General features: G+C 39.1%; 2 protein-coding genes across 3 annotated transcripts; one reads left to right on the plus strand and one right to left on the minus strand.

Annotated features, from left to right (window-relative positions):
- Nucleotides 1-9798: 9798 nt before the first annotated feature.
- pitpnc1b (phosphatidylinositol transfer protein cytoplasmic 1b) lies at nt 9799-23261 on the minus strand. Its single transcript, XM_056270661.1, has 10 exons — nt 22774-23261; nt 20151-20299; nt 17386-17474; nt 17204-17211; nt 17016-17087; nt 13861-13953; nt 11499-11654; nt 11343-11406; nt 11051-11137; nt 9799-10665 (listed from the first exon to the last, which is right to left on the minus strand). The coding sequence occupies exons 1-10, from the start codon at nt 22819-22821 to the stop codon at nt 10505-10507; spliced, it is 927 nt and encodes a 308-aa protein (XP_056126636.1). The 5' UTR covers nt 22822-23261; the 3' UTR covers nt 9799-10504.
- Nucleotides 23262-33868: 10607 nt separating this feature from the next.
- LOC130104057 (glutamate receptor ionotropic, NMDA 2D) lies at nt 33869-120760 on the plus strand. Of its 2 annotated transcripts, none has more exons than XM_056270451.1 (15): nt 33869-34293; nt 71716-72048; nt 74040-74246; nt 75939-76205; nt 78113-78441; nt 81310-81424; nt 87223-87428; nt 90040-90208; nt 101726-101879; nt 102368-102493; nt 107215-107444; nt 108654-108814; nt 110120-110307; nt 114565-114806; nt 115013-120760. In XM_056270451.1, the coding sequence occupies exons 2-15, from the start codon at nt 71746-71748 to the stop codon at nt 118196-118198; spliced, it is 5883 nt and encodes a 1960-aa protein (XP_056126426.1). In that variant the 5' UTR covers nt 33869-34293; nt 71716-71745; the 3' UTR covers nt 118199-120760. The 2 variants fall into 2 exon arrangements, with proteins under 2 accessions (XP_056126426.1, XP_056126436.1); XM_056270461.1 differs by lacking the exon at nt 33869-34293 and adding an exon at nt 69615-69916.
- Nucleotides 120761-125639: the final 4879 nt, after the last annotated feature.

A 125639-nucleotide genomic window follows, 5' to 3' on the forward strand; every position in this document is an offset into this window, starting at 1 on the left:
AAAGAGGAGATACAGGGGTCTGTAAATGTCTGTAACAATTGGGGTCCAATGACTTTGGTAATATAAAGGAATTTTCCCTATTGATTTTCCCCAGGATCTTTTCCATTTTTATATGTATTTTTTCTTACAGTGCACTTCATTGCTAGCCTGGTCCTACGAGACTCTCGTACACATTTCATTTGTCTGGCCACTCTCCACAAGCGTTAACTTCCTTGAAGGCGGGTACTCTGTTGAAGTTTAAAACTATTGGATCTGCCCAGAGTCACTCTGGATCTGCCATAACCAATCGCTAACGTTTGGTCGTGACGTATGTCTAACTCAAATAGCGCACCTCAACGTCATCGTTCTCAGCCACTACCTCTGTTCGCTGATTGGACCGGTAAAAAATTGATCGGAGAAAACCCAAGAATATAGGCCTACAGCAAACCCAGACGTAGTATTGAAGGAAAATGAAAAGTGAGCGGAAGTACGTAGGAGGGCGGAGCCAGGCTACTTCATTGCCTCCCTTAAGCAGGATAATCTATGTGCCCCTTTATTACTGAACGGTTAATTCAAATGTTAAATCAAGGAACGTCGGTATGGATATAAAACCTCACTCCATTTTCTCATTGAACATGTCCAAATTAAGGTCAACTTCCTCCTGCTGACTTTATATGTAACTGTGTTTTGCCAGTTTGCCAGGTGGCATTTCTAGACAGGGTTATCAGATTATGAATGAACAGGCTGCATTCCAGGTGACGAATGACAATTATTTATAATAAAGAGCTCATCATATGTACTATATGAAAGTTGGCATTTGATCTGCCAGCACTTCACAACCACTTCACAATCAAAGAAAGTGCAATAATGGGTAATCGTCATGTTAAACAGCAATTGTTTTCAACTGTCCAGAGGCCATGTTTGGGTTTCCAGTGTCTTCATCTTCCCTAATGGTCAATAGTCAGAGAGTCCATTTATAAATCAGCCACTAAACATGGAAGAATTGATGGGTTAGTTATAATAACCAATTAGCACAGTGCTGGAAAACCCAAAGCAATTACACTCTTAATCAGCTGCACTCACTGACCCTCAGTTCCTCCCAGGTTTGATGAGTCATCAGCACCATTGTAAAGAAGCAGCCCATGGGGGAATTCAATGAGCTGCCCTGACCTCCTCCGACACTGATAAACACACATAGGGTTTGCTGAGGACTGGGTTAAAACCTTTCCACATCTGTAATTGTAGAAATTATGTAGAAATAATTGTAGAAATGATGTGTCTAATATTTGTCTGCTATGGATAGTTTAGAAATGTACGTTGGATGGAATATATGTTGCTTTGAATAAAAGCATTTTTTAAAATGCATAATGTAAATGTGAAATGTAAATCCATTACTTTTTTTTCTTTTCTTTTTTTAAACATGAATTTATCAAATTTACAAAATAATTGACAAAACCCCCACCCCATTTCATTGAAGCATTTTAAAGAAACATAGTAAACATACAGGAAGAATTTTTATTCAAAGTAGCACGGAAAAAAAATATATAAATGTGTTTTCATCGTTCAAGTCATGCATCTTTTGTGGATTATCACGTCTAGCCATGCAGCGCATGATCTGTTTTACAAATAAATGCACTTTTAAATACTCTTATTTTTAAAAAAATCATTTATTCCAGTAATTAAAAAAGCATAATTTTCAGCATCATTATTCCAGTCTTCAGTGTCACATGATCCTTCAGAAATCATCCTAATACTGATTTGCTGCTCAAGAAACATTTGTAATAGGTTTTGCTTCTAACGTTTAAGGCATTAAACGGTCTTGCACCCCCATATTTGTCTGATCTACTTTACACCTACCGCCCTGCACGGTCTCTCAGATCAGCTGAACTTGGTTTATTGTCCATCCCGTTTCCGGTTGTCTACAGTAGGTGGAAGGTCATTTAGTGTTAATGCTCCAAAATTATGGAATTCATTACCTCTTACACTTCGAAATATCTCATCTGTGGCTACATTCAAAACTCAGTTAAAAACATATCTATTTAACATGTATTTCGTTTAATGTGACTGTATGTATGTGACTGTAAGTGTATAAATGTATCGTAAATTACAATGTAAAGCGACCTTGAGCTACAGAAAGGCGCTATAAATAAAACTACTTCTTCTTCTTCTTAATTATTATCAATCTTGAAAAAAGTTTTTAATAATATTTGCTGAAAACATGGCACATTTAAGGATTTTTGATGAATTTAAAGTTCAAAATAACAGCCTTTATTTGAAATAGAAATCTTTTGTAATATTAGAAGTGTCGTCACTTTAGATTAATTTAACGCACCCTTGCTGAATAAGTATTCATTTTCTTTTAATTATTTAAATTAAACAAGAAAACCTGCTGATTTAAATTTTGTCTTTAACATCTTTAACAAATTTTGCCTTCTAACCCTTTATATACATTCTGTCAGTGTCACCTCACCAGGAGGATGTTGGTTATGTAGGCTATAATAGTGATTTCAATGCTTATTTCTAATTGGTTAAACTGAATGTGTAACAACTCACCCTGTGTGACAACATTACAGATGTACCTGAACAAGCAAAAGAGATAAAATAATCTTAACATGATTACTTTTTACAGTGTCACTATTTTATTATTATGTGCAGTTGCTGGACGGCTTCTGAATCCAATGACCGAAACTCGCATGCTATCAAAATATGAGGAAATGGAGCACCTTGTACGTGTTCCTTTATAAAAACACATCATTGGCCAGCAAGCAATCAAACCCTACACCTTTTTACTCCCGGCTCTCACTTTTCAGCACCATTCTGGTCTCCAGATTCAGATTATAGTCAGTTAGTGATAAACTATATGATTTATATCACACAGGTTAAATGCATTTAGAATGAAGTTATAGAAACTTACCTCACTTAAATGGATTTATTTTGACACTTCTTGTTGGCTATGTTGTTATATTGCTATTTGTCATGCAAATTGAAACTCCTACAGTGGCAATAAACATTCAAATGAATCAAATCTAGTTTGTTGTTGATATTCCAAGCCATTTATGCTGAGGTGTAAGTGAACAATGCTGTAGAACCTACAATATAAACCATAAAAGCATGCCTAAAAAAACACACACAAAAAAACAAGACTGATGATATATTTGGTGTGACATTGAATCTGGAAAGAAGTGAGACTAGAATTACCAACAAGTGGTTACAGCTGTGGGACAGCATGATGCAACTGACCTGTCCTTCCCGCTTTCACTTCATCTTTTTTTTTGTCTGAAGCACAGTGAATCACTAGAGTAGAGGTCAACATATGAAGCAGGTGCACGCGTGCGAGCGGTGTGTCAGTGTTAGCGTTAGAAACACATTGTGGAGGATCTGTTGTCCCTGCTGGATGCCTGTTTGAACAGGTGGAACCGTGGGGGCCAAATTAACCCAGAGAAAATGATTACATAATGACCAGCATCATTACCTTACATATGTCAACTCGGCCAAGCATACAAGGTCAATTCAGCTTTAATCTCTCCTTCTGCCAGCCGATCAGTTCCATTCAGCACGAGGCTGTTTATTCTGATGGAGTTGTTGTATTCCGTTTCAATTGAAATGTTCTGATCCACAGTCAAGGACTTAACGCTCTATTAAGCGAAGTCATGTTTAATATGATTACGCTTTTTTTAAGCTCTGAAATGATGTAAGGGATGGTGTTTGAATGCAACAAAGTGCAGCGGAGACTGGGTATGAATTTGTAGGTCAGACGGAGAGGAAAGGAGGGATAGAGTCGAGAGCAGAGGTATAAAAGATTCTTTAGAGTAGAGAGGGGAGGAGAGAAAGTGAGAGGGCTCTCTAAGTCTCAGGAGATGTGCCTCTTGAGTTAGTGATTATAAGCTCTTTCAGTATGTAGATAACAATCTGAACAGCATGGCAGGAGTGAGAGAGAGAGAGAGAGAGAGAGAGAGAGAGAGAGAGAGAGAGAGAGAGAGAGAGAGAGAGAGAGAGAGAGAGAGAGAGAGAGAGAGTAATTACAACCTCAATTAAACAAGAGAATCTGAGATTAGGGTCAAGAGACCTATCACACTACATCACTGATACAACTCTGCCACTTCATCCCTCTCTTTGTCTTTTCTCTTTCTTTTTCTCTGTTCTCCTTTTTCCCATGTTCTCTGTACTTTCGATGTCTCTGGTTTTTGTTGCTAGTATTTTTTAGTTTTATAGTAATGAAACTTTTGATATGAGCTGCAGCATTAAGCCCACAGGGAGGTCTCACCCCTCCTGGCTAATAAATATTCATGAGTGCACAGTCGACCATCTATACTGAAGGTCAGCCTTTCTGATATTTTTTTTTTTGCCACGAGGGCCTTGACTTATCGAGAATCTGTACATTGGAAAAGCGCTTCAGGGCCCTTTGTATCCTATGGAAGGTGTTTCAAGATTATATGAATGAACAGCTATGCATTAAAATTTTCAACTGGGTTTGCTCAATATTCAGTAAAGTACGTGCTCCATATTTATAATATTTGGAAAATGGGATTTTTTACTGTTGTTGTTGTAATTAATGATATAACTGAGTTAATGAATTATAGACTGATTGTTGAATAATTATGTAATTATTTCGATAGGCATATATAAGCTGCTTTTAGTAAATTTTTAGAAACAGAAATGCACTTTAAATATCACCTGAAAGATCGCACTAGGTTAAGTGTCATGTAAGGTTCGGTAGCCTATATGGAGGACCAAACCTGCAAGAATAAAAAAAACAAAAACAAACAAACAATCAAATAAATTATGCTTTCATTTATTTTTATATTTATTCCCACATGTATTTTTTATTTTTTTTTACAGATTTATTTATTTTACTTTTCTGTGTACAACATGTAAATGAGGGAGGCGGTCCAGTGCATCATTGGTTGAGTTCACATAAGTGAGGTCGGAAATTTGCTTTATTAATTTCCCTATTATTCCATTTATTTATTTATCTATGTATTTAATTATTTACAATTTATGCAAGATTGGTCCTCCATATCTGTAAACTGCAAAAAAGTAATAAAATAAATAAAATAAACAAATAAAAAATATATAATTTGCATGATACCAATAGCCGCGCTGCCTGTCAAACATTGTACGTTCACGGTCACTGTTAAAAAAACCTCTATTTAAGTAAAAAAAAAAAAAAACGTTCACGGTCACGTTCATTGGGCAGCAGGAAGCATTGGTTCACACCGGTTCACACTCACAAGTCACAAGGATTTGCAGGGACATGGCAACCGGACAAATTTTCGATGAGAGTTTCCTGCGGCCCCCAGCGGGTTTAATCGTTTTAATCGCTGTCAACGATTTCGCAGGTATTTTAAGGGCGGGGTCTTGGGAAAAGTGGGCGTGTCTAATTCAGCGTCTGCGTTTTGGCGGAAGTTCTAAAACGGCTAATGCTTCCAGCCCTTTTAATTATTTATTCATGAATAATTGATATTGATTAGTGATGTCAAACCTCTCAAGTGCTTCAAGAAATTACCCATATACGTCCTTATGGAGTTTAGGAAAAAGGTTCGACAGCATTCCTAAGGTAGGTCCATCATGCAAACTGGTGTAGGCTAGTATAATTGAACTGCAGCTCTTTATTCACAAGATTAAATGAGAAGTACTGGGGGTTTAAAGCTTTGACGATGTAGCGATTGCATCATTTGTTTGTTTAGACTATTAATAGTAGCTACTCAAGTGTGCAATGACCCTTTGTTAAATATTACATGTTTTTGAGCAAATTACTTAGCTATTGTGCGGCCTAGTGTGCGTGCGTATCTATCTTATCCTATCTATCTATCTATCTATCTATCTATCTATCTATCTATCTATCTATCTATCTATCTATCTATCTATCTATCTATCTATCTATCTATCTATCTATCTATCTATCTATCTATCTATCTATCTATCTATCTATCTATCTATCTATCTATCTATCTATCTATCTATCTATCTATCTATCCCCGTCTGTCTGTCTGTGACAAATAAAAAGGAAATTAAAATAAGTGTGAAAAGGAATGAGGTAAGAGAAAGGATAGATAAGAAATGAGATAGGAAAAAAGTAAGTAATAGGCAGAATTGCAACGTTTGCTTGTGGCTATCTGATGTTTTAATAGAAGCTAAGTGCTGAGGAATCGGATGAGAATTGTGAAGATGTCCTGGTTTCCTGAATAGGATCTCATTACTATTATGGACATGTTTAGGGTGGAGAGGCTTTTTTGGCTGCTTGTTGGTGAAGTCTCATTATGTAATGACATACGATGACCCTTGTATGTCACGCCCTGCGTGTTTTTGTGTGTGTGCATTCACATAATGTCCATATAATGACCATACTAACTATTTTATTTTCTACCCTTGTTTGTGTCCATGACAACACTCAGGGTGTATCTGTATGTGTGTGTGAGAGTATATAATTATCGCAATGTGTGCTTTTAGGTTCTCTGCTTATATGGAAAAGTGTAATTCCACCTTTGTGAATCAATAATACATCTCTATTAAGATCCATTGGGCTTTATTAGGCAACATATGCTGTGTTGTAGTGCAGTTCTGGCTATGTAATTAATGGGCTGGGTGGGCCAATTAAATTTGGGTCCTTTATGGTTGTGCTGATTGCTATGTTTAGGGACTGAATTTCAATGAATGCCTCCCAAACATTCCCACCCTCTTGGGGGAGTATGTGCATGCATGTGTAACTCTCTACATTAGCTTGTGCCCGTGTGTGTGCCTGTGTGTGTCAGCTAGGGGTGGCTCCAGCAATATAATTACTGCTCATAAATTACCCTCGAGATCTTTTCAACCCACCTATACGTTTTTATGATAATAATGATTAGAGACAGACAATAAATGCATCAGTATCTGGGTTAGTTCACAGGGCTTGGGTCAGTCTGTCTTTTAAGCAGCTCTGCTCTGTGAGATCCAGTTTGCAGTTACAGTGAATTCTGTTGAGAAAATGAGTGATGTTATCTTTCTCAGGTAAGTCTAATGTTAAATATGAATTATCTGTTGACATTTAATGGTTGTGAAACACAGAGCAGATGGATGTTCTGTATTTCAATGCGGTTTATCACTTCGAGATAATATGGGCTGTCAGATATAATGACATTCATTCTAGATATGGTGTAGTAGATACTATTTACTTTGTGACACAAAAGGTGAATTTCTGATGAATATTGAAAATAGTATCTGTTTGATAGAATGAAAGAAAGTGGATGAGGATTGGAGGCTGTCTGGCTTTAAAATGACGGAAACCCCCCACATATAATAACAAAGAGGTCCATACAAATGGACTCATGCACAATATTAGTAGCTAGCGCTTAAATTACATGAATATTGTGTAGGTCCTACGATTTAAAGCATTTTATTTCATTGGTCTGTTTATTCTATTCTGAACTGATCTTTTAATCTGCCTGCAGTGGTACTGCCTTAGAAGCTTTCTTCTAATGAAATTTATACATCAGAAATGCTCTCTTGAGAGCGATATAAATTGGGATGTGAAGGAGGGGCAGCAAGGAAAGGATGAGAGAGAATGCAGATACTGAGAAATTGAAAGAAAGAGAGAGCCAGAGCTGTAACAGAACAGCCTGGAGTTCTTTGAGCGCTACAAGGGAACTTCAGGAACCATGGATTCAATCTTTGCCTTCCACATCCCTTCGTCAGAGAGATAAAAAGAAGGAAATAAAACGCTAGTTATGAATGAATACAGCAATTGCCACAGGAGGAAGCAGCAGCAAGGATCTTTGCAATTAAATGTGATGAGAAAAAGTGAATGTACCGATGACAGCAAAAATGCAGTTTCTAGAACGCTTAAAGCTTACAACATGCCTCTCATCAAGAAGTGAGGAATTATTAGCAAGTATAATGTTACAAAAGATTTCTATTTTAAATAAATTATGTTTTTTTTTGTTTTTTTTTCCTATGCATCGAAGATCCCTAAAAAATGGTTCACTGTTTCCAGAGAAAAATGTAAAAACTGTTTTTAACTTTGATAATAATAAGAAATGTTTCCTGAAACATCATATTAGAATGATTTCAGAAGACTGGAGTAATGACTGCTTTGCCATTGCTTTATATTTTTAAACATAATAAAATTATAATACTTATAATCAAATAAATGCTGCCTTGGTGAGGATAAGAGACTTATCATTTTGAGATTTGCCAAAGTTGCAGAATTATATTTCACAGTGTTACTAAATTGTTCGTTTTTAAAGTTTTTAAAGCGAATAGCCTAGATGATGGCAGAGATGATCTGAATGTAAAAATAGATCAAATGAATGAAATGTCCAATATCTGCTAGGGGTGTAACAATATATCGTGCCACAATATATCGGAATACAAAAATGCAACAATACGTATCGTGGATAGTGACAATACGTATCGTGGATAGTTCCCCCAAAATAAAAAAATTACTGTGTGAGAAATAAATTCAATTTTTTCTGAGTTTTAGTGTCAGTACTACATTAAACTACTATACATAATGTTGATTATAATGTATAATAATGCAATGGGGGAATATTTGTGGGTCCTGATAATGCCAAATGTCTTATGTTACCAGTAAAAAGTGGCCTATACATTATTTTAAATATATCTAGTCAGTGACAGAGTGCAAGCATATTCGTCTAAAATAATTCTGTATTTTCAGCTTCAGAATCATGAATATTTTTATTCTGGTGTCATTGTCTTTGGGTTACAAGCACCAAGTCTTGTTTTAATCAACAGTACATTTTATCATATGTCTTGGAGTATCGCAATAACATCGTATCGTGAGTTCAGTATCGTGATATGTATCGAATCGTGACATGAGGGTATCGTTACACCCCTAATATCTGCAGATACTGATAAATAAAAAAAATAAAAACTCTAATCTTGGCCGATAAGCAGTGTGGTACAGATGTATCATGCGTCCTTTAGTAATTGTATTATTTAAAAAAATGTGATGATGTGACCCTTTCAACATTCATCCTTTAATTTGAGCTGCTTGACATAGCAACATTGGCTTTACCAATGGGTGGGGTTACTTGTTTGTTCAACCAATGGCAGAAACTATTATGCCCCTTCTTACAAGATGTAATATAAGTCTAAGGTGCCCCCAGAATTTGTCTGTGAAGTCTCAGCTCAAGATACCCCACAGATTATTTATACAATGTTGTAAATGCATTTTTGAGTGGAAGGAAAAACAAGCTGTTTTCATGCATCTTTAAATGCAAATGAGCTGCTGCTCCCCACCCTGCATGCTTTCAGTGAGAGGGCGAGAGCATCGAATAGGCCTATTCTGCCAAAAACTAAAACATCTGTTTGGTTTTGATTATCATCTTAATCGTGGTCACGCTCATGGGACATCGCAATTCTTCATCATCATGAAGGTTTTATAGGCATGTGTTTTAAACCCATATCAGTCTAAACTTCTGATATATGGTTTTCTAAGTGCACACATCCAAAGCACACACACAGAAAGCTGGCTGTCAAATGGCGCACCGCGTGAGTATTAAATTAAATTCTCTATTGTGCCTAAACTCTCAAGGTTTATCAGCATTTGTCACAAGTTTGTGTCACATACAGTCAGTAATGTCTGTGAACGTAAACAGCAAGTAAAGAAATCACGTGTGTATATTAGATCTGTGTATTAAAGTGAAAACAGTGTAATACCTACTGTTATAAATGCTGTTAATATGTATCAAACAACAAAATAAAAACGGAAAATCACTCACTGCATTTGATTGATAAAAAAAAAAGGAGGGGATGGATTTTTACCATTATAGGGTGTTTGGGCTACACACACTTCCTATACATATTTATGTTCAAACACCATTTTGCATAATAGGTCCCCTTTAATTTTGAATAACCAGAGACAAACACAGAATATCACCAGTGGCATGTATCAAATGACCAGTGTGATAAGTGTCAAATAACAGATAATGTTCAGTCCATTGTAGTCTTCAATCTTCTCACTAAAAGTACTATTGATAATGTTCTTACTATGTGCTGCGCGACTAAACAATCAATTGCGTTCCTTCAATGTATTGATACAGGGTCAAAGGTTAGTCTCAATAACCCGTAACCCACTAGAAATTTCGGCTAGTTGCTCACAATCACCAGAATCCATACGATTGGGTTTCACTGAACCGGTCTACTGATTTGATTATTATATCAATAGAGGCTTTTCATTTCCATTCTGTGCTCAGGTGGGTCTGTTGTCCCTTGTTCTTTTGGCAGTGGAATAGACTGTTTGTTGAATCCATTTTGATGATGTTGGCTTGTCTATGAGAAAAGTGAATTAAGGCATTATGGTTTCACTCCATGGAGAGCCAGAGTCTTTTACATAGTATATCTCAAATTCTTTAGAAAGATGTTTTGTTAATGTCGACCTCTGCATGAACACAAGCATACAAGGAATGGAAAGCAGAGAGTGACAATGTGGAATGTCTTTCTCAGTTTTGGTTAGAAGAAAAAGTCCAAGTTGAGAGAATTTTGGCAAATGTTTCAAGAAGTGGTACTGGTGTGGTTCTTGTGGGTATTATTCCGGGGTAGAGTTTAATCTCAAGGGACTTTTGACGGAGGAAGGGCTGGATGAAGAGTCTGGCATGTCTTCAGTCTTTACCCCCAACTTTTTCAGTGACGATTCATCCGTAACAGAGATGGAGCGAGTGTAGCTGGGTCTCTTTGGAGGAGCAGAGTCTGAAAAGCAGACAAGAGAATCAGTTTTTCTCACAAATGCTTCTGATTTATCGGATCATGTTGCAACAGTTTTGTTAGATGAGTCATGATGACTTCCATGTTAATTGTGAAGTTGCATCACTGTGCTGACTAAACTGTAACAGCTGTGATGCAGTGTGAAACATTCACCAATAGAGGGCAGTGAGAGATGACAGAGTTTACAATGAAAATCTATTCAAACTCTAAATCTAGAAATGTTATAATGAAAATAAATGTATGGTTCGGCACTATTTCTAGGTCACTAATCATTAAGCAAATTTGTGATATTGATTGATTCTTATTCTGATATTGATGAATTCTTATTCTGATAATATAATCTCAGCATTTTTCTTGCTTTTTCCTCTACCTGTGGAGGTAATGTCACTCTTGAGTTGGCAGTTGGTTTCCTCCTGCTGTTTTCTCTCGTACTCTCTCACCTGCTCGATCGTCATTCCTGCATAGTACGCAAATATTTGTTATACGTCGGTATAACACGCCAGTATTTGCGAAGAATTAAGACGGATGACATGCAGCATTTGAGTGCCAAGTGAGGGATCAGGATTCTCGTGTGTACTTAACAGAGCATGTGATAAATTATGGTAATGAACAGAGCATGCGATAAATTATGGTAATGAAGCATTACAATACGTCTCATTTACCATGCCACTCGTCAATCCATGCCACCGCCTGTCTGTGTCCCACCAACAGAATGTCACGAATGTTCTATGATGAATCATAACATGCCGCAATATGACACATGATGGGATTACATGAATAAGAGCATGATGTAATGCATGGGACATAACGGTCAGTACCCTGTGAATGAATTCCTCTGTTCTTCCCTGGAAGCCGTAGACCTCAAAGCTACAGGTGACTCTTTTGTAGGAGCACATGATGGGTGTAGTGGAGTTCCTCCAGTCATCCACTAGGGGTCCCCGGCCTGTTTGCTCTGACACCCAGTGTCTCAGATCCTGTTTGTTTTAAGTAGATACACATTACCTGCTGAGTAAGCAGATTATTGCTTGTTCTTGTGTGTGTGTTTGAGTGTGTGTGTGAGAGTGTGTGTGTTGCATGCTGTGCATGAATCACTGTGCAGGGGTGACATTACTTTTCACAGTTGGTCATGTGGTGTCCCATTTTTAAAGCATTAGAGGCACAAATTCCATGCTTTTTGTTGTGTGACCTATTATATATGTTTGATAAATGATTATCTAACATAAAATTAACATAGCATGAAAAGTAGTTAGTGCTAAACATAACATTTTGGGTTCAGCCCTGCGTAATATGAGCGATTTTGGCTCGTCTGTTGTCTAACAATAAAAATCTTTATCATTTTTACATAATCTGTTGAAATGATGTTCAGTTAATTGTCATAAAAGCAGTTTTGATGAGCAAAAAAAATACATTTAGCTGTGTCCCACATTTGTTTTGCTTAACAATACCACTCAAGAAGTAACATCATTTGGACACTTTTAAAGCATGACAAGTAAATTCATCTCATTCCGTTTTCACATTGTTTCCACATATTGTAGTGTTGATCGCATTCATCAAGCTCAACCATTCAACTCTGTTACTGTCATAACACAACAATTATCAAACAATTTACTTTACTTTTAGCTGTAAAAAAAAGTTTTATAGCCAATATAACCTCCATTAAATGGAAAGCTTTTTGTGATTTCTGAGGATAAAATGGAATTAAATTCATCTAACATTGTATTTGAAAGCCATCATTAACAATGATTATGGCATAAACTGTAGAATATCAGGCTCTGTTTTCGTTCATTTATTACAGTAATTGACAATTACAGAACATAATTAGTACTACTACTTGTAATAATATAATATAATACAATTTAATATAATTGAATTATTGATTCACCCATCTGTATTTTAAAGTTTTGGTCCCTTGTCTGTAGAACTAATATACTAATTTTGTCTGTTGTTTTTTGTGGTAATCCTTGGATTTGTCTTATTCCTAACTTGGCATATGACAGCTATGGATCTGACTGAATCTGAGAGAACATGGAAACATGCTTTCCTCTGATGTATTGTTTGTCCACTGAAAAAGCAGCAGATTCCGATAAACTGTCTCTAAGTAGAGCACACTGACGAATGTGGTTTTTATGTAATGTTTGTCTTGAGGTTTTTGTTTCTGCACTTGTGTGGAGTGCACACATACTTATGTAGAGCTGTGTTAGTCTCTGTTGTGTCATTTAAATACTAGCTTTGAAGACATTTGCACTGCTATAAGGGTGCAAAGACCTATAGAGAACACAGTAGACTGGATGGTTATTTATTTCTGTGTCAGAGTTATAGATACAGATGATACATAAGATTCAAAGTTAAGGAAGAACAAGCAATCTACTGTAAGTGTTGCTTTTAATAATAACATTGTTCGGTATGAATTACACTGTTATCATACACCCAACATATCAACGATCAATATTTGAAATGCCACGTATAGACATTAATCATTAATTATCATGTCATGGTGGAAGAACATTTCATTTCACAGAATTGTCAGGTTTTCTCAATATATTAAATGATTTAAATAGTTGTTTTATGAAAACAATGTGGCTAAAAATAGTGGTGCTGTATGGCAGGGATTTACAAACTTCAAAATTTTACTGTTTGATTCTGCCTTTCTGTTGTCTTTATAAAGTCCCCTTTAATATTTTTCTTTAAAAAGTATAAATTGCTCTTTATATATACAAATAAATGACGTTATATTTTAGGAAGGGGTCTCTCTCAAGGGGATCATTATATTTGGGGGGACTTTTGCATAAAAAACCCCCCTTATGTCAAATCTGTTTTGATGTTTGTGTTAACTTGACGGCACTCAGTTTAGACTCAGTTTAGTCTAATGAGCTGAGATTTTTTCAGCCTAGATATCAGGAGATAAATGGGCATAATTAGTCAAAATTAATGATTTATTTATGTTTTGACGAAACTTGTGTTAGACTATTGAATTTCCTCTTATGTAGACTGCTGGTCTATACATTTCTCTTCCTGACGTTCCCAATTCAAATCCCAATTTTAGCATTCGAAGACGTGTGGCCAATTCAATTCACATTCCAACTCGTGAATTGAAAATGAGCCCACTCATAAAATCTTAATTTTTACCCACCCCTGATTTAGTTTTGCCATGTATTTGTGCATATATAAATGTATATGTACCTCCGACGACTTGTAATGCTTATCAGGGATTGGATCGCTCAAAATATCCAAAAAGCAGACTGTGTCCTTTGGAGTTGGGTCATCACCAAACACCTGCGCAGGAGACATCAGACAACATCAGACAAATCCAACAATATATCAAAGAAAACACTGCTTTCTTATTCCAGCAATGCCCAAGTGAAATATGACAGTGTAACTTAAAGTTGTCTAAACATAGAAGAATACAAGTGCACCAACGTCTGCATCTGTTTGAAGACAAAGGGAAGCTGTTTCAGTGCTCAGCATTGCTCAGAGCAATCTTGATATAAAATACCACACATTGCAATGCAATCGGTTAAACATTCTGTAGTCCATTACAGAACCTTGACACACTATATAACAGAAAGGCCGTAGGGCGTAGGCAGAGACTGAATTAATGCAAAAAACATGGAAACAAAGAGTGCAAAATCAAGCCTACTATAGGCAGAAGTACTGAATTATGCACACTACTGCAGGCCAGTGGAGGAGTAAACCAGATAACAAGTCTTCACTTAAAGGAGTGCTGCCTTGACTGTGCTTTTTGCACCCGCTGGAATCTAAGAGAAGACAATGAATGAAAAATAAGCAATTAAGATAATAAGTGGTGTTCTGATCTTTCTTTTGTGGGCTCGCTGCTTCAAAACCTTTTTCGTTTAAAAAAAAAAAAAGTTGTTTATGGGTTAAAAACAATGCAGGTGATGTTTTAACAAACCCCTGCTCTTTTCCCTCTACGGTTCTCTCCTCTCTCTTTGTCTTTTTTATCTCTGTCTCCTCGTGAGGAAAGCTGTTTACTGTTCCTCTTGTCTGATGTGTTGACACTTGCACCAGTATTATTTTGATTTGTTTGACTGTGCTGGAGTTGTGGAACTTGTGCTTGTATTGGTGTTCATTTGGAGGTTAAGGTTTGGAACAACTTAAGGGTGAGAAAATGACAGAATAAAAATTTGGGGGTGAACTATCCCTTTAAGTCATGTGTATGTGAATGAGGGAGTGTGTCTGCTGGTATGCGGAGAGAAAGTTGGATGAGTTGGAGGAAATTATATCATTTATGAAGTATCAGTAACAAAGCTCTCCCCGCCATCTCCCTCGCTCTTTCTTTCTCACAGGCAGATACTCATAAATCTCTGAGTTTCTTTGTGGCAGGTTGGATCTTGTTTAATTCTTATTTTTCGTTTCTTAATAACAGAGAGCACTCCGGGGCACAACGGGGCCTCTCTCTATCTCTATCTCTATCTCTATCTCTATCTCTATCTCTCTCTCTCTCTCTCTCTCTCTCTCTCTCTCTCTCTCTCTCTCTCTCTCTCTCTCTCTCTCTCTCTCTCTCTCTCTCTCTCTCTCTCTCTCTCTCTCTCTCTCTCTCTCTCTCTCTCTCTCTCTCTCTCTCTCTCTCTCTCTCTCTCTCATTCACTGTAGGCAAACAAACACACGGCAAACCAGTAATAATAACTCATCTCATCTCAATAACTACTAAGTAAAAAGTCTGAATGACAACACAGCTAAATTAATTGTTTGTTGACAGCTATACGGTCTGCTTGTTCACTTTATTAGGTGTCTCAAATGACCTGAGGGCTAGTAGAAAAAAAAGTTTTTGAAAGCTAAAACTTTAACTGTCTACAGTAAGCAGTTATTAGTTTTGTTGTTATTGATTCATTAAAAACCTCAAAGCGACTCATGAGATTGTATCTCCTGAGAACTGTAATTTTCTGCAGTATATCGTCCCATTAAGAAGCCAGAAAGTGAGAAGTTATTTAAACCGATAAATACGAATGCACAATTTAAAAATTCTGGCCAATACTGATAAGATGATAATAATTTAAAAAATGTATAATATGATAATAATTTTAAATAAAAATGAAATGTTTTTTTTTATTGTTTTGCATTTTTTTCTAAATAAGTTAAAAATAAAATAATAATAATTTATATGCTTAATGAATTTAGGCATCACAAAAATTATATTGTACAGTATGAAAAATGGATATTACTTTTTAGATCAGCCAAAGATTACATTTAACAGTGTTATTAAACAGTAAAACAATAAAATAGGCAAAAAGGCTATCATCCAAAACTAGGCTATATAAAAAAAATCTTTAATATCTTCCATTAGCTGATATGGTACAGATATATTATGCATGTAATTTGAAGACTACAAACATAAATCAATCAAATTGCATATATATTTGTTATTAAAATAATTTTATTTCAGATGAGAAAGCCAAATAAAGTTTCTGGAGTACACTACAGTTTAAATGGTTGGGGTCGGTAACATTTCTCAAAAATGTGGTTAAAAGAAGTTTATTTTAAGATGCTCATCAAAGATTGCATTTATAATTGTGACATATTATTACAAATTAAAGTAACTGTTTTCTATCGAAAAATATTTTAAAATGTAATTTATTGCTGTCATGGCAAAGCTGAATTTTCAGCAGCCATTACTCCAGTCTTCAGTGTCACATGATCCTTCAGAAATAATGCTGAATTGGCGCAAAAGAATATTATCATATCAGCGTTGAGAACAATTATGCTGCTTAATATTTTTGTGGAAACTGTGATACACTTTTTTTCAGAATTCTTTGAATAGAAAGTTCAAAATAACAGCATTTAGACAAACATGTATTGTAAACAAAATAAAAATGTCTTTACTGTCAGTTTTGAACATTTTAATGCATCCTTTCTGAATAAAAGTATCAGTTTCTTAAAAAAAAAAAAAAAAATCTTACTGACCCCAAACTTTTGAATGGTAGTGTAGCCTACTGTAGCTGTGCCGGTTAAAAAATACAATAAAAAAACAATTGGCGTCGGTTAACTAAAGGTGCGTCAACAGCGCTGTTGATTTAAATACAAGAGCCCTATAGCTTTGCTATAGTCTGACCGAAACCAGTTTATGAGGCCCTGCTTTTAAGGCACTGGTGTCCGGTGTCACTGTGAGGTGGACTGTTTGGATCTGCTTACCTGACTGTTACTACTGAGTGCTTCACAGACGGACACGAGCACAATGGCCTTTACAAGGACGCGGCAGCTACGTGAGCCTCTGATGAATCGCCCTCCTTTAAGAGGATTATCTCCTGTAAGAACACACGCGTCTGTGTGTGTGTGTGTGTGTGTGTGTGTATACATGTGTGTTGCCATCTCTCACTCACATTTTCACTGCAACCGTTGTCATTCTCAAAGTGCGTCTCGATCCTGACTTGGAACCTCGGTAGGAAGGAACACTTTTGGAAGGAGTAAAGAAATGAGAAAGAGGGAGAGTGATTATCTTGTTTGCTCAGTGGGTCAGTGAGCCAAGAGCAAACTGCATGATTTTGAGCTGACATGTGAGAATACTTACCGAGTACTCTGTGGTAAAACACCAATGGACGTAGAAGGAGAAAAGTATGCAGAAGAGAAATAGTGTTAGGTTACAGCTGGTTACTGGTGCATTAAAAACACAAGATGGATGTATGTGCCATGTGACGGCACATTACTATTCAAACACTGGTGTATTTATTGTAACAAAATACTTGGGCTGACCTGTAATGGTGTAAGGGTAGAAGTTCCAGGCAGTTTCTGTTATATAAAAAGCCATGGGAACAAACTTTCTCATCCAGGTTGGCAATTTGCTGAACACAGACAAAAAGGGAAACGAGAAAATGTTATGACGCAACAGACACATTATACAACCCTCGGCTTAACTCCAGCATGAAGTTTGGAGTCGGTAAGATTTGAATGCTTTTATTCAGCAAGGATGCCTTAAATTGATCAAAAGTGACAGTAAAGACATTTGTAGTATCCTAAAAGATTTACATTTCAAATAAATGCTGTTCTTTTAAACTTAACCTTCATCAAAGAATACTGAAAGATATCTATATATCACGCAGCACAACATATTAAGCAGGACTACCTTTTTCAACTGTGATAATAAGAAATGTGGCAACACTTTACAATAAGGTTTAATTTTTTAACATTATTTGCTGTATTAACTAACATGAACTAACCTTGAGCAATACATTTGTTACTGTATTTTTTTTATCATTGATAACTTTAGTAAATAAAAATACAGCTGTTGTTTGTTCATGTTACTTCAAAGTGCAGTACAAATACATTTGATTTGAATAATGTGTTAAATGTTAATAATTAACGGTGTCGACTTGCGTTGGCTGTCTGCCGGAAGCTAGTTATTTTAGTCGATAAAGTTTTAAATATGGATATTTTTCTTACACGAACACATCACTTCACTTCACTTCAGAAGGCCTTTATTAACCCCCTAGAGACGTGTGGAACACTTTTATCATGGATGGATGCACTTTGATCGACTTGAAAAAATATACAGCCATTCACTGCCATTAATAAGCTTGGAAGAGCCAGGACATTTTTTAATAAAACTCCCGATTGTATTCGTCTGAAAGAAGAATGTCATATATGACTTGAGGGTGAGTAAATCATGGGCTCATTTTCATTTTTGGCTGAACTATCCCTTTAAATGCAGCGAGTGATTTTCTGTTTTTATTTTGTTGTTTGATACATATTAACAGCATTTATAGCAGTAGGTACTGTATTTTACGCTGTTTTCACTTTAATACACAGATCTAATATACACATGTGATTTCTTTACTTGCTGTTTACGTTCACAGACAACGAACTGTGTTTATGTGACATAACCTTGTGTGCATTTAACAGTTTAAGCACAATAGAGAACGGTTTAATAATACTCACGGGGCGCACCGTCTGACAGCCAGCTTTCTGTGCGTGTGCTTCGGATGTGTGCACTTAGAAAACCATATATCAAGTGTAGACTGATATGGGTTTAAACCGCATTCGAGATGATAATCAAAACCAAACGGATGTTTTATTTGTTGTCAGAGTATCGGAGGCACAAGTTCTAAAGGCGGCGCCCTCTTCTGGAAAGCAGGGTGGGGAGCAGCAGCTCATTTGCATTTAAAGTTACATTAACGAATACAGCATGTTTTTCCTTCCACTCAAAAATGGGCCATCACAGTAATAAATGACATTTTAAAATGTATTAAAATAGAAAAGGTATTTTAAATTGTATAATTGAATGTTTTTACTGTATTTTTATTCCTACCGTCCCCAGACTTTTGAACGGCAATGTACATTGTTCAATTGTTGGCTAAAATGACTTTGTTTGTTTGCAGTTGCCCTTTGTTTTGATATTTTGTGTCTTGTTTAATGAAAATCATTTCAAGTTTGTCTTAAGTGTCCAGATACTTTCTTGTTGGGGCCACTGTAGATGTGAATGTGCAGGGGTGAGAGGTCAGGCAGCCGCCACAATAGCTATAAGTCTCACTTCCAGAGGTGTCTGGTGCCATCTGTCCCTCACAAAAAAACCCAGAGAGAGATAATGAACTCAGCACTGTAAGATAAGGCAGCACAGACAGCGCTTGAGATTTACAGCCTGAGGACTTGAGTGATGGATGAATGGACAGAGGATGAGAAGAGAGGGGCGGAGAAGAGAAGATGTAGATCATTCACGGTCAGCCAGTTGTGTCGAGCGCCACGGATGTGGCCGCGCGTTCTCACACTCTCTCTATCCTCATTTCTGAAGTGACAGACATTTCCACAGTGTGTCCCGCCGAACAGCACATTCTCACCAAACAACTGCATTGCATTTCAATCCTTTGACGCTCGTATCTTGACGATACAAGTTAAATTATTCATAATTACAATGCAGCGGTTCAGCATGATATACTTGTAAACAGCATAATGATCTCGTCTGCGGTAATATCAGCATTTGGATTAGACTCACATGCTCCACGATAAGATTTATTTGACCATTAGGAACCTAATGCTCTGCCCTTTTGGTCTTTGCTAACACATTAATGGCTTGAAAAATTTGCTTTACTACTAGAGGTGCAGTAATTCATATTCACAACAGCATCTAATGACTGAGTGTGTGTGTGTGTGTGTGTGTGTGTGTGTGTGTGTGTGTTTGTTCTGTCCTTGTAGGGCGAGAGTGAGAATATAAGAAAACAGGCAATTACAATAAGTATGCATGTTCACAGCGTGGGATGATATCACTGAATGTGATCTTCCTTAGGACGGTTATGTTGCTATTTTAGCTTGAAGCTCAAAAGGGAGAGAAAGGGTTTTTTTGGAGGTAAAGTGAGAGATGGCTGGAGCTCTGCTGCATGCTTAAAGGTGTTAGCTGCAGTCATCAATAATAGCTGATCGCTGACACGTTGGCAGGTGTGTGATGTAAACCGTGAACAAAACAGGATGGCTTATGACTGCCCGTGTGTGTGTGTGTATGTGTGTGTGTGCAGTGTGCACGCTCTCACCTGTTGAGGTAGATGCGTTTCTCTGTGATCTGACCGGCTCCGTGTTTGTGGTCTGTGCAAGGTTCATTACGGACGACCTCCACCCCTTCACCTCCTCCGCTCTGCTCTCTGCTGTGCTTGCTGATCATGTATAACTGGCCGATCTTGTACTAAGGAAGAGAGAGAGAGAAATGGCTGACCCCTGTTTGTGACCTCATGCTTCATTTCTCTCTTTTTTTTTTTTGGCCTTGCTTTTTAGCTAGGTTGAGCAAAATCCAGAATTTTAGAAATGGCTCACTTTCAGCTCACAATTTGGAATGTGAATTGAATTGGCTACGTTCCACATGGATGTTGAATTGGAATTTAAATTGGAATGACAGGAAGTTGAATTCCCCTTGTGAAAAATTTCAAGTATAGTACATCTATTAACAGATTTGCTGACATATCACTTGAGACTTACTGATATAAATATTATAATTAAACTTTTTTGGAGTGCTACGTTTTTGCACAATCCACATTTATTGCCTAAAATGTGTTTTAATATCACTATTAGTAAGGATAGTATGATCACTGTATAATTTAAATGCAAGATGTTTATAGTGAAGTTTACTTGAAATAGTTACATTTTAGCATAATCAAATATACTAAATTATATCTTTAGTTGGACCTCAGCACTACTTCCAGATAACTAAAATACAAATTTATTTGTTCCAAGTTAGCAGACTTTAAGTATATTAATTTAGTATAGCCTACCAAAGTTACAACTGCAGGGTATTTGTTTTAAGTATGTAAATGTATTTGTCGTATATTTAGCATAAAGTAAATGTAATTCAAATATATTTGGGTATTTTTTCACTTAATTCAAACAGAGATTTATTTTGTCCAGCTCAAGTTTTGCAACAACGTAAATTCTTAACTTACTTTTTTGGACTAATTCTGCCAACTTTTTTTCTGATATGTATGCTTTGACTGATTTTAAGTTCAATAATGCCAAATGAACATATCAATCAAGATTTAAATTTTGCCATGCAGCAATAAAAAAGTGCATCACATTTTTTTTTCAGAAATAGGAAATATTGACAAAAATGTGAATCTATTATTATTATACAATTTATTGTTAATATATTACTTAAATTAGGGCATTCTTGGAAACTGTGTGTTGTGCCATAATGATCCATGAAACAAAATGTTACTTGTTAAATATAATGAAACATCTATAAATTAAATATTTAAAGTAAATGTATTACATTTCAGTGCCATTTTCCAATCAGACATTAATTATTAATATAATATATATATATTAATATTAATATATATTTTTTGGAATACATTTTGTGGTATTTGCTATTACGATAGCGTTATAATTTATGGCAAATTTATTCTGAAAAATGTTATTAACAAAGAGATACAATTCATTTTGATAATGGCTTGTTCCATAATGATCTATGAAATGAAATTTGATTTGTTAAATCAACTATAAATTCAATTACATTTAAATTTCTTAAATTATTACATTTCTGTATGTGCCATTTTGCAACCAAACATTGATTTATTACTGTAATATAATATCTTTGGATAATATATGTTGTGATATGTACTATTATGATGGTTTATGGCTAATTTATTCTGAGAAATGTAAAAAAAAAAAAATAGTTTAAAGCTTTTTTTAAATACTAAACAGTCACTAGCGATGTTTCCATCCAAAGTTGTGAGTTTAACTTTTGCGCAAAATTGGAATGTTGCATAAAACGTTTTCGAAAAAAGCAACATTTCCATCCCATGTGTTCAAGTGAACAAAATGGTAAATTCCTGGGAAATTGGTGCAAAATATCTGTAATAAAAATGCAAGTTGCTACAATCAGGGAAGCCACCAAATAGGGGGGTGGAAACATAGCTATTGTTATTGTCATAGTGTGCTTGATCTGTCATGGAAATATGTTTTGTTTTTTTTGCCTAAAGATTGATATTCCCTGAAGAGCACAAATTGTCTCAGGATAATTTTTTCCACATATTCTCCTGAAAAAACAGGTTGGCAGCACTGACAATGTTCCTGCTGTTAATGTGAATACTCATTCCGACAATCATTGTCACTGATGATGACGACGGAGACCTTGTGAATCTTGGAGCATAAAAACGCTGTCTGTGCGCACAACAGAGCTTCTCCAGAAAAAGGGGGCGGTGCTCCTGTCTGGAAACTATGCTGATGTAGTCCATAGACGAATTCTAAGGCAGACTTTTAGGTCAGGTGTGCTTGTTTGGGCTTGTCTGATCTGAAGAGCACACGTTGGGCTACTTGAAGGTGAAACATAGATAGACCAAACAATCCCTGACCCTTCTTTAGAAACCCAAGCTGTTTGTTGGAAAGGCCTTTGTGTTTTGTTTCTAGCCTTGAGGTGAATAAGTTGGAATGGAAATACATAACTGGTCAGACCCGTTTAGGTAAAGAAAACGGCTGAAATAGGGAGAATATGAAATGCAGCCCACAGACATACACAGAGCTAGATTAAGGTTTCATCTGCATAAACAGAGTGGAATAAACATCTTGATAATGTTTACTTTCATGCACACTAATCATGTGGACAGCTGCAGTACACACAAACATATGGAAGCAAACCCAAACACATGTAAAAAGTTACAAACTTACCTCATCGACAGTGAGCGGCATGCATATCCGGTATTCTTTTATCAACATGGTTTGGTTGAAATTAGACTTGTTTAATCCTTTTGTCTCTCTTTCTCTTTCTGTTTCTCTTAAGCGTCTGTTAGACTGTGTCAGCGTATATGAAACTGTCAAGCGGTTTCCGTAAAGCAATGTTGCACCCCTCTTCCTCTCTCACTTCACTGATGTCAGAGCTGGTCCTGTAAACTCTGCCAATGTGTATCCGCCGTGTTTATTTTATTGTTCTCATAGTCTCTCTGTCTTTTGTCTGTCTTTCTTTTTCAGTGTCCCTCTTTCCTGGCTCTCTGTGTCATGAATGTACTCACTCCTTTAGCATCCAGTTCTTCCGTTCTGTTTTTAATTTACGGTTTAATGTGATATTGCAGAGAGATAAGAGCAAAACCGAAGCTTCCTCCCTCTGCTTCTCTCTTTCTGTGTCTGTGTTAAAGAAAAAAACAGACTGCAGTTCATGTGTATCCTTGCCATGTTCTTTGCCCCTCCCTCTTCCCTCCCCTCGTCTCCGTTCTGTGTGCATTCTTTTCTTCTGTGCTTATCTTTATTCTTTCTCTCCTGCCTCAGCCCATTCCTCCCCTTCCCTCCTCTACCTGACTTTACTTTCCTCTGCTGGTTTCCCACACAATACCATCGCTCCATCTTTTTCATCTTTCATACTTACAGTCCTACTTTTACTTTCTCCCTCTTTGCCTCTTTATCCTGCACTCTCAATAAACTTCACTTTGCCCCAGATTAAACAACCACACTCTGCACTAACCTGCTCAGTCTGTAGAATCCTTTCTGCCAGTGTGTGTGTTAGTGTGAGAAAGAGAGGTTTACACTATCCTTCAAAAGTTTGGGGTCAGTAAGTAATTAATGCTTTTATTCAGCAAGGACACATTAAATTGATCAAAAGTGACTGGAAAGACATTTAAAATGTAACACAAGATTGATTTTTTTTTTTTTTTTTAAATAAATGCTGTTCTTTTGAACTTTCCACCCATTAAAGAATCCTGTAAAAAATGTATCATGGTTTTTCACAAAAAACATCAGCAGCTGTTTTCAACATTGATAATAATAATAACAAATATTTATTGAGCATATTAGAATGATTTCTGAAGGATCATGTGACACTGAAGACTGGAAATTCAGCTTAGCCGTCACAGCAATAAATTACATTTAAAAAGATCACATTTCACAATATTAGTGTTTTTACTGTACTTTGATCAAATAAATTGAGACTTCTTTCAAAAACATTAGAAATGATAAAAAAAAAAAATATATATATAACATTAATACAATGACTTTATGATAATTTTATAATGAGCTTTTTTTTTTTTACTTTCTGAGTTAAAGTTATTTTGATATTTTTGGGTCAAAACTGTCAGTAATGTTAGTGTGGTACAGCTTTCATGATGTTGCAAAGAAGAAAAAAAGCTTTATTAAAGAAAACTCTATAAAAAGAAACTTGCAAAGTTCAGGTTGCAAAATCCCATGTGTTGCGACTCCCCAAAATTGTACAGATTATTTATGAATTAATAACTCATGACATTTGTAAAGATACATTCTTGAAAATATATTTAAAAACATTTGTGTGTACACTGACATATATTTAAGACATAAGGAAAAAGTTGTACTAGTGGTTAAATACCACATGACATTTTTTGAGTCATTATTGAATTTTTTCTTGAAGTAAAGGACTCATGAGTAGTGGATAGGGAATCAAAATATCATTAGCTCAGTTAAAAAAACAATAGAAGTCTATGGAAATTCCCCACTATGGTGGAAAAACAAACCTGTGCGTGTGTGAATTTTATCAGAGGCGGCTGCAGGGCACTCATATACCCCCTTGGAGTCCATGGTGCTCATCTGATTAAAGATTACCTCGAGTACAGGAGAGAGGTAATTAAGCATTACAGGAGGAAGTCTATGAAATTTCTCATCTCCCCCACCCCTCCCTCACTCAGCAGATCCAGTCCCCATTTGCAATTTAAACGCCCCCAGCAAAGCTCAATAGTTTTCTGCTCTGGTTATTTTGGTTTCACTGTGAACTGCCCTGTTTTCTTTACTTAGCATAACTATGTTGTCTTCTCAAACACAATAGTTTTACACATTTAATCCTCAAACAAAAGGAACCTGCTCAGCTTCTGTTCGAATGGTAATGTCTTTCGGTTTCTGTTCTGTTCAATTGTTTTATCAGCTTAACCGGATCAGGCTAAACTAAACCCTGTCATCTTGTAGGCAACAGCAGAGTCAACATGTCTTATTTTAGGGAGACCAGTGGCCTGTGTAGTAGTTGGTATGTAGAATGGAAACTATGAAAAAGAAAACTGAGGGGGAACGAAGGAGAACTGCATGAACACAAACTTGCCTGCTGTGCTCTGAATGAATCTGTGAGAGCTGGTTGAGCGACTGTGTCAGTGGAGTGTGGAGACGCTTTTGATCTTTATTTACAATGTACTCTTTACACCAATGACACTACTACAATGACTCTACCTCGGCTGCTCTCATTCCTGGGATTTTGTAGGGCAAAGGATAGATTAATAGTAGAGATCAGCAGGACAAAGTCAATATTTATGTATTGGGTTTCCTTTCTGTGTTTTTTTTTTTTTTTTTTTTTTTACTGTAAAATACCAAAATTGCTGCGGTGATAAGGGTCTTGTTTGTTTGCATTCCAGCACTGGATTACCATTATGATGTACAATAATGAAATGAAACCTGCTTGACAATTATAAATTCTCTCTCAGTATTACTTGCACCCTTGCAAAAATGCAAATGAATCTCCTGGGGCCTCATGTATCAACACTGCGTACGCACAAAAACACGGCGTACGTCAGCTTTCACGTTCACGGCCAGATGTACTAACAGTGAAATTAACGTAAGAATGTGCGTTCCTCCAAGTAAACTTCATGTCTGGCGTACGTACATTTGTCGTGATTTTTGTCCGTTGGCGACTCATAGAGGCAATAAAGTGAACTGGCAAACATTACACTACGAATTGTTCTATCGCACCACCAGCTGTCAGATATTGCTTATAATTTGTAATTGATAAATTATTTGACATATTATTGTCACACGAGTTTTATAAAAATATTCTATTATGCAATTAAGTAAGAACATATATAAATGTCCAAATTGATACAACCCGTCTAGCAATGGCAGCGTTGGCTTAAGGAATAAAAAATAAACTTCATTAATTCGGTCAGTAAAGATAAAAAAAGAAAGTAATATTTTTATTCAGCAAGGACACATTGAATTAGTTTAAAAGTGAGAGTAAATGCATTTATAATGTTACAAAAGATTATAAGATTTCTATATCTGTTTGATTTAAGTTTTTATTCATTAAAGAATCCTGAAAATACTATATCACGGTTTCCACGAAAATATGAAGCAGAAGCACACCTGTTTTCAACACTGATAATACTCAAAAATGTTTCTTGGTCATCAAATCATCATATTAGAGTGATTTCTGAAGGATCATGTGACACTGAAGACTGGAGTAATGATGCTGAAAATTCAACTTTGATCACAGGAATAAATTACACTTTACTGTATATTCACATAGAAGACGTTTTCAGTGAAATTTCGTTTCTTGCTTGCTTTAGCCATGTTCTTGCAGGTTTCTTTTGCCAAATTGGACTAATTACCATATTTAAATTAATTTAATTGGGGGAGGAGACTTGGTGGGGCGTTGTGCTCGTGCATGTGCGCTCAATTTTACGTTAATTGGGATGTACAAAGAGAATATGCGTGGGATCCTTCGTACGCAGAGATTCATACATCTGCTTTTTTTTGTGCGTACGCACATTTACAGCTTTGTCCGTACGCAATGTTTTAGAATGAATTCAACGCAAGTCTTTGTACATGAGGCCCCTGGGGTCTCCATTATAAAGCGTGCGTATGCACAAAACGAGGCTGGAAACGTACGTACGCCAGTTTCCAAAGGTTGTGATCTATAAAAAACAAACTTGACGGGAGAATGTGCGCACCTTTAAGCAAACTTTGAGCCGTGCGTACACACGTTTCGGAGACGGAGCAGTTTGGCGGCACCGATGGTGAGCTGGAGCTAAATTTCTTTTTGGTCACTTTTAGACCGAAAATATAAAGAAAATTATACATACAGTATACAGAAAGATAATACAAATATAATTTCACTCACCAAGCCTATCACATGAAGCACACATCCATCCCTTTTTAAATGTCCATCTCTTTGTTAAATATCCATCCCTTTGTTCTTTAGTGAAACTGACGCAGCCTATCTAAAACCGTAAATCTTCATTATAATCATAAATACAGTGTTTTGTGAAATATGTTCACAATAACAGTTTAAATAAATAAAACTATGTTTTACTTCTGATATAAACATTTAGATTAAATACGCCATTCTGATGAATGGAGTTAGACACTTAAATTACATGAAATCATTACTGAGAAGTTACAACATTTTTTTATATTCAATAAATAGAAATATTTGTTGTGGATGCAATGCTTTCAAACACTTTTCCTCTGGCATGCTGTGTTTTTAATGTTTTAACTACAGAGATAATTGCTTATCATGATAATAGCAGATTGTCTGAGAAAATAGTTTCACAAGGTCTATCTGTTTCCATTAAAAATATAAATCAATTAAAAATACTCTTTGGCCAGAGGAAAAGATTGAGAAAAACTACTAAATTATTTTTTATTAATGTAACTAATGTGACGACACATCCGTATTTCATATTTTCCAAATGTCTTGTACCGTTAAACATGTTATCACATGGATGAATAATCATATGCAAATGATATGCAGATGAGGATATGCATAGTAAAACTAGGTGTTGTAAGCTCCACATATGGTTGTTTCGGGGAGGAGACGCATGTGCGCACAATCTTCCGCTGAATGGGATTTATAAAGTGAATTCTGCGCTGGTTCTGGCGTACGCACGGTTTTATAAGTCAGAATATTTGTTTGCGTATGCCATTTTTGGCTTTCGGACGCACGTACACTTTTAGTAAGGATTCTACGCACAGTTTTATAAATGAGACCCCTGAACTGTCAATGCTCCCCCTTTCCAATATAATGTAATCAAGCAGGTTATATGTGTTTTTCATTATTATTATTATTTGTATTATTATTTTTATTGATAGTTTAGAACAGTGGGGTGGCACAAAGAGTGCCCAAGTTTTTTTTTTTTTAAGTCGTCATGAAATCAAATTTTACCATTCGTATTTATTATGTAATATTGTAGTGTTTATTATAAATGATTTATCTGTGCACTTCATTATTTTTTTTTAATTCATGTACCCTTATAATCTTTAATCAAATACGTTACCCTTCCCTCCCCCCTCGAAACGACTTCTCTTCTCTTCCGGTCAACTATTACTAGAGGGCGTGGCAATTGAGGTCTGTCTCGTTTCCCAACCTCCAACGATCCAATCAATTCCCGAAGGACGGAATCAAGCCCCGCCCTACATTTTTTTCTAATTTCAGAAGCCGTTTCACTCGGAAACACGCCACAATAAGGAAAAAAGGACAATCTCATCTTCCGTTTCATGACGACTTTAAATGCATTTATTTATTTTGTTCACATTTTGTGTTTTCAGTTTGTACAGCATTTTGGGACCATGTTTACAAAATTAACAAAATGAAAAGATTTCATTTCTTGGTTGATTCCCTTATTTAAAGTCGAGATTAAATGATGAACGTCAAAATGCAAAAGAAAAGATCTGTCACTAGCAGAGTGTAGCGGCTTATCGAAAAAGAAAAAATGGAGGGCGGAGACTTGCTTCTGTCTTGATTCACTAGTTGTTGATTAGATTTTGAGATTTGGACATTTTAAAAATGTTGCATTGATGTAGTCAGGCCCTTGTAGATGTAGATTTTTCACTTGTCGCCTGTCACTGACGTAATATACGCGTTATCCCTGGTTTCCGCTCGTGCAGTATGAGCATGCATAGTAACCATGGCGACAGACGTGGACAACAGCGTTACTTCTAGCTGCACGCTCACGCTATTGTTGTTGTTTCGTTCAAACATTATGGACCATGGCAAGCTGACTTTGGGGAAAAAAGGAGAACTAAAACGAGGATCAATATCAGCGTGACATTTTCTCGATGCCGAGAGCTCCACGTCCGCGACTAAATTCGACTTGACAGAGCTCTTACATGTACTTTATTAGACAGGTGAGCAAATGTAACGTTACATAAAACTAATCAATGTTATAACGTTATAGTTTAACATGATGAAATGTTAGAATATGATCAGTATGTTATTCTAATGTTGATCTAGCTTACTGCTAGTCTCATACAGCCAACAAACACATAGAATAACATTATAACTTTCACCACACTCAAATGCAGTTTAGTGTGATAGTGTAGAGCAAGTGAAACAGCGCTGCGTTATCTCACAAGCTTCATTCGTCAAATAAACTGTCCTGTGTGAATAGTAATTCAGCACTTCCGGGTAGTTCAGTAGAATTAAATGTCCTTATTCCTTTATATCCGCAGGACTTGCGTGTGACGCTGATATCTCTCTCTCATTAGCAATCGCGCCCTGCTTCATACCACAGTCATGTTAAAAACATCACTGTATTCACTCATCCATAAGCATTATTAGATCCATAAGCTTGACGACAATTTCCATAATTCAACTGGAATTTTGCGTCATCAACCTACGCCTTTGTTATTGTAAGATGTTAGCGACCCCTAGCGGCGAAAAAAATGACATATTGTATCTTTAAGTTCAATCAGTCAACTCATCCCTTGTTTTCTTTAAAAAAAAATCAAGGTTTCCAATGGAAAGCCGCTTACAATGGAAGTGAATGAGGCCAAAGATTTAGAAGAAATGTGAAGCTTATCATTTTATAAAAGCATGTACAATAATTTTTCTGTTATGACACTTGTTTTTGTTTTGTTTTTTTGAGCTGTTAAGCTGTTAAAATATTTTTTACACCCATTTCAGGGTTTATGGCATTTCGTTGTCTTGGACAATTGGACAACTTTATTCAAAATAGGATCACCCCTCCACGCACACGCATTCAAATCATGTTAACACATTGTTCTGTCGCTTTATTTTTGAAACAGTGGGTATTTTAATGTTTACGGATTGGCCCCATTCACTTCCATTGTCAGTTTCCCCAAGTGGAAATTCTTTTTTCTAGTAATCAACATTATGCCACAAATGCTGTCAGCAACACTTTATTTTATGGTCCAATACTCACTATTTACTAGTTGCTTATTAGCATGCTTATTACTAGGATATTGGCTGTTTATTAGTACTTATAAAGCACATATTAATGCCTTATTCTGCATGACCATATTCTACATCCCCTACCCAATACCTAAACTTAACTACCTTACTAACTATTAATAAACAGTAATTAGGAGTTTATTGAGGCCAAAGTTAATAGTTAGTTAAGAGCGATAATTGGACCCTAATCTAATGTGTGACCATGCTTAACTAGTACTGTACCCAGAATATTCCTTAAACATAAACCGGAGTGGATAGAACAAATGTTCACTTCGTAATGGCTGGGGCTCTGCATCTTTAGACCGCTATAGAGTACTGATTGGTTGGGCCTTTTAACTGATATATCTGAGAACTTGGCACACACTGGGATAAAGCCCAAACCCCTGGTGTTCTGGATGATGAAGGGCTTTCCAATCTTCTCATCGAATCTCTATCCGACCCTGTCGAATACCTCTCGAGAAAGAAGCATCTTGAAACATGCGGCATCATGCCATCATTATCTGTGGGTGAAGCTGTTCGTTGAGAGTAATACGGTTTAAATGGAATCATAAGTGATCAGAGAAATGACCGCGGGGACTGAAGGCTCTTGTGGCTTCCATCAGCTCCTTTTGAACCCTCTGACTATACTGTACCAACACAAGCGAGGAGTCTTAAAGAATTATTCATTCAAAGTCTTTAGATATTCACAAATGTGGATACTTGAAAAACGGTGGTGTACATTTGCGCTTGTTGCGATAATTAGCTCGGGATTACAATGCCCATCATTTACCGCCTGTGAAAATGAATGTGACGTTCTGTAGCGCTTTATTTCTTTGCTGAAAGCCTAATTTCGAGTCTACGTTTAACACAGGCCCAGTCAAAGTTCAGTTCAGTCTCACTGTGAGAGGGGGGAAAAATTATCTTTAAGAGGAAGAAAATTTATTCAAGAAATGAAATGTAGCGGATTTGAACGGAGCCGTTCTGCGAGGGCACCGTAAAGGATTAGCCCTATTCTTCTCAGAAGGTCGCTGACAGCTATTGCGCGAAAGTACTTGGTTATTTTCTATTACAGCTAGGACTGAGAAGAAATTCAATCGTCGTCGAGGTCTCCCAGTGCGAAAGGAAAGTCTGTGTGGCACTGCTGAATAGGGCTCTCACTCTCTCCATCTTCCCTCAGGCAGTCTCTCTCTTTAGTTCTCCTATTAGTTTCTTCTGCACTTCTCCCTCACGTCTGCTTGTTTTATCCGACACTAATGCCAGATGCCATGTCGTAGTCCGTATTATTATCCCAAGGCCTGTACGAACCTTCAATATGATTCCTATAAGGCCCAGTGTGTGCCTCTGGGACTGCTGCCTGATTCCTCCATCTACTATTTACTTGATTAAATGGGATTTTTCTTTATCAACTCTAATCAGACTTTGCGAGGAGTCGAAGACAGAATGAAAGAAACGCCTACAGAGAGAGAAAAAGAGGAACTGAGAGCGAGGGCAGGAGGGAGCGTAGCCTTTGCATTCCCCAATCTGATTTGATGGGATTTACTTGTGACTATCAATGTTTACTCATCTGTTGTGCTCTGAGCTGTAACCCAAACAACAGGACACATATACAAAGAGTGAGACCGAGAGAGAGAAAGAGGGTGAAAAGGGTGTGAACATAAATTCCACTGAATGAAACTTGTTAACATGCCCTCACTTCAGTCACACTCAGTCACTTTGACAGTTTATGTTGCGAACCATTCAACTGACATCTGTCGCTGGCCAATGAGATTCAGACTGATGATTGATATGTGGGTTTGTGCAACCTGACAACTACAACACTGGTTCCCTTGTTCTCTCACAACAATTATTGTTATGACCTGGGTAGATTTGAACCAGTCCATTTGTATGAAAAAAAAAAAAAAATGATTCTGTTATGATTTACTCCCCCCCCCCCCATATTGTTCCAAATCTGTATGGCTTTCTTTCTTCTGTGGAAAAACATTTCAGCTTAATTTTCAATGGGGTCCAATACAACATTGACGCCCTTGAATTTCATTGGCCTTTCCACAGAAGAAAGTCATACAGGTTTAAAACATTATGAGGGAAATTATAATCATAATGGAACTTTTATATTTGGTTGAACACTCCCTTTAAATTGGGATGTATAGTTTACACTTGGGGCTTAGTAACTGGCAAGTTTGTACTTCATTCGGTTGCACCATGTAGTCTTGCAGTAAGCATATTTTTCTATTTTCTATGTTATAGATCTTTATGTGAACAAACGTTTTTTTTTTTTTTTTTACCTTTATAATGTTTAATCAAAATGTTATATTGGGACCTTCCAGTGAAAAGGAAAAATTATCTCTATTAGTGATGTATACAGGACTTTTGAATGCGACGCCCAGTTCTTAAAATAAAATCAGCAGCCGGTGCATAGAAGTCCTCTCCATAGATTTAATCCTTTTTTTTTTTTTTTTTTTTTTTATAAATCTTTACTCTCAGATCAGATGTGTCACAATACAGAAGGAAAGATCTGTTGCTACTTCCATTTTATCATAACTTGACAGTTCACCCAAAAATGGAAAACTCTGTCATCGTTTATACTCACCGGCCCTCATGTCGTTCAAAACAAATATTTTTTATCAATAACTGTAAGGGAAGACTTGGCTACGGTTGTAAACAAAAATGAAAGTAATGTGTGGCATAATATGAAATGTACGTTTATTTGTCAAATAAACCTTATGCACCAGGGAAACAAGCGGACAGCCATCTTTTGAATTTTGTGTTTGAACTTAAAGTTGCTTATTTATCATATAACTTACAACTGGCCCGTGTTCTTTTAAGGGCCTGATAATAATAACTAATTACTTGTCTTTAAGAATGAAGCAGATATGAATTAACTTTAATTGCACTGCATTAATTTGTTTTTGACTGTTATATCCAGTACATTCTCTTGCACAGACATGATGCTGATAGATTTAGTTAGTGGAGATGAGGAAATGGATCAGTAGTTTAGTTTATGCTTTAAAACGCTGGTTCTCAACCCTGTTCCTGGAGGGCCCCCAACAGTACTCACTTTGGATGTCTCCCAAATCAAACACACCTGATTAAAGTCGTCAGCTCATTAGTAGAGTACTCCAAGACTTTAAATGGGTGTGTTAGATGGGAGACATCCAAAATGTGTAGCGTTCAGGGGCCTCCAGGAACAGGGTTGGAAACGACTGCTTTAAATGGCTGAACGGTATTTCATCAATAGCGCTGCGTCACGCTGGGATTCAGTCAGTGACCTTCTGAAAAAAACATTGACCATTTATCATCAGAGCTCACTAAATGAAACACAGAGTGTCGGTATTAATCATGGGCGATTGAGTTATTGGTTTATTAATCGATTGACAAGCGACCACTTCCAGTAGACCACAGATATAAAAAGAGAGGTAGAAAATCTAACCGGTGAAATAATAAAAGCACTTAACGAAGAAAAAATATTATTTTAAAATAATGTATTAACACGGTGACTGCAGCTCAAGCTACTTTTCCCGGCATAAGCAACGGTAACTCACTCTCCAGAACATGCGCGCGCGCTCACGGTCGGTGCGTATTTCCCCCCCTGTCTTTGCTGTATGGATACACGCGTGTCTAGTGAAACGGATGGACTGCGTTACGGACACACACCTCTCCGTTTTGCTCGAAGAAGCAGAAGTGGCGACGCGGCTCCATTGATTCGCAGTACGGGATGATGGGAGGGGAGAGAGACACGGACGGGGGCTGCGGGGGGCATGCAACAGAGGACTGAGTGGCTCTAGTAAATATTTATATTGCATGATGATATGCGCGAGCGAAAGGAGGAGGTGTGTGTGCGCGATAGCGTGAGTGTGTGTGTGGAGTGGGAGAGAGAGTGAGAGGCAGAGGAAGAGACCTCGAGCCACCCAGTTATTAATATTATTCCACACCGCTAAGTTTAGCATTCAACACGTGTCGCAAGTGATGGAGAGCGAGGGAGAGAGAGAGAAGCGGGAGGCGCGCGCGCGCTTGAGAGAGGGAGTTTGACGGTTGACGGTTGCTAGGTGACGAGGCGCATATACTGAATTTTAACAAAAGAGCGGAGAGAGAGAGAGTGGGAGAGAGGAGCGAGAGAGAGAGGAGGGAGCGGGAGATAGGTGGAGAGAGAGAGAGAGAGCTCGCGAAATTGAATACATGTAGAATATATATATTTCTAGGTGTATTTCCCCCGGAGAAGCCGCAAAAAGGATACCTCGAGGGGAATGATGTGAAGAGAATGGAGGGCCGAAAGGAGAGAGGGGGGACAGGCGCGTGAAAACACAGTAAGTAACAGTTTAATGAATACTGCTGTGTTTTTGCACGGACTTGACTGCGTGGAGCGAGGAGACATGGCACTGACAGTGCACCGGCGGCTTCGGGTGAGGGTAACGTTACTGGAAAAGATGGATGGCACGCGAAAGATAGATGGATACGGCCGGCGCGCGCTGGGGTTTGACCCTTCTGTCATTGCTGCACGCGCGCACATATGCCAGTGCTTATAAGCCCACTTGTTCCTCAGTGAAACGGCACATACTTAGACTTTTCTTGCTCTCTCACTGCACAGATACGCACAGAGGTTACAGCAACACGCGAAAACGCACGCGCCTGGAAACGGCACTGAGACACGCGCAGTCTGCGGGCACAATTAGTGATTTTCATAAAAACAACAACTGTGAAGCAACTGAATATTAAAACGTGTTTAAAATGCTGCTTCGGTGCGGCTAATGATCGTGTCGATGCGCCGCGCTGTCAGGCAGCTCGTCTCCAGTTGTGCTGCGGATTTATCAATTTTACTGAGCACAGTTTTCAGTGTCTCACAGTGTGTGTTTGATATTCTTGGTGTTTCAGTGCCATGCGAGCGTATTTACATATAGCATATCCTATTTATTTTCGAGTATTTTTGATAATAATTTAAATGGGAAGACAGTGAATTGAAATATCTCAATACACCAATTGCTGTCGTTCTTCAAAGTCTGGCCATTTGCTTTTTAATAGTTGGGTAAGAAATCAGTGAGATTTATGAGCAGCGCTCATTATGTTAATTTCATATGAGCCCATCATAGGCCCACAGTTTTCCTCCTGCGATATGAATCAAACCGTTGGCGTTTAGATGAAGTAAAATCATTTATGTGGGGCTTCTGCTTCATATTCTGTAATAAGTTTTACTCCCTCCTTGCGCCAAACTTATTAAAGCTGTTAAGATGGAGCCTGGAGTCCTGCAGAGGGAATGTGAGGTCTTAATGTAGACCAAGACAGGCCTGAGATCAGTGCTGGCATACATCATACACAGAAAACATTTGAGTTCAATTATATGTTTTAGTGTACTAGCAGCTTGTTGTGCAACGTGACCTTTCATAAGCTTCACGCTGTACTGATTTGCTATCTTGAGACTCTTTTCACATACAGTATATCTGCTATAGGTGAGAAAAGATTATGACCTCCAAAAAAAGCACATTTATTGAACAAGGCATGTTGTGGATACTAGGCACGCAAATCACCAAGGACCACACACACACACACACACACTGCAGTACTGTAATGCGCACAGTAATGTTAATGTGTTGCCTTCAGTGTCAATATAGCTTCACTCCAGCGGTCTGTCTTACAGCTGCTTTCCAGGCTTTACTGTAGAGGGAGGGGGAGTGCACTTATAAAGAAGGAGGGAGAGTGAAAGAATGAAAGAGTATAGAATGAAAGAAGGTGAGAGACTATAATGCACTGAAGAGGAGGATGTAGCAGAGGTGTGGATACAGATGAAGCTGGATGGGGAGGAGAAGACTCTTCTTAGACAGAAATACAGTGAAGGATGGGGAAAAGAGAAATACAGTGCAAACAGAATGAGGGAGTGAGAGGAGGAAATGAAGGAGAGGAAGAAAGCAAGAAGAGGAATTGAATATCTGAGACTGAACATGGTTGGAGGGCTCAGACAGAAAGATGAGAGCAGCTTGAATCAACGTTTGCATTTCTCTTTTCCTCTTTCTCCTTTTTCTGTTTCAGCGCATTGATTCTTTATCTTCTCCTTTACCTTTGCTCTCTATCCTCTCTATCATTCCCTCTCGGGTTTTCCGGCTCTAGAGTATTGCTGCTTTTTTAACATCTCTTTTTTTCTGTTGGATCCCTCTCTTCAGCGTTTCTGTATTACTCTCTTCATCTGATTACTTTCCTCTCTTTTTTTTTGTTCACATAGCTGTGTTGATGAGTCCAGCATGCCCCAAACTGCATCCAACTCCCTCTCAGTATCCTCCGTTCACTTAAATGTGACTAATTAAGGTAAAGCTCGTTAACACAGAACATCAATTAGTCTTTAACGAGATCATAGGCTGGTGTTTGAAAGAGATTACATTGCTCCCCTCTCCCCCGACTCCCCAGAGGTTAGACTGGCTCGCTATTGATAAAGGCCATTCTAATTTACATTAGACCTCAGACGCAGTTTGGGTGCTTGGGGTCAGATGGAGAAAGCACGTGGGACACCGCAGTTGCTCCGACATTGAGAGTGAGACCCAAATAAAGCAGCCCACCCTGTCTCACACACAGAGCTATTGCTGCGTTAGGGCCGTTTACAGAACATTGAAAGCATTTTTTATTTTAAAAACACATGATGCTGCAGTGGAATGACAAAAAAAGGTCTAGAGACACATTTTTTTGTACTTCTTTTAACTTATGGAAGCCGTTTTCCGCCACATATGATGCTTTGACTAAAATACAAAAAAAAAATTTATAAGAGTTAAGTCATGTCATAAGTGTGAGAAATCAGAATTGACAAAAATAGTCAAAATTGTTATATTAAACAAGTATGAGATACTAAGAGATGAGTCGAAATCGACAGAAAGTCAAAATTCTGAGATGTCACAATTATGACAAAAAAATCATCTACAATGTCATCATTTTCATTCAAGTTTCATAATTAATTTTAATAATTTTTATAACAAAAATATCTGACTTTTCATTTCATAATGATTTTTTATTCTATTATAATGTGTTTTTGATGTTGTCTTAGGATTTAGTTATTTGTATTGAATAATTATGACTTTTTATGTCTTAATTATGATTTACCAAATCATTTTTTATGTGGCTAAAATTGGGATTCCATATTAACTTGAGTGTCGTGTTAATTTAGAATAACGTCTCATTTGCAAGACGCAGCAAAAGACGTGAGCGCAATAGTCAAACATGCCTGTCTAACAAACATTTTTAAAAGCATTTTGTGTAAACGGCACCTTAGTGTTATACAGCTGAGGCCAAGTGGTAGTAAAGGAGCAATGGAAGGAGGTGGAGAAGGAGGAAAATAAAAAGGAGAGTGTTTCTATGAAACAGAAGGGAAACAGAAGCGACTTTTAACAAGAAAGACGGAAATGTTAGCATAATAAGAGGAAACGTTGACACAGAAAGTGTAGCACTCAGTGGCATCCTGTTCTAATCAGCCATGAGTTTCCACAGGAAGCCGAGTCTTCCCTTTCACCCATCTCCACGGTTACCGTAACCACGGATATTTCGGTCTAACTACAACTGCGGTCCTGTACAGTTACCACGGAAATCCCTGCAAGACTTCCCTCGTTTCCATAGACAATTCACCTGACAGCTTAACGTGAGCTCGCTGACACTGTGTGAGATCACGGCGTCTCTTGATTCATTCATCTCTGATATCCAATCAAAGACCTGTCCATAAAACGCTATTGACACATGTAAACTAACAACGGCTGAAAATCAAGCCAGTGTGGGCCTTGCTTTCCCCCTGAGGAGGTCTCTAGTGATAAGACAGGTATTGTGATGCTGTTTCTGTGAAGTGGAGAGGTGCAGAGATGTGTATAGCAGCTGTTGGATGAAACAAGATGAGATTCAGGGGCAGTGAAATGACACGGATAATGGTGGACCAGGCTGAGGAGACATTTTGGGCTGTATGTATTCAAGGTGCTGATTGATCATACTGACAGATTTCTGTTCAGTATGTTAACCCTCTGGGGACCAGAGTGTTTTTGGGGCCCTTGGGATGTTTTGACATGCACTGACATTTGTGCTTTTTTCAGTTATTTATAAACATGTTAATGGCAAAGGTGTAAATTCACTCTATATAGCACAAACTTGGCTACCATGAGATCTGAGCAACATGTATGTACATGTTTGTATTTTTAATAGAATAATGTTTATGCGTGGTTATTGAAAAAAATAAAAATGAAAGTTGCTGAAATAAGACCACAAAACACATATTGATTATTTCTTCACAAGACTTTTGAAAATTGTATCACATAGCCTAGAATATTTGCTCCAAAACTATGTGAGAATCATCCTGACTACTCATTCAGATAAGTCAATAAAGTCTTTTACATTTTTAATGACGTGTTTTGTTTGAGAAAGCTTTATGCAGGAGGCTTGATCTCTCATTAATATGTATGGCATTCCACACCTGAGAAAGACAAAGACCCTCCCATAATGGCCCTATTAGGTGCTATCAGGCCATATCATTACAGGAGCCTTGCACAAAGAATGAGGAGATTTAAAAAAGAATGGCTTTTAGATTGTTTGGATATTATAAGGAAAATACAGGGTGCATACGTCTGGACACTTCTATCACACACCCTTCACCATATAGACATGGTTTTATTTCAGTTCAAAGTTAGAGTTGGAAACATCTTGAAAAGAAAATTGTCTTTCTCCATAAATGTCTTAGTTTGATCATACATATTTCAAAGTTGAGGATTCATTATTTTGATATAGCTTGAACAAACACTATAACATCTTGGTTGATTAGTTTATTGACAAAACATACTATATATTTAACATATGAGCAGAAACTCCTAAAAAAGCTTATTTGATGTCTATTTTAGAGTAAAAACTTTATCCAAAACGAGTCAACGAAATGTTGTCTGTTATTTAGTCTGTAACAGTGCGTATCTGTGCGTTCATTCATTCATTCACACACACACACACAAACTGTGTGACACAAACATGATTCACATTTAACAGTATGCTATTTTTCCGTTTACAGACACTACGTTATTCTATATCGCGATTAGAACAAAGCACTTGCAAAAAACACTTACTTCTCAGCTGAATCTGTTCATCCTCGAAGTGAAAATAACCCAGTGGTAAATGTCCCAGGATTGTTCCACATATAGCCGCGCAAGACGACAGTAGATTAATCTGACTAAAAAATAATGTGTGTTTTCAGAGTTCATGGGCGTTAACGCGTCTCAATGTGTTGCTTCACATATTTGCGTTTGAATAGCGCGTGCTCTCCGTAGGCGTGTCACATTACCACAGATAATCAGCTGAGAGAACGATAATGAGATGGGCTGACACGTCTCTCTTTTTATATAGATGACATAAACGGAGAATAATAATTTTAGTTTTGAATCGGATCATTTAAAAGTACAAACTCAAATGATTTAAAAGATATATTGCTTATGGCTGGGTGAATAGTATTAGCTGAGTTGTGTTGAAGATTAGAGACGTGCTCCAGAAAAAAAGTTCACGGTGACCGAGAGGCAGAACGCACACCCTGTTTATTTTCTTTATTTTACAAAAGCACAATATTTTATTTCGATTGTATGTGGGCACATAAAAAAGTAGACATTTAACAGATTATTTTCTCATATTTCTTAACTCTATATGAACAGAAATGATGGTAGTACTTTAAGTCTATTTTTCTGCTATGTGAAAAAAAACGAGCAAAACGCGCCGGCGCGTTTCTGGTCCCCAGAGGGTTAATGGAGAAGAAGGAGGACAAGAAATATGGCATGCTTTTACCTGACACAGATCTAGAAAATATTACACAGCTGAAATATTTTTGTTTAGATCAAGGCAAGAACAGAAATGGTTCATTGATGAATGAATGAATGAATGAGGCATTTATATAGGTCTTTCATATGTACTACTGTACACCCAAAGCGCTGTACAATCATATCAGGGGATCTCTCCTCAACCACCGCCATATTCACCATGAGTTTGATAACTTTTAGTTTCGCAGATGTTTTTGAAATGGACTACATACAGGTGCTTAGTTTTTCTTTCAGTATGCCTAATAGAGTGCTCATTCCAGTTTTCTTTTAGTAGCCTTGGTTCCAGAAGTATTTTTACCATTGAGATTTCTAAAGTCTTCTTTAAAGAGTTAAAAGCCAGGAATGTAATCTAATAAGCACTACAATATAACTTAAGTTACTTATTTAAAATAAATTTGTATTTTTTGGGAATGAGTGTGTGTAATTTATGTTGTTGAGCAAAACGCCCAAGTGTCGTAACCTTATGTTTAGCACATACCTTATTTTACTCATTAATTGAAAAACCCCATTTAAAAAAATCCCAAGGGATCCACTGGCGAATCAGTCTTCTGGGTTTTGACATCATCCCTGCACCACTCTATAGTCGTGTTACTTACTATGCTAAAACTGTTAAGAACAACAGACTTCAAAAGTGAGGAGTGCTACATTTGCACATTTTGTTATATGAATTACAGTTGCATAATATCTTGCGCCCGTTGATCGTGTACTTGTGTTATTATGCCTTTAAAACTAAACATTTGGTATACTCTGATATATTAAATGTTGCTACAAATTTTGCTGATTTTAATATGACATAAATATAACTAAATGTGAAAAGGATAGTTCACCACCCCCCATTGATTCATTAACTCATCCTTATGTCATTCCAAAGCTGGATGCTCCAAAGAAGACAGAAAGTCAAACAGGTTTGGAATGACTGACATGAGGGTGAGTGAGTAGGCTACATAAAATCCCTTGTTTTGGGTAAACTAGGCCTATCCCTTACCATAATATGAAGTACATATTATGTTTTCTGACACATATAAAATAGGTTTCTAAAAATAAAATGTATATCTAGGCCTATATGTCATGAAGTCAGGGCTGAGTAATAATTTGGACCAGCAATAAATCCTCATTTTTTTACCCCTTCAAAATACCATGTTTCATTATTACACTTATTTGAGTTTTAATCCTCCTCACCTGTAATTTTTTTTAAATTGTTTTTGAATTGTGATAAATGTAGGTATGAAGTAGAAATATCCATGTAGTGTAGATTGTTTGCTCAGATACCTGTTCAAAGTATTCACCTTCAGTCCAGCTGTGCGTGTGTGTGTCTGTGTGTGAGAGAGAAGGAGAGATAGGGAAAGACAGAGAAAGAGATTGTAAGTGTAATCAAGCATGTGATGCACAGGTGTGCATGTTGGTGCATCAGTAATGTAATGTTGCTGCAGGCCTATATGAGCAGTGCTGTTACATCCGTGCAACGCCGTCTGATTGTAACAACTGTTTGCCATGTAGTTTAAATATCATAAATTATTAATATCTTTATGTGGCTTTAGGGTCTGGCATTTTTTAATCCTATCCTGTTTACCCTTTGTACATGTGTGTTTAGGAATGCTGCCTGCATTTAGTTTTTAAATATCTATAGATACACTGTCTAAATGATTGAAGAGAGGAGGGTGTTTTTGCGTTATTACAGCCATAATTTGCTGGTTAACTCACAGCATGGTGTGCTGAGCACGAGAGAAACTGTCTCATTGGGCAACAACTGTCATCTGTTTCAAAGAAATAGGACAACGCAAGGCTGCATTTATGAAATGATGCATTAATTTAAACTCTGTGCTACTCTGACACAGAGTTTTTTTGTTTGTTTTTTGCTTTGTTGCCTCAGTGAAGTTTTCCCAACAACTTTCATTAAAAGTACAGGAATTATGACCTCCCATTGCTTTTTTAGACTCTCTCTCTCTCTCTCTCTCTCTCTCTCTCTCTCTCTCTCTCTCTCTCTCTCTCTCTCTCTCTCTCTCTCTCTCTCTCTCTCTCTCTCTCTCTCTCTCTCTCTCTCTCTCTCTCTCTCTCTCTCTCTCTCTCTCTCTCTCTCTCTCTCTCTCTCTCTCTCTCTCTCTCTCATCATCATCATCTCTTTCTTCCCACCACACATGGTAATTAGGGGTAACTGCACATAAGCAACCTAGAGAGATTTACCTTGAGTCTAATATACATACTAATAGCATAGTACTTTGCATGCTTAATAAGCTCAATACAGTCACAAAACTAAGACGATGGGCGTGGCCTCAGTCTGGATTCTGATCAGTCGGCATTAATAAAAAAAGAATATTAATCATATGCTGTTGCCTTTAAAGGGATAGCTCACCCAAAAGAGATTCAAATGAGAGTTCTATCATCATTTACTCAGCCTCATGTTGTTCCAAACCCAAAATATTTTTGTTCATCTTTGTTTTTTTTTATGGATACCAGAGAAATATCTGTCCGTTACAAACTTTCAAGCTTCAAAAAGTTTGTAAATTCATAAAAACATATATATATATTGTGTGGTTTAATCCAAGTATCTGAAGAGACTATCACTTTATATGATGAACAGATTTAATTTATTATTTTATTCACAAATACACATTGATCAATGCACATACATATCCTTGTGTAAAATAAATATATTTTAGCATACTATTCTGTAATTACTAAAAAAAAATACACTTTAAAACAGGGGTATTCAATTTAAGTTCCAATAGGTCTGGTCTCTATATTTCATTCCAAGCGGAGGTCCGGACAATACTTTTTTGGAAAAGTTATACATTTCCATCGGGGCAGCCGTTGTACTTTGTAAAAGAAACACTCCTAAATACTCAAAATAGTCATCACAGATGAGAATCTTGAGTCCTGAGTATTTTGATGTCTGATATTTTTGATGTCTGCCAAAAAAGTAAATATTTCTTCCAATTGAAAATGAACATTACAAGTTAAGATTAGTTTTAAAAACCCATAAGACCTCTGCTAATTTTCGGAACACAAATTAAGATGAAATCCGAGACCTTTCTGATCCCCCATACAGAAACGCAATTACGACTTTCAAGGCCCGGGAAAGTAGTGAAGATATTGCTAAAATAGTCCATGTGACTACAGTGGTTCAACCTTAATTTTATGAAGCGACGAGAAAACATTTTGGACCAAACAAACAAACAAAAATAACAACTTTATTCAACAATTTCTTCTCTTCCTTGTCAGTCTCTAATGCTGTTCGCATTGTGTAAACAGCGCTTCCAGGTTCAATGTCAGAACACCAGAATTAATATTGATAAAATATTAATTGCTGCAGTCTATTTAAAAATGTTTAATTAATTTGAAAAAAAAAGGGGTTTTAATGAATGATTACTTTGAATGAATGAATGAATGAATGAATGATTAACACAGAAATAACAATAGTGTGGTTCAAAACTGCTTTCTCTGGGTCAGTGGCAGCGCGAACACCGATTTGAATGTTCCGGTATGATTTTGTCAAAGGTTTAGGCACAGGCGAATCGTTGTCATTTATAATAAAGGTTGCGTGTGCGTTTGAATCGAGATCGTGATCTTTTAGCGATTAATCATGATGCTCTAGTGAGAACTGATGGATTTGAAATGTTGTAAAAGCGACATTTATTTTTATACACTATAGGCGTTTTTATTACTCAACAGGTGAGTAAGGTATTTTTTTGGAGATTAAACGAAAGTCGGCACACTGTTCAATAAATTGATTCTTTGAAAGCAGCAGTGGCAATCTATTGAGATGATTCTTTGGAAGCAGCAGTGGCAGTGTACTGACTTTGGTTTACTCTCTAGTGAAGTGCTTGATCTGATCGCGCACCTGTCTTAAGTTTTCTGGATGTGTGCATATTGAATAAGGTATTTTATTGAACAGAAAAATTGCCATATGTAGCTCTTTAACAGTTCATTGTAAAGCATTCTAATCTATTGTAAAGGGTCATTTAATTTTGGTTGCTGTGCTGGAATTTATTTTCAAGGATGTACCGTGACTATTAATGGGGGCCACAGTAACGTCTTCAGCTAATCAGATTGAGATCCTTTCCATCTAAACTATAGATGGATATATACAGTATAGATATAAACTAGCCTATCTCTTAAGCCTAGTAGTAAATGTTTTTTGAGCAGTAGGATAATCTCTCTCTCTTTTTGTTTAGCTATGAGAAAGAAGTGAACCATATTCATCCGTAAAGTGACAGAGCCGAAGCACAACCAAAACAATGTTCTTCTGCAAAATGAATGCAGTTTTGTTTTTTAACTGCTAGAGGCCTAAAAGTTACATAGTGCACCTTTAAAATAGATTGCCATTAAATGTAATATTGAACAACACACTTAAAACTAAAATGAAGTGCTTTACATGTGCTTTTAGTAGGCTATGTTATTCAATACAGAAAAATAAGAACAAACATTAAGGTCTGTTCTTGCATGTCAAGAAAGTACGGTTGTGCTTTCATGTTTTGTATTTGATGTGCTCTGTTTGCGTTGTTCAATATTGATTTGTGAATAAATTAAATCTGTTCATCATATAGCCTAGCCTAAAGCAATTGTGTCTCCTCAGACTTGGATTAAACGGTTTGATTCATAGATTACTTTTATGATGTCATTATGAACTTTTTGAAGTGCCAAATTTTTGGTGTAATGGTTCTTCAATGGAAGGGTAGGAATCTGTCAGGTTTCATTAAAAATATCTTAATTTGTGCTTCGAAGATGAACCAAAGTCTTGGGGGTTTAAAACAACATGAGGGTGAGGTAATGACAGAATTTTTCATTTTTGGCCGAACTATCCATTTCATATTATTTAGTAATTTTCCCCTTTTATTTAAGTTGTGATGATTTTTAATTCAGCTCACGCCTCCCTGTTTCTTCATTAACGATTCACGACACCTTGTAACATGCAAGCAAACTGACATTTCCACAACAGCACAAATGACCCAATAATGCCACATGGCGGGAGTCGGTGTTACCTGTAAAACAATCCAAACCGTGCATGTTTCATAGGAGTCGTGTCAAAGATTGAAAGTCCACGACAGGCTTTTTGTCATGTTAACAACATTCCCATTGACCTTTAATAATGACCATGTCAAACAAAGAGTCACGGCGCTTGCACAGGGAAGGGCAGATGAGGCCAATAACACGACCATTTCCGATTACATTTACATTTATTTTCTTGGCAGACGCTCTTCTACCAAAGTGATTTGCAAGAGGTTGCGTGCGTTGCATCCATAGACTGTAAAAAATCGCTACAAACCACAGCATGTTTGTGTGTGTCTGTGCGATGGAGTACTGGGGTGCACATGAGTGTAAGTGTCATTATGCCGTGTGCCATGTGAGCACATGTGCTCACTATTACCAATTTTATAATGTATGTCTGTGTGCGAGCGCGTGTGTGTGTGGTTGCCCTGCGCATCTGTGTCTGAAATTACATGTTAGTTGGTAAAGCCAAGTGTTCTCTTGCAAGTGTATGTTTGTGTGTGTGTGTGTGTGTGTGTGTTGAGGCGGGCACAGGAGGAAGCTGACAGCTGTGAGAGTGTATCAGTGTCCATGAAGATTGTGTTGATGTGCACAGTGTGTATCCGGCTTCTTTTCTGGCACCCGGTGTGTGTGAGGACTGGCCAGATGTGGTGTGAAAGCATGTGTGTGTGACTGATTGAGAGAGTGTAATTTGATGCGTGTCCTTATTTCCAATCCAAGTTGTCGTTGCGGATATGTAGACGAAACTTCGCAAACAATTTGGTCTGTTTTAAGAGTGGAGGTTAGTTCCAGAGAGTCTCTGTTTGTAGATCAGTTCACACAAGTGAAACGACCGTTTATTTAAAGTGCATTTTTATATTGGTCTAATCGAAAATCATGGTTTTCAGTTTAAACTTACTTGCATAGAAACACTATTTTCACTTGACATTTTCAGCTTTACTGACTGCAGAAATGATTGTGGGTTTTATTAATTGTATTTGATTAAAGCTGCTGTCCGTAACTTTTTTGGGTTAAAAATTATCCAAAATAATAATAATTAAAAAAAACATAACCAGCCAGTGTTCAAAAATATCTGCTTGCTTTTGCCCGATTCAAAACGGTTAGCTTGTAATAATGATTTTAATTCCAGTGGTACTGGTGGATTTCCACGGGAAATTCGAGCATGTCTTTGCGTCATTACGTCACATCTGTACACATAAAGAAGGCGTCCCGGCTAGTCGGCTATATTGCGTGAGGATGTTGGAGGTGGACATTTTTAGCCTTTTCTCACAGCATTAAATAATTAAACTTATGGCGGATCCAGAAAGGTTCAAACGACAATCACCAGTGACAACTGGACATTCACCACTTGTAAAAACCCAAATAATTCGGACTTCGGAGTGGGTAACGTTAGAGAAAAAAGAGACTGCAACTGGCCCATGCGAAAACAAGGATAAACATCGGTTCAAAACGGACGCAGAGACGGCGTTTTTTCTTTTAGGACAGGTAAGACATTTCAATAGTTCAATCGTGTAACAGTAGCACACTTGTTCGCTTAATTCACACAGTTACGGAGTTTCCTGTCTTTATTCGTTTAGCTATTATGGTAAATATTTTGTGCTAGCTATGAGAGGGAGCAATTCACCTCTACTCCAAGCAAACCAAACCGGCCTCCTCCGAAATTATATATAGTTTTAAATATGCATCGGATTACAGATACGTGTTTTTTTTCTTTTCTTTTTTCTCAAAGAAAACCAGTAAAGAAACATTAATTTATTGGTATGACAATTAGAAATTAGACTGCACAGAAATAGAAACTGAACTACAGGGTAATCATAATACACATTAAATGTAGTCACAATGCTGATGTTGATAATTTGAGAACAAAGTATAATTTGAAAGGTTTGACGCGATCGTTATATTTAATCAGCACGATTTACTGCAAGGCTTTCCCCCCTTAGTTGATGTGGATGTTACTTACTTGTTCAGATGACATTTTCCGATGAAAATTCGTATGTTGTCATGGTCATACTGTAGGCCTACTTCCAAAAGTAGAATGTGTGATTCTGAATGCCAGTTTCCACATCGGCGCGGTGACTGACAGACTCGCAGTCTCAAAACATTGTGTTCATCCGCGCTGTTTCATGCCGATGTGCAACTCACGCAAAGTTAATAATTCCGCGAATAACTGCAATTACAGATTTCAAACAGAGATGGCGACAAAGAGGAAAAATGCCGGACTGCAGCTTTAATTTACACATTTTTGGTACATAACAGAAACCATGACAGATACATATACTTTTAAAAAGACATCACATTATAAAAAGTATAAAACATTTTTTTTATAAAGTAAACTAAATTAAACATTGTCTAACAAAATGTTTCATGTTATATAGCTTTTGTTTATGGTGAAATTAAGTTAAGTAAAAAGCCCCAAAAATGTTATATTGATATATTGTATTTATAGATGCATATAGATTAATATTAAAGATTATAAGATTAATATTAAATCAAAACGTAAGATTTTAAACTAAATAATAAATATAATTTGAGAAACTAATTAATTTTGCTGTAACAAATTATAGAGTATTTTTCCAAAGTATAATTTTTTTCTTCAGGGTCCGTCCGCATTGTTTTACTATGTGTGTGTTGAGTGTTATTATGCAGCTGTTGTCAGTGAAGCTCCCTCCTCACAGCGGTGTGTGTCTGAGAGGTGTGAGGAGGGATGCTTTAAGACTGCTGGCTTTCAGCTCGAGCTCACCTCCTCCTTCATCTCCTCTCATCAGCACCTCCCACTCATCCTGTGCCACTCCACTGGCTCCCAATCCTTTCTCCCCCCCACCGCACTGAACAGATAGGAGCTCTACATTCACTTTGGCTCATGTAGAACTGTAACCGCCTTTCATTTTTGGATGCTCATCAGATGCTTCATTAGGTTTTTTGAAAGACTTCATTCTCGGTTTGCCAAAAATGTAAAACAATATGCTTGTTTGGGCTGCCCTCTGAATAAAACCACATAGCGAAACATGACAATCATTTGATTTTGTGATAATCATCACAAAAAAATGAAAACAAAACAAAAACACTCTAGTTGATTGATACGATTCAATGACTGGGTCAATGACATGTTACTGTGAGAGTGTCCTTGATAAATGTGAGGAATAATCTTTTTTAAAAGTTTGTAGTTTTAAGTTTGTACCAAGTTATTTTTATTCATGTTGGTTTCATATTGTTTTGAAAAACGATTATACAATTTTCAAAAAGAGTTGAATTTATTTACCGTTACTCTAAAAAATATAGCCTACTGTTTGTGGAAAAATATTAGGAGACCTTTGCAAAATTAGAAATATATATATATAGTAGGCCTATATATTACAAATCATGAATTATTAATTTGTAGTTTTGGGGGGAGTCGCACCACATGACATTTTATAACTTGAACTTGCCTGCCTTGTCATAAAAAGGTCAAATTATCTGATAGTTTAATATTTACAGGCTACTTATTTACAATCATGAGGGTCATCACATGTTGCTTGGTTGCACTACAGTATCTGACTTTGATTTGGTGTACAAACGTTTTTCAAATACTAAGCACTAAAGAGGCTTTGTTAAAATATTTTTTTCTAAGAAATAAATAATAATAAAAATATGGTAACCTATTTAAGGTTTTAATATTAAGATTTTGTTTCAGTGAGGGTGCTTTTCTTAATTAAGACATCAGGACAATGTGTATTCAATGCCATTGCATTTTTAATGAGTATAGTATTGGAGGTAATTTAAAGATGTAGACAAAAAAAATTGTGTTGTGTTGTTGACCTGACTGTTATGATATCATTGCATCTAAATCTGTGTGTTTTTGCTGGATAATGGTCTTTTTGCACTGTAGCGCTCAGCGAAGAGGCCACTCTCCCTGATGGATTGCATCTCCTGGCTTGCTTATTTCCCCCGCTCTCAGGAAGTCGGGTCTCTTTCTCCAGGGCAATTTCCACTTTAAATCTCAATCATATTCAAATGGTAGAGTGGCACAACACAGGGCCACTGTTTTTTATATATTTTTTTATTAAACCCCCAACCAAGTTAATGAGGTTTTTCAGGTTTTTTTAAATGAAACCGTGCGATTAATCTAGGCAACCAATGAATAGCTAATGCTCATGGTAGGTAGTCAATTATCTGTGGATAGAGGCAGGAGGAGGCCATTCCTGGTCATTTATAATTAAATTTTAGTTAAGAGTCGGTTTGAGTGCCCTGTATCTTTAGAGGAGCTTTGATTCAACAGCTGAAGCTTAACTTACACGCATCATTTACCGCTGTTGTTTAGTGCTAACAATCTTTTAAAGCTGCAATAAATCAGCTTCTATAGTTAAATCCACCTGTACAAGGAAAAAGGAAATTCAACGACCAACACTTGTTAAAGAAATCCATATCCTGCCTTGAGGTGCTCAGATTCTTTGTGGGTTATACAGAAGCTAGGATCTTCTGAGGGCTGGTGGTGTTATAGAGGGTGAAGTCGGATCTTAGGGCAGACGCTGCCCAACGGCTCATAGATTTTGGATGGTGTATGATCCAAGTTGACTCACGGCATTTCCCTCGGTGTGTCCTTAGAACGGGTCTAATCCTTAAAACACTCCATTGTGCTTGACAGAAAGGCAGGATGCAGGATCTCAGTGGGGCCTGGAAGCTTAAGGGATGTGCTGGTTGAGCCAACCCCAGACAGGGCACCATGTAGAGACCGCCACGGAGGTTCGTGGCGCTGAACTCCTACTCGAGGGTCCTCGGAGCCAGCTGCCGGCTGGTAGCAGTTTCCAGGAGCCCATTCATCAATGCAGAGCCTCTGAGTAGCAGCCAAATTTCAACCTAGGCTCAATGGAAAAATGTGCCTCTACCTACATTTTTGCAAAACTCCAAAAACGTACCTATACATGCAATTCACTGCAGTTTCAAGCTGAAATTACCACTAGTGGTGGTATAACACATGCAATTTTTAATCCTTTTCACTCAAATTATGATTACACGGGCAGATTATAAATGAATAAAGAGTTATTTTCATGCAGTTCCTTGCACAATATTATTTTGTGACTTCAAAACACTTTTACCATACTGGATGATTTTTAAACTAATAGGCCTACATGTTGACATTTGCATCAGATTAAAGGGGCCGTAGGTGATTCTCTACAGAAACATTTTTTGTTATGCTGGTTGAAAGTCTCCTCATATCCTGATGTCGTCTGTGGAAGGCGCAGGGCCATAAAATGTCCGTTCAATCGTTGCGTTCGGTCCGAACTGTCCTATAGCATGTGTTCCCTGTCAGTCAACCACAAACCACTGCGCAGGCTGTTCATAGTAATAAGTTCACATAATAAGTCATCAGCGTGTTCACTTACGCTGTGCAGACAGAGCGAGAATGGCAGGCAAGCAGCAACAACGTAACTTTCCTTCTAAACCGAAAACAAGTGGCACTGGCAACTCACATTTTCTCACTCTCTCCCACTCTCTTCCCACTCAACAACAAGTGGCAACTTCCTGCATCTAATTCTGTTTTTAAGAATTTGTTTACGTTTGGTATTGTAGTACTGTTACTCACTGTACTATGTAGTTTTCTCACTAGTGAATGACACATGATGTATTGGAGTAACGTTGTCTCTGGTCTTCTGGGCTGTGCACATTCATGCCTTCAGGAGGCATGGCTTTGGACGGCGATTTGCAGGGAGGGTGGGACGTACACTTTTACTGCTATCGGGCTAAAGTTAGCATTTTCCCAGATGTCCTACAGCACCTTTAACTATGAGTCGCTGTAAAAGAGCTCAAAAGACTTGTGGAAGCAAGCTTAAATGGCATGGTTGCTTCAACAAATGCCTTTTATCCCATCACTTTTGTGACACTGTGAGTTAGGTTTAGGGTAGGGTTTAGGTGGTACGTTATTTTTTAATGCGATAGAGTATTAACCCATTAGCGACACTCACTGGACATTTCATTTCCGAACTGATTGCATGATACACAATATATGCAACAACCAATGTAATAAAATGTTGCCAGATTCACGTTAATCTATTTCAGATAAAACTGAACACAGTTTTAGAGCCACTCATGCAACATTTCAATTTGAAAGTGTTGCAAAATGTGCAAGAAGCAATGTAATATCATTTTGCATAAATGTTGCTTGAGGCATGCTTTTTCAATGAGCCTGGGTTGGAAAATGTTGGTTACCATAGTTGGTGAAAATTGGGCGGAGACATGACATGACATGATGTTGTTTGAGGGGCTGTTTTTTAATAAAATCGAGTGCAAGGATGTTTCATAAGGTAAATAAAGCAAGGTGAATTAAGAGCATCGTTTTTTTGTAAATGCAGTGAATGAATTGCAGGGGATCTATTTTATTAGAATGGCTTGTGAAATTGTTCTTTCCTTATGGACGGGAAACTTGTTTTCTCAGCATGGATAAATTGGGCAAATTAATGTATTTGGCTTAGCTTGTTACAGTATGTTAATTGAGGCCATGGGGGTTGTTTTTAGTGAATGGAAGTTATTAGGGTGCTGATTTATGAATGGGAGGATTCAAAGGTGTTTCTTTGTTTTGTGAATGGGGACAGAGGAGCCTGTTGGATCGAATCGACTCAGGATAACCACGAAAATGTGCACGTTTGAGGCAGAGGCACGGTGTGATCAGCTGGCAAACTACACAAGAACATAGTGTTCTTCAACCTTTAAAGCAGTTCAGGGCCTCCAAACATAAGGCAGAAAGAGAGTGGGAAAATGTGAGAGAGAAAGTGAGCAAAAATGCTGCATAGCGGGCTGTGTGGAAAGGCCAGCTCAAACATTTCTCATTTCAGCTCTCAGGTTTTCCAGAATGAATTGAGAAAAATGATTCACACTGAGATTGTTTTTTTTTCTATAATGTTGTTCTTGTTTATTTGTTCAGATGTGGCTGCTGTTTCAAACATCTCTGCATCCTGCCTTCATCAGTGAAATAAATTACGAGATAATGAGAAAGAGGCTGCCATCGAGGCTCTGCTATTTCTGACACTGAATGTTGTGCTGGTTTTGAGTCACAATGAAGGAAAGTGGAATGGTTATTATTTAAGACCAATATCAACATTTCCTAAGATTTCCCGTTTTCAGGACAACAACAAAAAAGTCTGTCAACTGGCTGCTCATTTTTCATGTATTTGTATTGAATTTATTTGATGTAGACACAAATGTGGTTCCAAAACCTACTCTGTCTGAAATTGCATACTCAGTAGGTTATTTTAATGAAGAACTTACTGCATCTGTTAAACTTTTGTTTTAATGTTATGAATGTTTGTAGTATGAATGAAATCCAGACCCGCCATGTTGGCTCTGTTGTGATCTATGCTATGGTGTTGCTTCTCTGCCATTCATGACTCTTCTCCTGTGGCCTTATGGGATGGTAAAATATCAAATGCGCACTCCAGAATCATGTCGGAATTAGTAGGTCAATGATATTTTCACCTACCGTTTTTTTGAAAACTATATAGCAGGGAATGGGGTTGGCAAACGGACTAGTGCTACCAGTAACAATCGGTATTAAAAATAAAGTTGATGGTACCATATTTTCTGCAGTACAGAGTATATTCGGTACCCGCTGAAAGACGCTGCTTTTAAACGCTCACTTTCATGTTTGTTTGAATGCTCTCTGTGAGTCATAGGTTTCTGTTTACAGAGTGTTTTTTATAAGTGTTGAGAGTTATAGCCAATCACAATCATATCTGTTGAGCATGTGAATGCAGTGGCCTATCAGAGAGCTAGTCAGTAAGTTGGTCAGAATCCACTTAACACCGCTGTCCAACGCGAGCTGCACGCTAGTGAATCATTTCATTATAACCAACAAAGTCAGTATAAACACAATGTATATAAGAGATTCGTTGCTTTTTTATTATAATGAGAGCTTTAGCGAGAGTGTAGAATTCAGTGATTTCAGTGACACTATAGAAGCCTTAGGGCCGGTTCACACAGAACGTGTTTTTGCTGTAAAAAACGCAAGATGCATGTCAAGTCAAGTCAAGTCATCTTCATTTATATAGCGCTTTTAACAATGGATTGTTTCAAAGCAGCTTTACAGAGATAAACATATAATTTAAGGTAACAGATTGTTTTGGCGTTATAGCGGTTCTTGAATAATGTTACTTCCAGCTAAAGTTAACTTTGATTGATTCTCCTCCGTCGAAATGATCAGACTTTAAACGCGAACCTGTGATTAACGCTGACGGCGTTCACATGCTCATTCAGAATTCTGCATGTCAGTGGAACAAAAAAAAAGAAAGATGCATCTAAAGATGTGTTTTTTAATAGTTTTTAACTCATTTTAATTTGAGCGCCGCTTTTTTTAGAATGTCAATTCCATAATGCACTGAAATGAGCTCAGTGAACTAAATTTAAGATGGCAGAGAAGTGAGAGAAATGTTTACCAATTTATAGTTAACTTATAATATAATTTAATTTATTAATGAAATATTATAATTTAATACTGAAAAATATAATACTAATATACACTCACCTAAAGGATTATTAGGAACACCTGTTCAATTTCTCATTAATGCAATTATCTAACCCACCAATCACATGGCAGTTGCTTCAATGCATTTAGGGGTGTGGTCCTGGTCAAGACAATCTCCTGAACTCCAAACTGAATGTCAGAATGGGAAAGAAAGGTGATTTAAGCAATTTTGAGCGTGGCATGGTTGTTGGTGCCAGACGGGCCGGTCTGAGTATTTCACAATCTGCTCAGTTACTGGTATTTTCACGCACAACCATTTCTAGAGTTTACAAAGAATGGTGTGAAAAGGGAAAAACATCCAGTATGTGGCAGTCCTGTGGGCGAAAATGCCTTGTTGATGCTAGAGGTCAGAGGAGAATGGGCCGACTGATTCAAGCTGATAGAAGAGCAACTTTGACTGAAATAACCACTCGTTACAACCGAGGTATGCAGCAAAGCATTTGTGAAGCCAGTTTCTTGAACATGACAATGAGCTCACTGTACTAAAATGGCCCCCACAGTCACCGGATCTCAACCCAATAGAGCATCTTTGGGATGTGGTGGAACGGGAGCTTCGTGCCCTTGATGTGCATCCCACAAATCTCCATCAACTGCAAGATGCTATCCTATCAATATGGGCCAACATTTCTAAAGAATGCTTTCAGCACCTTGTTGAATCAATGCCACGTAGAATTAAGGCAGTTCTGAAGGCGAAAGGGGGTCAAACACAGTATTAGTATGGTGTTCCTAATAATCCTTTAAGTGAGTGTATACATGATTGAAGAAATGTGTGTGCCATATCTAGTTTAGTCATGAATCTCTAGATGGCACAGGCTGATTAGGGCTGCGTTCCAGTCCACTTTTAGACACGCACTTGCAAACTTCCCTAAGCACTTCCCCTTTGGGGTAATCCCTGCCGCCATTTTGAAGTGCGTTCCACTTCGTGAAGTGGACGAGGGAAGTTTATATGGAGACCCTCACTCCCTCAAGTCTACTTCATATGTACACTTCAGGCAGCTCCATATACCATTATGCGACATGATTGTGACGTTCCGCAGATCTCGTCTTATCACCACCACCACAAACAACTCTATGATATATTAATTATATATTTTTTAATTTAAAACAGCCCAAACACACCTATATACATGTGGATGCTGCATTAAACAAATTCTTAAAGGGAAAACAAATGTAAATAATAAATCAACTCCATAGCTGATTCCAAGTGATCAAGGGCTTAGGATGTTCCAATTCGGCCCATTGCAGTTTCCACCATTAGTGGGCTCTAGTAAAACGTAAGCAATGACGTATCCGAGTGAACGAGACGGAGGGAAATTAGCGAGTGAAGGGCATGACTATTTTGGACTGGAACGCAGCATATACAATCCAATATTATCTGCCTGCAGTCCCGGAGGCTGCATTTTCAGGACCCCACTTCTAGGACCGCATTTCTAGGACCCTAGTTTTTTTGTGACAGCGCCACCTACCGAGTCGGAGAACCGCAGTCCCAGGAACGCATTTCCAGGACCCTAGTTTTGGAGGAACGAAAAAAGTGCCACCAAGGCAGTATCTCCACCCAGTTTTAACTACATTAGAGTTTTTTAAAAAGTTTTATTACACCCAAATACTACTTTCTTTATTGCAATTAAACCAGGTTCCTAGGAATGTTGAGAAATTGGGTCTAAGTAGCATACTATAATATAACTCAAGTAAAATAAACAAGGAATCATGTTATAGCCTTTTCAGTCACTCGATGGACCACATTTTCAAGTACAGAGGGAAGACAAGGATGACTCAGGGGGTAGATTGATTGTGTATTTTACAAAATAATATATAACACTTGAACTTGAACACACAAAATCTTTTATAAAATAATATATAACAACTGAAATTGAACACACAAAATATTTTACAAAATAATATGTAACAACTGAACTTGAACACACACAAAAACAAATTTGATCATGACGTGAACCACTTCAATGGATGGACAAACACATGGACAACATCATCACTGACTCCTAAGAGAGAGAAAGAGAAGTGAATTAAATAAGGAACATTTAGTTGAACATGTTCTACTCTCTAATTTTAAATTTCATATTTAAAAGATCTTAGTTACCACAGAGTAATGATAATGATAAAAAATAATGATATCAATCTTCATACCAATTACTGTTCATAATACAATTATTGCATACTGTTCAAAGATTTGGAAAAAAAAATGATTTTGATGTTGTGGGAACAAAGGTTCTAGAAACACTCATGTCAATAAAGCCCATCTGAACTGAGAAAAAAATAATAGAGAGAGATGCAAGAAATCTGAATAGAAATAACATTATTGACACGACTTTTCCTGACCATATATAAGTAGGCCTATACAGTAAATGACACAATCTAACACGTGGGATTTTAACAGTCAATTATTATAATGGCCTCTCTGATATGTCTGACTATTAAAATGTCATATGTCTCAACCAACTTTATAAAACCATGTCAAAATGAAGAGACGTACACATAACATGTATTGTGGGTAACGTTAACAGGCTTACTGTGAGCACGTGACAGTGAAAACATTACGATTATTTTAACTGAATTAAAATGGAAAAACAATGAGTAATTAACAAGCTTTCAGAACGAACATGGTACAGTTTATTGTGCTGTAAGTAAGTCAACACAGGCTTAGCCTATCATGCAACAGCTCCGTTAAATGAACCGTAGTATTTCATTTTCCAGCATTAGAGGCTAGTATATGATGGCTATGCATTCAAGACTGTTTAGCAAATCACCAGCACGTTGGCAACGTTAACTTTCCAATGAAATGCATCACAATTGTTTTTAAAGTTAAACAAATAAAAATTGATTCGCATTTGATACTCACACTCTGAATGTCATCCATTTTCGCTGGTCCTCTAATTCGGTAGGTGGCGTTGTCACTAAAAACCTAGGGTCCTAGAAATGCGGTCCTAGAAGTGGGGTCCTGAAAATGCAGCCTCCGGGACTGCAGGCAGATGCTACTCATACAATCTGCAAGCTATCTCACCATTACCACATGGCACAAGCTGATTGGCCTTTGCTGATTCTGCAACCAATGAGATTGCTTTCTCAGCATATAAATAGCCTAGTTCAGTTTTCGCTGTACGGAAAAACCCTCCAGCTTCACCTGCCTATATTTGCTATGTGCTATTCATGCAGCAGCATATCTTACATGCTCATATCTAGGGCTGCAACAACGAATCGATTAAAATCGATTTCTGAAAGAGTTGGCAACGAATTACATAATCGATTCGTTGCATCGCGCGACGCGGAAATGTTTGAGTATAAAAAAAATTGGAGTTGAGCGCGGAGCACTGTCGCTCAATCGCAGAGAGAGAGAGAGAGAGAGAGAGGCAGCTCCATATACCAGAGAGAGAGGCAGCTCCATATACCAGAGAGAGAGGCAGCTCCATATACCAGAGAGAGAGAGAGAGAGAGAGAGAGACCGAATGTGTCCGAGATCGAGAGAGAGAGACCGAGTGTGTCCGAGATCGAGAGAGAGAGACCGAGTGTGTCCGAGATCGAGAGAGAGAGACCGAGTGTGTCCGAGATCACGCGCCCGCGAGAGAGAAACCCGAGTGTGTCTGAGCATTAGTAATTTGGTACATACTCATAGGCGTCGATTTCGGTGGGGACGGTGGGTACGCGTCCCCACCAGATTTCGTCATGAGTCATTTTGTACCCACCACTCTTGGAAACATTGAGGCACGGTCGGATGTACCTAATACAAATAAAACATCTCCAGTTTACTAGCAGAGCATTCATTTAGTTCGCTCTTAAATAAGAGATCTAGCTAAAATGTTTTGTTTTTTAACTCAAGCTGAGCGCTCGTGTCCGCTGCTATCAGTGTCGTGGATACAGTGTTCTCTGTGGCTCGCGCACAGTCTTCACTCGGACGCGCACTTCAATCTATCGCCGTTGCGGACAGACTCTGTATATATTCATTCCGGTGAAATTACAAAATAAAATGCACACAAACGTGTCCCTGGCTGCTTGATATAGACTGTAACCACTGATGAACATTATTCAGTTTTGAGAGAAAAAAAAACTATACCGAGGGCGGATTAGAACCCGTCACCTCTGACACGCTTGGCAAAAGATCTACCACCAGACCATTTAAAAACTCAAACAAAAATTTGCGGATCGATGCATTTATTTACGGGTTAAACAGGCTGCAGAATTTGTACCCAGCACTTTTGAAAATGCACTTCCGAATGCGTCTCTGTCCCCACCACATTTCAAACCAAACTGACGCCCGTGTACATACTACATAGCAATATATAATTAGGCCCACTATATAAGATATAAATAAAAACAACAATTAAATTCTTACCACTGAATTAGCAGACTATGATTTGAATCAGATAGACAGACGATGAAAACACTTTCTTGTCTGTCCAAATAGCCTCCCACTACAAGGGCAGGGGAATATTTTTTCCACAATTTGCAGCACTGAATTTTTCAATCTTTACTCTAATGACTCAGAGAAACACTATATGCTCAGAAAGGATGAGCTGCAAAATACCTTACACACCATAGGAGATGGTCAATCCATTGTATTTGTTTTTTAAATATTATTTAATATTGTATTTATATTTTATATACATTGTATTTATAATTAATATTAGGATAGACTAGAGATATTATCTTCTCTTATAATTATTATTATTGCTATTATTATTACCTATTATAGGCAGGGTGCGATTTGTGAAAAAAACAGAGGGGGGGGGATGTTTTGAAAAAGTTTTATTCATAAAAATAAATCATGAGAACATGAACTTCATCACTGCATTTGCAGGAATTGTAAAATCTTTTTTCTTATTAACTCATGAAGTAGCCTAACGCAATATTTTTACTCCAATAGCTTATTTGAACTGTGATCACGCACAACGAAAAAACACGCAAGAATTAAATCCCCCTCCCAGTAGCCTACCATAGTGCCACTCGGCTTGACATGTCAAAACACTTATTTATGAATGGCAAAATTAAATGGCACAACGTAGTGTCAACTAAAACATAAATAGGCTAGGCTTATAGTGTAGGCCTTTGCATCATACTAGGAAAACAGTCTTTTCTGCTTTCCTGTGGGAAAATCTGCAGCTTTCCAGTGGGTGGTCCATTTCGGATTTTATTGTTCTATCGCACTGACAGTTCACATTACAGCGCTTTACTTAGTTTAGGCTAGGCTACTTCTATCAGTCTGCTGAACCATGGATTGATTGCAAAGTTAAACCATCACAGTACAAACAGTTGCACTGCTGTGCTGTTAAAGTAACAACGTTAACGTTACATCGCGATGCTGAGCTACAGTGAAATGATAGAAAAGACAGATGCATTATCTGTGTCAATTCGCGTCTACCGCGCCGCGCTAAATGCCTCCGACACACAGCTCCACTGCCAAATGTCTCGCAAGTGTTGATAGGCTACTCGCACCCTGATTATAGGTAATATGATAATAGGTGCATTTGCTTGTTAAAAAATGTCAAACATTTTGTTAAAGATTATAACATCTTTGCCAAAAACAAAACACAAGTTTGTGAGTGTGTGCATCTGTGAGTGTGAGAGTTTGTGAGTGTGTGCTAGTGTGGTGTAGAGAACAAGTTCTGACGTTCAAACAAATCCTGTTAAGTTTTCTGATTTGTATTTTTCTTTATTTTTTATAAATTATTTATTGTTCTGACAGCAGCTCACTTTATTTTTAAAAAGCCTATATATATTATTTGGCAGATGTAAAGCATACATGTGTATGTTTTTTGTTTGTCCATTTTTTTGCACTGGATTTTTTTTCACGGTGAATTTGCACTGTCAGTTCTGTTTTTTAATAAAGGAATGGAAATTAATGCTTTTGTTTTTATCCGATTCATCGATTAATCGGAAAAATAATCGACAGATTAATCAATTATTAAAATAATCGTTAGTTGCAGCCCTACTCATATCAGCACGTCTGTGTAGGGCTGGCGATATGACGATATATATTGGATGGACGAAATAAAAAGTTTATCGTTTCACAGGGCTCGAATTTGGGCGCGGGATTGCGGGTATTGCGCATAATTCTAATCATTCCCGCAGGTCTCCCATTTATAATGCGGGAAATTCCCGCAATCGTAATCCACACAGATAATAAAATCAAATCATTCTTTTAACAAATATCTTCCAGACGCAATTTCACAAACAGCGTGAGTGTTCAGCTGTGCCGCGTCTTCTATCTCTTCTCATAATGTGTTGTGCAAGGCAGGCATCAAGCGCTGCGGCGATCATACACACTCGCGTTTTGGAGTCGGGACCATGGACTGTAAGGTCGGGACATGACGGAATATTCACTTGGACAATCGGGCCAGCAGTGCATCGTGACTGAAGTCTTTTTAAGTCTTACCAGTTTAAACATTCAAGCGATTTTAAACTAATCAGTGCTCGCGCGCTCTCTGAGATTATTTTCTATGCGCACATTCATAGAAAATCCGCCTCAAAAACAGCTGGCCAGTAACTATTTTTCGCGGATTATATTGCTTTAACACGCAAAATTGTCAATTTCGGTCTTTGTGAGTAGGCTATACTCTAAATATAGTCGGTTTTGTCTTTAATAAGCATAAAACGCATGCCAGTATAATGAACACAGGATCCGTGCACTAGCTCTTAAAGTGACGGAAGCCATATGTGTCTGTCATTAATTTTGTTGTCAAAACAACAAAAGATGGCTTTAAGTTAAAGGAATCAGGATTAATAGCCTATGTATTTAATTTATTCAGGACTAAAATACTACCCAGTGTTGTTTTCCATTTGATTACTTTATTCAGTATCTCACTAGTGTTAGACCTATTCAAAAACTTTTCTCTTTAATTGTCTTTATTTGTATATTTATTCTATTGTGTTTATTTGTGCTACTTTTTTCAATTTAATTAAACAATTTAAATCAAGCTTCCTTGTGATGTGTAAATTCTTAACAACAATATTACCCCATTACCCCAGGCAAGATAAATGTAATAATTTTGTTTGGAAAAAATGCCCCCCCCCCCCCCCCCCCCCCCCCCCCCCCACTCAAACAAAAAAAATCCCCCCCATGAGAATCATCTAAGGGGGGATTTCCCCCCCATTTTCCAAAACGAAATTCAGGCCCTGGTTTCATATTATGTGATATTTGTAAAAGTACAAATATTCCATGTAGTCTTTTAAATAATAAAAGTCATTAAAGCTGCAGGTATAACAATTATAAAATAATTAGCTAGTTCTGTTTAAAATGCTTTCAGATGGAGTACGTACGTACAGCATGTCATATCAAAGGTCAACAGCCCTATTAGATTATTCAATCACTCCACTTGTGCTTCCCGTATTGAGTCTCCCATGCACTGTGTGTGAGGAACCCTATTTATACGGTGCACAGAGATGCCTATGTAGACAGCAAGGCAGCTCACTAGGTTTTGGAACAGCTAATCTAAAACATATGGATTGTACGGTGGCCGAGAGAGCTCAATGCGCTGCAACTGAAGAAAACGCTTGCATGTAGAAAAAACACCCGCAAATTAAGAAAACATCTTCATCAGTTTTACAACACGTGTGCTCTCGCAACACAGCACAGACCACAACGGAAATGTTTCCAGGGGACCCCAATAAAGTGACTAAGGGACATGCTTATAGTCTACTTTTTTTATTGTATTTTATTTTTTAAACTTTTTTTTGTTCAAAACATACAGAGATGACATGTTTATGGCATATAACTTTGTATACAACATACAAAATGTATTAACAATATGTTCAATGTCATCAGAATACAAATGAGAAAAGAAGTGAGCTGAAAACTAAAATAAATAAATAAGATCGAGAAAAAGAACATGAGGGTAAGATATTAATCTATACATCAGTTACATTGTACACATTTTGTCATGCTATGTTTAAATAAGTTTCATAATAATGTTAGGTAATGCAGGGTCCAAAGATGAGAAGGCAAGTTTTAAAGTTGAGACACACAGATATAACATTTTTGTATAAAATGTATATTATTTGCAACAGTTATGTTAACAGCAATAATAAGACATTTCTGTCTAAGAACAAGCTAAGCTGATGGACACTGCGTTGTCATAGGAACATCCCTGGTGAAAATAATGAGGAAATTACGCTGTCTTTCGTTGCTCCCTTCACCGAGTGCGATCCAAACGGCTACATAATGGCACACAAGTGCCCTGCTCACTCCAAAGTCCCCACTTCAAGGGCTCTGCCCTTCGAAGGGAGTAGGGCATAGGGATGCTCACGAGCAATAAGCATGTCCCAGCCGGGTTCGTCACCTATTGGGGTCACCTGGAAACATTTCCGTTTTGGTCTGTGCTGCTATTTGCAGCGCGTTTCTGTATTTGGTTGTGTGTTGAACGTTTGCAGTGCGTTGTGAGTATATGGAGCACACGTGTGTTGTGAAACTGATGAAGATGTTTTCTTAATTTGGGGGTATTTTTCTATTTGCATGTGTTTTCTTCAGTTGCAGTGCGTTAAGCTCTCTCGGCCACCGTAGGATTGTCTTAGAACGAAATCATTTTAAAAAGGGGGAAATCAAGCCAAATGAGAAACGCATTTAGTTGGAAAAATGCTTTGGAGATGAGGCCCTAGGAGTGCACTTACCTCTCTTTCTCATAGACCTCTGCCAGGTCCTAAGAGTTTTGTATTTGGGAAAAAAAATATGCTGGGAGCACTTTTGCTATTTTATCATTTAGCTGACACTTTTATCCAAAGAGTATTACAGGGAAGGCCCCCCTGGAGCAACCTAAGGTTAAGTGTCTTGCCCAAGGGTACAATGATAATAGTTCATAAATTGCTCCTTGTGGGATTCAAACCTACAACCTTTTACTCATCGACTTGCAATAGATCTGCAACTTCTTGGCAACTCGGTTTACTAACCAAGTTGCTGATTATGTGAATGTTTAACCAATTTACCAACTGGTGGAGAGGTTTGAACAATGTTTTAGTACTTTCTGTTTACATTTTTATGAAATGTGGTACAAACACCAACATAATGGAAACATTTGATTTTCGTAATTTGTCAGGGCATAATAGCCTACATGTTGTTTAATGCTGAAGAGAGAATTAGGGGAAACGACTTGTTTTCTCTTAGTCTGCTGAGATTAAGGATGAAAATCTGGTAAAGGAGCAAGATAAGACAGCTATTGTCCTGTGAGTAAGATTACTTTGTACCACACTCTTGAAGTAGAGATGGAGTTGAATTAGATTAAACTCACTTCTTTATAGTGATACAGCAGCATCTCTGTTAAGCGTTCAACATACTCATGGTATCTAAATAGTGTAGTAATGTTTTTGTGCAGTGCAGCATGGGCTTTGTTATTGTGCCGAGGATCTGTGCCTGTGTGGAAGGTTGATGGATGACGTGGTCGTTTGTCAGCTAAAGTGCTTTCGATAGCGTCGGTCATCACGGTGCATGCGAAGCATTTTATGAGCTGTGTTTACAGCCGTGCAGTAAAGGGGAGCATTCTCACAGCCAGTGCAACCATGGGCTCAGCCATAATGATCACGAGCTGTCAATGCATATGGCCCCAGATCCAGCCAGTGTTTGTGAATGCAGTCCATCTCATGTCTCGAGCATTGTGTTGGCCATTTGTTGTGTTGTGTGTGAAGGAAGGGCAGGGAACTGCTGGCATAGGCCTAGTTGTTATAGGCATGTTGCAATATATAACGGTGTTGACTGATAAGTGTGGTATTTAAAAATAACTCTATTCTTTTGGCCACGATAATTGTGAGGTGAAAATGGAGCAATTTTTTGTACTATTCAAAGGATAAAGAAATTGACAGATTGACAAAATGAATCAGTGAGTATGTGAATCCGTGTATCATTCGTTCAGTAGTTTTTTGATTTAATATTGAAAGTAGAAAAATGAGAAAACATTCCTTTTTCATTAAACAACTTGAATATTTGATTTCTACACGTGGGCGGGAATGAAACGCCCCTTTCCTCTGATTTGTCAGCCGAAGATCAAACTGTTCCGTCATCAGTTCTTCCTCAGTTCCGCTCACCAGAATAATAGTCCTCCGCTGCTGCAGTTGTGCGGATTCTCTGATCACTTAGAATCCACTATGGGGTTGATATAATTTTTTTTTTTTTTTCCTTACGAAATTGTTTAATGCAGCATTGTATATAGGTGTGTTTGAGTTGTTTAAATAAAAAAAAATGTATATATCATAGATTTGTTTGTGGTGGGGTAAATTAAACGCAATATGCGTTGACGTGCTTAGGGAAGTTTGCAAGGGCGTGTCTAAAAGTGGACTGGAACGCAGCCCGAGACGCGCTAAAGAAGCGCATCATGTTGTTTTCTTTATTTTTCAAAGGCATGACATTTTGTAGTCATTTTGAATGTACACAAAATACAAATATACATTTTACTGTTTCGAATGAGTGTTAAACGATAGAGTATTTATTTCCCCTGCTAAGGAACAAATCCAAATGATGGCACCGGCGAATCACGCTTTAGCAACATATTATCAGTTCACTTCTGGCATTGCTATTTTGACATCGCAGCCTGTTCATTATTACAGTTTTTCTCGATTGCTTAAACACTATAACCAGGCTTTTGAACTAAAATTTCAAAACCATAATGCCATTTATCAAAAAGCACACCCATTTCACTGAACTATGAACACTATTCCCCTGTTTTGACACATTAGTCAGATTTGTTGAATTGTCACAGCAAAACTCTACACACAAATACCTTCATTTCTCATTGCCTACACCACGTGGTCATTTAGAAAGCACTAGCATTCAAAATTGTTCACTCAAGTCAGCACAGCTTCAGCTCAGTTAGCACACAATTACCCAGGTGAAAACACTAAGAGTCAAAATTGAACACACATCAGTCAGATCCTTCAATAGATAGATAAAAGGTTATACAATCTTTTATAAAAGATAAAAATCAGTTTACTGAGTTTTGGAACAATGGATCCACAGAGAAATTAAGCAATAGGTCGAGGAGGGAGAGGAAGAGGAGGAGGAGGGGGACGAAGAGGATGAAGAGGAGGAACAGGAGGAGGAAGAGGAAGAGGAGGAGGAATAGGAGGAGGAAGAGGAGGAGGAATAGGAGGAGGAAGAGGAGGAGGAGGAGGAAGAGGAGGAAGAGAAAGAGGAGGAGAAGACAGAGGAGGAGGAAGGGCAATGGCAAGAAGACAAGCAGTCTCGGATGAAATTCAAGCCACTTTAGTTGGCCATGTCCTTGTCCATGGTATGACTATGAGGGAGGCTGGGCAACGAGTACAGCCAAATATGAGTCGCTTCACCATCGCCTGAACGTCGCTTCACCATCATCAGAACCTTCAGGGAGGTGTGGTGGCAAACAGATTTCTATCACTGAATAAGAGACAAACATTTCCAATTGTCTTTGATGAGGTTTATGTTCTTGCAAGAAAAGGCCAGCATTCGTACAGTTACAAAGAGTGGCTGCAGAGTGTGACAGTGAAGGGAGGGCATCCTTTCTCCTTTATAGTCTTGACTCCCAGAATGTTATCTTTCTAGGCCAATGATGGTATTTCAACCATATGTGGAACATTCTTAGACTTGTTCATCATATGTACCATGTACCAACACTCTTTACCATTCCAATACAATTCCAGATTTGAATAAGGTTTGTGTGTGCTTTTTTACTGTTATATGATGCAACATGACAAGCAACATGAATTACCAGTTTTGGAAATGTTGTTTTGAATTTATGGCACCAGTGTGTAAGACTATGTTGTAGTGTGTGTATTTTTGAGGGCTTGTGTGTCCTGTCTGAGGGCAAAGTTTGGTTTTTCAGCAAGAGTGAATGGTTATGAGTGGAGAGCTTCATTTTGACCTGAAAACAGGATGTTTGGGGAATTGGGTGAGACGTTATGGCTTTGTGTTTACTGTTTTGAGAATACGAGGCATAGTTTCAAGAAATGTGTTTAAGCAATCGAGAAAAACTGTAAAATGAAACACAGTCAACCAAACTTCATTTAATTGGTCTGTTGTACAATAAAGGCTGTGCCGTCAGTCCCCGCCTAGGCTACTTGCTGTTATTCCAAACTCATTTCCCTTGCTGTGAAGATGCTGATTTAGCCTATACGTGTATATTTGGGACTCGACTGAAGTACAAAGCCTTCTTGATTAATATAGTTAGCATCCAAATGTTACATTGCAAATATGGAAACTTTGGACCGAATGAGAGATACGTGAACCCAACGTCGGTACAGTTTCAGTTTCAATTCAAATAAATTCGTTTAGGCTTGGCGTTTAAAATAGGCTAAATGTTGTTTGTAATAAAGGGCATAATAGGCTATTTTTATAGGCTATCTGGCTACATATAAAATTTTTTAATTCTTGTTGTTTTCTGAATACCATTCATTTAAGGCAGGGATAGGCAACGTCGATCCTGGAGTGCCACTGTCCTGCAGAGTTTAGCTCCAACCCTAATCAAACACACCTGAGCAAGCTAATCAATGTCTTCAGGGTTACTAATGCTAAAGGCAGGCGAGTTTATATCAGGGTTGGAGCTAAACTCTGCAGGACAGCGGCACTCCAGGACGGGTCTTCGATGCGCTTCTCAGCATATTCTGTGAGTTATGGTTGCTTATGGTGTTCATATGGAAACGGAATGTGCGCCAACACTGGAGAATACACCAATAATATTCTAAATATGCAAACTGTTCATTCATCGCGATTATTTAAAAATAAAAGTTTAAACCCTCACTCTGAGTTTTGATGTCCACATGTTATTGTTATTTTTCATGTTATTTTTTATGCTTGAACCACTCTATTATGGCACCCACTAACTGCACAAAGGACGCCAGTCTGTCTGTAGTCCATATTAAAAGTTAGCCAGTCAAAACTACACTGTCGTCACAAAACTACGGGTTCACATTACAATACAACTACGATTAGCGGAAGTGGCTTACCGGAAATCTTACGCATTACATTTAAAAAATGGCGGCGCCCACGCTTACTTAAAATATAAGGTGGATACAATACTGATTCAAAATGCGAGCGCCAGTGATTGACTGTCAAAAAACGGTTTGAACGCCCCATCCCCCAGCTCAGCTGAACTGGAAGTCTTGATTGGTTTTGCTCCTGAGTCAGACCTGTCTGTTATTGGCTGAAGCGCAGGGCTCCACCGCAGTAGTTTGAAAAGTGCCAGCCCTCCCTGTTGCTCCGCACCTCAGCACCCTTGTCAAAGTACTTACTTTAGGTGAAAAATAAATGTAGCGAAGTAGTAGGCTATACTTTTTTTTTATTCAACTCAAGTTAAAGTAAAAATAGAAGTACCACAATTTAATTATATTGAAAAATTTAAAAATGTACTCAAGTACTTTAACGAAAGTATTTGTAATTAGTTACTTTCCACCTCTGCTGAATAGTAACTGAGATTTTGAACCCCAAAAAAGCGCATCCATCCATCATAAAAGTAATCCGTACGGCTCCAGGCGGTTAATAAAGGCCTTCTGAAGCGAAGCGGTGCTCTGTGGTGTCAACTGCCCATGACCAAGTAAACACTGTAATAAATAAATCATGTAATATTTTGTAGAAATTATAATACTGGAATGCAGAAATACTACACCGAACAAACTGTCATATTATTTAAAGGGATACTCCACCCAAAAATGAAAAATCTGTCATCATTTACTCACCCTCAAGTTGTTGCAAACCTGTATGAGTTTCTTTCTTCTGCTGAACACAAAGGAAGATATTTTGAAGAACGATTGTAACCAAACAGTTGTTTGGCAGCATTGACTTCCATAGTAGAAAAAAAAATACTATGGAAGTCAATGGTGCCAAAGTTCCAATCGTTCTTCAAAATATCTTCCTTTGTGTTCAGCAGAAGAAAGAAACTCATACAAAATTTTCATTTTTGGGTGGACAACATGTTAGAAAAAAATACATTGGAATAATTTTTGTGCTGCATGTGCTTATAAGCTGGTGTCAGGTTATATGAAAATGTGCTGTCTGTATGTTTCCTTTTTAATTCATACTGCAATATAAGGGTCTTAATAGAAATCTTAAATGTATATGTAAAATATGTATTTTCTTCAAAAGGCAAATAAAATTGTATCTTCATTTTAAATGGACAGCAATATAATTAATCATGTCTGGCAATTTGAAAACTTTTTTGGGGTCTGGGTCTATAAAAGTTGAATAAACATTTAATGATCTATAAGCCTTTCACATATTTCTACATTACAGACCTATATAAAACTATACTGTCAGTACACCATAGTTATACAAATTAACTAGATCAATGCATTCAAAGGGATGAATTTCCATTCAAAGGGATGGAAACTGATAGGGAAAACATTAGGCTTAAAAGATCCTGTGATGATCCCTCTAGTGTACAACATTAATATCACAACCTTCATCTTTCATTTTAAATAGCTGACGTTTATAATAAGCTGTTTCCCCGAGCATCATACGTTTTTGAAACTGAGCATGTTTGCCTTAATGGAAACCCGCTGCTCTATAATAAACAAAGAATCTTACAGCTATTTAGACATGAACACAACAAGAAAACGTATCCCTTTAACGTAATACAAGCAGCCTATCAAAATAAGAGTTTTAAAGAAGGCCAGCAGCCAATAGCATTTGTTAACAACACATAAGTTTGGACCCCGCCCCCTGTCAAATCAAACTCTTGCATGTGAAGATTTAAGCACACGCATCGCATGTGTTCAGATCTGCGTGCGCATGCAGAACAGAACTCACGTTTGTGGTCAGTTCTGCTGTCGGGTCGGGTCAGGTCAGGTCAGACCTGTCAGGACTCGCAGTTTTGTTACTTCTCACAACGTGATGATTTTTGTGCACAATCAAATTTGTTTTTTGTGCTCGAGTTTGGGGTTTGTTGTTTTTGCAGGTTTATATTTTACGTGCAAGCTTTGTCACTGTGCTCACACTACTGTAATTCACTTGTGCGCTGTTTGTCCATTATTTAATGCTTTAAAGGCAGTGCTTTTGAATCATTGCTTGAATTAGTAAGAAAGGTGTCAAAAAATATAGCCTATATTGTTGAAAATATATGAGGAAAGTTCAAAGTCCACTGATGAGTTACCAGTTTAAGCCTATGTGCTGAACGGCCTCAGCCCAATAGCCAATTTATATACCCCTGTATATATTAGCCTATGTGGTGTTATTCACTGATAATCTTCCCCTTAAGTGAGCTTCCCCATTGAACTGCTGCAATGGGATCATTGTTCCAGCGAATTGAACTAGGGAACCGAATCAGTAAGTTTTCTGAATAAATCAGAGGGACCGCAGAGAGACCGCTTTTGTCAACTGGATCAACAGTTAATTGAAAAGATATGCCTTAAAATACAGATTTTTTTCATAAATCAAACATTGCTGTTCCTCTCGTGAGCATGGTAAGCAGAGCTAGAGCAAATGTCAAGATTTTTTTATTCAGACTTGGCTAAATAGACCTTTTATATTTGTAAATATTGCCAATATGTATATTTATATGTTATATGCATGAATGTACTGATATAATACCCATAAACTGCACAAGTTCTTTGTAATGGAAATAAATTGACCTTGTGTCTTATAAATCTAATAATTGTGTAAACATACATTTTGTGCTGTATGTTCATAAACTGTAAATAACTGAACTGAACATGTCTTTTAAAGCACAGTGTTCACAGCATGTTTAATAAACCAGTCAGGGACACAAGAGATTTATGTAAATTTATATGGACCCGTTATAGTAATGTACTCTGTAGTATTTTAGAATCGCCCGGGGGTCTGTAAGCAACAGCGAAGCACATGTCCCTTCCTTTGTGGATGATATATCATTGAGTGTTTTTGGCTCTCTTTGATGAATTCAGGACTGCATGTGCACTTCCCACGTCTCCTACTGTAGAATGCAAAGTGTGGAAGCGGCCGTAAATTGCTGCTTTTGCACAACATTAGCACAGTGGGATCCCAAATGACAAGCCCAGGCTATGATTACACCAGGTTAATTTGAAGTGACTCAAAAACAGTAATATGCTATTGTGGAATGTGGTCTTGTGCTCTTTCGTGCGTTCCAACCCCAACCAACACACACACACACACACACACACACACACTCACACACACACACACACACACACACACACACACACACGCACACACTATCCCTTGTCTGTCAAAACTGGAGGATTGCCAGTGTGTTTGGTCAGGCCAAACACGTACACATACCCCAGTAATCAATATTTCTCTCCTTTCCTCTATTCCTCCATATTTCATCCCTCTTTCTTTTTCTCCACTGCTTCCATTTCCCCCTCCTCCCCATCTCTGTCCACATCTTAGTCATTAGGACTATATTTACCTCTTTCAGCCAAACAGAATTCCAATGTCTGCCTGTCTCCCTCTTTCTCTCTCTCTCTCTGTCTCCATCTCTCCCATATTCTTTTCATTCTTCCTTCGAATTTGGCCTCTTAATTCTTTCTCTCATTCATCTGAAGGACTTGTCAGGGTCAACAGACCAACAGACTTAGAGATAGATAAATATAACAGAGGGAGAAAGAGAATACAACAAAAGGAGAACAAACCCAGAGAGTGGTGACAGATTTGGGAGAGAGGGAATATTATGTCAGAGCCTGGTGATTCCAAGCAATTGCATTAGCACCTGAAGTCATGAAACAGAGAGGAGCAGGCAGGAGGAGGCTGCCACAAAAGTAAATTGAAAATGATTTGCTTGTATTGTGTGTGTGTGTGTGGCTGAGATAGAAAGGAGATTAAGACAGTGTGGAGATACTTTCTTACATATCAACTGCACTAACCTCTAACTCTCTAAATCATTTTATTGGTGTGCGTGTGTTCAGTGATGTTGATGTGAGTGTGGGTATGAAGTATTATGTGGGTGTTTATATTTTATTGTTTGTTATTATTTATTCACCTTAGTAACCACCATTCATTCCTTGACTGTTTTTATTAGTGCACACACAGACATTAGAAGCTATATTATTAATGAGGTGATGATTTTTTTTTCCGAATTAGTTTGGCATAATCTTTTTTTTTTTAGGGGGAAAAAAACTGCTTCACTGCTTAAATTTCCCAAGTTGAATAGATCCATGTCCTACAGTGTGATTTGTAATGATTTTATAGGATTACATGATTTTTAGAAATCTAACGGTTGTATTCGTGCATGGGTAGAATTGTGTTGGGAGTACTATTTTAAAAGAGTGTTGTAAGAAGTGTTGTGTAGTGGCGTAATGTGTGAGAACGGACGTGAAGAGTAAACAAGATTGATGAAGTTTGTTACTCATGTCTCGTGTGTTTCTTTGCTTCTACTCTTGACAGAGACCACTAACCTTCAGTAGGGCGAAAGCAGATTGCTCAAAAACGTACAAATGTGATTGTGAAAATTCATACAAATTCACCAAAATATAAAATGGTTACGAATTGCTTTCTCGGTTTACCTTAAATATATATTTTAAAACCTTTTTTTGAAATCATTAAAAATAATGTCTAGGATGTGTACACTCACATCATGTATTACATATTTGTAAAAAAGTTCAAACTAACATGAATCCAGAATACATGCACATGAGATTTAAAGAAGATTTAAAAGATTGTTCCCTCATTTTTAGTCATTGACCTATTTAATATAGGCAAAACCCTTGTACAAGCCTGTTGACATTCTTACATTTAAAGGGTTAGTTCACCCGAACAGGAAAATTCTGTCATCATTTACCTACCCTCATGTCGTTCCCGACCCGTAAGGCTTTTGTTCCTCTCCTGAACACAAATGAAGATTTTTTTTAATAAGATCTGAGTGAATAAAAGCCTAAATTCATTCTGTTTATCATGTAAAGTGATCGTGTCTCTTCAGAAAATTTGGACTTAACCGCTCAATTCATATGTATTAGTTTTACAATCTCTTTATGAACTTTTTGAAGCGTCAAAGTGGTAGTTGTGTAGCTGTTTTAATAAAAATATCGTCATTTGTGTTTCAAAGATAAAACGAAAGTCTTGCGGGTTTGGAACAACACTTGGATGACTAAATGATGACAGAATATACATTTTTGGGTGAACTATCCCTTTAAAGTAATACATGATTTGGCTGATCGGTGAGCCCTCCAAATAGTTAAGTCCACTTCAGATGCTCTCACAAGACGGTTTCACTAGGACATTTAGGCCTTCATTAGAACAGCTAAACCTGTACATGCCGGAATCATATGCAGTTTCTCTCTATCCCTCTATCAATTACCCTCTCTCTGTGTTTGTTTTCCTCCTGTGTTGCTCCATTTCAGCCTGTGGCCTGAATAAAGACCATTTCATTTTCTTCCCTTCTTTTGTCTGTTCTCTTACTTTCTTGGTATATTTCTTGTTCTACTTCACTTTCCTTCTCTCATTCTAATCTTTACTCTCTGTATCTCTCAAGTTTTTTTTTAATTGTATGCAATATATTGAATTTATGATTTTATTTTAATTGCAGTTTCTCTCTTGCTTTTCCCTTCCTGGTTTCACTCAGGCTTTCTTTGTGCCCTCTCGTTTGGCCTCCATGTTTGTTGCCATGGTCACAGTACCCACGCTTTCTCTGCTATTGGCCCTGGTAGAATGGGCGGGTCAGACTAGCTCCTCCCCTCATCTCTTGCTCCGGCCCCGAGAGCGTGAACGGGACCCGGTGGCATCAATGCACTTCAACATCGCAGTGATCCACGCGGGCTCAACCGTTCAACAAGGGGAAGCAGGGGCTGCAGCAGCTGCAGGTCGGGTGCCGTACCCAGGTTTCGGGCGTGTGCACAGCAGCTTTGGTGAGAGCGTCGTCACCCAGTGGGGATCCGCAAACGTAATCTGGCTTCAGGTCAGTCTGAAAGAGGTCATGCAACTGGAATGGAATTGATTGCTTTCAGGGTGGAGACAGATTGTGATTTTACATATAGAGTAACCTAGAATACCTGAACACTGTTAATTTAAAGTCCCCCTGTAGTCAATAATTTTATCCCTTTAAACTCATCTTTGATCACCAAAATGACAAGTTTAAAAGTTTTTTTTTCCTGTGAAAAAAAATGATTCGTGCCTTAAAATAGCTTGAATGCAACTCGGTCTACACCCTTGCTTCATTTAGTATACGCGGAACCATGAATATGCTAATTAGCTCCACCTCCACTCACTCGCACCAGCTCAGAGATTCACTCGGCCATCTTACTGAGGTAAACGCTGCACAATTGTATCGCTCTTTACAATGTCGGACACATAACGTAATTAATATGATTGGCCTTTTGCTTGACTATGTTATCAAACAACTAATAATGTGTTGCTAATGTTACACAAACTATATTCCCATTCGCCATCTCAGTCTGCCTTCTAAGTAACAATCATCAGAAACGTTTTGAACAACTCAGAACGTCAGTGGAGAAAGGCATATAGTTCATCATAACATTGTAATATACACAATTCACCCGCTATATTGCTAAATCTACCAAATTTTTCATTTCAACAAAAAAAAATATACCGGGATAACCTGGCATCTCTCGGGACTTCCTGCTAGTTCGCTGTTAATGATATGCTAAAGCCCACCAGCACGTTGACGTGATTGGTTAATGGTTACAAGGTAGTTTGTGATGTCAGAAACACCAGCAATTTCAAACTGCGTTTTTTAGACTGTCTTTTTTTCACTGCAGGTTTAAGGAGAAAATACTCAACAATGGTGTTGACTTATGAATTTGCACATGGTTTGTCTTAAAGCACATTAAAAACAACACATAGACATATAAACAACATTAAAGGACAACTCCGGTGCAAAATGAACCTCGGGTGTAATAACACATTGGTACAGACTAAATCGTTCCCTGAGATTTGTTTTCATGATAATCGAATATAAAGAGTTTTATCTCTAAAAACAGTTTAGCTTATAACGCTAGTATATTGGGCATCGAGTAAGCAAAAAGAGATCGCTAGTTAATACCATTAACAAGGCTCAAATTAGCCCCACACTAACACGGCAGCATAATGAGTGTCCTTACATGCAAACCGAAGCATTGAGAACTTTGTAAGTGTATAGACAGTTTAATACTTACACAGACAGTACAGCTAGCGCATACAGACAGCAGCCATCTTGGAAAACAGTCTCGATTAGTCAAACCACGAACACGGTGATACGTGAGCTGAACTGTGACTTGGAATCTCATATGGTCCGTTGTTTCCGGAAGAAAGCACTGAGCGCATAAGAGAAGCACTGAACGCAACAGAGAAAATAAAAAAATAAATATAATTTATCTTATCTTCAATATCTACACGTACTGTTCGCTCACCTTCGTGGTTCTATTGATCGAGACTGTTCTCCAAGATGGCTGCTGTCTGTATGCGCTAACTGTACTGTCTGTGTAAAGTATCTTCTTATTAAACTGTCTATACACTTACAAAGTTCTCAATGCTTCGGTTTGCATGTAAGGACACTCATTATGCTGCCGTGTTAGTGTGGGGCTAATTTGAGCCTTGTTAATGGTATTAACTAGCGATCTCTTTTTGCTTACTCGATGCCCAATATACTAGCGTTATAAGCTAAACTGTTTTTAGAGATAAAACTCTTTATATTCGATTATCATGAAAACAAATCTCAGGGAACGATTTAGTCTGTACCAATGTGTTATTACACCCGAGGTTCATTTTGCGCCGGAGTTGTCCTTTAAAAACTTGATTTTCACCACAGGCGGACTTCAAGTTAACTGAAGTGCGAACACAAAAGTAGAGTAATATGATGGGCACTTATACAGGAGTGCTTATTCAAAACTACAGAAGTTAATGTGGTGTGAATGTGAACATGAATGTGAAGTGAATGTGATTTGACTACAGGTGAATGACAGCAGTCCCAGGACGCTGCTCTCTCAGCTGTGTGACCTGCTGGCAGCCAGACCCCTTCAGGGACTAGTGTATGAAGATGAGAGACCCCTTCCGCTGGCCTCCGGCCCCCTGGCCCCCATGCTGGAGTTCGTTTCGGCCCAGACCGGCCTCCCCATCGTTGCTGTGGGAGGGGGAGCGGGTCTGGGCAGGGTACCACAGGTATGGCTGTTTACAGAATTAAGATAGGTCATATTTACCTTTGCTCAACGAAATTTCGCAGATGAAATCCTGTCATTTCAATAAGAATCCACACGATTAGGAGTTCCCCAAGCAGATTTCACCCATGTTCAAGTTGGTCATGCGAATTCGCCGCGCTTACCAACAAACAGCTGCTTGGTTTGAAAGTGAGTGAGTCTGTGTGAGCAGTGCTTCATGTATTGCTACACTAAACCTTAATAAACCTTTTTTTTGCCTGCGAAATTTCACCAATGTGACCGCAAGTTTGATTTCACTCAATTACTGTAAGTGCATTAAGGTTAGAAAACAACTAGTTATTATTTACAATGATTCCATACTCTGAGTTAAATTAATTTGACTTAACCTCTGTGCACATTTCATTGATCAACCTTGGATTTCACAGCAAATCTTTCAATATAGACTGCTGCTTACTCAATAAATTATTTTAAATACAGAACCGAAGTCTACAGACTTAAACTTGTCCTTTTTAAAGTATTTCTTGTAAGCCTGCTTTGTAAGCAAATACCTATTAAAAGCGATTGTACACAGCCAGTACGATTGATTTTAATTTTGAAGTATAGCTGTCTTGAAATGAATAGTGCTTTTTCCTGATTAACTGTACTGTCTATGGCATAGACTCTATGCCATTTCATAGCAAAATAAAACTGGGCCATTGAGGATTTATCAGAACAGACCAGTTTGAACAGTCTCAGATGCACTTTAACGGCACTGAATTATTTGACAGCACTATTTACTTTTAAAAGAAAAAAACAATATTGGGGTTTCTTTGGACTGTGGAAATTCCTCACAAACATCTCTCTGCAAGCTCTTGGTGTTAATGAACTCTAACACTTGCTAGATAGTGTTTGGCTTGCTGCAGTGCTATAAGGGCATTGTTTGTTAATGGTACCGCCTGAGGAGGAGTGTTAAACGGACAGAGATAGGGCTGCCGTCGTCTCTGTCGGGGCCTGATCGGGGTACACCGATAACTGTAGGAAGGGATGGCATTACTAACATCCATTTTGATAAATAGCAAGGCCAAAGGTTATGCATTACCACTGCAGGCCATATGGTCTGCTCTTTTTTCTCTCTTGTGTTCACTGAAGTGCTACGGTCTGGGTTTCGCAATTTCAGTTGCTCATCTCGAGATTAATAACATGTTCTCTTTAGCACAGTATGAAAACAACAAAAGGAAAAAAGACAAGTTTTTTTCATTTACAAATGTTTTATTATTATTACTAACAACTCTGGAGACATGATGTTAAATCCTTTTGATGATGTTGCATTGAATCCTACACTCTCCCGGACCTACACGCACACTCCATTGCATTGCAAATTAAATTGGAATCTGTGCGACGTACTCCGGTGACGATTGGAGTCACTGAAGTACCTCCCTCCTGTTTCTACAGCGGCTGCATATCTCAGAAACTCTTTATAAGAAATTGAATTCCTATGATGCTTTATGGAGGCAATAAATAGTCTTCAATCACAGGAAATGTAGTTATTTTTTCCCCTTAATTGCACTGCAGAAGACTAGCTCTGTCTGATGTCACGATTAGAGAATGTCACATTAGAAATGTAGTTCCCATGATGCCTTATGCAAGGAATGAATCGACGGTCTTGACTCTTTAGTCTTGGGAAATGTAGTCGTTTACCTTCTTAATTGCTCTGCAGGAGACCGGCTCAATCTTCCTACAGTTCAGCTCTTCCACCGCACTCCAATTGGAGGTGATCTTTGAGGTGCTGGAGGAGTACGATTGGACGGCCTTCTCAGTGGTGTCCACACGTCACCATGGCTACCAGGACTTCCTGTCAATAGTGGAAGGTTTGACCGACGGGTCATTCATCGGCTGGGAGAAGAAGAGCATAGTGATGTTGAATTTAACCGATGACCCAGGAGGAGCGCGAGCACGACGGCTGTTGAAAGAGAACGAAGCACAGGTAGAGAGGGAAGGTCATTGCATTTATGTCTCACGTATTCGCTTACTCGCTCATTTAATCATTCACTTATTCTTCCTCCCTCCACCTGACATCACTTCCTGTCCTTAACCATTTCTTTTCTTTTGGCTGTTTACTCCACCATCTTTCTGTGACCTTTCACTGTCCTTTTTCCGTTCTCCTCTCATTCTCATTCTCTTTCCCATCTCTACCTATATTTGTGTAATGTGTATGTGTGTGTATGTGTGTCACAGGTTGTCCTCTGTCTCCCCCTGGCTCCAGGCTGTTATTGTTCTGTGTATGTGTGTGTTAGAGGGTGTTATTGTGCCTTGTGGGTCCCAGTACACTGATGTCAGTGTTAATATAACACAGAGCCTGTGGCGGTGCAACCCAATGCCGTATGCATTAGATTCAGTCTGTAGTGCCTCTGCTCAATTACACACACACCGAAATAAATATTGCACACATATATAAAGAAAAAAAAGAAGACAGAAAGTTACATAGTAGAATACAGTAAGTAGTATGATGGTGGTATACCGTAAATGCTTCAGTCAGTAGTGATTGCTATTAAAGTACTTCAGCGTATCTGCTGCGTGATTTTAAAATGTGGACTTTAGCATGGCTGGAATGCTGCGTTGACCAATCAAAAAGAAGCTAGGACCAGGCCTGTCCATTTTATAATGTGATATATAGATTACCATGAACATGATATCACTCATACTGTGATTTTCAAAGTACCGCACACCCCTACTTTAGACACGGACAGGATATACTGTATACTCGACATAAACACGCACACAGAATAAGAACATAATATCAACACTTAATCTGTTTTGTTCAGGTCTGGTGAGTTTAGATACAGGTTGAATTCTTGATCTTTTTCCCTCTCATTCTCTAGTTCTTTTCCTAGTTCTCTACTGACCTTTTCTTCTTCTTTTTACAGTCTCTCTTGGGTTTTTTTTCTCTCTCATGTATTGTAAAGGTGAAATATTTAGCCCCTCTCTCAGTTTCTGTTCTTTTCTTCCTTTCTCTCTCTCCTTCCCAGATTGTGCTAGTCTCATTTCTTCCCCTTTTCTTTCTCTCCTTCTCTTTTCATCCAGTATCTGTCTGTCTTCGTTAAGGAATGTCCCAGCACCATTAAGCTGCTCCTCTCCTGTAAAATAATTAGACATTTCTGTCTATTACATGTTTTAAAAAAAAAACATTTAAATAGCAAAGTTTACTGTTAAGAGGTAGAACTTGTGACTGCAGGAAACGAACACATTCTGCCCTCTGAACATGGTACATACTGTAGTACATCAGTCTACTGTAATCAGTTTATTAGTTCCTGTAATGAACCCTTTAATTTTCAGCAATCCCATTAAAGTTACTGTTCATATATCATTAATTGCAGTGCGTAAAGGATTTCAAATTTCAATCCAAATTCACTGATCCAAGTGATTGCATTCCCTTTCTGTTGTGCTCAGTTTGATCTGCATGTGCTCTATGAAGTATCTGAAATTTAATGATGACGGCGACATTTGAATCGCTCTTTTGATATTAGTACGCTCTCATGTAAATGGAAATACTCTCATTATAAGAATTTAACAGTAAAATGTAATTAAATGTTGTTTTTTAAGAAAGACGTTTTTCAAGCACTGAAAGAGGCTCTCCCAAGTACATCGCAAAGACGTGACATTTTCATGATCAGTTCTTAGTGATTTTACACATCGGTTCCAGCACTGAAATATATAATCCCAATACCTCTCCTGTCCTCTCTTCCATTTCCTCTTCTCATTCTGCTCGTGGTCTGTTCCTCCCATTTGACCTCTGTGTTCTTGTTTGCACTCGCTTTTGTTTTCTCTCTTGCTCCTGCTCTCTGGTTTTCATCTTGGTCCCCTCTGTCCTCTTTGCCCCCACTCCTACTGTAGGTGCGGTTGTTGTACTGCTCTCAGGAGGAAGCAGAACAGGTGTTCCAAGCTGCTTGGGCAGCTGGTCAGGCCAGTGCCTCCCACATATGGTTCGCGGTGGGTCCAGCTCTGTCCGAGCTGGGCCTGACCGGACTACCCAATCGCCTTTTTGCAGTCAGACCGCAGGGTTGGAGGGACGAGCCCCGCAGACGTATCGCCCGTGGGGTGTCCATCCTTACCCACGGAGCTGTTGCGTTGCGCAAGGACTACGGAGCCACTGGAGGTCCACACTTTGTCACTAACTGCCAGACGGATGGCAACAGAACGCAGAGGATTCGCGGTAGAATGAAGTAAGAGATAGTTCTTTCCATCGATGCAAGATTTGACTTGTTGTATCTTTCTGTGCAAAACATACATGTCTCACACCAAGCACAACACTGTGGTATAGTGACCATGAACATGAAAATGTATTTGCAAAACATTTAACTAATGTAATGTGTTGTATTAAGTGAAAATTAATATTCAGTGGGACATGATGTAGGGCGGGATTTGATTTTTAATCAAATGAGATTTCATTGGGCAGTGAAAGAAGGCTGTAAAATAGTTTTTTTTAAATAAACTTACTACTGTTCAAAAGTTTTATATCAGTAAAAAAAGAGATTAATACTTTTATTCAGCAAGGATGAATAAAATTGACAATAAAAACTTTTACAAAAAAATCTATTTGAAATAAATGCTGTTCTTTTAAAAAAAAAATCTATTCATCAAAGAATCCTGAAAAATATGCATTACGGTTTCCACAAAAATATTAAGAAGCACAACTGTTTTCTACATTGATAATAAGAAGAAATGGTTCTTGAGCAGTAAATCAGTTTATTAGAATGATTTCTGAAGGATCATGTGACACTGAAGACTGGTGTAATGATGCTGAAAATTCAGCTTTGCCATCACAGGAATAAATAACTGTTTAAAATATTTAGAAATGGAAAACTTATTATAAATTGTAGTAATATTTCACATTATTACTGTTTTTTGTTCAAATAAATGCAGCCTCGGTGAACATAAGATACTTTTTAAACATTAAAAATCTTTCTTTCACCAAACTTTTGTATAGTAGTGCATATATAAAGTGTAATTGTATTGGTCAAAAATAATGAAAAAGTTCAAATATTTTTTTTGATCATGATTATTAAACAAACATTTTTTGTGATGAACTGTGGACAGTATAACCAGTGACATTTATTTAGAAAGTACATTTTAATTTTGTTATATATGGAGTAGCCATAGTTATATCAACCATATAAGTAATTAATTTAGACTCTCCCATAGGAGCAAATTCATTAAAGAGTTAAACCATTTTTGCCCATGGTATTGCAGCGCTAATAAAGCTGCTTTTGTGAACGTGTGTGCATGATATTGCCTGTGTAATTCATTTAGTGAATCAAGTGCTAAACCATCACATGCAAATAAATGGTGCTTTCAGCGTAGTTTATGGTGTTATTATGCAGTGTGATCTTGAAAATCTTTTAAAAGCCCTCAATTTATGTTCACCCTGAGAACTGTGTTTAAAGCTCATTTTGTTTGGCATTAACTTTCAACTTTGTTTTGATATATATATATATATATATATATATATATATATTTGCTGCTTTGTTGCATTTATAGTAAGTCAGTTTATCCTTAATGACACACTCTAATGAGAGTGAAAGTGCTGCACCTTTGGGGCATGGATGTCCTTTACTCCCCCACCACAGGGACTGTAGGAGAGGCGTTCAACATGCCCCTGTGTTTAAGACAACAAAGTGGGTGGGAGCGGATAAACAATTGCAGCTGTTTGACGCTGTCTCTACCCTAAAAGCAAGCAACACATCAAAACGAGAATAGTCCCATTATAATTAACAAGCATGTGCCAGTTTCATTTATTATAATGGGAACGTTACTCATCTTACGTAAGAGCGAATAGGTCCGTTTTTAACTTGTGCAAGGATGTATCAGCTGCTTCCAGTTGTTTTAGATGTACAAAAACAGTCTTGACCTTTATATTGCAGACTGGTACTTGTTATCATATTATTTTAACATATATCATAATCATAAACTTGTTATAGTGCAAAATAATACGACCATTTACTGCACTATAGTGGCTAATGAATCAGATGTATAATTTTGTCATGACGTGAGAGGCGTTTTTTGACTAAATCTTCCTTTTAAGTTGCCATTTTAGTCAAATTTGACAAAAATGGCATCTAATTTTACTAGACTAATGTATTTAGTTGACAAATGTAATGAAATATTCAAACATTTTATATCCCTGACATTATTGTCTAAGATTAGATTCATTCAAATAATCAGCGTAATTTTTTCTCATGTTATTTTCGCCAACAGTATGTTTAAATCTAAATTTCATTAAAATCGTTATCGTCTGCGAAATAAAAAAGCTTCATTAACAAACAGTTTCATCGATAATTTTGATGAGAAAAACACTGGCTGCCAGTGATGAAACTAGAATTTCTGAACAATAGACTGAATGAAAAAAAAAAAAATGTGTTAATCACCGTTTATAACATGTTTTACACATAGTAAGGAGAAATTATATGGACTCACTGAGCAGAAACTCTCAACTTAACAACCAGTGTGACTCGCACTCATTACACATCAGAAGAGGATTGATGGTGAAAAGAGATTCACCTGTTTAGTGCTGCTGTTGTAATTATGGGTTGCTAAATAGGCTTATACTTAATGGTTTTGCACGCATTTATCGCACAGATCTTTGGCGGAATTTTGTGAGGAATATTCACAAAAGGCTTTCAAAAGGCTCATAAGAACAGAGCAGAGGAAACTTTGCTCCTTTAAACTTGTTCACCCAGTCAAATTATTTAAGAGTGCAGTCTTCATTTTGCCAAAAGCATATTGGATTTAAGATAAAAAGATTCATTTGAAGCAGTGACAAAGAATGTCACATTTAGGCACTGTTCTGGGTATTTTACTGGTTTAGATTAAGTGCTCAAAATAGAGTGACTGCCTCCTTTGATTCCATTGCTGAAGGAAATAAAATGGTTACCTTCAACACACTCTTGCAATCTGACCTAATTAGGATGTTTGTGAAGTTTTCTGCGTGAGATTTCCTCTTTGACGTGTCCTCTCGAGTCTTTAATACTAATTCTTTCTGGGTCTCTTCCATCTCAACAGACTGTTTCTGCTCTGTTCTCTATGCTTTGCAGGTATTTCAGTAACATCACTCTCGGTGGGCGGGACTATTCGTTCAATAACGAGGGCTACCTGGCCAATCCCTTTCTGGATGTCATCTCCTACACGCCTGGGAGTGGCTGGGAAGACGTAAGAACTAATCAGAATTCTATTTCTGTTCGTTCTTGTGTAACTGCTGTTATGGATTGGTAATGTCCAGGATGAAAAGCAGCATTGCAGTAGCCATGCTAAGCACTGCAGTACCGATGCGCTGGAATGGATTTCGAGAGACCACATATCATTCGAGATGTCTGTTTATGACATGGACTGTTTTTGTGCGCTGTTAATTACGCATATGAACGATTGCGGTACGTATTGGGATTTAAAGGTAACGACAGCGCAGTGCTCTAATAAAATGTGCGATTTACTCCATCATGACTATCGTCATGATGTACTTGCTGTCTAAGAGCTGAAAACCTAATGTTACAGATTGTAGCAGTAAGACATATAGATTGAAAACAGTTTTAAAATGATATACTACTTGACGCTACTCTAATTTCAAAAACCATTTCCCATGACAGTCCACAGCAGAAAAAAACCATTACAATTAACTCTGAACAATGCATCACATTGTGCAGGAGAGAGAGTGTTGTGGTGTTGACGGTGCAATTCTGCTGTACTGCAGAGAAACGTTAAAGCCTCAATGATATAAACATATAATTAGGGTTTCAAGAGGACGTACATAATGCACAATTAGCTCATGTTTACATTTGGCCTTGTTATCAATGCATATCCATGATACCCTCAGTATGTTATTAAGATTAGCAATGCTTTCCTACATTATTAGCTTGCGACTTTATTACTATTATGTGAACAGCAATAAATGGAAAATAATTAATTGTGAAATGGTTTTAGAGAATGGATTTGATTTCCTCTTTTCCCTCTTCCCCTTCCTTCGCTAGTTATGCTTGTGTTAAGTATCTCTGAGCGGAAAAGGAATAAATAAATAAAGGAATAAAAACTCTTTTAAATTTATTGGCTTCTTGTATATCAGGATATCGTTGGTGCCACATGGGACATTGTGGCTCTACATTTATCCCGCAGAGCACCGCTGTCGTGAGACAAAATAACTGATACCAAACCCAACTAAGTAAATATAGCCGGGGAGAATGTCATATACATGAAGGTGCCACTCAAACTGTGCCTTAAAACAGAATTATTAATATTTAGATGCCACAAAGACAAGGGTAGAGACTGAAAATTGTAATCCCTGGCAGCGCCTGTGTTTTCCACCTCTACAATCTGTTAACAGAGAAAAAGACAGCGGATTATGTACTTGGGAGAAATTCTGATTCCTTCGGGCGATATTCACTGACATTGAGCCATAAGAGCAAAAAAGTATCGATATATAGTGGGGGTTATTTTTCTGCTGATTCCCATAGCTTGTCACCATCCATATTTATTTGTGTGCTTTATATACTGTACTCTGTGTATTCAGTAGCACAACATAGCTTACAATCAATGCTTTTCACGAGTATTGTCATGCCTTGGACCACTGATAGCACTTCGAACGGCAGCGCGTTCTGTCATGCAACAGATTCACCTTAACATGCTCCAGTAGGAAAGTGAGAGGATGCACTGGGATTGTGTTGCCCAGGGCGTCTTGAAAGGTCGAGTGTTTGTTTTGTCGATGTTCTTGTATAGGCTTTGTTTAGGTGCCAGCCAATGAGCTCTTTTTCACTGCCTGTTCTACATTTAGTCCATTCTGAATCAGGCCAGTCTTTCATTTCCTTAATATCTTTTATTTCATCCTGTATTGAACAGATAGTTCAACCAAAAATAGAATTCTGTCATTTACTCTCATTTTGTTCCAAACCCAAATGATTTTCTATCTTCTGTCGACCATAAAATGAGATGCTAAGCAGTGTTTTAATAATGTTCTTTTCTACACAATGAAAGTGAATGGTGACTACTCTGGGACTGCAAAAAAAAACAAAAAAACCTTCGCAGTAAAAGAGCTTCATATAAATCATGTTCTATATTCCAAATCTTCTGAAGTCTTATTATAGCTCAACCTGATCTCATTGCAAAACGTAACTATTTAATGTGCTAGCGATTTCATGTGAATTCGTACAATCTAATTTGTACGAAAACATACGATTTTTTTTGTAAGCATGAAGATCCATCCCAAAACATAACCGTCAGTGAGGTTAGGGTTAACACATCATACGAAAAAGTACATATGAGACTGTACAAATTCATACCAATTCACCAAAGAGGAAAATAGTGATTGCCATCAGAGTGTGTTCGATAGCTTTATGTGAGGAAAAGGCCAAAATAACTGCTTTTGAAATGACATGAGTAAATCTTGAGAGAAGTTTTAGTTTTCTATTCCATTAAAACTTTTGGTCAAGCAATGGCACACGCTATAGAAAACAGTGGTATTTTGTAGTTTTTAAAATCTTTGCACGGAACAACTCTTAAAAAACCCATCAAACTGTGCAACAGTCTGTTAAGAGTTGCATGCTGCTGGTTCTGGCTTTGGCGCCTGCGTCTCATTTGCAGATATGTTCTGGAGAAAAGTGCTGTTAGAGACGTCTGGATGCTTTTGTACTTCAGAGTCACGGAGTCTTTGTGATTCACATAATATATTTAATGGGGCGCCATAATGTACGTTTAAAAGGCTTCCACGCTGACTATAGGAGGTTTTCAATTTCCATTTGTTTTAGGAGGGCACTCTATTAAAATGTGATGCACGCCGTCTTTGTCTTCGCTCCGTTTTGTCTCTGGTTGTCTTAAATGCGTTCCGTCTAACATGGAGTAGACAATGGATGCGGATGACTCAACTACCAGAAGCCGTCGTGCACAAGGCACTTCATGTGACGGCTTCCACATGCAGCATTTATAGTGCTTTAACAAACTAACTGCTACAGCGCTTTTGATCCCATTTGTCCATGCTGTTCTCATAAATCGATACATATCAGGGGGAGACGTTTAAGAAATGAAATGCCAGGCACATTTTTCCAAACCCTCTTTGTACCTGTCAGGATGTGTCCATGTGTGTTTATGCTGTGTAAATCTTCTAGTGGATTTGTAAGGATTGCGCTGGGGTAAAAGCGCCTCGTTTCATCCTCCTCTCACAGGGACTTTCAGAGGGACGGGGGTGTCATGGCAGCGTGTTTGTGTTTCACCCTGTGAAAGTATTATCCGTTCCCGGGGGAGACAGTGTTTGATCAGGCCCCTGCTCTACCTCTGCCTGCGTGAGGCTCTGCCCCCTCAGCTTGGGCCCAGATCTCTGCTACTCCGGCTCCTTGTTATTCACTGCAGGATCTCTGGTTCTCCACACATGCTTCAACACTCCTATTTCGGTCGTTTTGTCGGCCCACATTCCGACGTCGAGAAGAGTTAAAGACGTCTTGCTGACACGGATCGGCCCTGAGAACTCGCCGCATTTCGGAGGTGGAAGAGAGTAAGAAAGATTCAGGGGGAAAAAGGAGAAAGATCAGAGAAGAGAAAGGGAGAAGAGAAACCCAACAGCACGTTCAAACACATTAGAGAGTATTGTAAGGACATGACACTAAACACTCTGCATGATTAGCATTTCTATCCCTCAAGAAGCAGCAAAAATCCCACACAGTCCTATCTTGCCTGGTTGTGCTACTTTGTGACACGCCATGCATATTTTATGAAGCTGTTCAGACATCCTTAATACACGACGGTGTCACCTGTTGAGATGTGTGGCTGATTCTCTTTCCGTGGCTGATTCTGGGATGACGCTGTCTGTCAGATGCAGACACAACATTCCCTTCCTGTTCTCTTCCCTCCTGTCAGTGGCGCTCAGAGAAAATAGATCTTTGGGTTAACACACTGTAAGGGTGGAGAGACTGACAGAGAGAGAGAGAGAGAGAGAGAAAGCAGACAAATGGACAGTCAAACTGACCCAAGCAGACAGATTGATGAACAGAGAACGAGACGGGGACCAGGTGAGCGGATGTCGCCGAATCGGCTTTTTGTAATTTCCAATGATCCGCCCCGGATGCGTTTGATTTCGGAGCCTTTGTAGTGGCACAGCCTCGGTTACAGGGCAGTTAGAAAGTGGGATAACTAGCTCAATGAGACTAGCGCTCGCAGGAATCCGCATGCTGACTGCTGCCATTTCCTGCTCCATTCCTTTCAATTAGTTGCCTCTGCACTGATCCTGTGCTAATATGCAAAGTCTTCTAGCTGCCAGCCTCTGGCTGATCTCTTAGAGTCGTACGCTTGCACATACACAGCGTATGAGAAGTATATTTATTCTTCGCCTGCCATGGAGACTTTGTAACAGTTTTATAAGAGCTGAACATCTTTTGCTGTATCTGAATAGCTCTCGAGGGGTGCTTTGGTGCTGATAGCTGCCAGTCTCTGCCGGTGTGTAGAGGAGACTCCTATGGCTCAATGCTGCGAACAAAGTTTGAGTGTTGGGATTGGGACAGGACAGTTGTGCGTGAAGTGTTGTGTCCTATAGGAAATATTTCTGAAAACTGAAAAATTCTGTCATTATTTACTCACCCACGTGTCGTTCCAAACCTGTGTTATTTTTTCACAAACAAATCATCATATTTTTTCCATGCAGCGACAGATCATGGATCACAAACTGTCAAGCTTTTGAAATGAAATAAAAGCACTCTAAAGGGGGTTTTAAAGTAGACGCACATATGACCTTTTTGCAGGTTTGACATTTGTCTCAGATATTTGATGTCATGACATCATGGTGTTTGGTTGTGAGACTTCAATTTCAGTCTGAATGTAAATATATGGATTATGTTAATGGTGCTTTTTTGCATTGCTTTTTGGCCATTTTGAAGCTTGACAACCTTTGATCACTATAAGCTGTTGTATGAAAAAGATCTATGTGAAGATTCTTTAAATATTCTATTTTTTGTGGTATATGAAAATATCTGTGAAATATCTCTTTAAATTGAACTAATGCTTTGTATCACAGCTATTCTGTTATTGCTGTCTTCTTGTGATGAATTACTTGTGTTGTAGCATTTCTTATATACGGGTTTTGCTTTGGATAAAGGTCTTCCAAATTAGTTTTACAACAACTTTTTTTAGCTGCAGTTTGTGTATGAGGTATAAGAAAATGTATTATTATTATTAAGAATAAGAATTAAATATTATTAATTATTATTAATACATGCAGATTATACTTTTTGTATAAAGGCTTTTTTATACAAAGTATAATCTACATACATTAATAATAGTCATTGTAATAAATAATAATATACAATAATATATTATTATTTGATAAAATAAAAATGTATGATTAAATAATACTTAATTGCATCAAGCATGCTTTTAATTGCCAACCTTGTTGTGGTTTATTTCCTATCAAGGACCTTGTGCGTACCACTGTCTCTGATACATACAGTACAATTCTGTAGGTCTTGATCTTCTGTATATGGATTATGAGCTCAGTTATGCTGTCATAGCCCATCTTGACACATTTTACCCCTTCTCTGTTTTTTCTCAGGCTCGTAACCTTTTCCTCTGTGGCCCGTCACTTAGCTAAAAATCTGTCTTTTTTTTCTCTGAAAAGAAAAATCCACTCATTCCCCAGTGAGTAAAAAGGGCACAGGACTGTTTTTAGAGAGCCCTCAGCTATAAGCTCACAGAGGAACATAGAGGCGAAAGTCTTTCATTTTTTACTTTTCACTATTCTTCCCCACTTTACAGGCTTAACCTGAGTAAGGGAAGCCATTCCTGCCTGTAATCCAGCCTCAGTGACTTGTTTAGAATAGACCATTTTAAATAGCTGAAATCATTGAAAAGACCTTTGACTTTCATGTATTATTGATTTATCATGGCCATAATGATTATTATTTTATATTATTGGCCACATTTTTGCAACCGCTAGTCGCAAATGATCTCTGACCCTCGACCATGCACTGTCTGTGTGGTCTTAGGTAGGATGGTGGGAGAATGGGGTGTTACGTCTGAGATACCCTGCTTGGTCTCGCTATGGCCCCTTCCTGCAGCCGCCTGATGATGCCCAGCACCTGAGGGTTGTGACCCTGGAGGAGCGCCCCTTCGTTATCGTGGAGCTTGCAGACCCTGCCTCTGGAACCTGCATTAGGGACTCTGTGCCATGCCGACGGCCTCTTAATGCCAGGTTAGTAATCATCAGACCTCCTCTTCTGCCATTTATCAGGGCTTTTCTATATTGGGGAAAAGGAACATTGGTTTCCTGGGACTCACTTGAACAATACACAACCATGTTAAATTAGAAAATTGTATGTTTCAGTGGACAGGGTAAGGAGTTTCTTCCCTGTACAATTAGTGTATGACCCTTCAGTGAGACAGGCATTCCAATGTCATTCCGCATTTTCCTAAACTGTCTGAAAGTGATCAAATGCAGGTGTTAGTGGAGGAGTTTTAGCCATGCATCTGTTACAACCAAGTTTCTATTAGTACTGCAAAGCCTCAGATTTCAAAGCTATAATCTTTATATTAACTCATTCATTGTTTGTATAATAGAGTAGTCTTAGTAGTTTTAATGTCTTTATATCTTGCCAAATTTCAATAATTCAAATTTTATTTTATTGTATTTTATCTGTCATTTGTTGTTGTATTTTACTGCTATTGTATTCTACACGGTGTATTTCTAGCATTATTTGTATTATTTATTTCATTTGTATTACTGGCAACATATTTATACATTCATACATTCATTCATTCATCTCAAATTCTTATTCTTCAATTATTAAATCAACATTTCGGCCATCAACCTTTCTCAAAAAAAAAAATTAAAAGCTATTGTCATATATACTGTGTATATATACTGTATATATATATATATATACAGTACGTTTTAAAATGTTTTTGAAAGAAGTCTCTTATGCTCAACAAGCCTACATTTATTTAATAAAAAATACAGTTCTGTCAGGACCACTATTGTCAAATACGATTGACAATTAGCATACAGTTTGGATTGGCGGTATGGTTCCGTTCTGGGCGAGAACTCCCTGCGCATCCATGCAGCCTAGCATGGATAAGAGCAGGGAGAGCAGCAATAACCCCCCTTTGGGTAAACAGAACAGAACAAACTTGAATGTATTGCTATTGCAGATATCATTCATTCATTTTAATGACAACATAATTAGAGAATTTTAGTCTGATTCAGGGGTAATCAGAATGCCAAATCCTGACTGATGAGAGGAGGAGCTGGGGATGGAGGAGCGTAATTACCTCCTGAGAAACGCGATAGCTGCTGAAAATACTGAAGGAGCTTATATATGTACACGGTGATAGGCGTCATATTCCTATAGGTAGACGTGGATCAGCTGAGAGTCAGCTGATGCAAGCTTGACTAACGTGACCTGCCAGAACTAACGCTACGCTTAATAAAAAAAAACAGTAATATTGTGAAATATTATTACAATTTAAAATAATGGTTTTCTATTTTTAATATATTTTAAAATATAATTTATTTCTGCGATGCAAAGCTGAATTTTAATCAGCCATTACTCCAGTCTTCAGCATCACATGATCCTTCAGAAATCATTCTAATGTGCTGATTTGATACTCTGTTATTATCAATGTTGTGAAACAGTTGTTGCTTAATATTTTTTGGAACCTGTGATACTACAGCATTTATTCAAAATAGAATTTTTTAACAATATACATTTTTACTGTCACTGACACATCCTTGCTGAATAAAAGTGAAGGATCATGTGACACTGAAGACTGGAGTAATGGCTGATGAAAATTCAGCTTTGCATCAAATAAATTAATTATATTTTAAAGTATATTAAAAAAAGAAAACCATTATTTTAACAAATTCACAATATTACTGTTTTTTTCTGTATTTTTGATCAAATTAATGCAGGCTTGATAGGCATATGACCGGTACTGTATATAAGCAAGGTCTATTTTTTTCAGGTATTTTTTTTTAAATCTTGTTCCAAAGAATTTTCTTTGGAAGCTTTGGTCATCTTTCTCCAGTCATTTGTCACATTCTTTCAATTTTGTCTTTATCTCTGTGTCTCTCACTTTTTTCCCCCAAGATATCACTGTGAAGTTCCTGGGGCTATACTCACCTATCTTAGCTTTGCAATCGATCACTCATTTCCTCTCTCTCTTTTTTCACACTCCCCCCTCATTTTGAATTGCCTTGTGGCGATCTCTACCCATACTTAGCCATCATGTTGCTTGTCAATCTGCTTGAGCTCTTGTTGTGTATGTGTGTCTCTGCGGATGCTGTTTCACTACTCCTACACCAGTCATGTAGGCGTCCGCGTTTCATCTCATTACATCAATTTAAGTTATATCACAGAAAATGTACCAAGACAACATACTACTGAAAACCTTGCCCTTCTCATTATTCTGTCTTTCCTTATTTCACATCCCCTTTGTAACTCTCTGTCACTCTGGTAACAATGTTTCTCTTGTTTTCTCTCACTAGGGGGGGGGGGGTTTTCTTTGATGAAAGTAAATACTTTACTGTCACTTTTGATTAATTTAATGTGCCGAATAAAAACATGAATTTCCTTTTTTTTTTTTTTTACTGATCTCAAACTTCTAAACTTTTTTTTAATTTTTTTTAATTTAATTTAATTTATTTATTTATTTATTGCTAAATATATTATTCCTAAAAAGGAATGATAAAATATTGGGTACCAAATGCATTAACAAATGTTAACAAATTGAATCTTTTTGGGAATGTGATGGATTTTCTTGTCGCGTGCAATAAAGCTAAGTGAGCACTTTCTCTCTGATTACAGTGCACTTCAGGAAGGGGTGGCACCTATGAAACAGTGCTGCAAGGGATTCTGCATTGACATTCTTAAGCGATTGGCCAGAATTGTTGGCTTCACCTATGATCTCTACTTGGTGACCAATGGGAAACATGGGAAAAAGATTGATGGTGTTTGGAACGGGATGGTGGGAGAGGTGAGAAAGGCTTTTTAAAATCTTTCGTCTACATTAAACTGGCCAGGCTTGTTGTATTCCCATCAGCGCCTCTCCTTATTCTCCTTATTCTGATGAGCAAGTGCCCTGGATGCACTGTCAGCGATATCTCTAAGACTTTACTTGCATATGTAAATACAGGCATTAGGTGGAGAGAGGACTACAGATTAAAGGCAAAGCTGATATTCCCTTTAGTATTAGTACTCATGATGATCAAACACTGGGATTATGGGATAGACGAGGTCATGGTTCAGTGTATTTGCAGTAAGGAAGCAATGTGAGCCTATGACATGTTTCAATGTCCTTTGTATAAGGATGTATGTAAGTGTGTGGTGAGGGAGTATCCAGGGTTCCCTTTCAGTCGCTCACGTTCAACGTAGTCGACGTGTTGACTGATTGGGGTCACGCTTAGGGAGCCTGACATCTTCGAGTATTGATAAAACTAGCCAATGCACATTGGCGTGCGAGCTTTGCATCTCACCCTCCGCCCCGCAGCGCGAGTATAAATACGATGTGGATGCACGCACCATTTGTCTTTCGCTTCGGAGCCGATCGGTCTTCACATCGATGTCTCTGAAGAGTGTTGAATATTTTCAACGAGCAAGTGTGTCGGTGCTTCTGGAAGTCTCTCCCGGTGCTGGTGTTTCTACAGCGCGAGTGCAGCAGTGGCCTTCTGAGCTCTCAACTGCTTTCTTTTAATGTTTGTTTGTCTGACGGTCGGTTGAGGGCGAAGAAAGTGAGTGCTTCACTGGTTCAGGCTCCACCATTCCTGTCAGTGTTGCCGCGATCATTCCCCTGTGTGCTCCGGCACTGGTGAGAGTCCCAAACTTCCTGAAAGAGCAACATAGGTGCTTTCGCGTCTTTTTCAAGATGTCATTCCACCCGTGCGTTTCTGGATGCTGTCGTTCCCTGTCCCCCTCTGACGGTCACAATAGTAGCACGTGTTTGGGCTTACAGCACGCTGAAGCAGCATTTGTGGATAGTTCATGTTCCCATTGCGGGAACATGACTATCGCGGTGTTGAGATCAAGACTCTCCTTCGAAGGTGGAGTCCCCATTACCACGCCCCACCCCAGGGTGCCGTGTTGGATGGGTGATCGGAGGATTACAGTAATGGCTTCCCTGCCCGGTAACCAATCTCTGTGGGCCCCTCACTCCTCTATTGCACCGCAGCCGGTGGAGCCCCACGTTGAGCGCGATGGTCCCTCTGTAATGGACGCCAGCCGTTTCATTCGGGGCCACTCCAGAGGACAGGATGCCGATTGCAGCATCGGAGGGTGAGCTGACCTCTGGAGATGATGACTTTACTTTACCCTCTGGGAGTGTAACGTTGCCCGAGCCAGATACAGAGATGTCAGCTATGCTGAAACGGGCCGCCAAGGCTGTCAGGCTCGAGTGGAATCCTCCACCGTGTCCCAAACAGTCTCGGTTGGATGATTGTTTTCTCGGGGCGGGCCGTGCTGGTTCTCAGCCCTCCGCCCCAGTGCCTTTCTTTCCCGAAGTGCATGGAAAGCTTACCAGGTCATGGACGGCACCTTTCTCTGCCAGAAACTGTCAGAGTAGCTCCTCCCCCCTCACTACCTTTGACGGAGGAGCGGTGAAGGGTTACGAGGCTTCCCTCCAGTGGAGCGGTCTGTCGCAACACACCTGTGTCCGGCGACCGCTGCCTCTTGGACGGGGGATCCTCGTTTCATCTCTAAGGCCTGTGAGTTCTCGTCCGTTCTGACGGGCAGAGCTTACAAAGCCTGTGGGTAAGCCGCTTCCTCTTTGCATGCCATGGCGTTGCTTCAGGTCTACCAGGCCAAGGCACTCATGGCCATGTACGAGGGTAGCCCAGACCGTGCGCTCATAGGTGAGCTCCGCACTGCAACCGTCCTCGCCCTCCAGGGCACGAGCATTATGGCGTACGCAGTCGGTCTGGCGATGTCCATTTTAGAGGTCCAGGAGCACCATCACGGTCTCAACCTGGTTGATATGATGGATGCGGACAAGGTTCAGTTCCTGGACTCCCCAATTTCCCAGGCTGGGCTGTTCGGCGATGTGGTGGAGAACTGCGCCCAACAGATCTCTGCCGTCCAGGTGCAGACGGAGGCCATTCGGCACATCCTGCCCCGGCGGCCCGCTGCTGCCTCCACCCCGCTGCCGGTGGCAGTTCCTCCGTCTGCTCGTTGCCGAGGGCATCCCCTTGCCGCTGCTTCCGTTCCCGGTTGGCCTCCGCAGCAGCCTCCACCCAGGCCTCAGCGTGGAGCCAGCCGCAGGGAGGCCGCCCGCCCAGTCTCAGTCTTACGCTTGCCACCTGGTTTGGCAGCGCCTAAGCGTCCCTGAGACAGGCCACCCAGGGATGGGGGGACGAGCTCTTCAGATGGTTACTGTTCTGCCGCTTGCTCCCCGGAGTCAAGCGGTACCCGAATTGTCAAAAGAGAAAATTCCTCTGTTCCTGGGTCCTAAGAGGGCCAGACTGGCGGTGTGCAACCCTGTAAAGCCTTGCACCCCTCAGCCCCCTCTTGTGTCGCCAGCCGGCAGCTGGGTGCGGGCTGGGTGCGGTTCGAAGGCCCGATTACGCCTTCTCACGCACCCCCTGCCGATCCGTGGAGACAGGTAAGTGTCGCACCGCACACTCAGACCCCTGTGGTGCCTATGGTCCCCCTGGCCCGGTTCGTGGAAGCCTGGAGAGATGCTTCCCAACCGGTCCAGCCTGCTCCTCCGTACCATCAGACTCGGCTATAACAATTCAATTCGGCCGGTGTTACACTTCGGTGTTGAGTGAACGTGCCCCTATCATGCGCATGGAGATCGCAGTCCTGGCGAAGGATGCACGGAGACACTGGCACACAGCTGGCCCCGGGGCCTCCGCAGAGATGCGTTTCCCCAGTGAGCCTTCTTGCACAGCCCTGTGCTAAGTCAGGGAGGAGAAGGAGCAGGTCTCGCTAGTTGCCCCTTATTGGCCTTTTGTTTATACTATCTCTCACTTAAAACGGGACCAGGTGGTGAGCCTGCAAGCGCTGCCCCGGAGGAGGCAGACCCAGCCCTGGCTTTTCTCTGTCCCTTCCTTGCGGTTATAGCTGGACAGAACGCAAAGCCTCAGGACCTCAGACCAGCTCTTGTCTGTTGTCTGTTGTCTGTTACGGAGACCAGCAGAAGGGAAGGCTGTTTTCAAGGAGAGGTTGGCCTAGTGGATAGTGGTTGCCATCATCTTGGTGTGTTTACCCAAGGTACACCGTGCCCACCTGGGTAGTGAGCCTCTCCAGAGAGAGAGTGTAGCTCCTTCCTGGGCGGTGACACTGGGCAACACCAAACACGTTTGACACGTATGTGTCGAGCCGATTGCTTCCCGTGGGCTCCCTTCACATGAAGCCAGTTTCACTGTAAGCCTGGTTCAAAGTGTCAGCTTGCTGCGCCATTCCCCTCCTATGGACTGGATACGTGCGCCATTCTTGCTCCAGTAGAGTTCCTCTTTAGCCGAACCCGGTTGAGTTCCTCCACACCCTTCGGTAACGGATGTGGTGGAGCGTCCGATGCCAGGCCTAACACTCGTGTGCACTGGTGGAACCTGTGTTAGGCTGGGTCCCACATGTTGTGATCCCTACGGTGATCCCACCTCAGTGACATTCCATATGTTGTACTGCCCGGTAAAACGCCCAGTCCATATGTGTATACTCCACATGTTACCTCCCTTCGGGCAGGATGTGGCTTCCGCAGCGTCTTCCTTTCCGAGGAAAGGACACGCTTTCCCAGTGTTGTCCAAGTCTGACTGTGTGGCTCTTGCGAAACAGCAGTGACTTCCCTGGCCTAAGCCCTGTCCCATCTCCGCCTCAATAATGCGGGGGGATAGGAGGCTTTTGTCTAGGCACTGGAAGGTGGCAGGCAGCACTAGTGGCGTTTTAACTGGGATCCCAATCAGTCGACTACGTCGAACGTGAGTGACTGAAAGGGAACGTCTTGGTTATGTATGTAGCCCTCGTTCCCTGAAGGAGGGAACGGAGACGTAGTCCCGTCGCCACTATTTCTGGACCACTGCTGACTCAGGGCTCCGCTCGGCTCCTGTGCAAAAAACAAATGGTGTGTGCATCCACTTCCCGCGCTGCGGGGCGGAGCGTGAGATGCAAAGCTTGCACGCCAATGTGCATTGGCTCGTTTTATCAATACTCGAAGATTACAAGCTCCCTAAGCGTGATCCCAATCAGTCGACACGGCGATTACGTCTCCGTTCCCTCCTTCAGGGAACGAGGGTTACATACGTAACCAAGACGTTTTCAACTCTAAGGCAGGGGTTTGCAAACCTTTTCATGCCAATGACCTTCAAATATGATGATCCCCTTGAGAGGGACTCACTTCCTTAAATGTAAAAGCAGCTATATATTTTCATACATAAAGATCCGTTTATAGTGTCTGAGAAAAATAGCAAATGATAGCGTGATATTATATAGACAATATGTTGTTTCCGAACTTTAAAAATGTGCTTTTTTAATTGTCATTGCTGTAAAAGCAAAACAAATTAAAATATCTGGAAAATATTTTAGAAGCAATACTTGTTTGTTTTAATTGCATTTAAAATTAAAGTAATTAAAAAAAAAGTTTATCTATTTTCTACCAGTACAGTTATATTTTCAATTCCAATTCAATAAGCATAAATATTGTTCCAGAAGGCATATTGCCATAAAACCATGAGTGAGCAAGGAAAAACTCTACAAAATAAAAAGACTGGACAGGTAAAAAATCCTTCGAAAGTTACAACAAAACAAGAAATATTTATTTTCCACAAACGTTTATATATTTTCTTTTTATTTATATCTGTTAAAAACTATTAAATCGATTAATCTCAGAAAAAAAAAAAAAAATATTGAAGGTGTTTGTAATTTGAATTAAGTATATTTAACCAATACCTTATGTTACCATTATGTAATATTTTTGCTATTTAAAATAATTGTTTTCTATTGTAATATATTTGTAATAATATATTTAATTAAATGTAATTTGTTCCTGTGATGGCAAAGCTGAATTTTCATCAGCCATTTCTCCAGTCTTTGGTGTCACATGATCCTTCAGAAATCATTCTAATATGTTGATTTGGGGCTCAAGAAACATTTCTCATTATTATCAATGTTAAAAACAGTTGTGCTGCTTAATATTGTTGAGGAAACCATGATACTTATTTTCAGGATTCTTTGATTAAATAGTAAGTAACAAGAACATGTTATTAGTGTCACTTTTGATCAATTTAATGCATTAATAAAAGTATTAATTTCTTTTAAAAAGGGGGTAAAGAACTTAGAAGATAAAACATCTTGAACTTCTATTTTCATGACATTTGTATCTCTAATCTTATCTCTAATTTTCTTAATGAAAGTTATTATAAAGGGTTGCTGAAGAAATCAAGGCTTTTGTTTATTTTTACTTGGGGTCCTTGAGAGTGCTGGATCTCTAGGACTGTAGGGCTGAGTGCTGCTCTGTGTAAAGAGTTCTCAGGACAGTGCGTGATGTAACTTGTTGGCCTGTTTGATGACTGAATTCCCACCCGTATCTGCCGGCCTCCAGGACTGCTGAAACACTCTGAACCCTTTTAACACAGCGCCGAGGAATTTGACTAATGGCTCACACGCACATACACAGATGTATCCAAGACAGAGGCCTGAAGCCAGCCCAAAAAGACTTACCAATGCATGTGAGTGCGAATGACAGACAGGAGGTTGTTGTTTTGAGAGCGAGACCCCGCTGTGGCGCTCACACCCTGGAGTGACGCCTGTTCGAGACAGTTGCTAGGGAATGGAAACAGCTCTTTTCTCCGTCTCATTCCTTCTTCATTTCCATCCTTATGTTCTTAATATTTCTCACGGTATCTTATGTGTTCTCTTTTTTTCTCCCCCTGCTCCTTGGTTTTCAACATGTCTCTTTTTCTGTGACCACATCTTTTCCTTTCCCTCTCTCTCTCTCTCTCTCTCTCTCTCTCTCTCTCTCTCTCTCTCTCTCTCTCTCTCTCTCTCTCTCTCTCTCTCTCTCTCTCTCTCTCTCTCTCTCTCTCTCTCTCTCTCTCTCTCTCTCTCTCCCTCACTCCCTCTCTTTTGGTCTTTTCACTGCATATTTTGATGCTCAGCCAATCAGCTGTCAGCACGGCCCCTGTAGGCGCAGTGCTAAGGGTTATTTTCTCAGGCTGCGAGAGTGTGTGTGCGTGAGCGGCTTTGATCTTCTATCTACGACAGGTCCACATTTCCCCTGTGCGTTGTGCCGGCCTGCAGCAGGACCGGGACTGCGGTGCGCTCACAAGGAAACAACTTCATCAATGTTCTTTCTACATTCTCTGCAGACCCACAAACATGCAGGCTCACTTTCCACAAGGATGCAAAAGCTTTCGCAGCACACTGGAAATTATACTACCTAAACAATCCCGTCTCCCACATACACATTTATAGGCGCAGGCAGGTGCGCATCTTTTCAGAATCAATGCAGCGTTCAAACTGTCAGAGGAGATTTGGGAAAGCTTGTAACCTGCGTGACTTTAGGCAGTGACTCAACTCTGCACTCGTCACCATAAATCCCATTCCTCTGCATCATGAGCTTTTACACACATTCAGGAATATAAAACAGAATGCAAAATGAGAAAAGAGCTGCACTGGAAAGTAAAGATGTTAATGTTTTCCCTCCTTTTTGGTATTCCCGTACATGCTTTCTCTCTGTATGGGGTATACTGTCTTGAGATGGATAACCTGCCTCCTGTAGCGTCTATGTGTGCAGGCTTCTTACAACACTATCTGCCCGACCAATTTATGGATACTGGAATGCAGCCAGTATGTGGATTGAATATTAATTAGAGATGGAGGTTCTCTGAATTTGCAGATAGACCACCTGTTACACACCACATATGGCCCCTGTGTTCAGGCAAAATGCTGATTCCTTGCCGAGGACTCACCTATGTTGTACATAACCAGTTCTTGATAGTTCTTTGAATGTCTAGTCTTAGTGCACAGTGAGTGCTTTGATCAGTAAAGTGTAGAGGAAATTTTGGACCGTGGTGCTCATGCGGGCATCACAAGTTTGATTCATCTTCGTGTCAATTCCCTAGCTCGTTCCACTCTTCTCTCCCTAACATTTTATGTCCTCTTTCTACCAGGGGCATTGCTGGCGCTTCTCCCTATCGAGTAAAAAAAAAAAAAGTGCACCCTTATTTTCTTGGGGGGCCTGGGGGCTGGGTTCAAAGAACCAAAGTGTTTAATTCTGGTGACTTTTGGAGCAGCAGTTAATATTAGTACTATTGTGTGGCATTAATGTAACTATGGGTAACAGATTATTTCGGTAGTCCAGTTTCTTATTTACATAATTCATAACGATTGTTATAATAATTATTTAATATGTTGGTTATATTTGTTAACAAAAGTATGTATTTTAATTAAATATAATTGAATTATATAAATGGCTATATATAATGTGCTAAAAAGGTTTAAAATATATAATACATTGCAAAATTTGGGGTCTGTAAGATTTTGTCTCTTATGTTCAATAAGGCTTCATTTATTTGATAAGTAATATTATTATTATTACTAATAAGTATATTATTTATTTATTTATTTATTACTCCAGTCTTCAGTTCAGTGTCACATGATCCTTCAGAAATCATTCAAATATGCTAATTTGGTGCAACATTTCCACGTTGAAAACGGTTGGGCTGTTTGATATTGTTGTGGAAACAGTGATACAAAAGTAAAAAAAAAACAGCATTTATTTGAATAACAGCATTTTTGGTAACAGTGTAAAAGTCTTTACTGTTCCTTTTTGATCAATTTAATTAAAGAGTCCTTGCTGAATAAAAATATTAATTCCTTTAAAATTCTTACTGACACCAAACTTTTGAAAAGTAGTGTAAATGTTAGAATATAAAAAACTCTTTACAGCTTGAATTAAGTAGCAAGACTGCTGTTTAAATAAATAACTTGTATTATAAACATTTATGCAAAACAAGTGTTATAACCACCAACTAATCTTCTAAAGAACATTCTCTTCTCTGAACATAATGTTAAGGAAATATATTTTTCAGATAAAAGTAAGGGACTCTTAATTTTAAAATCATTAATTCTTGTAGAAAAATCATTACTTTTCTACATCTAAAATTTTAATTAAATTTAATGAATTTTCCATTAATTTATATCTAAATTCAATGTCTACCAACTAATATTCACTTACATTATTATTTTTAAATAGTATTTACTAATAAGAACAAAGCCACTCTAGCACATTAAATGGCACAAGCACTTTGACAACATGAAACTATATGCTCAATCTTCTTTTAAGTGTTTAAGAAAGGAATAATTGACGACGGGCCGTTGAATTATTCGAAAAATAATGCACACCCGAGGTGGTAATGCGGTCACGACGCGAAGCGGAGTGTGCATTATTTTTCTAATAATTCAACGGCCCGGAGTCAATTATTCCGCTTATACGGCAGAGCCATAGAGAGAAAGAGTTGCGACACTCCCATAGACCGCCATAGGAACTTTGGAAAGCGGAAGCAACGCGTGTCCTGGAGCAGCCAATAGTTCCAAACACTGATAGTTCCAGCATTGAACCCCATTCATTTTCAGTGTTTCCGAAGTACGCTCGCTGGTAAATTAATGAAATTACTGTATTTTTTTTTACTCTTACGCACATTAGCCGACCTCTCGTGAATCTAGTCAGTAGTTATATTTTATGTAGCCAGTTTTAGTTAATGTTTATTGGAAGATAAAATAGGTTAATTGCAGCTATAGCTTACGTGACCAACACTTCACTAACGTTAGCTAACTTACGGTAACCTGATGTATGGCTCTGTACTACGGTTACCACACCTCGAAACATTGTCCAGATGATGTATTTCAAGACGTTTGTCAAGTTTTTGTCATAAAAACGCTCTTAATTTCTTAATCCCAAGCCTCCTTTGCTAATTCCAAAACAGTATTTTAGATCTAGTAACAGAGGTTTGAGCCACTGACAGCAGACTAATGCAGTTTTTAATGCAGAGAGAGAGAGAGAGAGAGAGAGAGAGAGAGAGAGAGAGAGAGAGAGAGAGAGAGAGAGAGAGAGAGAGAGAGAGAGAGAGAGAGAGAGAGAGAGAGAGAGAGAAATTGCAATAATGAGACAGAAAAGCATGTGCATCAATATTATTTAACTGATTTAATTAATTGAATTCTTTTTTTTTCTATTATTGACAGTAGGCTAGCCTAATAAATGAAACACAAAGCCCTTTTAACAAGTAGGTCTATCAATATTTATTTATTTGTTATATTATCTGCAATAATATTCGAAAGCCCTTGAAGCAGGACTATCAATTTATATATACACTCACCTAAAGGATTATTAGGAACACCATACTAATACTGTGTTTGACCCCCTTTCGCCTTCAGAACTGCCTTAATTCTACGTGGCATTGATTCAACAAGGTGCTGAAAGCATTCTTTAGAAATGTTGGCCCATATTGATAGGATAGCATCTTGCAGTTGATGGAGATTTGTGGGATGCACATCAAGGGCACGAAGCTCCCGTTCCACCACATCCCAAAGATGCTCTATTGGGTTGAGATCTGGTGACTGGGGGCCATTTTAGTGCAGTGAACTCATTATCATGTTCAAGAAACCAATTTGAAATGATTCGAGCTTTGTGACATGGTGCATTATCCTGCTGGAAGTAGCCATCAGAGGATGGGTACATGGTGGCCATAAAGGGATGGACATGGTCAGAAACAATGCTCAGGTAGGCTGTGGCATTTAAACGATGCCCAATTGGCACTAAGGGGCCTAAAGTGTGCCAAGAAAACATCCCCCACACCATTACACCACCACCACCAGCCTGCACAGTGGTAACAAGACATGATGGATCCATGTTCTCATTCTGTTTACGCCAAATTCTGATTCTACCATCTGAATGTCTCAACAGAAATCGAGACTCATCAGACCAGGCAACATTTTTCCAGTCTTCAACTGTCCAATTTTGGTGAGCTCTTGCAAATTGTAGCCTCTTTTTCCTATTTGTAGTGGAGATGAGTGGTACCCGGTGGGGTCTTCTGCTGTTGTAGCCCATCCGCCTAGAGGTTGTGCGTGTTGTGGCTTTACAAATGCTTTGCTGCATACCTCGGTTGTAACGAGTGGTTATTTCAGTCAAAGTTGCTCTTCGATCAGCTTGAATCAGTCGGCCCATTCTCCTCTGACCTCTAGCATCAACAAGGCATTTTCGCCCACAGGACTGCCGCATACTGGATGTTTTTCCCTTTTCACACCATTCTTTGTAAACCCTAGAAATGGTTGTGTGTGAAAATACCAGTAACTGAGCAGATTGTGAAATACTCAGACCGGCCCATCTGGCACCAACAACCATGCCACGCTCAAAATTGCTTAAATCACCTTTCTTTCCCATTCTGACATTCAGTTTGGAGTTCAGGAGATTGTCTTGACCAGGACCACACCCCTAAATGCATTGAAGCAACTGCCATGTGATTGGTTGATTAGATAATTGCATTAATAAGAAATTGAACTGGTGTTCCTAATAATCCTTTAGGTGAGTGTATATATATTCAGTTTGATTTTCTATTGATTATAGTTTGGACTATATACTTTATTTATTAAAATTAAACTGCACGTTTCAATTGATTGTGAAGTTAGACATCGAAAATTGCAGATCAAACGCATTTGTCTGGTTGTTTTTTTTTCTTGTTATGAATTGTATCCTATCTTCCGTTATTACAGTTAACTATGCGAAGTGATATGGAGCTGTAATGCGGTCCAAGATCTGCCTGGAACTACTTTTTCCGTGTTTCCCTGAAAATAATTGCACACTTTAGTCAACCAATCAGATTCAAGCATTCAACAGCCCTGTAGTATAATATAAAGTGCTCCATTCTTTGGACTATTTCGGTCATGCACTTTTAATACAGTAGCTTGCTTTGTGGCCTTTCTTGATCCATAATGCAATTTTTTTTTATGTCAGAGCTGTGGCACAGAGCGTAGTTGCTCCAGACATACAGTTTGCAGTATTGTTGCGCTCGTGGGGACCTGGGTTCAAGTCCCAATCCCAGTCGTGTTTCCCCCTCACTCTTCCTGTACTTTCCTGTCACTTCTTCACTGTCCAGTTAAATATAGGGATTTGCAATAGCTACTCATTCACACGTGAGTTAGCGTGGTAGCTAGCTACCTTATAATCTCTTATTCCTCTGCAAGTCACAGTGGCCACATGATCTCTGAGCAAATCTGAGGTTCCCAAGAAGATTTAAGGTAAGGAAAGAGGTGCCCACCTTGACTTAGTCTCTGACATTTTGGAGATGATCAAATCCATTGACTCAGATAGTTTGGTCAGTATATGGTCATTTTCCTTGTCAAACAAGGATTAATCAATAAAACTTTACTGGGCCACAGCAGCAGTTTACAGGGAATTGTGCTCCTGTAAAAAGAGTCCCTATAAATCCTGTAAATAAAATGTTTTCTACTACAAATAAAAGTGGCAAAAGGGCAAAAATACAATCCTCTACTTCCTCCTGTTCTCTAGGTTGTGTACAAACGGGCAGACATGGCGATCGGCTCCCTCACTATCAACGAGGAAAGGTCAGAGGTCGTGGACTTCTCTGTGCCCTTTGTAGAGACGGGAATCAGCGTCATGGTCTCTCGCAGTAACGGAACTGTCTCTCCCTCTGCTTTTCTTGGTGAGTCTCATGTGAGCCATAATGTTTCATCATATTTGACTTTAATCAGTCTCTGCTGCATGTGATTATGATGTATGACTTTTCAGGTACTGGTGCGTATCTTTCCAGAGCTCATCAATCAGACTTACAGTTCCCTTTCAAAACAAACTATTTATCACACTTCAGTGAGAAGCACTAAATCAACATTTTTCCAAACGGGTTCTTTATTTTATTTTATTTTATTTTAAAAAATTAATAATTATAATCTTATTTTATTTTTATTTTTTATTTTTCTCAAATATAACATGGTTTAAAAGCCTAGTCAAGTTAATAAGTTAATTTAATTCAAATTCAAATTGAATCATTTCCAAAAGTCTCCTCCAGTTCTAATGTTTGCTACAAGCTTGGTATTGATTTCTGCTCTGTGTTGTGTACAAACCAAGTAGAAAAACTACTACTAATGGTTTTGTTTCCTCTGTCCTCTTCTCTTTCTCTGTGCCCTCTCTCAGAGCCGTACAGCCCTGCTGTGTGGGTGATGATGTTTGTTATGTGCCTGACTGTGGTGGCAGTGACGGTTTTCATCTTTGAGTTCTTCAGTCCAGTGGGGTACAACCGCAGCCTTCAGAGTGGCAAGAGTGAGTCAAGTCAAGTCATCTTCATTTATATAGCGCTTTTAACAATGTAGATTGTTCCAAAGCGGCTTTACAGTGATAATAGGTAAATAATAAATTAAATTAACAGATTATTTTGGCTTTATGGCAGCTCTAAAATAGTTATTTTCCAGTTAAAGTTAGTTTTGATTGATTCTCTTCCGATCATTGGTTATTAACTTAGGTGCCGCTAACACGACACCATTTTAACAGAAAACGTTTTAAATTCTCTCTACACAAACTTTAAAAACGCGAACCTGTGATAACGCTGATAGCGTGCACATGCGCATTAAGAGTTCATTCTATTGGTATACGCATACAAACAAACTACTTGTCTGGCCTTAAAATAGCCACGTGAACCGAAAGTATCCCGACAACGATTATCTGTACAGAGGTAAAGGGAAGGAGGCCTTCACAGGGGAGGGACTTGTTGACACTTCAGGACTGCGTTGTCGTTGCGTCCAGATGCAGGTCCTTCATTAGATCTGGATACGGCCTGGATCTGGCGGACTGCGGTAACCAGAACTGACAGAGTGTGTCTGCTTCCCAGACAATGTTAGGAAGACTGTTCCATACTTTTGGTGCTAAATAGGAAAAGGATCTACCGCCAGCAGTCGATTTTGATATTCTAGGTATTATCAACTGGCCAGAATTTCGAGATCGCAATAGACGTGAAGGACTATAATGCGTTAAGAGCACGCTCAAGTACTGGGGAGCTAAACCATTTAGTGCTTTGTAAGTAATCAATCAGCAATATTTTAAAATTTATACAATGTTTAATAGGGAGCCAATGCAGTGTTGACAGAACCGGGCTAATATGGTCATACTTCCTGGTTCTGGTAAGAACTCGAGCTGCTGCGTTTTGGACCAGCTGTAATTTGTTTATTAAACGTGCAGGGAAACCACCCAGTAGAGCATTACAATAATCTAGCCTTGATGTCATGAAAGCATGAACTAACTGTTCTGCATTTGTCAATGAGAGCATATGGCGTAATTTAGATATATTTTTAAGATGGAAAAATGCGGTTTTACAGATACTATTCACGTGAATTTCAAATGAAAGATTGCTATCAAAGAGCACACCCAGGTTCCTAACCGACGACGAAGACTTGACAGAGCACCCATCAAGTGTTAGACAGTATTCTAGGTTATTACGTGAGGAAGTTTTTTGTCCAATAATTAGAATCTCTGTTTTTTCAGAATTAAATAGTATGAAGTTACTAGTCATCCAATTTTTTATATCAGCTATGCATTCCGTTAATTTTGTGAATTGGTAAGTTTTGTCAGGGCATGAGGAAATATAAAGCTGCGTATCATCAGCATAACAGTGAAAACTAATGCCATGCTTCCTAATGATATCTCCCACGGGTAGCATGTACAGAGTGAACAGTAACGGTCCTAGTACTGAGCCTTGTGGTACGCCATACTGAACTTTTGATCGATAAGACATCTCTTCATTTACTGCTACAAACTGATAATGGTCAGATAAGTATGATTTAAACCATGCTAGTGCAATTCCACTAATGCCAACATAATTTTCGAGTCTATTTAAAAGAATGTTGTGGTCGATGGTATCAAATGCAGCACTAAGATCGAGTAACACTAATAGAGAGATACAACCACGATCGGATGATAAGAGCAAATCATTTGTGACTCTAATGAGAGCTGTCTCAGTACTGTGGTACAGTCTAAAGCCTGACTGAAAATCCTCGCAGATATAATTTCTTTCTAAAAAGGAACACAGTTGTGAAGATACTGCCTTTTCAAGTATCTTTGACAGAAAAGGTAGATTCGAGATCGGCCTGTAATTGACTAATTCTGTAGGATTTGTGTTTTTTTTAACAAGCGGTTTAATCATAGCCAGCTTAACTTTTTGGTACGTATCCTAATGTCAAAGATGAATTAATGATATTAAGAAGAGGATCTTTGACCTCTGGAAACATCTCTTTCATTAGCTTTGGTATAGGGTCTAATATACACTCACCTAAAGGATTATTAGGAACACCTGTTAAATTTCTCATTAATGCAATTATCTAATCAACCAATCACATGGCAGTTGCTTCAATGCATTTAGGGGTGTGGTCCTGGTCAAGACAATCTCCTGAACTCCAAACTGAATGTCAGAATGGGAAAGAAAGGTGATTTAAGCAATTTTGAGCGTGGCATGGTTGTTGGTGCCAGATGGGCCGGTCTGAGTATTTCACAATCTGCTCAGTTACTGGTATTTTCACGCACAACCATTTCTAGGGTTTACAAAGAATGGTGTGAAAAGGGAAAAACATCCAGTATGCGGCAGTCCTGTGGGCGAAAATGCCTTGTTGATGCTAGAGGTCAGAGGAGAATGGGCCGACTGATTCAAGCTGAAAGAAGAGCAACTTTGACTGAAATAACCACTCGTTACAACCGAGGTATGCAGCAAAGCATTTGTGAAGCCACAACACGCACAACCTTGAGGCGGATGGGCTACAACAGCAGAAGACCCCACCGGGTACCACTCATCTCCACTACAAATAGGAAAAAGAGGCTACAATTTGCAAGAGCTCACCAAAATTGGACAGTTGAAGACTGGAAAAATGTGTCCTGGTCTGATGAGTCTCGATTTCTGTTGAGACATTCAGATGGTAGAGTCAGAATTTGGCGTAAACAGAATGAGAACATGGATCCATCATGCCTTGTTACCACTGTGGAGGCTGGTGGTGGTGGTGTAATGGTGTGGGGGATGTTTTCTTGGCACACTTTAGGCCCCTTAGTGCCAATTGGGCATCGTTTAAATGCCACGGCCTACCTGAGCATTGTTTCTGACCATGTCCATCACTTTATGGCCACCATGTATGAACCCATCCTCTGATGGCTACTTCCAGCAGGATAATGCACCATGTCACAAAGCTCGAATCATTTCAAATTGGTTTCTTGAACATGACAACTGTACTAAAATGGCCCCCACAGTCACCAGATCTCAACCCAATAGAGCATCTTTGGGATGTGGTGGAACGGGAGCTTCGTCCCCTGGATGTGCATCCCACAAATCTCCATCAACTGCAAGATGCTATCCTATCAATATGGGCCAACATTTCTAAAGAATGCTTTCAGCACCTTGTTGAATCAATGCCACGTAGAATTAAGGCAGTTCTGAAGGCGAAAGGGGGTCAAACACAGTATTAGTATGGTGTTCCTAAAAATCCTTTAGGTGAGTGTACATGTTGTCGATTTAGATGATTTAACGAGTTTAAAAAATATAGTAATATATAGTAATGAATGAATTGAATTTTTCCTTAGGGAGACTACAATGCACTCCCTGCAGAAGCGATGCTGTAGTAGACGGTTGCATAGTTATAATTTTCTCCCTGATATTATCTATCTTGTAAGTGAAGAAGTTCATGCAGTCATTACTGCTGTGTCTCTTGGACACTTCTGGGGTTGAGGCTTTATTTTTCATTAGTTTAGCCATTGTTTATTTTCTTCTAATAGGGTTGAAAAATAAGTAGATCTAGCAGCTTTTAAGGCATCTCTGTATGCGATCGAGCTCTCTTTCCGTGAAATGCGAAATACTTCTAGTTTTGTTTTCTTCCAGTTGCGCTCCATTTTTCTGGCTGCTCTCTTAAGGGCCTTAGTGTGCTCGTTGTACCACGGCGTTGGACTATTTTCTTTAATCTTCTTTAAGCGCAACGGAGCAACTGTGTCTAAAGTACTGGAAAAGAGAGAGTTAAAAGTTTCTGTCGCAATATCTAGTTCTTCTAAGCTATCTGGGATGCTGAGATGATGAAACTGATCAGGAAGATTATTAATAAAGCAATCTTTAGTGGCAAAATTGATAGGTCTAACATACTTGTAACACGGAGTCGGCTTTGCAGCCTTGGCTAAATGAAGTTTACATGAGACTAGATAATGATCTGAGATGTCATCGCTCTCCTGCAGAATTTCAACGGCATTAACATTGATTCCGTGTGATAATATTAGATCTAGAGTATGATTACGACAATGAGTAGGTCCTGACACGTGTTGTCTAACTCCAAATAGAGTTAAGAATATCTTTAAAGGCCAATCCCAATGCATCTTTTTCGTTATCTACATGTATATTAAAATCACCAACAATTAGGACTTTATCTTCAGCGAGTACTAATTCTGATAGAAAGTCAGCAAATTCTTTGATAAAGTCTGTATGGTGCCCTGGTGGCCTGTATACAGTAGCCAGCACAAATCTCAAACGTGATTTATCGTTTGCACTATACAGTATATATATATATATATATATATACTGTATATAGAGAGAGTCCAGTTTGTTCTTAGTCCTGCACGTAACCTTCAATAATAATAATTAGTAGTCTCAAGCATTATTTTGACAGAGATAAATGAGCACAGTTGCTTGTCAGTCGCTGAGTTTATTCAGGAGTCCTAATGGCTGAGTTCACCTCTCTCTTTATTGGCCTGGACGTGGGCTTGATATCTGTGGTGCAGGCAGTTTCTCAGATACTCGTGTATAATAAAGCACTGCAGACATGTGCTCTGTATTCCTCTCCCTCCTCTGTTCTGTTCTCTTCTCTCACGCCTCATCGTCTGCATAGCTTAGGAAGCCCTTTTTTTAATCAATTTAGCAGTTATGATACTTTTTAGTTTGTTTTGAGCTTATGAATAATTAAAGTGCCTTTAAAATTCAAGGCCATGTTAAAAGTCTTTCTTTCTCTGTTTCGCTTGCTTTTCCCTGTCAGAGGCCGGAGGTTCAACGTTCACAATAGGGAAGTCAATCTGGCTTCTTTGGGCACTGGTCTTTAATAACTCCGTTCCAGTGGAGAACCCCAAAGGAACTACTAGCAAGATCATGGTTCTTGTCTGGGCTTTCTTTGCTGTCATCTTCCTGGCTAGCTACACTGCCAACCTGGCTGCCTTCATGATCCAAGAGGAATACATTGACACTGTGTCTGGCCTCAGCGATAAAAAGGTAAGGGAAAAGTGGTTTCAGAGATACTGTAGAAGCAGAGAGAGCTTGTGTTTATTGGTGCGTATAGATGGACATATAAAGTTTTCATAATTTGTGATGTGGTGTTGACATGGATTTTGGGATCAATATTCTTTAAGACTACAGAGACTAGAGTTAGACTGGAATTTGAGATTGACAGTAGCTTAAATTGGCTGTTAAGTGGATGAATAGCATGAAGAAACATTTTCTCACTGTTTGTCTTTTGAAGAGCCTATGCTTTCAAAGTCTATTACTGAAATGACACATTTTGGAAGAAAGACTATTACGTTGATTTTAAAATATAATAAAATATGTATAAACTACACAGTTTCCACAAAAATATTAAGCAGCACTACTGTTTTGAACATTGATAATAATAAGAAATGTTTCTTGAGCACCAAATTCCTGCATTCTCATCTTTACATCTTTACCAATCAGCTCCTGTATTACACGAAAAGCTGCCTAATTCTATAAAAGACCTTATCATAGCTAACCATAAGGACAATTTATACTCAATCTTCTGCTAGCAACCAGAGTATATTGCCTCTACTTGTACTTGCGTTTTAATACGGTGGTAGTGCTCGTGGGTCTGTGAGATGTTCAGTAATTTGCCATTCTAGCGTGGAACTGTTCCTTTGCCCTCGCTCTTAGTGTTGACCTTGAAGAATCTACAGGGATTCTTGAGGAAACACACTGACATAAAAAAACACTGTTTTGCTTTCATGGCATATGAATGTACTTATGTACACTAAATGAAATGTATTTGAGTCCCATTGTGTTTGTGTCATTTTCAGAAAAGAAGCTACATCAAATCTGGATACTTAAAGTCATTTAACTTGCGGTGGCTTTTGTTAGTTCTTTTTCTAAGTGCCTCGTGTTCATTTTGTAATCCCTTTTTAAATGAAAAGTTTCCCCCATCTGTTCCACTATTGTGAAGCGGAATGAACACAATGTGCATGTCAGCACTGCTGCTTTGTATATTGTTCTGTGTTTATGATGTATTATAGTTGGTTTTGACAGCTGCAGTAGCTGTAGTCTGTTTCTAACATGCATTCACTTTCACACGTCATTCAAGTTTATTCTTGCAATATTTTTTTCATTGTGCTCTATTGTTAGTCCACTAATTACTTTGAAAAAACAAATGCAACATCAATTTCAATCACTGTTTCATACTGTGTTTCCCTCTCTCAGTTTCAGCACCCCACAGAGCAGTACCCCCCTCTGAAGTTTGGAACGGTCCCTAACGGAAGCACAGAGAAAAACATCCGTAGTAACTATCCAGACATGCACCAGTACATGATCAAATACAACCAGAGAAGTGTGGAGGACGCCATCTCCCACCTCAAGTCTGGGTCTGTGCTGGTTTTCTTACTCTCACTGACTTCCGTCATTCTATGTATCATACAGTTTTGAATTTTGTATTGTATTGTATAATGGTTTTCAGTTTTAGTTTTAATGGCGCATAGATGATTCTTTCTTGTTTGTAATGTATATTTAACTGCATTTGAAACTACCATTACTAATCACCCTAGCTTTTCATTTGGACTGGATTCCACATTGGAGTTCAAGAGTGTTACATAAGCAAAAAAAATTCCGAAACAAAAGTTATATTTTTGTTATTCTGTTTAATTTCCATTCACAGTGAAATGTGCACATTTATAGTTTTGGGATCAAGCGATAAAAACTTACTGTTTTTGTAAGATTATTTTTTTATTCACTAAAACTGATCATGGAGCCCAAACCTAAGGCCTATAGATCTGAAATTTGGTAGAACTATTGGCCATTACTTTATGCCGCACAAGGACACAGCCCAAACAGTCAAGTGGGGGCGCTATAATAAGATAAATGCGTTTTAGTTTGTACATTTTGAACTGTGTATCTCCTGAACCGTATATCACTGGAACCATGATCTCTAAATGTAATCCTTGAGTCAAGACAAACCAAATGTATATCCTAAATGTAATTTCTGTTCTTTGTGGGTGTGGCCCAGTTTGCATAAAAAGTTTACAACCTCGAAATGCAAGATTTTCATAAAATGACAATAGATGGGGCTACAACAGTGATACATTTGAGTGGTCGGATCTCTACTCTAATTGTCCTGAAATAACTGATTGTTTGAGAAATGCTTTATATAAAAAACAAAAACAAATTCTTAAAGTTCCAGCAGTACTTAAACCCTGATAATTTCAGTGTAGCTTTCATTCCTTTGCAAACTCATTTATATTTCTGTTAACGGAAATACTTCCGCTGTGTTTATTTAGTTTCTGTCTTTGTAATTGTTTACATAAACAATAATAACCTTGTTTTCAACGTGTTATCTAACATCTCTCACTTTTCCACTCGCTTCCTTACACCTCCAAGCCCCATGTTGCTCTCACGAACAGGAGTTCCTTTACGATGTGTTTGCACTTTTTTCCCTCCTCCCACACTTCCTCTGTTAGCCCTGTACACCTCACACACTCTTCCTCTATTTATCATGAGTTGTTAATCCACACCATGGTTTTCCTGAGCCTGTCATTTCCTTATCCATTTTTAGCAAAAGTGATAATATAAGGCCGCCACACTACAACTTTCCTCTCTGCTCTCTTTCTGTCTATCACCCTCCTCCATCCCACTCTGTCTCTTCTGACTCCTACTCTTCCTGTCTGTGTCTGCAGTAAGCTGGATGCCTTAATCTATGATGCAGCCGTGTTGAACTACATGGCTCGTAAAGATGAAGGCTGCAAAGTAATGACCATCGGCTCAGGGAAAGTATTCGCCACAACTGGTTACGGCATCGCCCTGATCAAGAACTCCCGCTGGAAACGGCCATTGGACCTGGCCTTACTGCAGCTGGTGGGCGACGGTGAGAGTCTGAAGGTTCTGCAGTATCAAAGTGCTAAAATTGAAGGAATTGTATATTAGTGCATTTATGCTGTTGGGATGTAGGAGATTAAAGTATTTTTTATGCATGTTTAACAAGACTTCATTAGCCTGTTCTGCTAGCTTCAAGCCATCTTCTCATCTTCTTGTAATCCAGTTTCCTTAACATGACGCAATATGTATCTGTTGTGTGCCAGGTGACATTTGTCTTTGTGCTAGCAGGCTGTTTACTGATTTAAAGGAGATGATCGCAACCTATTGATGCATAAAAGAGATGTATCATGTATCAAAGATTCAGTCTTGGGAATGACAGAAGTGGTGTGTGTGTGAGAGAGAGAAATGGAGAAAGAAAGTCTGTGCTCTTTTCCAAAACCTATGAGCTGCCTGATGCAGGATTGTGGGTCATCAAGCTGTGAATTTAAAGACCCCATGTGGTGAAAATCAAGTTTTTAATGTTGTTTACATGTCTATATGGTGTTTTTAATATGTTTTAAGACAAACCATGTGCAAATTCACAAGTCAACACCATTGCAGTATTTTCTACAGTGAACCAAAGACAGTCTCAAAAACGCTGGTGTTTCTGACGTCACAAACTACCTTGTAACTAATCACGTCAATGTGTGATCGTCAACGAGTTGATCTCTGAGCTGGTGTGAGTGAGTTGAGGCAAGGGTGTGGTTACATTCAAGCTATTTTAAGGCGTGAAGAAAGTTTTTTCAAGGAACATTTTTTAAATATGTTTTTTTAGTGATCAAAGATGAGGTTTAAGGGATAAAATTATTGACTACAAAGGGACTATAATGTAGTTTGTCAAATTTTTGCGTGTGAACCATTTTAATAGGAAACGTGCAATCTGGAATTTTGTGTGAGAGTGAAAGGTTTTCCCATGCCGACTTCGCAACAGGTTCAAGTTGGTCACCTGGATTTGCTGCATTGACCTACAGAAAGTCTTGACTTTACACTATTGACAATAGACAACCAACCTTTTTTATTGACAATAGACAGCAAATATTTTTTGTGACCACCCTTCCATTTGTTTAATCGCTTATCACGTTGTAAGCTTAACAACATGCTAACAGCAAACTGTTGTGAGTTGTTTCTCCTGTGCTGTTTGTATGGTGTGCACGCCACGAGGCATTCCAAATTCCAAACTAGTCAGTTAGACAGTTCCATAATGGTTAGGAAAACTACACAGGCAGTTGCCTGTGTTGGCAGCAGGTAGCTAGTCAGCTCACTAGGTTTTGGAACCAAGCAATTGTGTGAGATGTGTGTGTTGAGTGACTGTCCATTCTCACACTCCATAGAGGATTAGCTGTTATGGATTTGCAATGTCAGAGTGAAACGCATCTGATTCAAATGTGCTTGTCCAAGTACTAATTCTTTAATTGTCATTTATACACCATCCTCCCTGCCTTCTCCCAACACACACACATACACAAACACATAAATGCACTAGCTATCTCACACAGTGTTTTGTTTCAACTGGATGGTTTGTTTGATTGCTGTTTAAATCCTCTTTGGCTTTTGGTGTGTCAGAGAGAGAGAGACTGAAAGAATGTGTGAGTACGCCAGGTTCCCACAGTGCGATCGTCACGCTGGTGCCAGGTTCTATTAGCTAACACCACAATTTAACAGCTGAGAAGCTTAACAAGTGAAATGAACAGTGGCTTTTTTTATTCATCTGGTTGGTGTTTTGGTGGGTGTTTTATCTGATGTTATTTTCTGAATTCTGCCCTTGTTTTACCTTTAAAATGTTAAAAACTATTGTGGTTTTCTGGGGATAATGAGTCTATATATATATTGTCAAATATTTTAATCTCATTGTTTAAACGAATTTCTGCTGTTATGGCAGCTCTTATCACTCTTCTTTTTCAAAATGCTTCTTTGGACAATCATGAAAGAAAATGGCAGTGCTGTTTCGAAAATTGAGCTTCTCAAGTTTAAAGGTTGCCTTTTCTACATAAGCGTATATTTGTTGATAGCATACTGTATCAACACAAAATAACACAATTCTTAACTTATAAAATTGTGCCAATCCAAGAAATTAGCTCTAAAGCTTAAACATGTGGGAAGTTACTATGGAGGTACTGAATAATGTTTTTGCTGTACAACAGCTACAACTATAATTTGTACTTTTAAGGGTTTTTTTAGCCTTTAAAAGCCCCAGGAAAACCACTTGTCCATCTCCAACCTTTTAATTTCTTTTAAACTCCGCAAGTAACCTTATTGGTCAGTACCACGCAAACGCACTTCTTACCTGCTTAAGCGTTATGTTATTTTATTTCAGGGCTAGCAGCTTTCTTTGCTGTGGTCATCTAGAATAGGAGTCCTTTTACCTACTAACAATTTCAGAGGACTTATTACAGTGGTCAGAGGTGCCTCTGCGGTTCCGATCTGTTTATAAAAGTGTTGACCTTTAAGGCTGATCCAAGAGCAATGTTTGCTTTAGCATGATAGAGGTTTGGGTCAGGATGGGATCAGAGGGGGCTGCACAGGGAACAGTGTTGGAGGTCACACAAATGGCACAGACTGGCTGTCTGCCTGAGCTTAAAGACCTTGCTAAAGCATTAGCTGTTAAAATGTGCCCACTTAATCGTGCCAACCCTGAGTTCCATTGCCAAACAGAAGCCGTTATGGCAAGAGCAAAGGTGTGAAAGTATGTCTACATGTGTTAGAATGTGCTATGCGCACATTTGTACTGAATGTGTGGGTGTGTATTTGTAACTTACCGTGCATCTGTAAAGCTGTGCAAGTGTGTGAATGGTGTTTGTGTGTGTATAACATAGCTGTGTGTGTATGTATGTTCTCAGTATGACACACCTGCTAAGTTTGGCTGTGGTCAGTGAAATGGTTTGCCAGAGCCACTGGCAGGAGTCAGAAGGAGGTGAATGGACAGTGTCAACAGAGTGAGGCAGTGCTCGGATCCAAGCTGGGCTCGTGCTGTTATCTGTTCAAGTCCCATGTGGGATTCAGCTTGCGCTTCGTCGTCCTGCTTGACTGCATTTTCTTTTGTGAAATGTTTTATGTGATGTGTCTGCGGCACCTCATCTACATTGTGATTAATGCCCGCAGGTTACGCTTGCTGGATAGTTTGTTTTGATAGCATAAGAGACAGATGCCATAATTCAAACTCTGTGAGAACAACGCAACTGTCATTTACAGTGTGATGGGTGATGATGTACTTTTATTATGTTACACAGCACTATTTTGAGATGGCCCATACTGAGATAACGTGGTGCAGTTGGCCAGTTCTCATCAAAGCAGTTAATGCTGCAGTACATGCCTCGGTCTAGTAAGGATTGCAGTAATTCACAAGCTCGTCTTTCTGTAGATAAAAGGTGAGATTCTGATTTTCTCTTGAGTTTGCAGCAGGCCTGACCATCTTCCAGCACAATTAAATGATTATGATCTCACCCTTTCACCGTTCGGTCTCCCTCTCTGTCATCTTGTTTTTCTGCCCTCTGCCTATCACTCTGTTCCTACTCACGCTCCTTCTTTATTTTATTTTCCCTTTTCTGTTCCATCTTTCACAACCTGTACACACACACATGTACATGCACATGTACTGTTTTCCCCCCGTCGCCATCTGTCTTCATCCCTCTTTTTATGTTAACTTTATCCTCTCTGAATAGAAAAGGTGCTTCTGCTATTTGTCATAATGACAAAGTCACTCTCTTCTTCGTTTCCACATGCCTTTTACTTATTTCTTCACATCCTCTCATTTCCCATGATACAATGCAGCATTGAAAAGACAAAGAACTTTGCTCTCCTTTCTTTTTTATCTTCTCATTTACCCTCTGAGGAAAAGAGGATATGGGTAGATCATTATGCAGGACCTAGCCTTTGCTAGCCTACAGGCCTCTTGCTCTCTTCCTCTTCCTTTCACTCTTTCAAAATTAACAAAAAACTTCCCCATTTGATCAGCTTCTAAACAGACCTTCACAGTAATGTTCCCATTTACCCACTAGGACTTGTTCACTTGACCTCTGACCTGTAATGTTTTCAGTAAAAAACTCTACAGAACTCAAAATAGCACCTGACTTAGGTTCACAACAGATTTACACCCATTTAGTATTAGCATCTGCTTCCTGCTACAACAAGCATGTGGGAAAGGCAACTCAATGCCATATTGCATTCATACATGTTTTATTGATACATCTGTGCCAAGTAGTTGTATCACTTATTAAATAAGAAAATTAGTAATGTTAATGCCTTGTATTTCTCTCCCCTCTCCACGCAGATGAGATTGAGATGCTAGAGCGTCTCTGGCTCTCAGGGATCTGTCATAATGATAAAATTGAAGTGATGAGCTCCAAACTAGACATAGACAACATGGCCGGTGTGTTCTACATGCTGCTGGTGGCCATGGGCCTAAGTCTGCTGGTCTTCGCCTGGGAACACCTGGTTTACTGGAGGCTGCGGCACTGCATGAACAAAATGGGCCAGTCCGGCAAACTGGACTTCCTGCTCGCCTTCAGCAGGGTGAGAGAGAGTGTGAAGTGAGAGTGTAAAGTGAAAGAGTGAGTGATTATTAGTCACTAGATGAAAGACATATGGAAGAGTTTGAGTAGAAGAAAGATGGTAACATGGACATGCCTGTGGTATTACAGATGGGGTGAGAGTGATGTAATGAAAGCTGATTTGCCCTTATTATCAAAATATGACTTTACAATTTATTGTACTCTTAGGGAATGTATAGCTGCTGCAGTTTTGAAGATGAAACTGCACAAGGTGGGGTTAAAGTCACAGTTCCTGGCCACCATCACACTGCCATGATTCCCGCTTCTTCCTCACATGTGGTCACTTCAGCTGTATCCAATCCAGCCATTGCCATGGTGCAGCAGCAGCAACCACAACAGCCTCAACCTCCTCAGTCTTACAAAACACCTCTTCCTGGTTCCCCTCCCACAATTGTTCATTCTGGAGCAGCCCTGGGTCCTGCAAATACTCAACTTATAGGAGCTCCGCTCCCATGCACTACTTTCTTACCCCGGCCAGATCGCAGACTGGCGGTTGTGGACCGCTGGAGACTACCCAAAACCGCTAGTGCCACCACCTCCATGGGTGTGAGAGGAGCCCTAGCAGAAACAGGGCCCTTACCCCAAAAGGTGGCACCTACCTGGGCAAGTGGTGGAGGTACGGGTAGTGGTCTAGATGGATATAAGCGCTACTATGGACCTATTGATCCGGAGGGACTTGGGACATGTCTGGAACAACAGACAGGTTCTCAAACTCCAAAAACTGTCCCCAGAGCCCACCAACAACCCCCACCAACTAGTGTGGCTTTCTATCAGGAGAAGGGCATGGACCATGGCATGGGGAAGAAGGTGGGAGTGGGTACTGGTGGAGGGGGTCAGGGTAGAGGGGTTAAATCTCTGGGAACTCCAAGGCTTCCTCCTAAAAGCCAAGCCCCAGCCCTACTGACACCTAACCCCCCGCTGCAGCACCCCTCTCCCCCTCTCCCTTCATCCTTCTGGAGGAAGCGGCGACCAAAAAAGCCCAAAGAACCTGGTGGCCCACTGTATGAAAACATCCTGCCACTGGGCCGGAGAGGTGGAGGCAGGGAAGCGAGTCGAAGACCGAGACCCTCTCCTCCTCTCCCCATCCCTGTGCCAGTCACACATTCCCCATCCTACACTCCTCCATCACCCTCTCCCTCACTCCCTTACACCTCCACATCATCCTCCTCATCCACCACCAGCTCCTCAACCACATCTTCAGCCACATCCTCACGTTCCACCTCTCCTTCATCCACTTCCACAGCATCATCTCGCAGCACCCGAGATAGAGAGGGTGAGGAAGAGGATGAGGAGGATTTGGATGAGCTGACTGAAGAGTCTAGTCTTCTGCAGGGCCACAACAGAACCAGGGACAGAGAACGGTCCATCCTTTCCCCTAGATCTCTCACTCATGGACCTCCTCCTCCTATACCCCCACGTAAACCGTGGGGCACCTTTGGAGACAGGGAGCATAAGAAGGACAGAGAAAGAGAGAGGGGTGGCAGTCAGCTAGCACAGCTCCAGGAATGGTGGGCAGGCTGGGCAGAGAGAGAGAGGGACAGAGAGAGGAGTAGTGGAGCCCAGGGAGACACAGAAAGGAAAAGAGAGAAGAAACGTAGGAAAGAGAGAGACAAAGAGAAAAAGAAAAAGAGGAAGAAAAACAAAAAACGGAAAAAGAGGGAGGAGCGTGAAAGGGAAAGAGAAAGAGAAAGGAAGCGTCGCAAGGTGAAAAAGAAGAAAAAGAAGGCAATGAAAACAAAAAAGAAGAAGAAAGTGTCTTCCGGTAAGCGGTCAGAGCCAGAGGAGGGTGATGTTGAGGCAGAGAGAGATGGAGAGGGGGATGGGGATAGAGAAGGAGAGTACTCATCGTTTTCCACTCAATACCGCAGCACATTTGTTGACAAAGGCAGTCTTTCAGCTTGGGAGGGAGAGAGAGAACGAGGGAGGAGAGATGGCGGTGAGGACGAGGGGGACGATAGAGAGGACGAGAGTGGGGGGGGTAGAGGAAGGGAGAGAAGACCCAAAAGCTCCCATTCACAACATCAACCATCCAGTAAACGCTATCCCAACCTGAACAAACTCCCCTCTTCAGTCAAATTCTGGGTCAGTGGAGGAGAAGCAGGTGGCACTGAGGCTTCCGGACCCTCCCCTCCCTCCTCTTTACATACACTCCTCTCCTCATCCAAGAGACGGAGGAGTAGTGGGGTAGAGAGAGAGGCAGAAGGGAGAGTAGGAGAGCGGAAGCCACTGCTTCTCCACTATGAAAGGGGGCGAGTTAACACAAGAGAAGGCCTGTCCCTCCATGAGTGGGACTCTGAGGATGAGGAGGAGGAAGGGGAAGAAGAAGACAGAGAAAGAGAACGAGAGAGGGAGAGAATAGAGGAGAGAGTGCGGCGTGCAGGGAGAGGAGCAGTGTCTGAGTCAGAGAGGGACAGAATAAGAGCAGAGGAAAGCTTTTCTGACGAGGGGTCCTCGGGAGAGTTTGGCCGTTTTGAGAGGTACTGGGAAGGAACTGGTGTAGGTGGAGCCAGTGGAATTGGGGGTGGGGGCTGGTTTTTTGGAACATACCCTGCTCGAGAGAAAGGTGGAAGTGTCAACAGTAGAGATGACTCCATTTTGGGTCGAGCTGAAGGGTTGGGTGTGGCAGGTGATTTCTGGGGTTCAGGTCCAGGGATTGGATGGGGTTCTGGGGGAGGCAGTGGAGGGCTGGGTTCACAGTGGCCACCCCCTCCCACCTCCCTTCCACCACCGCGACGCTATTGGTCAGTGGACAAACTACAGATGAAGGGTGAGAAGCGTAGCCGCAGTGGGCCAAAAAGCAAAGGTCAGAGGTCTCGGGATAGAATGCAAGATGCAGCATCATGTACGTGTACACAGTATGGGCACGGTAGGCCCCACATACACCACAAACACAGCAGTGCTCAGTCCCATAGTCAAGAGGATCTGCTTCCTCACTGCCACAGCTTCAGTGGAAGCTCTCGGCCCAAAGCACCCCCTAATCCTGACAAATCCAAATCCGGAAGCCAGTCCAACCTAAGCTCCCAGCAAGCCCAGCTCTCAGAACACATACCCCAGGCATCACCCTCCTCACCTCAGCCACTCCTGCCCTCATTATCTGTTCCTTCTGCTCCCAACTCCCTACCCATGCCCATTCCTCCATCCTCTGCATCCATGTCCCCTCCACCTGTGCTTTCCCCTGGGGCTGCTTCCGGCTCCTCCCAGGCAGCCACCGCCAGTGCTAAGCTTCAATACCAGAGACTTCGGTCTGTGCCCCAGCCAAGACGATTCTACTCCCCGCACCTGCCACTCAAAGCCAAGAGCTTATGCTCACGCCGTGGTTCTGCCCATTTCTCCAGCCTAGAGAGTGAAGTATGACACGGGGCTTCGCTGCTGCGCGTGTGTGTGAGCTCTACTGTGAAGCGCAGCTGGAGTGTGATGCACATACATGCGCCGCACCAAGACGAGGAAAATGTCCACGACAGTGACCAGAGCAGCAAAGAAACAGCAGTCAAAGCAGGGAAAGGCTCAACAAATTCTGCCGCGGTCACAATGGATACTCCAGCCGTGCTCCATCTTCGGTCTGAGCTGAGTATTATGATGTCCTCTGTGCTCCTCTCCTCCAATGAGAACAGTGGATAGCAAATGTCTGGGATCTTTCTGTGAGTAATGATGTCATGTTTACACATATACACTCCCTCAAACAAGGAAAAGACATTTTTGGATCGTCCACATACAACATGTGACGACAGACAACAAATACTGCTGTGGCTCAAACTGACTATTCAGTTTATTTACAGATGACTCAAAATTAATATATATTCAATCTGAATGCAGTCTTGGAGAGCGTCAGATGATCAGCATCAACCCACTGACTGAAAAATTGTCTCCATGGCAACCTGATGCTCATAGATACAGAAATACCCTTTTTGTTTCTTTTTTCTTTTCTTTTTCTTTCTTTTTTTGACACTTGCAACAGTGATGTTATGCCATCAGTACCTGTTTGGCTTCCTCTTTTAAGGCCATGCTGGAAAATTATTAATTGAAATTTGACCTCAAAGTAAACGAGAGTAAACTGTCACTCTTTCTGTATTTCTGATTCAAAGATAATCAGAATCTACATGGAGCCATTTCGCTCATCAGAACTTTTGTTGTCCTATCAGAACTCCAATGCCATGGTGTCACTTTGACATCAAATAGGGATGACTTTATGTTCTAAAGAGACAGACTTCAAAAGATAAACAATAAGAACACAAACAAAAATGTAGCAATTTTTTCTGTATTTTTTTTTTTTTCCTTTCAGGTTTCCTTTTCTTTTATGCTGTTTATTGCTCTCACTGTGGTCGTATTTTAACAAAAGGGTAAACCAGCTGTGTCTGATGTTAAATAGTGGGATTATAGATGTGAAGACAATTTTTAATGAGTTATTTCTTTTGATAACAGAATTTTCAAACTGTCACAACTAGATCCACGGCACTGCCCAATGTGATGGTCCTTTCTTTGCATACAAGCAATACTTGTCTTTCATCATATGATGATGGGTTGCAATATTTATGATTGGCACTAGATGGCTACATAATATTAAAAACCGTATGTTAACAATTATAAATGGTGGACCATGAGTGGATCATGCTTGTTTTGTTCATTAATCATCACGCATTAGGTTTCGAACAGACAGCTTGCTGTGTTTCTGGGATGGTTAAGGGCAATGTTCAAAAAAGCTGAGGCTGTCGTTGTCACTGATTGTGCATTATCAAGTCAAGCCTACTTCCAGTGCAGAGTTGCATATAATAAAGCACAAGTTGCTGGCTCTTGTCAGTGTAAATGTTAACATATGATAATGAAGAGTCACGGACAAACATTTCTTATCGATTTTTAACCAAAAGCATCCTACAGCATTTATTTTGGCTAGAGTATTGATGTCAATCATACAGAGATTCGGTTTCTGAATACCTATTTGACGTCAGGCACCGCTTATTTGCCCGTGTTGTAGTTGAATGTAGCTTTGAAATGATTTAGCAAAAAGTAGACATGCGGTAGATTTTGTAGCATTCTGGATGCAGTTACTCATCACAAGAAGTGACAATTACACTTTTATTCTGGGGGGCATAGAGGGCTTGTACATGTCGTCACAGATCAACAGATTTGATTGCCCTTTATTTGATATAAGTGATGTTTGTCTCCCTTTCATATCTTGTTCATTTAAACAAGACCCCCTGGGGAAGGTTTGTCATCAACTACAATAAAATTTAGGGCTTTTTCACATTTTAAAGACCCACCTGTCATCGCATGACTCAAGAAATAACAAGCTCAGGTATTGAATTGCGTGTTGTGTAAACTGAATCACACACAGCCACTTAATCCCCTCGGTCAGCGTTTCTTCCAATGCCGGGAATACGGGTGCGTCAGCGGAAAGTCCACCGCACCCGGCATGGAAGGGGGAGGGGGCAGGAAGATGGATGTAGAATGATTGAATTAATATAGTGTGCCATGAGTACACTTGATCTGTCATTGACCCTTACTGAGTCAGAAGGCGCTAACACAGAATTCTGTGACTGCATGTACAGAACAGACTTATAATTCCCATGTAGCTTTTTCTTGAGAACAAAAAAGAAATATTATCTCTATATACTATGTTTTTGAGAATGTATCATGTTATACTGTGAATTGACATAGATATTTTATTGGCCATTGTATTCAGTTTTCATTGCCATCATATAATTTATCTATACAAAATATATATGTACAAATAAATATATACATATATATACAGACAGGTATATATATATATAATGAGTTAAGTTTGATATACTTGGAGGAAGTGGTAGTAATAGTTTTAAATGTTTTAGCTTTGTAGCAATTCTAGACTCTGGAGACATTTTTGAATTTTGATTCCTCCTATATGACTGTGAAAACATTAGTGCCTGTGAAGAAAACAAACAAATCTAATATCCTTTCATCCATCCATCAATCCTTATGTCCATCTTTTCTTATTTATAGCAGATCTTCACAATTACTCTAATACTACCTAAATAGCTTTCATATCATTTGTGTTTTAGCCCTTTGCCCTCATCGCTGTGTCTTTCCTTTTGATATTCTGCCATTCCAACTGTCCATCTATCCAGTTAGTATTCCATCCATCCATTCAGCCACCCATCAGTCCATCAGTCTAATAATAACTACTGATTTCTTCTTATTTTGTAGTTTTCTTAATATATTTTTTCCACAACACCATTGATTAGGCAACTTAAACAATGTACCTCTGGCATTTTCCTTTTTTTAGATATTTTTAATCTCTCTGTTTATCCCTCTGTATGTTCTCTCAGTTAGCAAAAAACAAAACAAGAAAAAAAAACAGAGACCAGTAGCTACTGTGTTCCTGCTCCTATCAATTGATTATTGAAGATAATGATCAATTAAAGTTATGATGTAATTGATAAATGACTGAAGAGTTGTACCTGATGACCATTACACTGTAGTGAGAGTCTGGGCTGTACTGTACACAACTCACTGTTACTGTTCTGACTAGATGCATGATGGGTAATGTGTGTAACTGTAACATAATGTTGGCGTACTGACTCATGTTGATTAGGAGGTACCGTAGGCAATAGAAATGTCATCCCATCTCCAAACACACACTCACTAAAAGCTTCCCCTTGTCAGTTTAGACTTGTGATCTGATTGTGAAATAGACAAACTACAAGGGTTGGATATTGTTGGTAGAATTGTCCATGGTGGTCAATATTTGGCTGGGAAATTAAAGTCACATATTGTGTTAAGGGCTGGTCAGCTGCTACTTTAGATTCAGTGTGGCTGTTTGTTTGTATGTCTGAGTATCAGAACAGGAGAGAAAAGACTAGTGTCCTTTTTCTACACTGATGCAACCACACTGATGCATTATGTGTAATCTTATGTGTGTGCATCTCATTTGCTATTAGTATTCCGTTCAAAAGTTTGGAGTCAGATTTTTATACTTTTCTTCAGCAAGGATGTATTAAACTGATCCAAAGTGGCAGTAAAGGCATTTATAATGTTACAAAAAATAATTTCAAATAAATGCTGTTCTTTTGATGAAATAATAATCCTGAAAAATTTTTTTATCACAGTTTCCATAGAAATATTATCAACATTGATATTGAGAAGAAACGTTTCTTTAGCTCCAAATCAGCATATTATGACACTAAAGACTGCAGTAAAAGCTGCTGAAAATTCAGCTTTACCATCACATTTTTAAAAAAATATTCAAATTAAACCTAAATTTACAGACCCAAATTTTGAACGGTATTGTATTTAATATTTGGGCTTATTAATTAAGCTTTCAGCTACCAATATATTTTTAGAACTCTGTTTAAGTTCCATTTAACACACTGTATCACATATAAATCCTTTCTGCCGATTTTCCCCAGTTAACATTTAAAAGGTCTTCAGATTCCATCTGGACTTGCCAAGTGAGTGTCACAATGAATTTAGGCTCTGTACTTAGTGAGTGAATGAGGAAGAGAAAGAGACGTGCAGGTGCAGGTTTGCACTGCATATACAGTAGCTTTGTAGGCGTTTCATTATTTATGTGGTGATTGTACGTGAGAAAGAGTGTGTGCGCATACAGCATTTATATATACACCAATACAAAGTCTCTATCTGTCTCCTTTTTCCTCTTTTTAAATCAGTTTTTTTTTTTTCAACGCAATCGTCGGGCTGCTATAATGCATAATTCACTCACTCAGGACAGGCATACATACTCACACTCCCTGCAGCTTCAAGGATAGCACAAATCCTGCAGGTGTTCTAGAACTTTCTCTGGCTCTCTCTCTCTCCCTCAGGAGCTTGAGACTCAGAGTTGCTCCAGGTAGCTGTTGGCACCATGATGTTAGGCATTACTTGACAGTCAGCTCGACGGATAAAAGCGCAGCTCTTCCCTCTTGATCACAGCTGAGCAGAGATCAGTGTGTGTTTGTGTGAAAGCAGGTCAGCCCCTGTGATAGACCACTACATGTTTTACTTAGCCTACCCTTATTCCACAAGCTGCAGCTGAACACCAACAATAATGTCTGAGATTCAAGGCTGGAAATTCACTATATTTTTGCTTTGTCATGCAATTAATGAGCTCTTACATGTTGTGAAACCCATATTTAAACAGGGTCCTTCATGTCACATCACAATCATATAATCCCATCTCCCATTCAAAATGCAGAAGGAAAAGGAGTAATTACGGTTTTACTTTAGTCTTAACAGCTAGAAATTATTCTGTCTTAAGATTTTATTTTTGAGCAAATCTTTTTTTATTGTGAATTTTTTTTTTTACTTTCTCACTATTTTATTTTAAATGATTGATGTGGCATTGTGTAAACTGCACTGTAACTAAAGGCAGTGTGAGTGTGTATGTGTATGACAGGCAGCAGTTGAGGATGTTTATTGCCTTTGCACTGTACAGTCCAGACAGAATTCATCCACCAATCAGAGTTTGTTTGGTTTTGACATCATGTCTTGGGAAGGGGTTTGAAGGGGTCAGTGCTAAGAATTGCTTCATAAAGAATACTCTTTAAAATACTCATTGCCTTTGCTTATTTGTCCTGTAACTGTATTTGTGTGTGTGTGTGAACGTGGGAAGGCATGTTTATGTGTCTGTCTGTGCGGGTGAGAATGTGTGTCTTGCCTTCCACACATGCCTGTGGGGGTGATGAAGTAAATTCTCTTGTATCATGGTAAGAACTTTCTTCAGTTTCTTGCTACGTGTTTCTCTGAACCTCCCCCCTCTCTGTTCCTTTGAGCGATGTGTTCTGAGCTTTGATCTTTGAAGACCAGACCTGACCTTATAAGCCACCATCTACACAGTCATGAGCCGTGATGAGCTGTGATCTTCCTCTCTTGTCAGTTAAAATGACAAATACAAACTGCACACAGTATTGCACAATATCATTATCAATGCTTTAACATAATGATTTATGTGCAAGTCTGCATTCGTATTTGTGTTTCTGTCTTAAATCAATTTCTTTTTTTTTAAACGGAACTTAGTCTAGATAGATACATGGGTAGTTAGATTATTAATATAATATATTCATTATCTTTGTAATTATTAATACATGTTACTATGCAAGGTTCACATTTAATGAAAAACATTGGAGTGTTGAAAAAACAATAAGTTAAGGCAGCAAAATCATCACTTACAGAGAAATTGGCTTAAAATAAATACGGAAATGGAAATTAGTCACTGGGGTCTTTTATGAGCAAATTATTCAGTCACATGACTCGAGACAACATTTTTTTCCCCCTGCATCTAGGGCTGTGTTTGAAATCGCCCCCTACACCCTCATTGACTATTCCCTACATTACTCCACTAATATAGTCCACTTGAGGGTGTGAGTGAAAACGAGTGAGTGGATTCGGACAGCCGTTGAGCGTATATCGGTTGTAGGCCTGCACTGCTGGAGTGATGATTGGCTTCATCACTCTGTCTCCTCTCCACCAGTAAGCTGGTGTGTGGTGGGCGTTCTGGCGCAATATGGCTGCCGTCGCATCATCCAGGTGGATGCTGCACTTTGGTGGTGGTTGAGGAGATTCCCCCTTCTATGTAAAGCGCTTTGAGTGCCGAGAAAAGCGCTATATAAATGTAATGAATTATTATTATTATTACACTCGTTATTGCGGTGCATTGTGGGATTGAATGAGTGCACTCAATAACGTCCACTTTGGTTTCGGACACCACTACAAATGGCTGTCCCCTTAAATAGCGCCCCATTTGAGGGTATAGGGGGCGATTTCAGATTAATTGCTGGATTCCTAGCCTATTGAAATGACCAAATTTCGTCCATGAAAATTAGCTGAATGGTAGGCTAAATGTGACTGTCATTTTAGTGTCAAGTTAAATTTAAAGGGATATTTTGCACATAAATGTAATTTATCATACTCGCCCTCATGCCGTTCCCAACCTGTATGACTGTTGTGCACAATGGAAGTCAATTGTAACTAAAACTGTTACCAACATTCTTCAAAATATCTTCTGTGTTGCGCAGAAGTAAGGAAGTCAAACAGAATTTTCATTTATAGGTGAACTATCCCTAAAAAAAAAAGAACATTCTTGATATACAAGCGTATGATAGCCAAATAATAACCTCTGCTGTTGGAAATCAGCTCTTACTCTCCCCGTCCTCGCTTACCCTGGAGCCGCGTGTGTATGTGTGCCCGCTGGGGCGAGAAAGAGATTGCCGGATATCTTGTGTTTTATGCATATGCTGTGTGAGTGAGATAGCTGAACTTGACTATATCTAGTGTTATCGCTGTGATGGCGGAGAGCTTTCAGCCTCGTCTTGGAGTGTTTTCAGCGGCTGTAGATGATCCATCTCTGGGGTGTGCTGATGTCTGCACATCGATCAACACTGAGCCGTGTTTATGTCACTCAAAAGCCGTACGAGTATGAAGAGTTCTGCCACGGCACAGCAGAATCTGAGTCCTCACTTATCCTCTCTCACTATAGCATCAATGCTCAGATTAACACCGCACGTGTGCGCGATCGAGCGAAGAAAGTGTTAGTAGCTGGATTTGAGGCTCGCACACACTCTCATATATATGATAGAAGCAGCAATGCTCTCTCTTTCATCATTAGCCCAGCGTGCCGCAGGCTGCACCAGCGCATCGACTTGATCTCTCAATAAAAAAAGAAAAGAAAAAATGCAAGAACAGGGGGAAGACAGAGAGAGAGATAGAGAGCATCTTTTCATCCACAAAGCAAATCATGTCAGATCTCCTTTTTTCACGTGCATGTTATGCGCTGGGACCGAGCGACAAATTACCCAGAATTCACAGGGCATACTCCAACTTCACA

Source organism: Rhinichthys klamathensis, unplaced genomic scaffold, assembly GCF_029890125.1.
Source record: "Rhinichthys klamathensis goyatoka isolate OS25496 unplaced genomic scaffold, OSU_Roscu_1.1 h1tg000013l_1, whole genome shotgun sequence".
Taxonomy (NCBI): Eukaryota; Metazoa; Chordata; class Actinopteri; order Cypriniformes; family Leuciscidae; genus Rhinichthys; species Rhinichthys klamathensis.

Coding starts and splice junctions, on each gene's coding strand:
- LOC130104057 (XM_056270451.1), top strand. CDS start 71,746: ATGTTTGTTGCCATGGTCACAGTACCCACGCTTTCTCTGCTATTGGCC. Junction 90,209..101,725: donor GGAACGGGATGGTGGGAGAG/GTGAGAAAGGCT, acceptor CCTGTTCTCTAG/GTTGTGTACAAACGGGCAGA. Junction 114,807..115,012: donor TCCTGCTCGCCTTCAGCAGG/GTGAGAGAGAGT, acceptor TTGTACTCTTAG/GGAATGTATAGCTGCTGCAG.
- pitpnc1b (XM_056270661.1), bottom strand. CDS start 22,821: ATGTTGATAAAAGAATACCGGATATGCATGCCGCTCACTGTCGATGAG. Junction 20,300..22,773: donor TGCCGCTCACTGTCGATGAG/GTAAGTTTGTAA, acceptor TCTCTTCCTTAG/TACAAGATCGGCCAGTTATA. Junction 11,138..11,342: donor ATGGATTGACGAGTGGCATG/GTAAATGAGACG, acceptor CGTACTATGCAG/GAATGACGATCGAGCAGGTG.